This window comes from Cibotium barometz, chromosome 34 (assembly GCF_041138505.1).
Source record: "Cibotium barometz isolate CiBa-2024 chromosome 34, ASM4113850v1, whole genome shotgun sequence".
Taxonomy (NCBI): Eukaryota; Viridiplantae; Streptophyta; class Polypodiopsida; order Cyatheales; family Cibotiaceae; genus Cibotium; species Cibotium barometz.
The window spans coordinates 43,864,848-43,978,979 of NC_141079.1; the positions used below are offsets into that span (position 1 = coordinate 43,864,848).

General features: G+C 43.8%; 2 protein-coding genes across 2 annotated transcripts; both read right to left on the reverse strand.

The window, feature by feature from the left end:
• Window positions 1-11,908: 11,908 nt before the first annotated feature.
• On the reverse strand, window positions 11,909-17,279 carry LOC147619062 (uncharacterized). Its single transcript, XM_086774404.1, has 4 exons — window positions 17,111-17,279; window positions 15,441-16,988; window positions 14,967-15,236; window positions 11,909-12,036 (listed from the first exon to the last, which is right to left on the reverse strand). The coding sequence occupies exons 1-4, from the start codon at window positions 17,151-17,153 to the stop codon at window positions 11,909-11,911; spliced, it is 1,989 nt and encodes a 662-aa protein (XP_086630530.1). The 5' UTR covers window positions 17,154-17,279.
• Window positions 17,280-22,789: 5,510 nt separating this feature from the next.
• On the reverse strand, window positions 22,790-91,699 carry LOC147619063 (uncharacterized). Its single transcript, XM_086774405.1, has 5 exons — window positions 91,016-91,699; window positions 90,726-90,920; window positions 60,918-61,125; window positions 23,416-23,642; window positions 22,790-23,298 (listed from the first exon to the last, which is right to left on the reverse strand). Exons 1-5 carry the CDS (start codon window positions 91,649-91,651, stop codon window positions 23,158-23,160), a joined length of 1,407 nt encoding a protein of 468 aa, XP_086630531.1. The 5' UTR covers window positions 91,652-91,699; the 3' UTR covers window positions 22,790-23,157.
• Window positions 91,700-114,132: the final 22,433 nt, after the last annotated feature.

The following is a 114,132-nucleotide window of genomic DNA, read 5'->3' on the forward strand; positions in this document are numbered from 1 at the left end:
CCTTCTCAACCTTTGAACCTTCTCCTTTAAAGGAGGGAGGTTGCATTTGCTTGAGCAGGAGCTTCTTCTCCTAAGTATCAGTGTAAAGCGCATTGGAAAATGGAGGGTGATACCATCATTGTAAAAACAATTTTAAGATTACAAGATTCATATTTGCACAACACTTATTTTTGGAGAGTAAAACATTGAAATTACTTTATTTCCAAAAATTTACAAGGACGAGTTTTATTACAAAGATCTGAGACTAATATAATTAGTCTTATTTGCTATCAAGGGAAATTCCTAAGCTTGACTATGACATAAGGGTAGAGCGGCCCACATAGGTGAAATATGGGGGTTCCGCTGTAGTTTCTAAGACTCTAAAAACTGATGGTAAGGGTGGTAGACTCAGGTAAGATCTGCATCACTTTGTCATACACCCAGCAATCCTGAGGTATGCGAAGAGGTATGCGAATCCCATCTATAGTCACAAAGGTGTCGGCCCTGGGGGTACCGACGAACCAAAATAAACGGATCCTCTAAAAATTTTCAATCTAACGAATCCGCTTAAGGTCGGTGGTGAGGTTCCCAATTTGATCTGCTCGGATGAAGAAATATCTCGGCCCACGACTCCAGAAATCTCTACTCCATCCTCTTTCAATACGAGAGAAATGAGGGAGGGACTTCTTCTCTAGTATCTGCACCATGGTGTCATGGAACTCGAAATTTGAGGAGTGACTAGCAGTCTCGAAGATGCATTGGAAAACTAGAAACTTCGAGTAGGCATCTTCCTCTTCCTACAATCATTCAAACATCAATTCAACTTGTTTGTTTTAGTAAGATGTTTTTAATAATTAGCATTATGTTAGGTAAAATATTTATTACAAAAAACAATCCTTAAATGGCAATTCCTAGGAGCTAAACTTGGCTCTGATACCAGTTGTAAGGTTCCCCCTTCTAAAATAGGGGAAACACTAAAGATAGTCTACTAAGTCTTAGCTTGGAGAAAATTTCCTATTTATCGACACCTTGACCATGTAGAGATTCAAGGATACGATTCATAGGTAAAACCTAGTCTTATCCCACAGGGGAAGTGTGATCTTCTAAAAGTCAAATCACCTATAGGGTAATTTATCATAAATTGGGCAACTACTAGACTTGATTTCTAGAGGCAACGCTTTTTTCCTTATCCATGCAAGGCACAGCCACCGCTGACCTAGTCTTCTAGAAAAGAGTTGCCCAAGAACCTAATTATCTAGCGTAAGGCTTTCTTTAGATCGTTTGCTCACCGTATGAGCAAAAGACTATAGCGTATGAACCCTTTCTAAAGGCAAAAAATCCCTTATTAAAGTCTACGCAACTGGGGGGGATTGTGAGATGTCCTTAAGACCAAAAACGTGGAGAGGGCTGTGAAGGCTGCTGTAAGTCTATTCACACGGGAGGGGGAGAAGAGTTAAGGACACTGCCTCCTAGCAAGAGAGGGATGGAGGAAAATTGGCTTATCTAAAAAGAGACAAATGAGGGGGTATGAGGGGGGTGGCTACAAGGGCGGCTGCACTGCAGCAAGTACGCTACACAGGGATGGATGGCAATATGGACGACGGTACAACAGGGTGTACGCTGCACACGCTGCACAAAAATGCGTGCTGCCTGTGGAGCACCTCGGGGGTTTATATAGCTGAGGGGTGAGGGTACGGGCGCTGCGCAAAGCAAGGACGAAAGGAGGTGTACCATCAAAGGCTATGGATCAGTGGCCTGCGTGGGTCTAGGGGAAAGGTACGGTGCTGGTTGCCAGGGTAAGGAGTGGTACGCATGTACCTTATCTGGTCTGGGGCAGCATGGGTGTCCACGTTAGGGTACGTGTGGACCACACAGTGGGTGGCCGTCCTTTGGTTCTTGGGTGGCCATCGTACGAGCGTCCTAGTAAGATGTATGTGGAAATGGATGTATGGATGTAGATATGGAATGTGGATGTGGATGTGGATGTGGATGTATGTGAATGTTGATGTGGATGTGGATGTATGTGAATGTTGATGTGGATATGTGGATGTGGATATGGATGTAGATATGGAATGTGGATGTGGATGTATGAACATGAATGTGGATATGTAAATGTGGATATGGATGTATGTGAATGTGAATGTGGATGTGTGAATGGGGATATGGATGTAGATATGGAATATGGATATGGATGTATGAATGTGTAATGTGGATATGGATGTATAGATGTGAATGTGAATGTGGATGTATGAATGTAGATGTGGATGTGGATGTATGAATGTGGATGTGGATGTGGATGTGAAAATGGATGTATGGATGTAGATGTGAATGTAGATGTACGAATGTGGATGTAGATGTACGAATGTGGATGTGTATATGGAATAATGAATGCAAATATGAATGTGAATGGATATGAAGTCGATATGAGCGAATGGATGAGATGAGATATCAAGTGAATCAGAATGTGAATGAATAATATAAGATCTGAACGAATGAGATGTAATGAGAAATGGAAGTGATGAGACTTAATGTAAATTAAGAAAGATAGGAATGGATGTTATGCGAAGTGAATGAATCTGATGTGATGGGATGGAAAAAGATGTATCTGGTCAAGAATGGATACACATATGATTTGGATTTGGATTAAGTAATATGGATTGATGTGGAACAATCTGGAAAGATGTGAGTTCATTATTAAAACTGTATTTGTGAACTGTTTGCAAATGACTGTTTTATGTCAAAGATGCTAGGGAAGCATTTTGACTGTCTTGAGTATGTGGTCGTGGAGACCTACGTGATAAAGTTGCAACAGCTGACGGCGGAGAGTCAATGGAGGACGTCTCGCATAGCAAGGTCGGCCGAGGTCTTGACCGACCTCGGTTCGATTTAAATGGTGAGCTTCTGGTACGGTGGATGAGGGACCAAGGAAGCGGCCTATGAGTGAAGCGCTAGGTGACCTGCGAAGGATTCTAGAGGGTGCTGACCATACGGTGCTCGGGCTCTGGGTCGCCAAAGATACCCACACGTGCGTCGTGAAAGATATTGGAACAAGGAGTAAGAGTTGTTTTTTGAAAACCAGGCATGGATCTGGTTGATTGACTTTGTTGGTCCTCAATGGATGAGTCCATGGCTCTTTTATATGGATCTGTTAGTTGATCTTGCTGATCTTCAACGGAGATTCCATCTTGAAATTTTTTTTAAGTGATTATATTGCCGGGTACTATGATCTAGGAACTATTGAAAAGGCCCCTGAGTGGACAGGTGGTGAGCATTCTCGTTGCCAAAGATGCCATAGATACTCCGATGAAGGAATGATGGAAATTAAGATTCAACCGAATATTTTGGAGGATTGTGATCAGTGACACAATGGTTTCATTAAAGGATTGTTTTAAAGATAGCTGATGCTGAGAAAAAGGCAATTTCATATTGGGTGTGTAAGTGGTGTGACTAGTTTATGTTTGCATGAACATCCAGCTAGGGGGCCTGGGAACTCTTTTCCCTGGTACCCGGGACAAAACGTAACCAAAATCTAAATTGGATCCCATCACTACAGTGGTTGGGCGGTTGGCTAACCCATGGGACTGGATGGGGTTAGACTGGACTGATGGATCCGTAAATCGAGACTCAATTTCTGTTTAGTTCGATAGATGAAATAAATCCCGGACAAAAATTGTTCTATGAAAAAAGAATCAACGGCTGTGCGTCTCGATGAGGAAAAAAGCGTTGGTCTCTATGATCCAAGTGCAATCTGTCCCTTGATTTTACTATGGAACTTACGAGTTCGGTCAGATCAATTCAGTTAAGTAAGGCTTTTGACTACGTTAGGGAAAAGTTATCCTGGTGGAATCGCCTGTGCTTTTCGGGCAAGAGAAGTTTTTTCGAGTTCGGTTTGGGAGAATCGAGGAATTAGTCACCTGTCCGGATATCCGTGGGCGAGGCCCCGAGTGTGGGACCCTGTCCCATGCAAGATGTGCTACTTTCGCTGCTAGCACCCCGAATCCGTTGCGCGGTGGGGACAGGGATCTCACAGTTGGTATCAGAGCTATTTGGCCAATGAGGATCAACCGAGAAGCCAAATATGTCAAAAATTTATCAAGAAGCACTAAAAGGTTGTAATTGTGTGATAAAATTCATACAATTTGATATTCAAACTGAAATTCGTAAATCGATAATTGGGTCTTCAGATAGAAGTACCGCAATTGTATGGAATCCCCGACTTGCTTGAGGCCTAGACATGATGGTATTTAACTTATAGTTCCAAGAACCATGACTACCCGTATATACCGAGGGTATAACTGCAGCTCTTTACTGGTAGTATATACGAGTAAATCTAAGACTTGAAATTATAAGCATTAATGCTATCCAGATGATGAATTCGAATGTGGTTGATATGATTTTTAAATTGTGGCTAAGAATTGATGAGTTGATTTGGATATTCTGATTGAAAAATGATGATCCGTGAAATTTGGTTGAAATTTAATAAGATGAGCGAAACCGTAACGAGGATGAATGGGACGAGTCCTTGTGATGATGTTCTTAATTGGAATGATGTTAATGACTTCAGCCAATCACTATGAGATTAGTGGATTGTGCTGGCAGATTATTACTGTTAACTTTTGATCAGTGAATCAAGTTAAGGGTTGATAAATTAAAAATCAAAAAAAAATTTTGAAATCCCCATGGAGGGCTGTTCAGATGGAAAAATTTAGTCCGATGGTGTTAAAGATATGAATGAGATATTCTGAATGAATTGTTATTCGATCATGCGTTCTATATGAGTACCTTTACCCCATGATTATATGGGGAGCCGACCTATTTAAAGAACCCTAGAATCAGTTGAATCAAAAAATCGGATTGAATCATAAACTTAACAGGAATTTTCGTATTGATAGGAACATGGATCGAGGTCGTCGTAGTAGAAATGTTAACCCCCAACTCGATGAAGAAGAGCTCGACCTAGATGTTCGTAAAACTCTTCATAGTTCACAGCCTAGACCTTTCAAGGGTGAAGAAGAAAACTTGGCGAGAGTGTGGAGAAGTGGATCGAATCAATGGAAGAATACTTCGATGTCACCGGGTACAATGAGAAGAGCAAAATGGCTCTTGCAAGGCCAAAGATAGTGGAGACAGCTAGAGTGGCATGGAGAAACCATTGCGAGACAAACCGTCTCGATCGAAATACCCAAACCTGGACGGATCTCAAGACTTACCTCAGAAAGAGGTTTTGTCCCCCATGCTTTCTTGAAATTAAGATGAATGAGTCCTTGGAACTAAAGCAGGAAAGCCGAACAATTGAAGAGTACCATCAGGCTTTTGCCCTTCTCCTTAAATATTCCCCTCAATTGGATGAAGAGCAGCTGATGGCCAGGTTCATTCGGGGAATGAACGAGCCATTGAATACTTTAGTCAAGAATGTAAAACCTATCTCAATGGCCGAAGCAATAAGAATGGCGAAGGATTTCGCCAAAGCCTTTGATGTCAAAGTCCCGCCAAAGCCAGCATCATCACCTTTCAAAGGTTTTTATTCCCAGAAGGTGATTCCAACCTTCCTCCGCCTAAGAGATATCAGGGTCAAACCCAAGATATGGGAAGTTCCAGAAGGGAAGAAATGTCCTTTTCCCGAGACTCAATTCCCTGGATTTCAACTTCAGAAGTTCCACCCTTGAACAAGAGAGTGAAATGCTATAACTGTCAAGGATTTGGACATCGCAGTATGGATTGCCCAACTCCTTTTGGATCAAGGTTTTCAGTGCAGGAAAATCAGGGATCAAGATTCCAGACTCTGGCCCCTTCCTTCGAGAGTAATCACGGTTCTATCCGCCAAAATCAGGGGAATCCCAGAGGTAGACCGTCTATCCAACCTACAGTTTCAACCCAAAGTAATGCAAGACCTCCAACTCAGAATAGGGGAAGTCAAAGAGAGTTGTTCCCAAATAGGCCATCCACTTCCAAGGTAGTAACGCTGGAAGTGATTGAAGAAGATGAAAAAGATCATACTCCACCTGCAAGATGAGGACATCTCGCGTTTTTTAAGTGGGGTAGAATGTAAGATTCCTCCCCAGCCTTTGAGGATGTCCAGTATCTTCCCCTGTAATCAAATCCCTCTTCAGAAATATAAAAGATCTTGTTTCTACCAGTTTTGGCCTAGAGAGAGAAAATATTCTAGAAAGAGAATATTCAGATTTTAAATATTTTTGGATAGAAAAATACCTCATCTTATTAAAATAAGTTTCCCTGAAACAGAAGTTCAAAAAGATTTCTACAAGGTGCATTAGAAATTAAGTATAATCTGTTCAAGAGGCATTATCCTGGGGGTGAAATTTTTTTTGAAATTTTAAATTAAGGTTCCTATGGACCAATATAAGATTCATCCAAATGTAGGGAGGAGATAAATGAAGAAATAAAAGAAAAATCTCTCCAAAATGAGTAAATACTCACATAAGATGAAGAGTTGACTAAGGACAAGGTTAATAGTTAAAAAAGGGAGATATTTAGAAGTAATGATGCATTTTTAACACCTCTGCATGGGGGAATTCCTCTCATGAAAAGGGCGCCTATTTCACATGCTTCAATGAGTTTTAAACTCCCAAAGAATGAAATATTTTCATCTCTCCTCTCTCCTGTTTCAACTGACCTAAAAATGGTCAAAATTTGACCAAACTGATCTGGAAAATTCTAGAATCAGTTTGCTTGGTTAGAGGCTCACTTTTTCCTATAAATAGAAGCCCTCCCCTTTGTTGAAACTCAATAATGTTTTTGCACTGTTACCCTGCCTCTCCCAAGTGCCAAAAACAATGAATTAATTCATTAGTTTTTGACCTTCCCTCTTCCAAAAGATTGGTGGCCACTCTTGTTTCCAAACAAGAGTAGAACCCTCAAACCATCAAGCCAAAGGAAAGCTCTTAAATTATCAATGTAAGTTGGAGATTCTTCTCTTTTCCATTCTTTTATGGTTTTTTATGATTTTTGTCTTCTCTAAATGATGTTATGCCTCATTGCAAAAGGCATTCCCCTCTCTTCTCTAGTAAATCCAACCATTCTCTATCCTAGGCAATTGATTAATGATTAAAGTCAAGTTTTTTATAATGTTTGTCTTAAATAAGTAGAAACATGTTTACTTTAGAATAATTTCAATACTCTTGGTGCATTTTTAATTAATTTTAGAGACTTAAAATTTGAAAAATGGTCAGTCATACAAAGGAGGTTATGGCGAAATTTTTAAAAATTCATGAAATAAATTTCATCTTTTATTATTCTAAAAGAGTAATCCTTATGGTTTCTATATTCTAAAGTATCATTTTCATACATAGAAGATGCATTTTGATTATTTGTATAAAATAAAATTAGTATTATTATAAAAGTATTACTTTCATCATATTTGATTTTCATGCATAAAAGTATGCACAAAAGATTATTATTTTATTGTAAAAGTGTTACTTTTATCATATTTGATTTTCATGCATAGAGGTATGCATAAAAGATTATTATTTTATTGTAAAAGTGTTACTTTTATCATATTTGATTTTCATGCATAGAGGTATGCATAAAAGATTATTATTTTATTGTAAAAGTGTTACTTTTATCATATTTGATTTTCATGCATAGAGGTATGCATAAAAGATTATTATTTTATTATAAAAGTGTTACTTTTATCATATTTGATTTTTATGCATAAATGGGTGTATAAAAGATATTTTTATATTAAAAGTGTGATTTTTATCATAAATGATTTTATGCTTAAATTAGATGCATAAGAGAAATTCTTTTATTCTAAAAGTGTAATTCCTACTAAATTGGATTTATGAATGGAAAGATGCATAAAGAATTTATTTTAATCCAAAAGTGTTATTCTCATCAATTTTGATTTTATGCATAGAAAGATGCATAAAGAAATCTATTTTTAGTTCAAAAGAGTTATTTTCATCAATTTTGATTTATGCATGAGAAGATATATAAAAGATTGAATTATAATTCAAAAGTGTCATTCTCATTTAAATGAAGTTATGCATAGGAAGATGCATAAAAGATTGATTTTTATTTCGAAAGTGTTATTCTCCTTAAAATGAAATTTATGCATAAATAGATGCGTAAAGAAATTTTATATAAAAAATAAGAATTCTCTTGTATTCTATAAATAGATACGAGGATGTGAAACGAATCAAATAGATGAAAATGAACGAGGAATAGATGGAGATGTATGTTTGTGAAAGAATGGACGTAGTTATATGAATATAAAAGAAATGATGTAGATGTATGTGAAAGGAAAGATGTATGTGGAAATGGATGTATGGATGTAGATATGGAATGTGGATGTGGATGTGTGGAGCAAAACTTGCAGATTCCTTCTTCTTTGCACTTGGTGCAGATGCATTAGCCACAACTATGCCCAATTCTTTCTTTTTCTCCTTCTCTAGACTTTTCTTGCACTCATTTATGTAGTGCTCTGGTTGCGTGCAATAGTTACACTTTTCCTTTTTTAAGGCTTATCACCTTCTTTCTCTACATCCTTACCTGAGGATTCTGATTTTGGTTTATAGCCACCATGCAAAGAAGCTTTACATTTTCCTTTCTGATCAAATGTAAGGACATTTGGATCGAGGCACAACTTTGATAAGAATCCAGCAATGCATTGAGAACTGTGGGCACCAATGTACTATCAGGATATCTCTCATCCACACTAGCAGGATTCTCTTAAAATCTTTGATCTTACTCAAGAAGCTATCCATTGAGTCTCCCTCATTCATGTGCTCAAACTCCAACTGTTTTGCAAAAACAGAAATGCAAGACGTGCTTCATTATTGCACACTTGGTATAATTCGACAAGTGCATCCCATGCCTGTTTTAAAGTCTTACACGACCGAATATGAGGAATAATGTTTTGCTTCAAAGAAAGTACAAGCAATGCATGTGCTTGTACCTCTGCATCTCTTCTACCCCATCTCATTTGACCCAACAGGTGGAGATACTGGTGGTGCATGTGGGGGAGCCACATCTATATCAGATTCTAGCTTAAATGTACTTGCAGCACCTAGTTGCACTGGTACTTATGAAACAGGACGAGTTTCACTTTCTACCACTAACCACATTCCAAAGGCCTTTATCAACCAATATATGCCTCATCATATAGGACCGCAATGGATAGTTAGTCCCATCACGTTTGTCCTCAGGAGAGACAACATGTTGAATACATCTCTATTGCCAACCCATGACTTTCTACCAAATGCAAAATCTTTCAACACACTGCAAGTACTTAGTATTCATTGAATGCAACCGTGGATGACTGCCAACTACTTGAATCACCTGCAAAGTGTATGAAGAATAACACAGAGTAGAGAATACAATGTTACTGGCAAAAGTATAATGGTCGATGTTGTTGAAGACACTGTAGATGCTGTTGCACACCAAATCTTTGTCGCTACACAACCCAAACACCCAAAATCAAGCAGAACCAATCCAAAATGATACCTCTCCAAAACGTATGCAGAAACCTTGCGATGTCCAAAACATTTTCGAAACGCACCCGAATCACACTGCGGACCCCAAAAATTAAGTATACTTTGTATACAGCACACTACAGTATATTCCTCCTCCTTCTAAAAGAGTATCTCAATCGGACACAGAAAAACAAGGTCATGTGAGGAGGGAGACAGACTACTAGATGAAGTGTCAAGGAAGCTAGCTTTGATACCATGTTGGAAACATGGATCCTCCCACTTCCCGGGAGGTCACCCATCCCAATTGTGTTCCTGCGCAAGCGCGTTGAATTGAGATGTTCCAAAAGTCACTCTAGCCATCCAAACCCCAAAACCTTAAGGTGTATGACCTCTGGTAATCCAATTTGTAGAAACTTCAACTTTTCGAGATTCAAACCCAGTCTCACTACATGAGCTGGTTATCTCTAGAAGTGTGGATTACATCTCCAACACTAGTATCAGCAGAGCATTATATGGTGGGATTACTCTGATACCAGGATTTGTAGCATTATACGGTAGTGATGTGTGTGAACACCCTTAGGACCGCGGGCGTACTTTTTCCCTCACTAGGAGGTTTTTTCCCCCATGCGCATGTACACCCTCTTATCTACTCATTATGGGTGTGTACTTATCTTTTGTATCTAGCACACAGTTGTTCATTCTAATCTAGTGAGTTTTTGTGCTCTCAAGCTTCTCTATCTTGTGTGTGTGCATTGTTGCAACCCTAACCCTAATTCCAACAATTGGTATCAGAGCCCATGTTGTGATGTTGGAAGCTAAGACCTTAACCAAAGTGTGGCTTGAGGGAGGGTTTTGGAGATGCAATTCACACTTTTAGAGAGAACCAGCTCACGTGGTGAGACTGGGTTTGAATCTTGGCAAGTTGAGGTTTCTACAAATTGGATTACTGGAGGTCACCTAACGCCTTAAGGTTTTGGGGTTTGTATGGCTGGACCAATTTGTGGAACACCTCAGTTAAGCGCGCTTGTGCAGGCATATAACTAGGATGGGTGACCTTCGGGAGAATCCATGTTTCCAACCAGATCGTCATGTAATTTTCAAGACCTGTGTTGTGGAGATCGACATGCACCTTTGCATCGATTTCAATTTTCTAGGTAGGGAGATGGAGATGCACCCTTGGATGGGACAAATCTCTCGGAAGACAAAAATGCTAACATCTTACCCATCATGGGTAGGTTTTTAAACCCACGAGTGGCCCAGACCCGCTTACGGCGACGGGTCTAATCCACTTAGATCAAACTTCGGGCATGTCAATTATTGAATGGTCTAAACCGTTGTTCACATGTGTTAGTGTCTATGACACATGCACATGCACATAGGACATGGGGCTAGCTCACTCTTAAAAGGCAAAATGTATGAATATGATTATTTTTCCATTTTCATCACATCATGTTATATAAACACAATTGTTTTTCCCTTTTCAGCACACCAAACTCTGTCTATCATCAAACTTTGTTTATGTTGTAGTATGTATGCATGTCAAACCCATATGCATTCCTAACCTTCTATGACAAACCTGAAGGTTTCTTTTTCTCCTGTTGTACATCAACGTATTTGAAAACCTTGAAAAAATAAACAAAGAAACAAAATACTATTTTTCTCCAGCGATTTGTCTGGACCTAGTCTTGGAAGTGCCAAGCCTATATACACACACACACACACACACACACACACACGTACATTCTTTATATATATATTTTTATAATAAATATAAATGTACATATTTACGATACATTAATTTATATTTACTATATAAATATATGTATATTTATATAATAAACATATATACTCTCTCTTTCTCTCTCACTTTCTCTCTCTCTCTCTCTCTCTCTCTCTCTCTCTCTCTCTCTCTCTCATATTAGATTTATTGTAATTTAAACGCATTATGCTCGTTCTATGATAAATATAAATATATATATATATATATATATTATAATAACTATATAAACATATACATATTTAATATATAATATAAAATTATAAAATTATTATAAATTTGCTATAAAAATATCTATTATATATTAGATATATTTTCAGTACATATTAAGCACATAGTATTATATTAAATTTTACTATTGATATATAAGTTTATATTTACTATACATTTATTATATTAAATATGTTTATATATTTATAGTAAATAAATACTTATTATGTATACATATATTTATTTACATTATATTTGTATGTATATATATGTATTAGTTTATTTATTTTCCAATTATGCTCTTTCTTAGAGGTTTTTGGGAGAAATCTATCTTGTATATGTCAATGTGTGTTACATATATATATATATATACATATATATATATATATATATATATATATATACATACATATATATATATATATAGTGTGTGTGTGTGTGTGTATGTGTATGTGTATGTGTGTATATCTTTTATTATACTAAATATGTTTATTTATTGTGGAGGACTTTATCCACCCTTAATCACATCTTCACGCTCCGGGCCACCATTGAGGAGGCCAAGGCACAGCACCATTGGGTTTACAGCTACTTTGTAGATTTTAAGGACCGCCTTCTTCACTGCCTCTGCTGCAGACTCTAGGGGTACCAACATATATGTGTTTATTTCTCTTTACGAGTTTGTCATTGGGCGGGTTCAAGCTCTAGGAGGTATTTGTTTATGCTAACAATATTTTCCTTGTCTTTGACTCAATGGAGGGACTCCAGAGACACTTGGATGCATTATAGTAATTTTACCTACATCGAGGCTTCTCACCTTGGGAAAACCAATGTCATGATCTTCAACACCTCTCCCCGCACAGCTACTAGAGAGAGTTTCATATACATGGGTGTCCTACTAGATATTGTCTCTTCCTACACTTACCTAGGGGTCATTTTCACTGGCCCAATCTTCACCATGTGCCTAGTAGCAGAGGCTAGATTGACACGAGGGTATGCAGCTTTAGCCTTGTTAGAGACACACTTCTAAGCTCATTTTTAGGAGCCGAGGACGAAGCGTTGGCTTTTCAACACCCTCTACTTGTATCACCCATGCTAGATATTTTAGATGGCCCTCCACCCACCCTAAGTGGATGATTATACTAGCCATGATCATGATGTATTTTCTTGGTAGTTTTTGTTTCTTCATTAGTCAATTGTATTTTCTTTTTGTTCCATGGAGATATATAACATGGACTATGATGTAATCTTTTGGTCTCATAGGCCTTACGGGTCTTTTAAGATGATTAACATATCTTTCTTTCTCTCTTTCACTCACATACAATGCGAATGACTCTCTCTCTCTCTCTCTCTCTCTCTCTCTCTCTCTCTCTCTCTCTCTCTCTCACACACACACACACACATGCATGCACTAGCCAATGGCTCTCTCTCTCTCTCTCTCTCTCTCTCTCTCTCTCTCTCTCTCTCTCTCTCTCCTCACACCAACAATGCATGCATGTGAGCCGCCGGGGGGGGGGGACTCCTCGGGGGTTTCACCTCTATGAAATTTTGTGTATCACGTGCGTTCACCTCTAAGAAATTTTATGCAATCCATATCGCTCTCAACACAAATCCTCTATGTCTCTTTAGTCATCTACACTGGTCCTCTACACTGTGTGCATACGCACACTCTCCTAGCATCAAAACACGCTAGCTGTCGCGACAACTGATCTCGTCGCTACTCAAATTCTTTAGCTCCGACACTATTGGATATGATGGACAAACACTATGATGTTCGCCCACAAAGAGTAATGGAGGAGTATGCACAGACGCATTTGAGTCACTACCATTCTACAAATTTAGATTGACAGATATTCACAAGAAGAATTATGACAAGTTAATGAAAGGAATAAGTCTCAAGTGACTAGCATGTGTAATTCATTTCGTTTACGTAAGAAATGTTTAGTCAGTCACTCCACGTTCATTATATATTTCTTGGATTTATGTAAAGAATGCTTAGTTATAGCACAACTTTCTTAAGTTGAATAATTATATGCTAGAAATGTATCTTTGAAACAATAGAGTTTTCATAAGATGAATTGTATGTACACTATGTAACAATCTTTTAAAAAAGTGCACGAAGACCATTGGGCCGAGCTTGCTTGGCACCGGTGACCTTTCCCACACAATAGCGGGCCACAGAGGAGCAGTTGCACAGAGGGATACGATCATGCCTTGGTTGTGGTGGTTTGAGGAGATTCCTCATCCGTTTTGTAAGTAAAACAAGCGTTAATCTTCTCAATGTTTTCATGCTAATATACTTAGATCATTCTCATTTTCTAACATATATTACCACAAACCTGTAGGAAAATAATTTTGGTCATCCGTATGCCACCTAGCATGGTTACACTACCCCAATGGTGCATTTGGTGACACTTAGGCATAGTTATTTAAAGCAAAAATTGAATCTGTACATAGCAAGTAAGTGCAATCTAAAGAAGCAAGTAAGTGCAATCTAACAAACTAAAGAAGAATTGTATGTCTAAACGTACGTCATTTTTTCCTGCATGAGGCTGTTGAGACCCCAGTTCCAACAGGTGCTACTAGTATCGGAGGAGATGAGCACACAGGGGACGACCTTCAACACTATCTCCCACCGCCCATGGAGTGTACTTGGGATCAACAGGGGCACGAAAATCCAAGCCATGCGGGCAGTGGCGGGCCTAGATTACTTTTTGGGTAATCTCAAGTGGGTTATCCAGTGGCCTAGTCGGTGCACAGCGTAGATTGGTGTCATGAGGGAAAATCAAAAGAAAAAACAAATTTTTAATGTATTTTCTTGCTTCTTAAAAGCCTATTCACATGCTCGGGCACCCATTACTAGACTTCTGCCGTCCGGTCCTCCTTTCGGAAATCTATAGATTCATAGATACAGCTTTATATTTATGCTCGAGGTGGGGTATTTCTTTAAAAATGGCTTTGCAAGATTCAAAACTCAAGCTCAAGGTGCGGGTTTTTCACTCTATATCGGCAAAAGTCCCTCTACATAACCCTGCCCAAAACGGATGCACAAGTCGAGATATATAGTTTACTATAAAACTACAAAAAATGAGACAAGTTGGTCCCAAAAACAGTGGCAGTGCTAAGTTCTTGTTTCTAGCGCTAAACGAGATCCAGTTTTTTAGAAAAATGAAAAAAATCCAATATGAATTGTGACAATCCCAATTTATTGAATACAATCTTCAAATTCATCATAGCACTAGAAAATCCATCCTCTAGAATCTCAATGTCCTATAACTTCAAGAAACGCTTCCCCATACCGCCTATAAAACAAGAGAAGAGGATGGTTTCATTGAAGATTTCACTAGCAAGATCTAAGGGAAAGAAATAGAGACCAACTTTGTGGAGGACAACACATGTGTCTGTACCTTGAGCCTCTATACAAGCCATCGCAACCTTATATGGTTCATGTACATAAAAGGCATCACCTAGAAGGATCCACCAAAGCTTTAATTTTATGTGCTGCCGTTCCTCTTTCTTATAATTCTCGATAGGGAGTCCAAGACACCCTAGTGAGTTTTGAGACAAACCAGATGGGCAAGTCACAACAGTACATAGGTTGGCATAATGAGGTTGCATAGCATCAGGCATGTCAAAGCTATAGTCCCTCCATGTAAAGTACTGGTAATTATTGCGAAATTCCTGAAACATTGCTTCCACGCCAGATTCGAATGTGATGTGAAGTTCAAATTCGCCAGATCGGCCCTCGATATCGGCCATAGAGTTGGTGATGCACGTTGACAATTCAATATGTTGAGGGCACACGTTGACAACGTGCACATTGGTTTTGATGATGGGACCTATCATCCATACACATATATTAAACTATGACACTTAACAAAAATATGACACCTCAAACAATTAGCACTCCTACGTCTAACATGGAGCCATAAAAATAGGTTTCTTGAAGCACTTACAAGTCTAGACCAGGGCCCATATGGCAAGTACCTATCTAGAACTTGATGTGTGGATCATGATGAGAATGTTTAAGGTCAGTTAATCACCTGGATAATCCTCCCATTCCCCGATCATCGTTCGAGTGAAGAATAGATCGCCACGATGATGCTTGAGGAGCCGGGGAGCCCACGACATCCCAGGCTTCTCATAGCCAAAGAAGCTCATGGCACAAAGCTGGACCACCAAGTGGGGATTCCTCTTGCAAACTTCTAGAATTTGGTCATCCAGGTTGTCCTTAATTATATTGACAGGCATCAGCTGCTTAGACCCCAGTAGCCCGAGTATGCTGAGAATCCTGTCTTCTGGGTGATCACATTGACGGGCAGTAACAAGGTGTGCAACAAGCATAGGGCAAGATATACACTGTCCTGTCATTAATGGCTCTTGACAGTTCAGATCATCCATGCAAGCAATTTGTGAGGTTCTACAGTACAGTGGACTCGGATGAAGCAGCGGTGCCGTTGCTGCAGCAATTTGTGAGGTTCTACACACTAGACTCGGATAAAGCAGCGGTGCCGTTGCTGCAGCAAAAAATGAAGCCACATGTATGTAAGCTTGACGATCCATGAATATAAGCTGGTTGCTGCTGGCTTCTCTCGCAAGTGGGAAGGAGCGACAGTCTTCACACATCACATTTGGGATACCCATAGTTGGAATGCGATCAGGCAGAATGCGTGAATTAGTGGCTATGTTGTCTTCGTAGTACATCCTAAAGAGTGCATAACTCGCTTTTGCATACACCACCATCAAAGGTTCTAGCAGGCATCTGCAGAATCCCCTTCCAGGTTTGCTGAAGTGCAAATCCTCCTCAGCCGGACGCATTGCCACTATGATGCGTCTTGCACGTGGACGTCTTTCGCCTACCTCAAGGATGACCTTATCCTCATCTTCATCTGATACACGGCTGTTTATACGCAGCCTGTTCCTCTGACTGAACTCCAGGAAGTGATTGAGTTGCTCCCGCTCCTCAAGACTGAGGGAGAGCACAAACGTGAGCTTGTTGGGAAGCGCACATTCCTGTACTGTCCATGCGCGGCTGAACCAGCGCGGCATGGTTGGTCGCCCTGCATGATCAGATGCACCCCAGAACTTCATGTGGTGTTGCCCAATGCCGTGTGGGAGTACAAAGCAACCTTTGCTTTCTGAGTAATAGCTCCCCATGCGGGGAATCTCTCTCTCCTTCTCCGTCGGGCTGGTCTGGTCGATGCACACTGCATCAAACCATGCGCATTCCACGCCTTCTTCATCCTGCAGCACCCTGAAGAGATGTTTCAAATCTTGGTAGCACGGGCTATCACTGAAGTCTGCGGCTTTGAAAGCCTCATTGTAGTAAGCTGTCCTTGAGCTCCCTGCTCCTGCAGCAGCGACCTGGTTTCCGATCTGCCTTGAGAAATCCCGGACCTTCTGCATCCAAGTGTGGGATATGGTGTGGAAATCCCAGTTGTCAGGCTCCTTGAAGCAGATTCCGCGGGCGCTGACGTCCACAGTAGCAGCCACGTCGATGACGCGAATAGGGTAGGGCGACGACGTTTCCACCACCACGTCATGCCTGCTGGCGGCAGTGCTGGTTCCAGGCTCCATCGACGCCACGCTTCCTGCAGCAACATCCCGATTAATAAACAATAATCGTTATATTATCAGACAGGTTAATACGTAAGCGTTATATGGTTACATCTGGTTCTAATCATCGAACTGTTAATTAGAATTAAATAGTTACGAGGAGGAAGTTGCTGCGAATTAGTGTTGCTGTAACTCGTCATTTTTTGTTGGTTGGCTTGGCACTAAATAAATCAGAACCTTGCTGCTGCAATGCAATGCAATGCAATGCAATGGTTTTTACATTTCACAAAAAATCGTGAATGGTGTCCATTAATGGCTCTACTTGCATGATCAGAGGCTACAGCAACCAGCTGCAGGATCGGTCCCTAAAACCTAGCTAACTCTCTCTCTCTCTCTCTCTCTCGCCTTTATCTTCTTAGAGAGTTATCTGCAGCTAACTCTCTCTCTCTCTCTCTCTCTCGCCTTTATCTTCTGAGAGCGGTGGCTTTACCAGGCTATATATTATCTGCAGCGCCACTCTTAGGAATTCAGATCCAAACTTCAATTTTCAAGGCGCGGAGACGAAATTGCCATACCGTTCGTTATCCATCAGGTCTTTTTAACAGCCATACGATATATGTAATATATCGTATACCCATCAGGTTTTTTTAACAGCCATACGATATATGTAATATATATGGTCGTTGCAAGACATATAGAATATATATATATATATATATGGTCGGTGCCACGTTCGAGCAACGTCCATCATAAGGTTTTGGGGCACTTTTTAGGCTCACCGCTCTTTAATTAATTGTCTCTTACCCGAGAAATAACCGTGAGAGTGAATTTCAAAGCCGGAGATCACTTCAAATTTCAACAGGTTCACATTTTGAGCACGAAGATCAGCATGCAATTTTCAAGACCTGTGTGGAGATCGACATGCACCTTTGCATTGATTTCAATTCTCGAGACACAAAATGCTAACATGTTACCCATCATGGCTAGGTTTTTAAACCCACTAGTGGCCGAGACCCGCCAACCTTTGGGAAGATCAGTTATTGAATGGTGTAAATCCTTATTTACATGTATTAGCGTCTATTACACATGCACATAGGACATGGGTCTGGCCCACTCTTAAAAGGGAAACGTATGAATATAATTATTTTTTCATTTTCATCACATCATGTTATATAAACACAATTATCATAAAAACATCATGTTATATAAACACAATTCTTTTTCCCTTTTCATCACACCCAACTCTCTCTATCATCAAACTTTATTTATGTCATAGTATGTATGCATGTCAAACCCATATGCATGCCTAACCTTCTACGACGAACCTGGGGGTCTCTTTTTCTCTTGTGGTGCATCAACGTATTCAAAATCACGTCTACCGACACGTCTATAATAGAGGCTATAAGCGCATCTATATGTGCGTCTATAAGCGCATCTATACTGCATAATAGATGTGCTTATAGACATGCATATAGACGCGCTCTAAAATTTAAAAAAAAATCCAGAGAGCTGCCTGTGCAAATGTACAGCTGCATTTTCTGCACTTATAGAGCTGCATTTTTTGCATAGGCAGCTCTCTGGTTTAAGGTTTTGCTTACTTGTATATAGACGAATCAAGATCAGCAAAGATTTCAACATAAAAACTTAAATTAAAGATAGATATGCACAAAAAGATTTGTGAACACACTTCGAATATTGATTGAAGAAGATCAGAAATTACATTTTATATCCAAAAATTTATCCTTACATGATCGTAACCACATAACGCCTGAATAAAAGCATAGATACATAAAGAAGAAGAAAAATTTCGTCTTATATCGAAGAACTTGTCCATACATGATGGTAGCCACATGAGGCTTGAAAAAGAAACATAGTTGCATAAACCGAAACTATACATGAAGAAAAACTAGCGGGCGACTACTATAGGTGGTACCTTTGAATGTGCTTACACATTTGGAAGCCAAGGCACGTGAAACATTAAAAAAGAATGCAAAAGAAGGATAGTCACAGTGATGGTCAGGCGAAGTTTTCGCACATGGAAGAAATAGCATCCAGAACAAACGAGAGGAGATTACCAAAAGAAGAAGTGTTTTCATACTGATGAGTTGTTGGATGTTGAGCTTTTGAATGAACAACCAGACTCGAGGACAAAGTATCTTCGAATGAAAGACTGCTACAATCATTATGTGTGTACCGAGATACCTAAGAACGGAACCCACATGCTTCCCAATTAAAAGGTGGAACTAGAAAGAATTAAGTGCTCTTAGGAGGCAAAATATGCATATCAGTTTTAACTTCCCTTTCTTTGAGCAAGCAAAATTTGACACCACCTTAGAGCTGAAGTACCACATGGAATACATGATTGTTGAGAGCAATGGAAGTATATCTCCCAGACGCACACATGATTGCTACATGCAGATTCTTAAGCTTCTAGTACCTCTCATCAACCATCCAAAAGAAAGCTATGAAAGGGATGACCCCACCAACCTCAACTTTTACCTCCACACAGGGCCCGGTGAATCCCTCCCTACATGTCACCTCATTACCTTGTCACATTTGAGGACATATTTTACACTCATTTTTGGACTCATTATTATTTCTGCCAATACACCAGAAATATACAAAAGCAGAAGGATGTCTTCGGAAGCTTGTGGGAGGACAAAAGCTCAAGCCAATCAACTTTCGGAGGACAGAACCTACAACAAGGAGGACATGTTAACACATTTTGGAGCCCAATATTATAAATTCCATCCTAGTATTTTGTAATAGCGTAAGTTAAAGGTTTTTGGCAAGAGTCTGTGATGATAAGTCCATGGAGTTCATTTGTAAGGCTGCGATTATAAAGCCAAGTCAATTTTTGATACTTTTAAGAAGTGTCCGACGTAGGGTGAACTCATGGCCAAGTATGTAAGTGACTTTTGAGTCATTGTAATGGACTTTTCATACATAATGCAAGTGCTTGAGAGTGGGAGAATCAGCCTTCTTCTTGGTGTATGAGCACCGCGGTGAGGGACGCCGACAGAGCAAACGAGGGAGTGCAGCGACCAAATGCAAGTTGCATCTTAGAGCACGGCTCGATGAGAATAATCGGTAAGTTCTCCACAAGACCCCGCTGATCGGGAGGAGATTCTAGATGCCCCCTTCTTTGCATATGTTGCGCGGCTCGGCCACAGGATCCAGATGCCAGAGATTGATGGCACCCCGGCAGTAGCAGCACGTTGGCAGTCACATAGGGCCGCGTTTCCTCTCAGATTTTGGAAGCGGCTATGGGACAGTTTCCGGCCTAGAAAGATCACCCTCTTTCTTTGGCTGATGGCACACAGGAGCTTGGCGGTTGGCAGTTGGAGGTAGGCCAACAGCTTGCCCACGGTGTGGCCACCCTCAGGAGTCTCAAAGACACTGTCTTTGGGATTGCTCAATAGAGCTGGCAGCAGATTCTTTGAATCTTCACTATTGACAGGGACTTGACGACCCGGATCATTACATGGGGCACTATCGCTTGGGCCACAGAGGCTGCAGTGGTCAGGGCTTATAAGGAGGATGGGAGTGGGCTGGCCCTTCAGGTCTCTCACCATAGTATCTTGGCAGTACCAATCACAACCCCACCTACAGATCACTGGCGACGAGGCTCATATAAGAGATGGGAGATTTGCAGCAGCATTGCACATTTGGCGTGCTAGATGCAGCAAGGCCATCGAGGGTACCCATACTCTGCCTATTGAGTCCATTAGGAGCATTTGGCTCGACGTCATTCACACCCTCCGTGGTCAATGGAGGAAGCTTCAAGGAGATTCTGACTGCATGAGGAAGCGGCGGGAAGCTTTCTTGAGGCTACGGAGGCCTGGCCCTTTTCTCACAGACACAAGTGGTGACCCCACTTGGCACTACAGACCACCTGTGTGGTGGTCCCCACCTCCACCCCCCCCCCCCCCCCGCGGCCCCCGCGAGATAGTCTTCTCCTCACAGAGCGGCCGGTCAGAGGAGAAGGGTCTCTTCCCTTTATGTTCATGTGATTCCCGCCCCATATATGAGGCGAGTTTGTATCTAACCCGTCGTGGTTGTATCTAGCCCTTTGTGGCTGTTTTTCAGTAACTAATATAAGGATCTTTCCCAGAAAAAAAAAAGAATTACATCCTATTCTAGCTTTGGACCACGTAGGAGGTAACAGTAGATTTGAACCCATACCTCCTCAATGGAATGCACAAGTGCTACCGCTGGGTTATAACCCAGGAGGCAATAAATTTCACTGTTGCACTACTATTGTGAGAAAGTTATCTTTGTATAGGCCCATGCTGGATGAGAGGATGTTAGGTTGGACCCATGTCCTGTAGATGTGAAGAGCTCTTAAAGGTTATCTCTAAACCAAAGCCTCTTTATTACCACCAGATAGTTTCTCGAGGTTCCCTGGCAAAAGAGAGAATTATTGCCCATTACAAAAGACTCCCAAGTAAAACTGCCACAAGCATTCAACACCTGCCCCATAGGGGAGTATCACTATCCAGAGCAGCTGTAAGATCAGTCTCTTTATCAGCAGCATCAGATCAATATATCTAGATCTCCAACATTAGTACAAGCACCTCATACAAAGATTTACCAAGACCTGCCAAACAAGAATCTCTGGCAACCAGAGCCTTACTAGGAGAGTTTTTCTGTTCAAAATCCCGAGGATAAGCATGATCACGAACCAAGGCCTTGCCCTTGTCCTATGAAATAACACATACAAAAAGATCCTGTATCTATTAAGAAACATGCTCTTATTTGCTCTCTAGTCCTTGTTTAGGGAAAGCAGCAATGCACCAATAAGATATTATCTGATGTGTGATCATGCCTGCCATGGTAGTCTCAGGTGTCCCATGTGGTGCATTTTTGTATGTATGTCATTAATCAAAAGGAGCTGGCAAAGTGAGTCCAAGTACCTTGCGCTTACCGAGCCGCCTTCCAAGTTTACGAAGCACTATTCCATTTGTCCAAGCAAACCTTTTCCAAGACATATACGGCATTGCAACCTCTCTTAAGAGAGAAGTACAACATCCTTCTTATGAAATATATCCACCACTGTTGCTATTCCTTCACACCAGTAGTCTCCTTTGACAGTCCCATTTCTGTGCTCATAACAGTCTAAATTAAAAGCTAATCTGCACCTAGCTGCCTCTATCGTGTCAAAGGTTATGCAGAAACCCACAAATCTACAGAAAAAAAAAATGTGTTAAGGCTTTCTAAGTGATGGCCACGAGTTTTACAATAATGTTCAAAGTGAAGCTCTCATTTCCTATCCTTCATGACCCATAGCACTGACTCCTTTGCTCTCACTCAAATCACTCAATTATGCAGTGATTCCACTGATGGCTACGGATCAGTGTTACGGGTCACAAGGCAGCGCAGTAATATTGTGGGCCCAAGGCAGCTCTACATCCATAGCACACGAGTCCAGCGTTAACACACTCATTCAGGGTGACCCTATACAGAGACCACTTTCCCACATGCTCACCAAGGAGGCATGTGTCAAAACATCATTGGAATTTACAATATCTATGGAGCGACTCCATGTCTCACCACACAGATTTCATATTGAGATAGGCCAAAGGATGGATTTGACAAGGTTAAGTATCAAAACATCATTGGAATTTACAATATCTATGGAGCGACTCAATGTCTCACCACACAGATTGCGTATAGAGATAGGCCAAAGGATGGATTTGACAAGGGTAAGTATCTATGGTACGCAATGCACATAGGACCCAGAGAAAAAGCAACATAAAAAACTCCATTGTTTAGTATACTAAGAAATGCACGGGAGCACGCATTAGACATGCCCTGTTACTGGCTAACACATTGATGTACCAATTTGCATACGTATTCATGCGAGGAATAAGCGTAGCATCTTAGAAATGCACCAAGTAAGCTAAAGCACATCCTAACAGTACAAAATATTCCCTCCTTCCGCATGAAACCCTAACCATGGGAGAGGGCCTATACTAAGAGACACTCAAAAGCAACAGTAAGTTGCTCTTTTCTTCAACTAGGTTCTTACGGGACATATTTTAGTGTAGCTATCGTGAGAACTACATCTTACAGCTCACTCATCTGGATAAACCATCTTTTTAGTGACTCCACCATCCACCACAAACTCTTGCCCAGTTATGAAGCCGGCACGCTTGCCATCACATAGGAACAAGCACATCTCTGCAACATCCTTCGGCACTCCTACTCTTCCAGCCGGATGCCAACTATGGCCGGATGCCAACTATGATCTCCAGGCCGCAAAACATGTTCTCCCCTTGGATCAGTATTTATCCAACCAGGAAGGACTGCATTCACACGCACACGCCCAGCCAATGTGATTGCCTGCAACACACCACAACTCAATTTTGTTTACATAACCTTTTCATTTGAGATAGGATGAGAAGTCTCTGATGTAGCTGTTTTGACAAGATAAATGCAATTACAAGAACTTGTCGATACCTGTGAATGGCTTAGACCGCAAAGGCCAGCCTTGGATGCACTGTAGGCTGCAGTATTGGGTTCACTTTGTAATGCACGGGTACTCGAGATATGAATGATACTTGATTCACCAGGAACCAAATATGGAAGGATGTGCTCGGACATGAAATATGCACCATTAAGGTTTATTGCTATAGTTTCTGCAAATGCTTTGTATCTATCTTCCTCTCTTCCAAAAGGAGTTCTGGCTGAAACAACAAATTATTTGGATATGATTCACTCACTTTGCTTCAAGAAGTTCAGTCACGAAATAAATACTGCGTTAAACTTGTACATTTCAGAAGGTTGATGTTGAAACTTGAAAAGTGTAGCAAGTTGCAACAGGGTGGGCTACACACAAAGGCTGCATGGATCATAACTGAGCTAGCATTATTGAGAAGATTAGATCTACACCTAGGGTGGGCCTCGTTAACGACCACTTAAGGCAACAATTGTAGATGGATGGACTCTAGGCGTAGCCCTCTAAGATCAAGCAGAGATCTGCGTGTGGAAAGAAGCAAGCTGAACACCACCAGAGTCAGTGTGATCTCCTCGCAGTGGAGGCCCCGACATGCCATGGCAGATCAAAGCAGCAGTGCAGAGAGGGCAGAGTCCCTTCTTCTCTAAGCTCATATCGTTCAAGCTATGGCGAGGACTGGTGGGAAGACCAAGGGCCTTTCCACCCTATAGTTCCCTCGGCACACAGGTGGGGCTTATCTTCCATGATGGAGTGGGGTGCTGCTGTTTGCCATAGCAAGCATGGGTGCCACCCATCCACCTGCTTGCCTCTTCTTCTGCACTCTCCCCACCCCACCCCCCCACCCCCCCACCGCCCAAACCCCCATGCACATACTCGCACCCACCACCTACTCAACCCCCTAACCGGCCCCTAATCCCCCCCAAGCCCTCTACCCAGCTTGCCACCCCAGGCTACCATCTACAGCATCACCTCACCTCTGCTTCCCCACCTCCATCTCTCAACAAACCGTGCTCTTCACCAACAACCACAACCTCCATTCTCTACCAGTTGGCATCCTTGCAAACGGATGGGCATCCTGGTCCTTGAGCCTGGTCACAGCTGTGTGCTGTAACACAATGTGTTGTAGATCAATAGCCCGCACAGCCCCTTCAAAGAAAGCATCAGCCTGCATCTAGGAGGCTTGGTTGCTCCAGAAACCAAGGTTGCACCTTTTGCACAAAACCCTAGCACACGAGCTAGGTTCTCATAAGCATAGCAACAAGATACATAGGCAAGTGCCAGCCCTGCCAAAGGTCACCTAGAAGAAGATCTTCTGTCACCTGCACGCTGCCCACTGGCAGCCACATTTTAGGCAAGATCCAAGGGCAAGTGTGGACCGATTGGGGCAGTTTTTGACAGCCCTATAGACTCCCAGTGGTGCCCAAGACATGCACTAATGGTTGGGACATTTATTGGGCACAATATGAATATGTTTGGTAACCTTTTTCATGATGCTTTATGACCTGAAAATGGATGGTCAACTCAAATACAACTTGCCATAAAATCCCTATATAAAGGGAGGTCAAGGGTCATTCATAAGCATTCAGAGACAGAGGTTGCACAGCCGAGACAAATAGCTTAAGAGCCAAGACCAAGGGCAGCAACAGCCAAGGCATCTGGATCACTCGAGAAGTTGTGAATTCAGCAACACCTTCTGTATGCGTCAGTAGGTAGGCATACAAGAGTAGGATCTAAGTTCAGATCCAAAAACCATTGTCTTTTGGAATATACAGTAGATTAGGGTTACATCTCGTTCTTCCCTGTGTTTGCAAGATTAGTCGGGATTAGCATTATCATCATTAGTTTAGTGCTAATCCAAGACTAAGCCTTCCGCTATTAGCATTCATGTAACAATATACAATAGACTAGGTCTCTCTCCTTCTCTATTGTGTCTTGGAAGGTAGAAAAGCGCGATTTCTCATGTGCTTAGTGTTAATCACGATTCAACTTCCGCACACATGTAATATCCTTGCAGCCATCAAAGAGGTTGGGATAATCCGGTTATTCTTTCCATAGAATTCAAGAACAATGTGGACCGAGTGCAAGCTTTAGAACCTGCTAAGAGTAGGTTCAACCTACAATCACAAACCTATAGAGCTGTAGAGGAGGCATAGGTACCCAACATGTCGTCAGCAATGGCTTTGCAAGCTATTTTCTTGCAAATCTGATTCAACCAGGCTCTTTCATCATGGGCTCTAGCAGTTCAGCACCGGTTCTTGGATGACATCACCATTGCCACCACTTCACCTCCTCAGGGGATTTTCATGCCTACATTTATGTATTTTCATTCATGTGTATCAAGTTTTGCTGGTCATGGGGGACGGGCTTTCATCCCAAACACAAACACTCATGTATGAGAAAGCTTAGAAGCCACAAGGTGCATGGTGCAGTAGGAGCCAAGGGAGCAAAGGGTTCGACCCACCGTTGGTGCATTAGGCAGAAGATGGCTTGCTAGGCAAGCATGACTCCACGTAGGATAGGTACTTTCTCAAGCTGATATGGTTTATCTTGGTTATCTTGTTGTCTTTGTTAAATATTACTAGTGATTAATGTGGAAATAAACCAATGCTAGGTGGTTTTGTCAACTAGCATTATAGTGTGTAAGCTTAGGTTCAAATACAGTGATTCTAGTGTGTGTGAACAGCTGCTAGTGTGTGGGTTCATTATGTGTGGGAACAGCCCCTTAGAAGGATCTTATGTAAGCAACAATGTGTAAAGGTGACACCTCTTAGGGACACTTCGCATGATGCCTTGACATCTGGCATGTGTGGTGGCAACATATGCACACACCTTGTAAAGGGGGCCTCTCCTATAAAAGGTATCAATTATCATGATACAATTATGCTTTCCACGACTCACTTGTAATCTCCTTAATCCCCTTGTTAATCCTTTGTTAATGTGTTGATTACCTTGCTAGTCAACATCAGTTGTGCTCCTTGCTCTCACTCTCTGCACTCGACCAGCTCTTGCCCTCTTGTCTACTAAAACAAAGATAAGTGGTATCAGAGTTGGGCGCTTCGCGTAATTGGTCACCACCTCACAGAGCCGCTCGTCATTGGTTCAAAGCTGCTCGACGTCAGTTCATGACACCACCGATTTCTCCACGGCCGCTAGCCAGCTTGTGCAGCACGAGTGGACAAGGTCCACCCATTTCAGTGGCGTCGTCCAATTCTGCCTGTCTTTGCCACGCTAGCCACCAGCCTACTCCTGTCCCTGCCTTGTTGATCTGAGTGGTTGTTTTTGTGGAGTAAAGTTGCCGACTTTAACTGTCTTGTTTTGTGTCACATGCACTCTGCACTCAGTGCATGGTGACAAGATGGCTCATCATCAGCAGTGCAACAGTTGGTACATTATTAGAACCCAGTAGGATAATAATTGTCGTACGCCGTGACCCCACTATACATCCTCAAACCAGGATAAATCAGGCACGAGCTAACTCAGGATACAAAAGACGGTGTGAGCATTTGTGTGACAGGATCTTCCAATACAAAGACTTCCGCTGCATATCACATTGGTATCAGATTCAGATTGTCCACACACCGTATCCTAGCGTGGGGGCATCCTTGGATGGTTAGATTGCATTCCAACACGACCTCCGCATCATGTCTACAGAAGAGAGTACTCATCAGCCGGAAGACGTCTCCCCCGAAGGAGACCATGTTCTTCCGCCTACAGCAGACACCATAGCTCTTCTTAGAGCTCAGAATCAACTGCTCATGGAGCGTCTCCAACTCTTGGAGGCAGCAGCAGCACGTCCTTCTACACCTCCAGCAGCACCCGACTACATCTCCCTCTTCTTTCAGATGGAACAACAAAGGAGAGAGGATGAGGCCCGAAGGAAAAGAGAAAAAGCAGAAAGACGGGACTATGAGGAAGCCCAACGCAGGATCGGCGAAGACCGGCGTCAGGCTGAGCTCGTCGCTCGGGAACACCAACGTGAGCTTGATCGAGAACGTATGTTACTCGAGCACCAAGGGGAAAAGGAGGCCATACACTTGAGGTATCAGCAGCTCTCCTCAGTCTCCCAAGTCATAGGTGTCACCAGCCAGCAATCCGCATCAGCATCAACCACCATCATTCGCAGTCAACCAAACTTCAATAAGTATGATGGTAAGTGTGATCATTCATCAATTAATCAATTTATTCATCAGTTTAATGCTCATTTTCCATTAGCTAGGATCACAGACCCACAAGACAAAGTCCACTTAGCAGCTCCCCATCTCACTGGTGAGGCAGTCACTTGGTGGCAGCATTGGTCTAGTATTCATACAGACCAGGCCACAAGTGTCACAACCTTTGACTGGAACATCTTTGTCCATGACCTGAAGACCAGATTTCTCCCGCCCCAGTACATGACCGGTCTGAAAGACGAGTTCTGTGGACTCAGACAGAACGGATCCCCAGTGCTTTAATTTTCCAGTAAGGTTATTACTTTAGCACAACAGTTAGGGTTATCTGAGCAGGCTAAGATGGAGCAATTCATTCGTGGATTGGACTCTAACATTCGGTTCACAGTTCGTAACTTTGAACCAAGTACATATGACCGGGCTCTGACTCTCGCTCAGAACGAAGAAATGAAGCTGAACGGGGGCAAGCCCAAGCAGTCATCTCCATCCAGTACCAAACCCCAGCAGTAGCAATCAACTGCTCAGACAAGGAAAGGTAACGCGTCTTCTAAAAATTCTAAGAAGGACGGCAGTAATAGCTCCAGTAGTTCAGGGAGTAAGAAAGATAAAGAACCTAAGAAAACACCTGATGAAAAGGCTAAAGCAGGCATTACTGGAGGTTATCTTCCTCTAGAGGAGCAATGGAAGTACCAGTCAGAAAATAGATGTTTTTTCTGTCATAATATAGGGCATGGTAAGAAGGATTGCCACAAATAGCAAGCGGCACAAGCCGCCTAAGCTCCTTCTGCCACAGTTGCCACAGCCTCCCCAGCTCCTCCAGCCCCGCCGACTACCTCAAATGCAGTTCAACTTTTACCTTCTATGCATCCTATGCCATCCGTGGTATTTGATGCTAAGCAGGAGAGTGAGAGCGATGCTGCTCAGAAGAGCCTCATCCGAGCGTATGGCTCTGCCCAGGGCAACTGTCTGCCCAGGGCCGACAGTTTGTAGTCCTTTTCGATATGGGTAGTTCTAAAGACGCCATGTCTCCCTAGTTGGCTAATAAATTGAACTGCACATTAGTCCCATATCATCTGGATGTGGACAAGTTCACACCTGGTCTTCGCACCCACATTTCCCAGAAGGCACAACAATTTGCCTTTGAAGTTCAGAAGGCCTCATTTCAACGAGATTTCATCGTCTCACCTCTGTTGTGGTGTGACATGATCTTAGGAATTCAGTGGTTTTGTCAGTATGAGCCTATTCCCGATTGGGGGCAGGACACTTTTACTATTTGTAAAGGTTTTCCTGAGCCTGTCATGATTTGTGGGGATAGAAGCATTCTTGGCATCCCATTGATTTCGAATCTCCAGGCTGGACGAGCTATCCGCAAGGGAGCAGAAGGAGCACTTGTAGGTATATGCTCACTTTTTTTTTTCCGAGAAAAGATCCTTTCATTAGTTATATAAAAACGCCCGTAGGGCTACAAAAGATCCTCTCCTGCTCACAAGAAAAACTGAGCAGTGAACAAAGCAAGGCAGCTCGGGAGACTCTCCCTAGGTGCTGAAAAGTACAAGCATCAGTACAAAGAACTGAGGGGCTAAATCATACAATAGGAGGGGGGAAAAGCCAAACAGGTGGCCTGTAATGCCAACGGGGGGACCCCGCGTGTAGGGTATAGAAGGGGCCGCTGCACCAGGTGGTGTGAAAGGCCTGGCGCCGCAAGATCGCCTCATCCGGATGCGGTCATACTGTCCTCGCAGGGTGTGGATCAACTCCTGCCAAATCCCCCGTACAGTCTCTGCTGGTGGCTCCAGTCTCCCCTCAAAGGCCCTGAAACACCGGGCCCTCTAGGTGAACCAGATGGTGAGGCTGCTGAGGAGCTCCCATCGTAGATCCCTCTCCTATGTCCAGCTGGCAGACGAGAAATCCGGTGAAGGAACATAATGAATCTGATGGCCAGACTGTCCTGCTCCGTCTCATAGCCTATAGCAGGCCCTGACGAAGTCGACCAAGTAGCGACACCCCACGTAAACATACCCTCTGGAGAGAGGGGGGCCAGAATACGCAGCATCCGCAGCCAAATCTGCTGCGCCTGAGGGCAATCCCATAGGCAATGTCTCTGTGTCTCCATAGGGTGGCCGCATCGGACGCAGGCCGCCGGAAGACCGCTGTAGACAAGCCAAGTGCCAACTGCTGAGCCCCTATGGGCGACCACCCACTGGAAAGTCGAGATCCTGCGGGCCTGTCGACTAGCCCAAAGCCGGGCCCAAAAATCCTGCAGGAACTCCTGTGAGAATCCCTGTAGCCGCCAGTGCCCCGCTGCAGCTGGAGAGACCATCCTCCTCGCCGTCAAAATATGCCGCCCCAGCCGAACAGTATACTGGAAAAAGGTGATCTCTGTGGCCTCAAGGGATGCATAAGGATCATGCCACTCGTACTCCCCAGGGTCCCACTGTAGCCGGGCCAAGGGGCGCGCTGCATATGCCCATATGCGCCAATCCGGGAGCACATCTGTAGGGTCTGGGTCAATATGCCACTTCCGAGAAGCGGCGGCCACTACCCGTATCCTCTGAAAGGTGCACTCTGCAACCAAAGGCGACTCCACCTCCACTCTCTGAAGTCTGCCCTCATCCTAAATCTCATAGTAGAGGCATCTGCCATCCTCAGTGCAAGCTCTGACAGCAATCAAGATCTCCAACTGTGTAAAGGCTCCCATCCACCGTGGGGCCGCTAGCTCGAGAGGTGTGAACCACTCCTCTATGAGTGCCTCCTGAATGTCATCCCTCATAATCAACCCCCAACTAAAATGACTCAGCCTCTCCACCTGGATCTCCTCTGGGAGACTGCAAAAGGCCTGCCAGTCTCCAAAGCTACGTGCTGGGCCTGCCGCCAAAGGTCCCCAGGCTAGACGAGGCCGAGAACCCAGCATATGACCCTGCTCTGTGCAAAACCGCTGGGCTCCAGATGAGCGGCTGTCTGGCCCGCTCCTCAACACAAGGAGGTCTTTGAGAGAGCCCCGGTCTCAGCAGCTCCCAAGCTCTCAGGATGCTCAAAGCAAATCTGTCCTCCCATCCTCTACTGAGGCCTGTCCTCCTCATCTCTATGAAGATCCATCGAATCTGTGGTGCCCAAGTGCCCCCTGCTGAGGGAGCCCGAGCCTGCAGCCATTGCAAAAGAAGCTCTTTCCAAGGCTCAGTGCCTGGAAGCAGCCCCCGAACAATAAGCTTCCCCAATAAGGCTCTACTATGATCGACTGGATCTATAATGCCCAAGCCTCCCTGGGCCAGCGGAAGTGTAATAACTGCCCAAGCAACCTTTGCCCGAGCTGACTGACCGTCCCGCCCGGACCAAAGAAAGTTCCTGCTAAGCCTCTGTACCTGGCTGATGCAAGAGCTCGAGAAGATCCAGCAAGACGTAATGTACCACATGGTCGCTAAAAGCACCTGATTTGCCACCACCACCCTCCCAGCCAAGGATAGCCGAGCTGTACTCCAATACAAAAGCTTCTTCCGAATGCTCAGAAGAAGCGGGGCAATCTGTTGCTCAGGTGACAAATCTAGTCCAATCTGGCATCCCAAATATCGCACTGCTGTGCCAGGAGGAATCCATCTAAAACCGGGATCTGGGCTCCATGCGGGAGTGGGAGCGCTACTGATCCAAAAGGCCACTGTCTTGCGCCAATTGATCAATGCTCCCGAAGCTGCACTAAAAACCTGGAGCGACTGCTCTGCCCGAAGAAGATTGGCCTCCTGGCCATGCAAAAATAAGCCCGTGTCGTCAACAAACTCAGCATCGAGCAGGTCCTCCCCCCGGACTGGGAGCTGGAGTCCTCTCAAACCAACCTCCTTTGCCGTCAAATACATGCTCATAGCCTCAGCAAAGAAGAGAAATAGAAACGGGGCGAGAGGACACCCCTGTCGGACTGATCTGGTCAGCTCAAAACTCGGCCCTCGTCCTCCTGCAATCAACACCTGGCTGCGAGCTGTGGAATATAGAGCCGCCACCCCTCTAATCCAACCTGGCTCAAAGCCTAGGCGAAACATAGTGCCCTCTAAGAAACCCCAATCGACTCTATCGTATGCCTTCTTAAAATCGAGAAGCATCACGACCAAGTCCTCACCAAGAAATCTAGCTCGGGCCGTCGCCTCCCAGAAGGTGAAAATGTTGTCAAGGATACTACGCTCCTTGACGAATCCTGTCTGGGTAGCATGAATCAACTCCCCCAAGAAGGGCTGGATCCTCAAACTCAAGGCCTTTGCTAAGACCTTGTAGACAGTATTGAGGATCGTAATAGGTCTCCAATGCCGAATATCATCTGATACTCCCTCCCCCTTGGGGATAAGAAAGATCAAGCCCTCTGAAAAGCTCTGTGGCATCATCCCAGTGTCCAAAACATACTGAAAGCCCCTGCGGAGGCCTGGCCCCAAAAGGTCCCAATAGCGCATAAAAAAGGCAGGCGTCAATCCGTCCTCCCCTGGGCAACTATGGCACGGCAGGACCCTCAAGGCCTCAGCAAGCTCAACCTCTGAAAGAGGCTCACCCAAAACTATACGCATACGATCTGTGACCCTCCTCTGCACATGGGCCCACACAGTCTGTCTGCAAGCATCCCGAGCCTCAGTGGCTGGCTCCGCTAAAAGCAAGTCTCTATAGAACCCAGTGGCAACGGCTCTGATCTCCCCGAGCTCAGTGGCTACCAATCCGTCCGGCCTCCCAAGCTGGCGGACTCCTGCTCGAGCATGGCGGGGTCCAATGATCTCAAAAAACTCCCCAATCACTCTATCACCAAGCTACGTCCACTGAGAGGCCTGGCGACGATAGTAAAACTCATGTCTCTGCTCCTCTGCCTCTCTAACCTCCTGGCGTGCCTGGCTCAGCTGGGACGCCACCCACTCACATGTAGGCTGCTGCTCTTGAAGGCGCTGAAGCGAAGCAAGGCTGCGTCTCAGCCAATGCTCCCGCTCGCGAGTCTCTCTTAGCCGTGTCAAAGCTGCAGCGTGCAGAAAAGAGCTAAGCTCGATGAGTCCCTGGGCACACTGACCTGCTGCATCCTGGTCAGAGCACTGACTATCATGCCAGATCCTCTCAATGTCCTCACCGAGACTAGGATCTGTAAGTACCCTCTCTAGGACCCTCAACTGCAGGCTGGGCTCCCCTGTCATCTCCTCAAGTGTCAAAATAACTGGCGCATGGTCTGAAAATGAGGTGCCAGCGAGAATGCCAACGGAGCCCCCTCGCTCCCCTAACCAGTCGCCCACATAAAAGTGATCAATCCGTGATAGATTAGTCCCTCCCTGCCGGCGATCCGACCGAGAGAAACTAAGACTGTCCTGAGAGCGGGAGAAGGCCCCATGCTGCCATGCATCAGTGATCCTTAGTGACATGCAAAATCGCTCCCAAGCTGCAAGCTCCATGCCGTGCACTGTAACATGACTGCCTCCCACGCTATCGGCCGGGTCCTCAAGCATGTTGAAGTCTCCCCCGACACACCAATGTGCGGCCTCTAGCAATGCATCCGTAACCTGGGTCCAGAACTCTGCTCTGGCACTAGCATGCTTGGGCACATAGACGTTGAGCACGCCTAAGAGCTCATCATGCATCCTCAGAATGACATACTGTGCTCTACCAGGCACAATGATCCCTCGATCCACAATGGCCTGCCGCCATACATCTGCAATGACCATGCATACTCCTCCCTGTCCACCCAAAGGGCCAAACCCTGCAGACCGAAAGGTGTCCCATCTACCAGGCATCACCGAACCATATCTCCGGATCCTGCTCTCACCCAAGTGGTGCTCCTGCATCATCAAAATATCAATACTGCCACCCACAAGGCATCTCTGTAGCTCCTGCCTCAAGAAACCACGATAGCGTATATAATGTGCTCCGCCAAGGCCCTGTACATTCCATGAGATGATCCTCATGGATGACCTGCAGAGGTGGATGCTGTCTCAGCCGTACGGCGGGCCTTCGCAAGCGGCTTGGATGGAGAATAGTCCCCATCCGAGCGGCTACGAATCTGCCCACCCGGTGTGCTGCAAGAATCACGGATCAGGCGCCAGTGGCTGTGTCCCGTGGTGGCGACTGCCTCCCGCTCAGACAGAGCAACCTCGTGTATGCATACATATCCGGGGTCGCGTGCTAAGTCTGCCACTATGCGAATGACCAAATGACGAATCCCTGAGGCATCCACACTCCCGGGATCCAAGAAAAAATGAGCCAACTCCCATAGTCGGCGTATCACATCTGTCAGGTCCAGATCGCTCACATGGTGGGAAAACTCAACTGCCTGAGTCTTCAAAGTGCTAAGAGCAAGCTCCAGAGTCCACTCCCGATCGCATGGGCCACAGAGAGGGAACGAGAAGGCCACCGCTGAATCAAGTGCCTCCTCCCCGCGGGCCGGAGGTATCACTACATGAACTCGGATGGGTGCTGGCTCATGGGGGCCCTCTGCTCCAAAAAGCCGTGTGAAGGAGTAATCAAAACCCTCCGAGCGCTGTCTAGTGCCGAGGCGACTAAGCCGACTGTGGATAGATGATATCCGTGAAGCCCGAATCGGCATGGTAAGTCTCCTCTGCGGTGCTCGATCAAGATCGGTGCTCAGAGCCCTCCGGACTGCAGGTGAACGCCAGGGCCTCCCAGGGAGCTGAGGCGGGCGGGGGGGGAGGAGGGGGAGGCGAGGGGGGTGGAGAAGGAGCCGCTGCCGAAACCGGAGCGGGGACAGGAGGCGGCGAAGGTGGAAGCGAGGCGGTAGGGGGGGATGGGGGTGGGGGTGGGGGGGGGTGAGGGAGGGGGTGCTGGCATCTCCTGGTCCTCAGTCGTCACAGGGGTCTCCTCCTGTAGGGGAGCAAAGCTGTTCCTCATGGGAACCCAGTGATGCTGAGACTGTGGCTGTTGCTGCATCGGTCTCGGGGCGTGCTGCTGTGGCTGTCTCCCTCAACGGCGCCCCTGTCCAGGCTGCCACTCCGAGGTCTCTGTGGCCTGAGCAGGTGTCCCGGAGGCTGCCTGCCGAGCCGCATCTATGGGCGGGCCATCAGGGGCCTGCTGCTGCGGTGAGGGTCGGGGTCTCCTGCGAGGACAAGCCTTGGCCAGATGGCCGACCTGCCTGCAAATAAAGCACTGGTTTGGGAGCCCCGAGAACTCCACTCTCTGATCAATCCATCCCCCCCCCCCTATCCTAGGTAGCTGAATGACCTTCGGAAGGGAGAAGATGTCAGGAACCAAAACTCTGACCGAAGGTAGCCCAGCTGCTCTGGCCACCACTGAAGCTGCTGTGGGGCTAGTCTCTAGCACCGAACCCACCAATGCTCCTAGCCTAGAAAGGAGCGGCAGGTACTCACCAATGCTCCTAGCCTAGAAAGGAGCGGCGGAGTCCAGGGAAGTAAACTGTAACATGGAAAAGGCGCTCTCCCTGCTCGGCCGCTGCTGGGTCAAACCCATGCTGCCAAGGTCTGAAGAATGCCCGAGCACCCCTGATGTCTAGGGGACTCATGGCTAGGACCTTGGCCACGCTCTGGGCAGTCTCGAACTCGATCTGGTAGTGACCACAGCCCAGTAGCTGAACGTCCAGGATCTTGCCCACATCTGCAAGAAGGCAGGCCTGGAGAAGATCTCGGATCTCCCCTCTGCTGGGGCGAGTGCCGACTATATGGCAGATGGTGGAGTGTGCCTGGAGGCGTTCCACCTCTGCGGCGAGAATCGCTTCCTCTTCTGGCGAAAGAGAAAGCCTGATGGGGGTATCCTCAGGGGCGGGCGAGGGGGCTGCAGGAGAGTCCCTCTGAGGTGGGGCGGGAGGAGCCTCCATCAGTGTCTGAAGCTAGGTCGAAGGCGGAGCGAAAGTGGAGAGTCCTGGAAGAGCCGAGCTGCACACAAAGGACGGAGGGGAAAGGCAGAAGGCAAAAAGAAAAGAAAAGAAAAAAAAAAGAGGGAAGACCCCAGGGGACGGAAAAATCAGAAAAAAAGGGGGGGGAGGTAAGGCGGCGAAGACAAAAAAACCCCAAGGGGGGAGGCGGAAACAGCGCGAAATAGGGGACGGGGGGGAAGATAAGGCGACGGCGGCGAACGGGGGGGGGGGGACGGGGCGCTGAAGAAAATCAGGAGGGCGCGAAGGAGAGGAGAAGGAGCAGGGGGCGGGCGCTGCAGCGCTAGGGCGCGCAAGACAGCCAGGCGGGGGAGGGGGGGGGCAAACGCGAGTGTAGGCAGGGGGTGGGGGGGGGTGAGCAGACGCGATGGCGGGAGAGGGGGGAAGGCATGCAGTCAGCGTGAGCAGGGGGGGGAGCGTAGCTTCAGCGAGCAATGTGCTGAAATGGCCACTGCTAGGCATATGCTCACTTATGGTAGTGCTATGTGTGAATGGGCTTAACCAAGGGCTTTTCCCATGTGGTTTTTCCCCTTGGCCATCAAGTGTGAAAGGACACTCTAACATATAATATTTTGTACTTCTATATTATATGGATGTGGCACACATGCAAGGGTTGACTAGCATTTTGTGGATACCACACTTTTGGCTCTCTCTCTCTCTCTCTCTCATTTCTGTGTGAGCTTCTCTATCCTGCACCTAACCCTAATTTGCAGGTTTGTATGTGTGAGTGTGTGAGTCCAACACCTCAGCCCATTGGTTTTGTAGTTCCTGGCGAGGAACATAAAGTATGCAAGTTACACAAAGCAGTTCAACTTTTACCTTCTATGCATCCTATGCCATCCGTGGTATTTGATGCTAAGCAGGAGAGTGAGAGCGATGCTGCTCAGAATAGCCTCATCCGAGCGTATGGATCTGCCCAGGGCAACTGTCTGCCCAGGGCCGACAGTTTGTAGTCCTTTTCAATATGGGTAGTTCTAAAGACGCCATGTCTCCCTAGTTGGCTAATAAATTGAACTACACATTAGTCCCATATCATCTGGATGTGGACGAGTTTACACCTGGTCTTCGCACCCACATTTCCTAGAAGGCACAACAAATTGCCTTTGAAGTTCAGAAGGCCTCATTTCAACGAGATTTCATCGTCTCACCTCTGTTGGGGTGTGACATGATCTTAGGAATTCAGTGGTTCCGTCAGTATGAGCCTATTCCCGATTGGGGGCAGGACACTTTTACTATTTGTAAAGGTTTTCCTGAGCCTGTCATGATTCGTGGGGATAGAAGCATTCTTGGCATCCCATTGATTTCGCATCTCCAGGCTGGACGAGCTATCCGCAAGGGAGCAGAAGGAGCACTTGTAGGCATATGCTCACTTATGGTAGTGCTATGTGAACAGGGCTTAACCAATGGCACTTTTTCCCATGTGGTTTTTCCCCTTGGACATCAAGTGTGAAAGGACACTCTAACATATAATATTTTATACTTCTATATTATCTGGATGTGGCACACATGCAAGGGTTGACTTGCATTTTGTGGATACCACACTTTTGGCTCTCTGTCTCTCTCTCTCATTTCTGTGTGAGCTTCTCTATCCTGCACCTAACCCTAATTTGCAAGTTTGTATGTGTGTGTGTGAGTCCAACACCCAACAATTGGTATCAGAACTGGGAGCTGGGAGCTGGCCCTGGATTTCTGCCTACGAATTTCCGTCCACAGACTCTGGATTTCTGTCGCCTGCGAATTTCCGTCGCCGGATTGCCTGCTTCCGTCCGTCGGTTCTGTCGGTGCTCCACCGTCCGACCACCAGAAGCCGGCGGCACTAGTGGGGAGCCCACCACCGCCGCTCAGCTCGCGGGCAGCATTGCCTTGCCCAGCCGGCAGCGATAGTGCCCCTAGGACCGCCGTCGCTCCTCACGGCTCCACCCCCGGGCCCTGCTCCGTCACGGTTCCGTTCTGTTCTGCCCGCCCTCCCTGTTCCGCTCCGGCCGCCTTCGACATTTCATTCCGACCGACCAGAGTCGTCCGTTCGCTCCCGCCAGCGACTCCAGCGCGTGCCCAGGTAACGGCTCCCGCCCGTTCCGACTTGCCTACGGCTTCCGACTCCAACACTGTGCTTGCCTTGCTCGTACCGCTTCCGTATGCTGTTCACGCCCAACGCCCGCAACCTGGCCTGACCGCTCTCTGCGCCACAACCATCGTCTTTGCTGAAGCCCAGGCGATTGCCCTGCCGTCCAGACCACAGACGCCATCTTCAGCTGCGGCTATTGCTCGCTCGTCGACTCTGCACCTCCAGCAACCCCCTGCCGCTCAACCCACCGGTGGCACCACACCTCGACCTACATGCGCTTGCCTGCCCCGACACCTGCACCTGGCCTAACGCCTGCAAGAGAAGTCCCTGCCATCCGTGCTGCACTCGCCTGCAGGCACTTTCAATGTGAGTGAAAATACAATGTGAGTGAAAATATGCATTGAAATATTCAATTTTTGCAGACACTTCTGTGTAGGTCAGATTTAAAGAAAAATTGCAGGTCAGACACTTCTGTGTAGGTCAGATTCAAAGAAAAATTGCAGGTGCAATTTGGGGGATTTCTGAATTTGGCAATTTGGGGGTTTTCAAAATTGAGGTCAAAATTAGCAAATTGAACCTCTTTCATTTGCAAAAATTTGGGGCTTTTTTGAAAATTGACCAATTAGATGCACATTGAAGCAATTGGAGTGCATAAAAATTGGGGATTTTCAGATTGGAGCATGTAATTGGGCATTACAGCTGTGATTTGTCGCGTATGTATACACATTGTGTGTAATTGGACAATTTGGTGCAGGTTTACACTTGCTCTGGTTTGCAGGCATACATTTGCACAAGACATTTGGTTGCCTGGCAGTGCACATTGGTGCTTGGTTTGCTTGCAGGTGTATTTTGTTGACATGGCACAGAATGCTACAGATGTATTTGGTGTGCTCACCCAGGAGGACAAGTTCGATGGATCTAACTACTTCCTTTGGAGTTTCATGATCCGTAATTTGCTGGTAGCCAAAGGGCTTTGGGGCATCGTGTGTGTTGATGACACACGCCCACTTACCATACAGCCAGCCACGCCTCAAAGGGGAGGTGCTCAAAGAGCTCCTGATGTAGAACCTGCTCCCACACAAGAGCAGAAGAGATGGGACTCTAGAGATGCACAAGCCATGTCATTGATAGCCCTTTCACTGAAAAGGACTATTATTCCGCACATTCGTTCTTGCAAGACATCGAAGCTTGCATGGGACACATTGGAAGTAATGTATCAGGTACGCAACGAGGCAAGAGTTGCCTACTTGAAGAGGCAATTGGATCTTCTTTCTATGGATGAGGGTGACTCCATGGCAGATCATCTCACCAAAGTGAAAGATTTTCAGGAACAATTGCTCAACATTGATGAGGTTATCCCAGACAGACAGATGGTCACCAACACTCTTCATTCTTTACCGCCTTCCTACTTGGGCTTTCACACCTCTCTCAATCTCTCAATGAGAGGAGGTGGTGATCCTGTCACTTTTGAAGAGCTCGTGGGTTTACTCTTGCAGGAAGAGCAAACAAGAGCAAACTTATCGAGCAACCGTGGTGGAGACAAGGCATTTACAGCCAAGGATAAAGGTAAAGCAAAGAGCTTTAAACATGGGGGACAACAGTCTAGCAAGGCTGGTCATGGACAGCCCTCTTCTGGTGGTGAAAAGTCTGATAAAGGGGATGCAAACAAGCCCAAAAAGAAGGGAAAATGTCACTACTGCCATAAGCCTGGACACTACATCAGTGAATGTAGGAAGCGGATTGCAAAAGAGAAAAGGAAAGAAGCAGGTAATGCAGTAGCAGACTCTTCTGATGACAAAGCACAACAATCAGCTAATGTAATCCAAGAAGAGTACACTTTTTTGGTCACATGCACTAGTGGCACACCAAGTGCTTCAGACACTGATATGTCTTGCATTGCATCTGACAGACAGAATGCATCATGGTATTTTGATAGTGGTGCTTCGAGCCACATCACTTCATGCAAAGATGTATTTCAGCACTTGGTTTATGCTTCAAATGGCCGCACTATATCATGTGCAGATCATACCACATATCCAATAAAGGGAATTGGCAATGTCATACTTATTGCAGCCAATGGTGCCAATATATGTATGAAAAATGTATTGTATGTTCCAGGGATAAAGAAAAATCTGCTCTCCGTCTCAGCCATAAACGACCAAGGTTTAAAGGTTGAATTTGAAGATGGGAAGTGTTTGGTAAAAGACCCATCAAAGGGTTATAAAATAGTCACTTCTAGAACACGATACAAAGGCTTGTATAAGCTGGACAGCTATGACAAGCGTACTTATGATGCAAATACAGCGGCTGCCCACAATCCTGCTATGCATGATGCAGAGCTATGGCATGCTCATTTTGGGCATGTAAATTTTCAGAGTTTGATGCTTTTGCAGAAGCATCATATGGTTGATAATATGCCGCCTTTTGAGTCTCCACCAACACATGTATGTGAGGGGTGTATTTTGGGAAAGATGCAACGAAAACCATTCCCCAAAGATGGAGCTGTTAGAGTTGAAAGTAAATTACAGCTCATACATAGTGATGTATGTGGTCCAATGCGGACACCATCCATAGGGGGGCATCTTTACTTCGTCACATTCATTGATGACTACTCCATGTTTGCTTGGGCTTACCCCTTGAAAGCAAAAGCAGATGTGTTTACATGCTTTCGACACTTTGTAGCAATGGCTGAAAATATGTGTGGATGTAAAGTCCAAACACTCCACTAAGATAGAGGTGGAGAATACATGTCAAATGCATTCATGGATTATATGCTTCAAAAGGGCATCAAACACCAATGTAATGTGCCTTATACACTGTAGCAGAATGGTGTAGCTGAAAGGAAAAATAGATCTCTCATGGAGATGGCAAGATGCATGGTGAAAGCACAAAAGTTGCCTCACAAATTTTGGATGGAAGCTATAATGTGTGCAACTCATGTGTTGAACAAGTGTCCAACAAAAGCTTTGAAAACCATAAATGAGGCTTGGTATACCCGAAAGCCAACAGTGGATTATATGCGTACATTTGGGTGTTTGGCATATGCACATGTGCCAGAACAACTCCGAACAAAGCTAGATGACAAAGCAATTAAATGCATTTTTGTGGGGAGCAATGAGAGCAAAGGATACCATCTTTGTAATCCAGCTACATGAAGGATTTTTGTCAATAGAGATGTGGTATTTGCTGAAAATTCAGAACAGCCCATGTACAGCTTGTATAAAAGCAATGATACAGGCATACAGGACATGTTTGATGGACTTTTACCCATTGCAATTAGGGGGGATTCAGATCAGCCAACCCCAACACAAGAAAATCCTCGTGTAGAACATGTGGAACAGCCAGCTATTCAGCCCCCTTCTATGGAAGAAGTAGAAGATCTTGTCAGGGAAGAGCAAACAGCCATAGACACAGCCAAGTCAGTGCCAAGATGGTTGCTGAAAACTTAACAAGAAAGCAAACTTGCAGCTCCACTCACAGGTAGAACAAGGGCTAGTTCCAGCCATGCTTTGAATATACATCGTGGAGAGTCTGCATTAGCAATGGGTGGTCTCTTTGATTCAGAAGAGCCTTCTTCTTATGAAGAAGCACATGAGAATGAGCATTGGTTGCAAGCTATGCAAGCTGAAATTTCTTCTGTCATGAAGAACAATACATGGGATCTTGTGGAATTGCCTAAAGGCAAGCATGTCATTGGAACAAAGTGGGTGTACAAAGTCAAAAGAAAGTCTGATGGTACTATTGACACGTACAAAGCAAGACTTGTGGCTAAAGGCTACTCCCAGAAAAAGGGAATAGATTATGAAGAGACTTTTGCTCCTACTTCGAGAATGACCACAAATAAGATCAGTGATTGCATTGGCTGCACATAAAGGATGGAAAGTGCATCAATTGGACATCAAAACTACATTCTTACATGGGGATGTACAGGAGGATGTATATGTAAATCAGCCCATTGGTTTTGTAGTTCCTGGCGAGAAACATAAAGTATGCAGGTTACACAAAGCATTGTATGGGTTAAAGCAAGCTCCAAGACCCTGGTATGATAAGATACATGCTCATCTAACCAGCCAAGGTTATGAGAATAGTCCAGCTCAAAGCACATTGTATGTGAAGAAAACCGATGCCGATATTCTCATAGTCATCTTGTATGTAGATGACATGCTCATTACAGGTACTAGCAAAGCACAAATTTCAGATTTCATGGTTGAGGAGACTATTGGCTGATCTTCGTGAGTGTCAACAGACACCCACCACCATTCTCACTGATAGCCAGAGTGCTATGGCCGTGGCACGAAGATAGAGATTCCAAGTTTACCTCGCATTTCTAGAGGGCATTATTTGAAAACTTCGAAAATAAGTTGCAGTTGTCTAGTGCATTCCATCCCCAGACAGATGGCCAAACAGAAATTTATAACCAGTTGGCCTTTGATGTTCTCAAGTCATACTGTCATGACCAACAGTCCAAATGGGAACATTATCTTCCATTGGTCCAAGCTTACTTGAACGACACTCATTCATCCAGTGTCGGACGGACTCCATATAAAGCAGCCTTTGGTCGCCTTTTTTCTTCTCTTTTGACGAGAATAGTGTCTCCATCTTTAGAGGCTAATAAAACCACGAAAGCATTTTTCGAGATCATTGAGTCAGTCAAGGACCGCTTGACCAAAGCTCAGGAAGCTTATAGCAGACAGGCAAAGAAGTCTAGACAATGTGTCCACTTCAAGGAAGGGGATTGGATCTATCTGCGTATCATGAAACAGAGATTGAAACAAGTGGGCAAACGTTGTCCCAAGCTTTCATTCCGTAGTTTTGGCCCTTTTCCAATAGTTAAGAAGTTAAGTGATGTCTCCATGAAGTTAAAATTGCCTACCAGTTGGACAATGCATGATGTTTTCCATGTTTCTTGGCTAAAACCATATGTTGGGGTCTAGAAGTGTTTGATGTTTCAGATGAACAGCAGCCAGACGTGGTAGACGAAGCAGAAGTTATTGAGCCTGAGCAGATCCTTCTTCATCGATGGAAGCATGGTTCCGGTCGACGGATACGTCAGTTCTATACGAAATTCCGAGATCGAGGCACCCACGAAGCCGTATGACTAGACGAGGAGTTCTTCCAGGAGTACCCCCAGTTGTTGGCGGACTACTTGGAAGCCATGAACCTGCCGCCAAGCTAAGCAGGAGGGAATGTCACATGCACTCTACACTCAGTGCATGGTGACAAGATGGCTCATCATCAGCAATGCAACAGTTGTACATTATTAGAACCCAGTAGGATGATAATGTCGTACGCCGTGACCCCATTGTACATCCTCAGTCTAGGATAAGTCACGCACGAGCTACGTAAGTCATTCCTCAGCCTTAGCGGGTCAATCCGTCAGTCAAGTCCCTTAACCCACTTGGAGAGAATCATTCATGCATGTAGAGTCAGTAGAAGCCTTAGGGTTTGCATCAGAAAGCCCTCTGCATTCTGCATAATATGCATTCATATGCCTGGGCATCATTTAGAACATCCCAGAAGCCTTAGGAAATTTACTAGGATTTATCTGGTGTTTTTTCTATATTTTATAGTATTTATTTAGCATTTATTGTCATTTATAAATATAAACTTTATTAAATGACCAGCCAACTTTACCAACCTCTAGTTAGTATAAATAGGCTTGCATAGGGCTTAGTTTCTCATTCAGTCTTCAGTGTGCTAAGAGCTTTCCTCGTCAGCTAGGAGATTGAGTTTGCTTCAGCCAACCTTGGTTCTCCAACGCATGCTATTCAGCAGTCCTTACAGCATAAACACCTGCGTTTTCTGCATGTGAATCAGCCGCCTACAGATCAGCCTGCGTTTACACATTTTCAGGTCAGCGTTTCTGTCCAACAGCAGTCCAGTAGCATTGCGTTTCAGTTCAGCATCAGTCCAGCATCAGTCCAATGCCAGAAAACTGCTCCACAGCCCTGCGTTTGCAGATTTCCAGCAGTCCTTTCATGCATTTTCAGTCCTACAACAGTTTACATCAATATTCAGCCTTCCGTGCATCATTCAGTCATACACCAGCCCTCTGGTGAAGGTAACACAGCATTCATAAGCATTTACAGCATTCTAACATAGCTTAGAACAGTCCACCATCTCCTTTTCTCAGCCTCAGTGTGCAGCCCTTCCTCATGCCCTTGGGAAGAGTGCATAGGCTCGAGATCAGTTCATCGAGGTGTTTCTACAGCCGTGTACAGTTCAGCCAAGCTTTCGATCCTCCGAGATCTTGCGTTTGGCTTATCTACAGTCCACAGTCATTCTCTCTAAAGAAATAAAGCAAATACTATCTCGTTATCGGGATAGGGGCCCTTCAGTGGGTAATTCGGGACCCAATCTGGTGTACAGTTCTCATGTCTCTTTAAAGTTTGAAGTATTAAAGTGGATTGCTAAACTCACGAAACTCAGGATACAGAAGACGGTGTGAGCATTTGTGTGACAGGATCTTCCAATACAAAGACTTCCGTTGCATATCACATTTTGAGTTGTTCCTACGCCTGTTCGAAACCAACCTCGTAGCCATCAAATAGTTTCATTCGCAGCCATATTCAATGGCATCATTTTGTCCATCTAGCATGTCCCTCCGGATTTAGGACAGCTCCACTGCAACTTCCTCATGCATCACACTCCACACAGAAAGGTTTCTACAAATCTGGGATGAGTAATACCGGCCCACTCATAATGGCATCCTTGAGGCGAAAGAAAGCCTCTTTCTCATCAACTGTCCATTTGAAGACTGTCGCCTTCTTAGTGAGCTCACGCAAACGCTAAAGAAATCCATACAAAGTGCCTGATAAAACACCTCTTATATGAACATAAACCCAAAAAGATCCATACTTCATGTACGAAAGATAGCTCATGCCAATTCCGAATGACTTCTATCTTTGCAGGATCCATCTTGATGCCATCCTTTGACACAATGTTCCCCAAATAGTGAATCTGTGAGGAAAAGTTCACTCTTCTTCGCATTGGGCAAGGGCTATTTACGGCTCCGACCCTCTATTTGAGGCAGCCGACAGCGAGCAGGGGCAGCATATCCTTGTTGGCCAGCAGAAGGGGCAGCCATGGGACAAGGCAGCAGCCTGCCTTGGGCTCTGTGCAATCATCCAGCAAGTTGGCAGCCTTTACAAACAAGCGCAAGGTTTTTTTTTTTTTCAATTGGCCTTTCCTCCCATAGTGACCAAACTTCACCGACCATAGACGGCTAGCCGCCCATAGGCACTTATTTATCCACCCGTAGGCAATGCCGCCGAGGAAGCACAAGGGGATTTTTGAACCCCGGACCTCTTGGTCCTAGGCAAACACCTTCACCACTTGAGCTATCACGTCATTGGCAATAGGCGCAAGGTTTTAACTAGCATTTAATACTATTTTATTGAATATTTGTCCAATTCGAACTGGCCGACCAGCTCCTCCTAGGACTATATAAAGAGGCGCCTAAATTCAGCATCAAGCAAAGTATTCGGCAGTAAAGTGAGCAGTAAGTCATCCTATCATCTCCACGCTATCAATGAAGCTCCTCTTTAGCATTCACCTAGCATGTGCAGTCCTCCAGCTATCTGGACTTGCATAAGTGGCCCGAAGAGTCTTCTGCAGTGCCTTGGATTGGTGGATACGCAGCTGACGTACGGTCTTCCTCGTCCTTGCGTTCGGCAGTCATATCGCTTGTTCTCAAGCATTGTACAGCATTCTCCAAAGAAGTAATATAAGCAAATACTCCTGCTTTGCAAAAAGCGGCTCTTAAGTGAGTAATTGGGACCCAAGACTGTGTCGTCCACTTCTCTTCTCTCTCTCTACTCTGTGAATTGGATGCTAAAGATCTCACCAAAAGTATAAAGAAGACCCTGTTGTGCATTACCACGATCAATCTCAGCATGTAACACTCGTATCAAAGCATCAGGTTGTGAATGGGAGAGAGAAGAATTAGGGTTAGAGATTCATGTGGGAGACATACACAGAGAAGCAGGGAGAGAGAGAGAGAGAGAGTTGTGGGGATAAGTCAACTCATCAAGAAATGAGTGTGTGACTCCCCTATCACACATGTATATTGCACTAGTACACATAGTGCACTTAGTACATTAAAAGTACTAAGTGTACTATGTACTATAACTTATGGGCTTGTACACACTATAAGGGTGGGCATAATGCCTTTACCCCAACAACCTCCCACTTAAAGGCAAAGTGCCCTTAAATGAAGGAAAAGAAAAATCAGCATGTACATGATAATATACAAGGCCATATCAAGGCTGAAACTGGCCTCATCCAATGCCCATCAAGTGTCTACAATGAGCAAACCGCTCCGGAGGCAAACTCTTTGTCAACAGATCAGCCGGGTTGTCATCCATATGAATCTTAACAAGCTGAATTTGCTTGTTCTCTATCACCTCTCTGATGAAGTGATACTTCACATCCACATGCTTCGTCTTTGCATGAAAAACAGGGTTCTTTGCCAACTGGATGGCACTCTGACTGTCACAATGCAACAATGGAATATCCCCTGTATAACCCAAATCAACCACTAACCGAGATAGCCATAATGCCTCCTTGCAAGCCTCTGTGGCTGCAATATACTCGGCCTCTGTAGTAGATAAGGCAGTGCACTTCTGCATCCTGGATATCCATGACACAGCACCTCCTGTGAATGTAAACACATAACCGGTAGTAGACTTCCGTTTATCTGGATGACCGGCATAATCCGAATCTGTATAACCATGCACTAATGCATCCTGTTTGCCAAAACAAATGCACATATCCTGTGTGCCCTTCAGGTATCTCATGACACCTTTCACTGCTTCCCAATGCTTCTTGCCAGGGTTGGCCATGTATCTAGAAACCACTCCCACTGCAAATGCAATGTCTGGCCTAGTAGCAACCATGGCATACATGAGACTGCCACAAGCTGAAGCATACGAAATCTTGGCCATATCAGCCCTGCCACTATCTGACTGTGGGCTGTCCATAGCACTGAGTTTCACATATGGAGGCAAAGGAGTACTAGTCTTCTTCCCCCCGTCCATATTGAACCTCTGCAAAACTTTGCCAATGTATTCCTTCTGGGACAAATACAACACATGCTGATTTCTGTCCCGAAGTATCCACATACCCAAAATGTGATTTGCATCACCCAAATCCTTCATATCAAAGGTTTGATGCAGCCTCTGCTTCAAGGCATCCTTCTCCAGATTTCCCGGCAATCAACATATCATCAACATACAAGATGAGGATCAATAGACTGCCATCCAAAGCTTTCTTGGTGTACAAGCAGTGATCTATGACACTTCTCCTGAATTTCTAGGATTTCATGAATGTATCAAATTTATGATACCATTCCCTTGGTGCCTGTTTGAGCCCATAAAGACTCTTTTTCAGCTTGCATACAAGCTTCTCCTTTCCATTTACTGCATAACCCTCTGGCTGCTGCATATATATCTCCTCATGGAGATCACCGTGAAGAAAAGCAGTCTTCACATCCATCTGAATCAAGTCCAGATCATCATGTGCAACCAAAGCTAACACAGCTCTAAGTGTGGTCATTTTGACCACTGGAGAGAAGATCTCATCAAAGTCCACACCATATTCCTGCTTGAAGCCCTTAGCCACTAACCTGGCTTTGTATCTTGGCTTTGCATCAGGTGCAACTTTGAGCCTGTAAACCCACTTGCATGGCAAAACCTTCTTGCCTGCAGGTAAATGCACCAACTTCCATGTTCCATTTTTGTGCAGAGAATCCATCTCTGACTTCATGGCACGCTCCCAAAGAGCCTTGTCTACCCTCTGTAAAGCCTCCTTATAGCATGAGGGCTCCCCACAGTCAGTGAGCATCAAGTAGTCAACCCCTGGAACAAACCTGTCAGGGGCTCTGGAGGGTCTTGTGGACCTCCGTACCCAATGACCATCATTTGCAGGTTGCTGTCCAGCCTGCATATCACCCATTGGTGGCTCTTGTTCCATGCCATAAGGCTGAAAAATCATGCCCGGTATTTCCTCTAACTGTGGTATATCCATAGGGATATCTTCTGCCATCTCTGGCTGTCCATTTGGACCATTTTCAGCACCATTTAAGGGCTGGTTTTGTTGCTGTAATGGCTGATTTACAGCCCTTGGTTGTTGTCCATGATGTCCATCATCATCAAAGATGACTCTGCCAGGCTCCTGTTGCCTTGCAGGCTCTTTATACATGCATGTTTCATCAAAAATGACATCATTGCTGCGTATAATCTTTCTATTCACGGGATCCCAAAGTCTATACCCCATTTCACCTCTGTCACCATATCCTAGGAATATGCATTTGTGAGACTTAGGATCAAGTTTGGTGCACATTTCCCTGCGTATGTGCACCTACGCAACGCAACCAAACACTCTCAAGTGCTTGTATGACGGAGACTTCCCTGTCCATACTTCCTCTGGCACTTTCCCACCAAGCCTCATGTTAGGTGACCTGTTTATAAGGTGAACGGCTGTCATAACAGCTTCAGCCCAAAAACCATGAGGTAATGCAGCATGTGATAACATAGAACGGACCTTCTCCTGAATGGTCCTGTTCATCCTCTCTGATGTCCCGTTTTGTGGAGGATCATAAGGAGTAGAGAGCTCCCTCTTGATGCCTTTAGCATCACAAAAGTCCTGAAATTGTTTGGACATATACTCTCCACCATTGTCGGAACGCAAAGCCTTCAGTGTTTTGCCAGTTTGGTTCTCAACAAGAGCAACAAACTTCTGAAACACTGAGAATGTATCACTCTTCAAACGAAGAGGATAGACCCACACCTTGCGTGTGGCATCATCAATAAAAGACACAAAGTATTTTGTCCCTCCCAAAGAAAGCTGAGGCATCTCACATACATCTGTATGCACAAGCTCTAACTGAGCATCTTTCTGTCCAAGAGCTTTCTTGTGGGGGCATTGCAGTTGCCTGCCATATATACAATGCTCACAAAACTGAAAACTAGAAAACTTTAGAGAAGGCAAGTAACCCAAACGAGACAATTGCTCCATTCCTTTGACACTCATGTGTCCCAACCGGCTATGCCACATAGAAATTTCCGGCAGCTCGGTTGCATTTACATTAGCATGGTGACAAACACCTCCATGCATGAAATAAAGAGTGTCCACCTTAGAGCCTCTCGCAACAACCAGTGAGCCCTTACTAATTTTCCACTTTCCACGACCAAATGTGGTAACATAATCAGCATCATCAAGCTGTCCAGTAGAAAGCAGATTCTTCTTGATCTCAGGCACATGCCTGACATCATGGAGCATAAGCTGTGAGCCATCTGAAAACACAAGCCTCACATCACCTCTGCCAAATATCTTGCATGCATGGTTATCACCCAAATAAACCACTCCTTCATTGCCAGCAGTATACCTGACAAACAAGTCTCTGCAACCTGTGACATGAAAGGAGGCACCTGAATCAATGATCCATGAGTGCATACCATGACCACCTGTAAGAAGTGAATGGGCATCAAGTGAAGACGTAAATAGGACCTCATCCTCACTCTCACCTGCATGTGACACATTGATTTCTTCAATCTTGACTCCACTTTTGCCCTTTGGCTTTACATCTTTGGCTTCATCTTTGTCTTTGTCTTTGCCTTTTCCCTTTTCCTTTTGATCATTTTTCCATTTGTAGCATTGCTTTTTGATGTGTCCCTTCTTGCCACAATAATGGCATTCCAAATCCTTTTTGGAGCGAGACTTGCTCCTTCCACGTTCTTGGCTTTTACCCCTTTGTTGAAATCTCCCACGTGCATTCATTGCATTGGACTTTCCAATAGAGTTGTTTTTCCTGTTCATCTCTTCTTGAAGAAGAGCACCCTCAACATCTGCATATGACAGCATAGCATTCGAATTGCTAGTGGCTGTCCTGAATGTGTCCCAACTCTCTGGCAAAGTGCATAAGAGAAAAGTGGCTTTGAACTCATCGTCCATTGCCAACTTTTGATTTATAACTTGGCTGACAATACCATTAAACTCATTAAGATGGGCTGCCATAGACGCCCCTTCCTTCATCTGAAGAGCTATGAGTTTCTTCAACCAATACACTTTGCTTGAGGCACTTTGCTGGGCATACAAGTCCTGCAATCTTTGCCACATTCCCCAAGCTGTCTTCTCTTCACGAATGCTGAAAAGTAAAGAGTCTGACACAGATAACATGATAGTAGATCTTGCCAGCTCATCCATATCTTCCCACTCTTCAGCAGTAAGAGAAGCGGGCTTTACACCCCTTTCTTTGATAGGCTTGTGCTGCTTTTTCTGGAGCAACACATTATAGCACTGGGTTTGCCAAATATCATAGTTATGTGAGCCTTCAAGCTTCTTGATGTGAAGCAATGAAGAGCTCTCACCTGTGGTTGCCATAGCAATATGCAACCTGTCAATGCCTGACTCCTTGCAAAATGTGCAAACACTGCACCAAAAGCACACAAAGTGCTCACAGTTGTTCTCCCAAGATTTATCTCCCACTGCGGAAGCACAAATGCAACTCTACTCCCACTTTATGTGATGAAAACACCAAAATATGGTTGCTGCAGATTTAGGACAGCACCTTAAATGTGCTCTGTTCCCCTTCCAAAGTACTGTACAGCAGTACTAAGTGCTCACATGTGATGTACCAAACCTGTACCGACAAGTACAGCAGCTGAAATTGAACCTTTTGCTCACTCAAATCAGTGTACAGCCATGCCAAAACTTGCACAAAGCTGTGCCAAATCTGTACCAGCAAGTACAGTAGCAATAAATGCTCTCCTGGCTGTCCAAATGAGTGAAAATCAGACTTTTACAGTCCCGAACACTGCATACAATAGTCCCGAACAAAAATTGGACAAAAGCCCCTTGACTGCAAGCTGATTTCTGAGGATTTAAGGCATAAAAGTCTTGCCTGCTGCTTTGCCAAGCTTAACAAGCATAAAATCTTGAAAAGCCCAAACATTAGAACGCTGGCTCGCTGAAGCTCCCGCCCCCTCTCCCTGCTCGCGTTGCTGCACTGCGCCCATCGCCTTCCCTGCCTGCTCGCCCCCTTGCTTCCTCCTCGCTTCTTGCTTCCCCGCCTTCCCTGCATTGCCCGTCGCCTGCATTGCCCGCCGCCTGCATTGACCCCCGCCGCCTTTCGTTTAGCCCCCCCCCCGTCTGCATTCGCTGCTGCGCCCCCCCCTTCCGCCTGCCTTCGCTGCCGCCCATTGCTCTGCTCGCCGCCTTCCTCTCCCTCACGCCTCCCCCCCCTTGTCTTCGCGCCCTCCTCCTCTCTGCAGTGACTCATTCCCCCCCCTCCGCCAGCTCGCTTTTTCCTCCCATCCCTCTTGCGTGCAGCCCCCGCCCTCCCCCCCCCTTTTTTTTAGGTTTTATCTCCTTCGCCTGCTCCCCCCCCCCTCCCTCCTTTTCTTGCTTCCGCCCCCTGGGGGTTTTGCTTTCATTTTTCGCTCCGTATTCCGCCCCTCTGTGTGCAACTCGGTTCCAGCAGGTTCCCGCCTTCGCCGCAGCTTCAGACTCTGATGGAGGCTCCTCCCGCCCCGCCTCAGAGGGACTCATCCGCAGCCCCCTCGCCCGCCCCTGAGGACACCCCCATCAGGCTTTCTCTTTCGCCAGAAGAGGAAGCGAGCCTCACCGCAGAGGTGGAACGCCTCCAGGCTCATTCCACCATCTGCCGTATAGTCGGCACTCGCCCCAGCAGAGGGGAGATCAGGGATCTTCTTCAGGCCCGCCTTCTTGCAGATGTGGGCAAGATCCTGGATGTACAGCTTCTGGGCCGGGGACATTATCAGATCGAGTTCGAGGCCGCCCAGAGCGTTGCCAAGGTCCTTGCCATGAGTCCCCTTGACATCAGGGGTGCTCGGGCTTTCTTCAGACCTTGGCAGCATGGATTTGACCCAGCAGCGGGGCGGAGCAGGGAGAGCGCCTCTTCCATGTTACAGTTTGTTTCCCTGATCTCCGCCGGGAGTATCTTCCGCTCCTCTCCAGGCTCGGAGCATTGGTGGGCTCGGTACTAGAGACGGGCCCCTCAGCAGCTTCAGTGGTGGCCAGAGCAGCTGGGCTACCTTCGGTCAGAGTGTTGGTGTCTGACATCTCCTCCCTTCCTAAGGTCATTCAGCTATCTAGGATAGGGGGGGGTGGATAGATCAGAGAGTGGAGTTCTCGGGGCTCCCGAACCAGTGCTTCATTTGCAGGCAGATCGGTCATCTGGCCAGGGCCTGCCCTCGCAGGAGACCCCGACCCTCACCACAGCAGCAGGCTACTGATGGCCCGCCCACAGATTCGGCTCGGCAGGCTGCCTCCGGGACACCTGCTCAGGCCACAGAGACCTCGGAGTGGCAGCCTGGACAGGGGCGCCGCCGAGGGAGACAGCCACAGTAGCACGCCCAGAGACCGCTGCAGCAGCAGCCACAGTCTCAGCCTCACTGGGTCCCCGTGAGGAACAGCTTTTCTCCCCTCCAGGAGGAGACCCTCGCGGCGACGTCTGAGGACCAGGAGATGCCAGCACCCCCACCTTCACCCCCCCCACCCCCGTCCCCTCCCACCGCCTCGCTTCCTCCATCGCCTCCTCCCGTCTCCGCTCCGGTTTCGGCAACGGCTCCCTCTCCACCTCCCTCGCCTCCCCCTCCTCCCCCTCCGCCCGCCTCACCTTCCCAGGAGGCCCTGGCAGTTCCTTGGCGCTCACCTGCAGTCCGGAGAGCGCTGAGCACTGACCTCGCTCGAGCATCACAGAGGAGACCTATGCCGATTAGGGCTTCACGGATTTCATCTATCCGCAGTCGGCTGAGTCGCCTTGGCATTAGACAGCGCTCGGAGGCTTTTGATTATACCTTCACACGGCTTTTTGGAGCAGAGGGCCCCCATGAGCCAGCACCCATCCGAGTTCATGTAGTGATACCTCCGGCCCGCGGGGAAGAGGCACTAGACTCAGCGGTGGCCTTCTCGTTCCCTCTATGTGGCCCTTGCGACCGGGAGTGGACTCTAGAGCTCGCTCTCAGCACTTTGAAGACTCAGGCAGTTGAGTTTTCTCATCACATGAGCGATCTGGAGGTGACAGATGTGATAGGCCGACTTTGGGAGTTGGCTCATTTTTTCTTGGATCCCGGGAGTGTGGATACCTCAGGGATTCGGCATTTGGTCGTGCGCATAGTGGCAGACTTAGCACGCGACCCTGGATATGTGTGTATACACGAGGTTGCTCTGTCAGAGCGGGAGGCAGTCGCCATGGGCCACAGCCACTGGCGCCTGATCCGGGAGTCTTGCAGTACACCGGGTGGGCAGATTCGCAGCCGTTCGGATGGGGACTACTCTCCATCCAAGCCGCTTGCGAAGGCCCACCGTACGGCTGAGACAGCATCCACCTCAGCAGGGCATCCATGAGGATCATCTCATGGAATGTACAGGGCCTTGGCGGAGCACACTTTATACGCTACCATGGTTGCTTGAGGCAGGAGCTTCAGAGATGCCTGGTTGGTGGCAGCATTGATATTTTGATGATGCAGGAGCACCACTTGGGTGAGAGCAGGATCCGGAGATATGGTTCGGTGATGCCTGGTAGATGGGACACTTTTTGGTTTGCAGGGTTTGGTCCTTTGGGTGGACAGGGAGGAGTATGCATGGTCATTGCAGATGTATGGCGGCAGGCCATTGTGGATCGAGGGATCATTGTGCCTGGTAGAGCACAGTATGTCATTCAGGATGCATGATGAGCTATTGGGTGTGCTCAACATCTATGCGCCCAATCATGCTAGTGCCAGAGCAGAGTTCTGGACTCAGGTTACAGATGCATTGCCAGAGGCCGCACATTGGTGTGTTGGGGGAGACTTCAACATGCTTGAGGACCCGGCAGATAGGGTGGGAGGCAGTCATCATACAGTGCACGGCACGGAGCTTGCAGCTTGGGACCGGTTTTGCATGTCACTGAGGATCACCGATGCATGGCAGCATGGGGCTTTCTCCCGGTCTCAGGACAGTCTTAGTTTCTCTCGGTCGGATCGTCGGCAGGGAGGGACTAATCTATCACGGATTGACCGCTTTTATGTGGGCGACTAGTTAGGGGAGCGAGGGGGCTCCGTCGGCATTCTCGCTGGCACCTCATTTTCAGATCATGCGCCAGTTATATTGACATTGGAGGAGGGGACATGGGAGCCCAGCTTGCAGTTGAGGATCCCAGAGAGGGTACTTACAGATCCCAGTCTCGCTGAGGACATTGAGAGGATCTGGCATGATAGTCAGTGCTCTGACCAGGATGCAGCGGGCCAATGTGCCCAGGGACTCATTGATCTTAGCTCTTTTCTACACGCTGCAGCTTTGACATGACTGGGAGAGATTCGCGAGCGGGAGCAACGGCTGAGACGCAGCCTTGCTTCGCTACAGCGCCTTCAGGAGCAGCAGCCTGCATGTGAGTGGGTGGCGTCCCAGCTGAGCCAGGCACGCCAGGAGGTTAGAGAGGTAGAGGAGCAGAGACATGAGTTTTACTATCGTCGTCAGGCCTCTCAGTGGACGCAGCTTGGTGATAGAGTGACTGGAGAGTTTTTTGAGATCACTGGACCCCGTCATACGCGAGCAGGAGTCCGCCAGCTTGGTAGACCAGATGGATCAGTAGCTACTGAGCTCGGGGAGATCAGAGCCATTGCCACTGCATTTTATAGTGACCTGCTTTCAGCGGAGCCAGCCACTGAGGATCGAGATGTTTGCAGACAGACTGTGTGGGCCCATGTGCAGAGGAGGGTCACAGACCATATGCGTACAGTTCTAGGTGCGCCTCTGTCACAGATTGAGCTTGCCGAGGCCTTGAGGGTCCTGCCGCGACATAGTTGCCCAGGGGAGGACGGACTGACGCCGGCCTTTTTTATGCGCTATTGGGACCTTTTGGGGCCAGGCCCCCGCAGGGGCTTTCAGCATGTTTTGGACACTAGGGTGATGCCGCAGAGCTTTTCAGAGGGCTTGATCTATCTTATCCCCAAGGGGGAGGGAGTATCAGATGACATTCGGCATTGGAGGCCTATTACGATCCTCAATACTGTCTACAAGGTCTTGGCAAAGGCCTTGAGTTTGAGGATCCAGCCCTTCCTGGGGGAGTTGATTCATGCTACTCAGACGGGATTTGTCAAGGAGCGTAGTATCCTTGACAACATCTTTACTTTCTGGGAGGCGACGGCCCGAGCTAGATTTCTTGGCGAGGACTTGGTCTTGATGCTTCTCGATTTTGAGAAGGCATACGATAGAGTTGATTGGGGTTTCTTAGAGGGCACTATGCTTCGCCTGGGCTTTGAGCCAGGATGGATCAGAGGGGTGGCAGCTTTGTATTCCACAGCTCGTAGCCAGGTGCTGATTGCAGGAGGACGGGGGCCGAGTTTTGAGCTGACCAGATCAGTCCGTCAGGGGTGTCCTCTCGCCCCTTTCCTTTTTCTCTTCTTTGCGGAGGCTATGAGTATGTATTTGACGGCAGAAGAGGTTGGTTTGAGAGGACTGCAGCTCCCAGTCCGGGGGGAGGACCTGCTTGATGCTGAGTTTGCAGACGACACGGGTTTATTTTTGCATGGCCATGAGGCCAATCTTATTCGGGCTGAGCAGTCGCTCCAGGTTTTTAGTGCAGCTTCGGTAGCATTGATCAATTGGCGCAAGACAGTGGCCTTTTGGATCAGTAGTGCTCCCACTCCGGCATGGTGCCCGGACCCCGATTTTAGATGGATTCCTCCAGGCACAGCAGTGCGGTATTTGGGATGCCAGATTGGCCTAGATTTGTCACCTGAGCAGCAGATTGCCCCGCTTCTTCTGAGCATTCGGAAGAAGCTATTGTATTGGAGTACAGCTCGACTATCCTTGGCTGGGAGGGTGGTGGTGGCAAATCAAGTGCTGTTAGCGACCATGTGGTACATTACGTCTTGCTGGATTTTCTCGAGCTCTTGCATCAGCCAGGTACAGAGGCTGATCAGGAACTTTCTGTGGTCTGGGCGGGACGGTCAGCCAACTCGGGCAAAGGTTGCATGGGCAGTTATTACACTTCCGCTGGATCAGGGCGGTTTGGGCATTATAGATCCAGTCGATGAGAGTAGAGCCTTATTGGGGAAGCTTATTGTTCGGGGGTTGCTTCCAGGCGCTGAGCCTTGGAAAGAGCTCCTCTTGCAGCGGCTGCAGGCTCGGGCGCCCCCAGCAGGGGGTACTTGGGCACCAGAGATTCGCTGGATCTTCATAGAGATGAGGAGGACAGGCCTCAGTAGAGGATGGGAGGACAGATTTGCTTTGAGTATCCTGAGAGCTTGGGAGCTGCTGAGACCAAGGCTCTCTCAGCGACCTCCTTCTTGTGTTGAGGAGCGGGCCAGACAGCCGCTCATCTGGAGCCCAGCGGTTCGCACGGAGCAGGGTCATATGCTGGGTTCTCGGCCTCGTCTAGCCTGGGGACCTTTAGCGGCAGGCCCAGCTCGTAGTTTTGGAGACTGGCAGGCTTTCTGCAGTCTACCAGAGGAGATCCAGGTGGAGAGGCTGAGTCACTTCAGAGGGGGGTTGATTATGAGGAATGATATACAGGAGGCACTCACAGAGGAGTGGTTCACGCCTTTCGAACCAGTGGCCCCACGGTGGATGGGAGCCTTTACACAGTTGGAGATCCTGATTGCTGTCAGAGCTAGCACTGAGGATGGCAGCTGCCTCTACTATGAGATTCAGGATGAGGGCAGACTCCAGAGAGTGGAGGTGGAGTCGCCTTTGGTTGCAGAGTGCACCTTTCAGAGGATTCGGGTAGTGGCCGTCGCTTCTCGGAAGTGGCATATTGACCCCGACCCTGCTGATGTGCTCCCGGATTGGCGCATATGGGCATATGCAGCGCGCCCCTTGGCCCAGCTACAGTGGGACCCCGAGGAGTACGAGTGGCATGATCCTTATGCATCCCTTGAGGCCACAGAGATCACCTTTTTCCAGTATACTGTTCGGCTGGGGCGGCATATTTTGACGGCGAGGAGGACGGTTTCTCCAGCGGCAGAGCGGGGCATTGGCGACTACAGGGACTCTCAGAGGAGTTCCTGGAGGATTTCTGGGCTCGGCTCTGGGCTAGTCGACAGGCCCACAGGATCTCGACTTTTCAGTGGCTGGTCGCCCACAGGGGCTCAGCAGTTGGCACTTGGCTTGTTTACAGCGGTCTTCCGACGGCCTGCGTCCGATGCGGCCACCCTATGGAGACACAGAGACATTGCCTTTGGGACTGCCCTCAGGCACAGCAGATTTGGCTGCGGATGCTGCGTATTCTGGCCCCCCTCTCTCCAGAGGGTATGTTTACGTGGGGTGCCGCTGCTTGGTCGACTTCGTCAGGGCCTGCTATGGGCTATGAGATGGAGCAGGGCAGTCAGGCCATCAGATTTATTAGGGGCAAGCCTCGCCTGGTTCCGGCACTGGATTTCTCGTCCGCCAGCTGGACACAGGAGAGGGATTTACGATGGGAGCTCCTCAGCAGCCTCACCATCTGGTTCACCTGGAGGGCCCGGTGCTTTACGGCCTTTGAGGGGAGATTGGAGCCACCAGCAGAGACTGTACGGGGGATTTGGCAGGAGCTGATCCACACCCTGCGAGGACAGTACGACCGCATCCGGGGAGACTCGGATGAGGCGATCTTACGGCGCCGCCAGGCCTTTCACACCACTTGGCGCTGTGGCCCTTTCTACACCTTACACACGGGATCCCCCCGTTGGCACTACAGGCCACCTGTTTGGCTCTTCCCCCCCCCTATTGTATGATTTAGCCGCTCAGTTCTTTGTACTGATGCTTGTATTTTGCAGCACCTAGGGAGAGTCTCCCGGGCTGCCATGCTGTATTCGCTGCTCTATCTCTCTTAGGAGCAGGAGAGATCTTTTGTAGCCCTACGGGCGTTTTTATATAACTAATGAAAGGATCTTTTCTCGAAAAAAAAAATAAAATCTTGAAAAGCCCCTTGATTTAAGATCAATTGCTGATCATACATGGTACATTGACGCACATGAAGGCATCCAGAGTCTTTGCGATGCTTCCCCCTGGCCACATATACATCAAATACATGAAACCCCCTTGATTTACAGGCACATTGAGTGCTTGTCAGGCATCAACACATTGCCCAAAGCATTAACTGCGAGTGCCTGCATGCAAATCAACCAAATCGGCACAAAAGCCCCTTGATTTGCACTGCAATTTGCTGCAATTTTGCCCGAATGTGCGATTTCTCACATCATACAGCATGTATGAATGCTTAATTGCACAAATACATCAAAAGCCCCAAATTTCGACATCCAATTTCCTGCAAATTGATCCTGATTGTGACCAATGTCACCCAATTTTGCCAATTTCGCTCAAAATTGAGCAATTCGGCACCTGTACCTGCTCAATTGATATTTGTACCTGCTCAATTGCAAATCCCAAAAAAAAATTGAAGCAGAATACCTTGTAATTTCTGATTTTTTTTGTTGCAGGAAAGGGGGGTTTGCTGAATTTGGTGCTGCTGCAGAAATCGTGGAGACAAAATGACAGGCGATTTCTGATTGCGGTGGGGTCGTGATGATGCTGCTGTAGCTGCAGTTCGTGTACGGATGGCTGGCCACCCTGCAGCTGTCTAGCTCTTACTCCCTGATGATGGAGTACTCTTTTGCGAGCGAGTAGCAGGGCTGCGGTCTAGCTGAGCAGCAGCGAGTCCATGGGGGCTTACAAGTACCTGGAGGAGCTATGGCGGAAGAAGCAGTCGGATGTGATGCGCTTCCTGCTGCGCGTGCGCTGCTGGGAGTACAGGCAGCTACCTGGTATTGTTCGCATCACTCGCGCCACCCGCCCTGACAAAGCTCGCCGCCTCGGCTATAAGGCCAAACAAGGTTATGTGGTCTATCGTATCCTGCAGCCGTCTAGCTCTGATGTATTGACGCCCAGTCCACGACCAAAGCCTTCGCCGCCTCCACGCTCAGTTGCCTACGTCCAGCGATAGCGGCCAGCGCTTCTACACGCTTTCTGGTGCGCCACCCAGTCGAATAGTTGAATGGTGCTGCTTTTACGTGTCCGCCTGCTGTGCGCTGGAACTCCACGCTCGTGTATTCGCCTGGTGGCCAGCGATCAACCAACGCTTCCAGTCGCTTTGATGTTGGTGCGCTGAAGTGCGCCTGCTGGGCAGCGTGGCTGCTGCCTGCTCGGCAGCGTAGGCTACCTGCTGCGCTGCCTACGCTTGTATTTGGTCGCTTCTGGCCTCTTCACACACAGGCTGCGCCCAACACACGAGAACCAGCACTCACAGGCGACCAACCCCTGCTATGATGTAACACGCAGATCCATACAGCACACGCACGTTCTCTGCAGCGACGAAACCCTAGAAAAATAACTAGCTCTGATACCAGTTGAATGGAAGAGAGACGAATTAGGGTTACAGATTCATGTGGGAGATATACACAGAGAAGCAAGGGAGAGAGAGAGAGAGAGAGTTGTGGGGATAAGTCAACTCATAGGAATGAGTGTGTGACTCCCCTATCACACATGTATATTGCACTAGTACACATAGTGCACTTAGTACATTAAAAGTACTAAGTGTACTATGTACTATAACTTATGGGCTTGTACACACTATAAGGGTGGGCATAATGCCTTTACCCCAACTCACACAGTCCCCATCATAGACCAATTCCAATTTGATTGGGCTACTTTCGTGGCGGACCTCAAAGCCCGTTTTCTTCCACCGCAGTATATGACCAATCTCGAGTTTTACAAACTCACTCAAGGTGGTTCCCCGGTTTTGCCCTATTCCAACAAGGTCATTACCATGGCCTAGCAATTGGGCATATCGGAAGAAGATAAAGCAGTTCATTAGAGGTTTAGACACAAACATTAGGTACCCACTTAGGAATTTTGAGCCTCAGACTTATGCACGGGCATTGACCCTTGCTCAAAATCAGGAACTGATGCTAAGTCCAAGCAGGTACAGTCTAATCCTAAGCCCCGGCAGTAGTCATCTACCCAAGGTAAGAGGGCTCAAGGTCAATCGGGCAATAAGAAAGAGTCTACACCCAAGAAGACTCCTGAGGAAAGAGCTAAGGAGGGCATCACTAGAGGTTACCTCTAGCTAGATGTACGGACATGGTATAGGACAGAGAACCGTTGTTTCTTCTACCACACTGTGGAACAAAGGAAGAAAGATTGCACCAACTTTCATGCTGAAAGATTGAGGAAAGAGCTAAGGAGGGCATCACTGGAGGTTACCTCTAGCTAGATGTACAGACATGGTATAGGACAGAGAACCGTTGTTTCTTCTGCCACACTGTGGGACAAAGGAAGAAAGATTGCACCAACTTTCATGCTGAAAAGTCTCCCAAGGAATCCACTTCCATAGTGGCGACCGTAGCAACCCTATGCACACCTCTGCTATCAGCCTCTGATGTCGTTCAGCTATTGTCCGCTTTGAATTCGATGCTGCCAATTGTATTTGATGATAGGGAGGAGGATGAGGCTGAGGGACAGAAGAAGGCTCTCATCCGTGCCTATGGCACTACAAGGGGACCGCAAATTATTGTCCTCTTTGACATGGGAAATTCTAAGCATGCCATCTCTCCGTAGTTGGAGAAACAAATGAGTTGTACCTTAGTTCCTTATCATCCAGATATGGACGGGTTTACACCTGGTCTACATACACACGGCTCTCAAAAAGCTCAGCAGTTTGAGTTTCAGGTTCAAAAGACAACATTCCAACACGATTTCATTGTCTCCCCTCTTTTAGGGTGTGACATGATCCTCAGGATACAGTGGTTTAGACAAAAGGCACCCATTCTTGATTGGAGGAAGGACACTTTCACTATTTTGGTAGGCCTTGGAGGAGAGTTGATGGCTACACTCTCTTAGAAGATACCCTAGAAATGTTGAGATATCGAGCTCAACTAGTACGGATATGGATGACACACCAAATGGCAGTTCTGCACTTACACAATTGGCATGGTTGGTGAGAATATGGGTGATAGGCTACAAGTGGTTTATAGACTCTAAGACAACCACATTGATTCATAAGAGTTATGTCAAAGTCATAGCACCTCATGTAGTCGGGTTCACACTATGGACTGACCTTGTATGTTCTAGTAGGAGACTACTTTCCCTTATAGTATTGACTCTTATCTTTATGCCATGGCTGTAAAGAAGATAGAAACAAATTCAGTCATCCATCTCTTTTATGTGCTTGTCTACTCTTCTATGTGTGTGTACTTGCTTGAAAGGAGGGCATGCCCTTCCATGGCATGCTGTGTAAGGAAACCCAACTTTACCCTAATCACGTACGCTATGAACATGCTTCATGTTCTTACACCACTCTCCTTATGCCAACCTGTCAGAGTATGACATGCTCCTGAAGGCCTAAACACCTTAATGAGCATTGCACACAGGTTGCAACCTGCAAAGTCCATAACACTAAAGCAAGATGGTTGAGGGCATGACATTCATATGCTTATTCACAGTACATACCTGCATTATTGATAAGCACATGAAATTTATTTCCAAACTGTTTCACAGCTTCCTCGACAATTGTTCTCGCCTGATTAGAGTCACTTATGTCAGCTCGAACAAAATGGAAGCGATCAGACAGCTTCAAGACATCCCTTGTGACATTGAACAATGGTGATTGAACTTCTGGTTCCAGATCCTTGATGTCTGTGCCAACCACCTTGTATCCCTGCAAAGACAAAGTGGGTTTCAATTTTTAAAAAGTATATATGAAAAAATGCAACTGCAAAAAAGACTCACCAACTAAATAACAACTGATCACAAAATAAAGTAGGTTTCGATTTTAAAAAAGTATATATGAAAAAGACTCAGCAACTAAAGAACAAGTGAGCACAAAAAAAAGGGGAGTGTATCTTTGTAGTCTAACACAAAGATTGATGATCTTAGTGACAAGGTATACAGGCATTAGCTACACCTTTGAACCTTTCACAAAATTAACCCACTATATAGTAAGCTTGGTTCATGCTCTATGTCTACCCATTGGTCTAAGGGTGGAATGCTGTGTTGAACTGAAGCTGTAGCCACTAAGGGTGCCACACTGGACCATCCCAGGTTGCCACACTGGATCACCCCAATGCTGGACCGTTCCACTGGACCATCCTGGAGCATTCGGTGGACCATCCACAAATAGAAGCGCAACACCAACAGACACATGAGAGGTGCACATACCAGCATTGAAGGCACCACAATGTCACTCCAATAGGCATCTACCAGGGATAGGAGATGCCACCAGCTCCACCGCCTACACCAACTCCACTGCCTTTCCAGGAATCATTTAAATGGCCCTCAGCTCATCCTTGAGGACATCTTTTATCCATCCCTTTTTTTTTTCCGGGAAAAAGATCCTTCAATTAGTTAAAGAAACAAACAGCCACAAAGGGCTAAGGACAACCACGAAGGGCTAAATACAAACTTGCCTAATATGAGGGCGGGAGACAAGTGATCATAAGGGGAAGAGATGCTTCTCCTCCGGCTGGCCGCTCTGTGAGGAGGCGGCTATCTCATACAAGGGGAGGGGGGGGAACCACCACACAGGTGGTCTATGGGGTCACCGCCTCTATCTGGGAGGAAAGGGCCAGGCCTCCAAAGTCTTAAGAAGGCTTCCCGCCGTTTCCGCATGCAGTCAGAACCTCCCTATAGCTTCCCCCACTGACCGCGGAGGGTGTGAATGATATCAAGCCATATGCTCCTCATAGTCTCAGCCGGTGGAGTGTGAGTACCCTTGATGGCCTCGCTGCATCTAGCACACCAAATGTGGCAAGCTGCGACGCTACTGCAAATCTCCCATCTCTTGCATGAGCCTGGCCGCCAGTCACCTGTAGAAGGGGCTGTGACTGGTATTGCTGCAATACGATGGTGAGAAACCCGAAGGGCTAGTCCTCCCCCATCCTCCTTATAAGCCCTGATCGCTCCAGCCTCTAATGGCCCAAGCGACAATGCCCCAAGTGATGATCCGGGTTGATGCCCTGTCCATAACGAAGATGTGGAGAATCCGTTACCAAATCTGTTGAGACTTCGGGCAATCCCAAAGGCAATGTCGCTCAAACTCCTGATGGTGGCCGCACCGCAGGCAAGCTGTTGACCAATCTCCAACTGCCAGCGTACCGACCGCCAAACTCTTGTGTGCCATGAGCCAAAGAAAGAGTGATCTTTCTAGGCCGAAAGCTGTCCCAAAGCCTCTTCCAGAAGTTTGAAAGGAAGCACTATGATAGGCCTTGTGATTGCCAATGTGTTGCTGCTGCCGGTGTGCCATCTATCTCAGGCATCTGGATCCTACGACCTAGCCGCGCTATATATGCAAAGAAGGGGGCATCCAGAGTCTCCCCCTGATCTGCAGGATCATGCCAAGTCCACTCTCCCGGGTCCCACTACAGCCGCGCGAGAGGTCGGCACTCCCATATCCAAAGCCGCGATAGTCTCTCCTGGCCACCTTGGCCGGTGCTGGATCTATGTGCCATCCCCGTGCCCGAAAACCGATCACCCTCACCCACTGCAAGGTGCCGCCTCTGAAATCCTCCAAGGGAAGCTTTAATCTCTCTAGTCTGCCCTAGGAACCAATAGAAAAAGTGAGCAGACCACTGTCCTCATCTGCTCCGTGGACTGCCACGAGGATATCATGTCTAGTAAACACTCCTAGCCACACTAGGGGGGGTCGGGTTTGGAATAGGCATCAGCCACTCCTGAGGGAGAGCTGAGTCAATGTCGATGCTAAGCCTATCTCGACCCTAGATCCTTGACAGGCCTCTCTCCTGCTCCTCCAGGGATAACTGCATGTGTGCAATCCAATGTCCAAGAGACCTGGCTGGTCCCGTGCTCAAGGCTTCCCAAGATACATGCGGTCGGGCCCGTAACATGTGGCCACTGGGTAAACAGATCACGGGGTTCCAGACCAAAGGCTGCCGAAGCCGCTCCTCCGAGGCAACTGGTACTATCTATCTGAGGGCCGGCCTGAGATGATCCGAAGCCAGAAGTAAACTGGCTGCAAATCTGTCCTCAAAAGCTGGGCTAAAACCACAGGCTCGCATCTCTGTGAAGATCCATCAGGTATTCTACGGCCACGGGCCCCCTAGGCTCGGAGTGCGGGCTGAGATCCAAACCAATAAGAAATCCTTCCAAGGCTCACCATCGGGAAGGAGTCCTCTGACAATCAACTTGCTCAACAGGGTATGGCTCTCAATAGCAGGATCGATTGAGGCCAAGCCCCCCTCTGCTACATGGCTGAATGATCACTTGCCATGCCACCTTGGCCCTGGCTAGCCTCCCATCACTTCCGGCCCATAAGAAGTTCCTGATCAATCGCTGGACCTAGCCAATGCACGCCCGAGAAAAGGCCCAACACGAAGTGATGTACCACATGGTGGCTAGAAGTTTCTGGTTCACCACCACCACTCTGCCTGCTAGGGAGAGCCTCATCGAGCTCCAATATAAAAGCTTCTTCTGAATACTCAAAAGAAGCGAAGCGAGCTGCTGCTCGAGAGAGAGATCAATCCCCACCTCGCAACCGAGATAGCGAACTAGAGTGCCCCTTGGGATCCACTCAAAAGCCTCAACTGGTCTCCAAGTCGGGGCGGGTGCTGAACCTACCCAAAACCACACGACTTGTGTCAGTTGATCTACGCTCCTGATGCGCGGCCGAAAATCTCAATCGCCCCCGCGAATCTCTGGAGATTCCCAACATCTCCTGAAAGGAAAGCTACTGTGTCATCTGCAAACTCTGAATCCAGCAACTCCTCCCGAGTACGGAGGGGGAGACGCAATCCCTGGAGCCCGGTCTCCTCAGCAAAGAGAAAACTGCTCATGGTCTCGACGACGAAAAGAAAGAGGTAAGGTGCCAATGGACAGCTCTGCCGAACCGAGTGGGAAAGGGGAAATCTGTCACCTCGGGTCCCTTGAATGAGGACCTGGCTATGCAAGGCTGAACCCCATGAATCCACTCCTCGGGAATCCCATCCGGTTCATCGTGCCCTCCAAAAAGCTCCAATCCACCATATCATATGCTTTCTCGAAATCTAGGACAAGCACAATGAGGTCCTACTGCCACATCCTGGCCGAAACTGTCGCCTTCCATAAGGTAAAATAGTTGTCCAGGATGCTCCTATCTTGAACAAAGCCAGCCTGAGTGCCATGGATCAAGTCTAGTAGAAAAGGCTAAAGTCTCCTGCTGATGGCCTTGGCCAATATCTTATAGGCTGTCCCAAGGAGAGTGATGGGTCTCCACTGCAGGATCTCCAATCTCTCACCACCCTCCTTGGGAATCAAGTGAATCAAGCCCTTTGAGAGCCTCTTTGGCATGGCACCTGTAATCATAATCTCATTGAAGGCAGCTCGAAGGCCACCTTCCATGAGGTCCCAATGGCCAAGAAAGAAAGACTGGAAGCCCGTCCGCCCTGGGCATTTGCCCTTGGGAAGTGCCGTCAATGCCTCCGCCAACTCCTCAACAGTAAATGGTGTTAAAAAAAAATGACCAAAATTAGAAGTCATCTCCTGTCTTTATCAGACACCAGGGCCTCTGTTGTGGGTGTGCCCACCCTGTACAGGTGTTTTATCATTTTTCCTCACTCCCCGTATTTTTTTCCCATTTTTCTCTATTTTTCCAAGGTGTGGGAGGCAGTGTAGGACCTGTCGGCTGTACCAGATGCTGGCCGACTAGTCACAGGCAGTCCCAGTTGCTCCCTGTTGGCTGGCCGACTGCACACGAGTGATGGCCGACTTTGATATGTTGGCCAACTGCCCCATCGCCCCCACATTGTATTTAGTCAGTTTTCCTCGGGATCTTGTGTATAGAGAAGATTTATACGCCTATCTCTCTCCTTCTCTTGTGCTGTCTATTTTCTGCACTCTACCTGCTCTTGTGGTCTCAAGTTTGGTTATCATTTCCGCTGCGTATTTTGACATGGTATCAGAGCCCTAGGCTCTTGATAGATCTTGGGAGTTTTCTGAGCAAGAGGGGGATAGTTACATTGCTGATTGGTGGACTGTTTGGACTATTCGGGAAGAGAAGTTGCAAGAGGAAGGCGGGCTAAAGTGCTGGACAGCCACTTGCAGGTTTAGAGTTTTTTTTTTCCCACGCACCCACCCTTTTCAGTTACATACCCGCGATAGCAGATTTGTTAGAGATGGCTGAGAAGCATGTGAAGATCCCGACTCTCCCTACGTTCCCAGTAGACCGTCAGTTGGACGGGAACAATTACGGCATTTGGAAGGTGATGATGGAGTCTATCAAATCCCCTCGGATCTCCTCGTGATCGATCTTGGTTCGAAACTCAAATCCTGCAAACAAACGAACAAACAAACAAACAAGGGGGTGCAAGCCTGACTCACCTCCCAACCACGACAGTCGTGGGCGAGCCCACAGTCTTGGTTGTCCCCACCGAGCCACGAGCTGAGCTAACTAGGTTGATGTACCGACCAATCTCCTCCTCGCGACGTCCCATACCGCCACGAAGCTGCCCTCGCGGGCCTCGAGATTGCTACCCGCCTCGGCTACGTAAAGCAAGTGCACGTCTGCACTAGATCCAGGCTCCAAGACCATCGAGTTCTCACAAACTCGCAAGACTCTCTATATCTCAATAACTAACCTTGGCCACCCTTTTATAGGCTCTTGGCCGGTCATCGGGCGTCCACACTTGGACGCCCGCCCGTCCATACTTGGGTGTCCGCCCGTTAGTATATCCCTAACTCAGCTCGTCAATCAGCCTGCCTAGTTCCAAGCTTTCCCAAGCCTCGAAACTAGTCTTGCGTGCATGTAGCACACAGTAGATACACACTGTGCACATGACACACTCCCCTTCCTCTAAGAGCTCACTCCTGAGCTCACTAAAAAGCCAGGGTAATCTCTCTGAAGAGTAGTCAATGTCTCCCATGTAGCGTTCTCAACACGATCCTTCCACTTGATCTTGTATTCCGTGATAAGCGTATTACGCAATCTTCTTTCACGAAATCCAAGAATCTTTTCAGGTTCGTGCGGAACAAATGTCATGTCCTCGACATCTATAATTTCTTGAGGAGTAACTAACTGATCTGCTCCACCCAGTACTTCCTTAAGTCTACTGACATGAAATAGAGGATGAACTTTCACATGAGAAGGCAAATCCAATTCATATACAACTGAACCAATCCGTCGTGTAACACGAAATGGTCCACAGTAACTAGGGGATAATTTTAGAGATCTACCTGTCCGTAAAGTCTCGGAATCTTTCGGAACTCGCAAATACACCATCGTTCCTTCAGAGAACTCTCTGGGTGAACGATGTCTATTAGAATAAAACCTGTCTCGGTCTTGAGCACTTCTAATAGATTCCTTTGCAACTTGTAACATTTCCTGCATATCTTGCAAAAAATTACGTGCTGCATCATGCTGAAGTCTTGAGAACCCTATTGTAACCATTCTAGGTTGAAAACCATACATAAGCATGAAAGGACTAAACCCTGTACTCGTATGCTTAGTACTGTTATATGCAAATTCTAACATAGGAAGATAATCCTTCCATGAACTTTGTCTTTTGGATACATATGCGCGAAGCATATCCTCCAAAATCTGATTCACTCTTTCAGTCTGGCCATCAGATTGAGGATGATCAGAGGAACTCAAATTCAAAGTTGTTTCCAACTTCTCAAAAACAAGTTTCCAAAAATCACTCGTAAACTTAGAGTCCCTATCACTGACTATGTCCTGCGATAACCCGTACAGTCTAAACACTTGCTCGATAAACTGCCGAGCTAATTGCGTAGCTGTAACAGTCTTCCAGATCGGTAAAAATCTAGCCATTTTTGTCAAGCGATCTACCACAACCCAAATAGAATCATGGCCTTAATGTGTTCTTGGCAATCCAGTAATAAAATCCATGGAAATACTTTCCCATTTATTACCTGGGATTTGCAAAGGATGCAACAACCCAGCCTGTCTAAAGCGTTCAGCTTTATTTGCCTGACAAATTTGACATTTGAGAACATAATCTTCTACATACCCTTTCGTCTTTGGCCAATAAAAAGTGTGTTTCACTAACGATAACGTCCTATACCCCAGGGTGTCCAGCAGAAGGGGCGTCGTGACACTCCTTAAGAATCTTGGACCTAATGTCCGGGCTCTGTGGTACACAAATTTTGTCATTACACGGAACAGTAACCCATTCCGAATCATCCACTGGCCTCCTGCAGCCTGAATAGCAGACTGCTCAGTCATTGAGTCTTGGTCAATCAATGAGCTCCCATCCTGGATCTTCTGCCAAAATGGACCAAAATAACTATCAGTCCTGCAAAGCCCTCTCAATGACTGAAATAAGTCAGTAGAAATCTCGGTGAACGACAAAGTATTCACCTCTCTAATCCGACTAAGCGCATCTGCAATACTATTCATGGACCCTTTCCAATAACGGATCTCAAATTCAAAATCTTGCATTAACTCTGCCCAACGAGCTTTCCTTCCTCTCAAATCATCCGCATCACACACATACTTGATTGACTGATGATCAGTCAATACCACAAACTTGGAGGCATATAAATAATGTCTCCAAACCTTGAGAGCATGAATCACAGCATAAAGCTCCTTCTCAAGGGTTGGCCAATGAGATTGAGTGTCGTCTAGCTTTTTACTTTCGAAAGCAACCGGTCTACCATCTTGAAATAAAGCAGCCCCGATAGCATAGTCACTGGCATCAGTTTCAAGAACATAAGGCCGACTAGGATCAAGCAATACTAAGATAGGTGCTTCCTTGACTTTATCTTTCAAAAGTCTGAAGGCCATATCCAAATCGTTATTCCAAGTGATAGGCTGATTTGACTTACGTCCACAACCTTTCAATAAGTCCGTCATCGATAGTGTGAGCTGAGAGTACTCCCGCACAGATTTCCGAAGAAAAACAACAAAACCGAGAAAAGAACGAAGTTGTTTCACTGTTCGCGGTATAGGCCAGTCCAAAACCTTCTGAACTCAGCCATAGTCAATGCTCAATCCATCTCTAGTGATCTTGTGTCCCAAGTAAATGATGTCGGTAATAAAGAACTCACATTTACTTAACTTAGCATATAGTCGATTCTGTCTTAAAATAGATAAGACAATCGTGAGGTGTCTGACATGATCCTCAAGAGTACGACTATAAATCAAAATATCATCCAGGAACAGCACCACAAATTTTCCCAAATGTTCACGAAAAAGATCGTTCATCATTTGCTGGAAAGTGACTGGAGCATTGGTTAACCCAAAAGGTAATACGAGAAATTCGTAATGGCTATACCTAGTCCGAAAGGCGGTTCTTTCGACATGCCTTTCATGAATACATATCTGGTGATAGCCAGTACATAAATCTATCTTCGTGAAATATTTCGCTCCTGCTAACCGGTCAATCAGGTCATCTGATCTAGGGAGAGGATAACGGTTCTTAATGGTCAGCTTGGTCAATCTCTTGTAATCTATACACATTCTCCAAGTATTGTCCTTCTTTCTCCTAAGCAACACAGGTGCACCCCAAGGTAATTTACTTGGACGGATCTGGCCCATCCTCAAATAATCTTCGAGTTGTTTAGCCAACTCATCTTCCTCGGCTTGGCTCATCCTGTAAGGTGGAATACTGACAGGATGAGCACCACGGATCAAGTCAATACAATGATCTACTGCCCGTTCAGGTGGTAAACCCGATGGCAGTTCCTTAGGAAATACATCTTGAATTGAATCAAGTATCTTCTGTAATTCTTTGCTTTCAAACACACTTAATTCATTTACATCCAAGGAAGGGATGAGAAAAGAAGAAAGTGGAATCAATACACAATGGAAAGCAATATACAAAGAAGAATCCATTATATTTCCAAAATCAATTGTATTTACAAGAGGTCCCTAAGAGGGATAAATACAATCACCTAAAATACTATACTTGGTGTCCCTATGCTGAAAAGAAAAAATATGACTAGACCAATCTATCTAGACTTCAAGAGTCTTAAACCACTCAATCCCTAATAACAAGTCTACATATTCTAGATGCATTAAATAGCATTCCAGAGTATCTTTGTAGTCCTGAATCTGGATTGGAAGCATCTCCACCTTGCGATCCCAAACTTGCCTTCCCGCAGGTAGGCGTACCTCATAGGTATGGTCGCTGAGTGTCATATCAAGAGTCAATTTCTGCAAAAGTTTGTAGTTAACAAAGTTATGTGAACTGCCAGGGTCTAAAAGAATGTGAATCTTATAGCCATTCACTTCTCCATAAACTCGGAGAAGATCATGCAAGCCAAATACTTTAGAATTGAACAGACAATCAGAACAAGTACTAGGGCGAGAAAGTACAGTAATTGACGTACCTGTCAAAGACAACTGGTTAGTTGCCTTTGGCTTGGGTCCAGCGTTCGACTTGGTGCCCTTTTGCTTCGGGCACTCATTACGCATGTGTCCTTTTTCTTTGCAGATAAAACAACGTCCTTCCTTCTTGAGCTTTAAAGCCCTACGGAGTCGTTTCTTCTTCGCTGGTGTTGAACTTGAATTCTTCGAAGGTTGGTCCGAAGACTTTCCTTCTGTCGTGTTAGCCATAGGTGCGGAGAACTTTCTTTTATGCTTGTTCCCCTGCTCGGTAACGGGTTTCGACTTGGAAGAGACCATTGTATCATCATAGATACGAGCTGAATGAATGGCCCCGTCCAATGTTTTACATTTGTTATTTTTAACATATAATCGGTACGAGTCTGGTAAACCAGCTACGAAAAACCCCAAAAGAGTAGTGGGAACCATCTTTGTAGCTTTCATCTGCAAGTCACGAAACTTCTGGAGGTAGACCTCATAAGTGAGGTGCTGCGAGGTCATGGTCAAAGCTGAAAACCGGGCATCCTCTTTCTTGAGGAATTCTTTCTTGAAAACGTCTTCGAATTGTGCCCAAGTCGTTGGCTTAGGGTTGAGTTCTTTCCACCAAAGCAAAGCTTTGCCGGATAGGAAACCTGCTGCTGCTAACTGGATCTTCTTTCCATCATCATATGGATGAAACTGAAAGTGAACTTGCCACTTATGTAGCCATGTGTCCACGATCTCCTTGGTGCGCTGCTTTTGCTCGCCCCCGAACGGTTCCGAAGTAATGTTGGGGCCTAAAGCTGAAGCCAAGGTATCCATTCGTTGCTTTCCAGCAACTTAAGGACTTTCTCCACATCAATGTCATGCTACTCAACCGTAGCTGAAAATACCAGTATGTTGTCCAGAAATATGAACACACACTTTCCAATCAAATTCCGAAAAACACGCATTATCATGCGGTTAAATGTAGCCCGAGAAAGTAGAGAGGATAGTGGTCAATAGAGCAATGGAGTTCTGCAAAGCTTGCATCTGGGCTGCGATTTGTGCCTGACGTTCCGTCAAAGAAGCTTCGAGAGCTACTTTGAACTCTTGGAAATCTGATTTTGACACAAAATCGTCAAAAAGATCGGCATCGTTACCTTCCGTAGCCGGCAAGCCTTCGCGTTCCACAAGGGACTCCAACTCCAATTCTTGGGTCGACATCGTGAAGAGGGTACGTGGAGAGAAAATTCGATCTTTTTCAATGACGGACGTTTTGTCCAACGTTTCACAGCTATTGAAAAAGTTCAGAAGGAAGAACTAAAAACATTCAATATTGAACATTATTGCAATTCGTGCTTGCGGCTCCGCCAATTATAAGACATGTTATTTTTTGTTTATGTAACATGTATACAGTATGACTCTAAATGAGGAAATCAATCAAAATTGTCCATGGATGCAATCAACAATGCATCGTAGCTTTAAACTTTGTTTGGTTATTCGCTATTGGATTTTGGTACTTTTGTTTTCTTAATTATACGTAATAAAGTAAATCTATAAATAAGTTTCAAGCCCAAATTTGAAATTTCAGATTTGGTCCCCCGAATCGGAGGGGGAAATTGCACTTTCACTCTCCAATTGAAGGTCCAAATCTGAAATTTCACATTTTAGCAAGCCCAAAATTGAAACTTTATATTTAGGCTCCCAAATTGGAGGGGAAAATTGCACTTTCCCTCTCCAGTTAAAGGCCCAAATCTGAAATTTCACATTAGGCCCTAAATTGGAGATAAAAATTGCACTTTTTCTCTCCAATTGAAGGCCCACATGTGAAATTTCATATTTGGGCCCCCAAGCCTTCGGATTTTATGTATATAATCGTTTCAGTCTATCATTTCATTGTCCACCTACCAGCATTGAAACATTTTATTCCAAAATAAATCATTTCAACAACGTTTTGTTTCAGCAATGAAACATTTCGCGATGACCTTGCTTCTTTAATATGTTTATGATATTTTGAGCTCCACATTTTTCATCTCTCCATCTCATGAGAGTCGACCATCTGTCTGTCTCTTGCTCCCTTTGATTGCTAACACCACAATCATGTGATGGTGGTCACAATTGTCCCGAGTGCTAATGGCTACTCTCAGGATGCCCCAACCGCAATTGTATTGCCCTCGTGATACGTCATTGCCATGATGTCAACACCTATCTAGATTGTTAGCATAAAAATGGTAAACCGCTCCCATAACGAGAAACAGAAGATCTTCACACCAATGGAATTGTGACCATACAACGGCCCCTCATGTCCAACACTGATGTCAACTTTTTGTGAGACACTCCAATCAATCATGCAATCGGAATACCATGCTATTCACTTCAAAAAAGGGCCCATAGTAGCCAAAAACTCCTTCACTGAAGCTATGGGAAGAAGGAACTAAAGCAACTCATGATCAGCAAATATCTAAAGTCATTCTTCCCAAACCCTACTTTGCTCCCTTGATTCCTAATTAGGGAGACAACATGTATGGGAGGTTGGAAAAGAAACATTTTTAGATATTTAGGCCAAAGCAACCACAATGTCATTCTCCCTAAACCCAATTGCAATCCTGTTTCTAGGCGCTCTATCCCTAATAGGAAGTCAACACACACATGGAGTGCTAGGAAAGAAAAAATAGGGTTGGTCCTAAGCTCTGAAGCTAAACTTGCAATGGTGCCCAACGTGTCAATGTATCCCACCTATGCACAAATCTAGCTGAAGCAAGGTTAGGCTCTAATTCCAAATGCAAGTGCAAACACAGATAAATATGAACAACACAAGATTTCAACACACAAATATTCACAAGTACCCTACTCTAATCCTTATATTATGTACGATGAAAAGGAATACAATTGCATGTTTCCTCTGTACCGAAGGTAACCAAAAGGGTCATTTCCCTAGACCTCAGCCCTAACTCTGCCATTAAATGCCAGTGCTTGGCCCAATGATGTTTATAGATCAAATTTCCAACGCTTCCATGCCTTGAGACTAACGCTCCTCTGATGAAGAACCCCCGAAAATATGAGAACCACAAATAAGCATCATGCCCTTTCCATGGGGGTTTATGTGGACTGGTCAGCCCCCTTCACGACCTATTGGGTACACACTTGGCCACCACCACCCATCTGTAGTTCTTCACGCACGACCGTCCATGTGTTGTTGCCCTGGCCACCCAAAACAATGCCCACTTAACATATGTGTTGCCTATGCGTGTAGTGGTCTCATGGTCAATGATAGACTCAAGGGATACGATGTTCTTCCTCATCTACTACTTCAGGAGGTCCTTCTAATATAAGATGAGAAGGTAGAGATCCTTTAAAAGGTCTCAAAAGACTAATGTGAAAAGAATTATGGATATGCCAATTGGAGGGTAGCTCCAACTTAAATGTGTTATCATTTATCTTGGAAATAATCCTAAAAAGTCCATAAGATATAGGAGCTAACTTAACTATAGGATTGGTCTCCACACAAACTTAACTCTCCTTTTCTCAATAGAAAGAAGTATAGTCTCCTTTGTTGAAGATGACATGTTTATATTTACAATTGTGCACTTCATGTACTTTTCTTGAGCTTTTTGAATGTTCGGTCTAGCTAATAAATGTCAAAGAAGCTCGAAATCTTGATGCTCAAATTATCTTGGAATCTTTGATTTAATCTCCAAAAAGTAATCTTTGATAAATTTCTTGAATTTCTACTCTTGCTTGTAATCCTTGAGACTCAATTTGCTAGAGGTCTAGTACTTTGGTTGTATCTCGTTTTGGAAGATTTTGAGGGTATAAGCTTGTCAAGCTTTTAGGATCCTTCAAAAAATAATCTTTGATATAGAAAGCTTTAGATCTTGCCAAGCATGTAGAGATATAAAGCTTTTGACATGAGAAAACGTAAAGCTTATTTAGCTTTAGACAGTAAATCTAGAAAGCATAGAAAATTAAGCTTTTAAAACGAGAATGTATAAAGCTTTTATAGCTTTAATTAGAAAATCTTATAGAAGCTTTTAAGTATTAAAGCTTTTGAGCTTTAATAACAAAGTAAATGTAAGCTAGCTTTGCTAACTAAGCTTAGTTAAGGCTATTAGCTAACCAAAGTAACCAAAACAAAATGAGAGTTGGTAGCAGGCACATAGCAAAGAGAGAGAAGAAAGGAAAAATAGATGGCATAAATCGGTGAAAAAGAGAGAAATTTAAGGTGGCAGGCAAGACAACAAAGTTTTTTTTTAAAAAGAGAAGTGCCGGTGGATGGGCAGCGTACAATGAAGGAAGAAAAACCCAAAAAATTGTTTGAAAAAAAATACGTGGATTAAAAGAAGTCCTCTTCGCTATTTGTTTGCCAAATTTCTCAAGCTTGAAGCTTCTCCAAATTTGAAAATAGAATAATGGCACTCTAACCATGTAGATCACATCCATAGTCTTTGATTTGGAAGAGGTGAAGGGAATTGAAAAGTGGTTTTGGGCTGAAAAGTGGTGAAGATGAAGCTATGTCCAATGGATAAAATTATTTTGCTAATGCCTAATGAGCGCCAAAATTATATAAGTCAACCTTTCCACTTCACAATGGCTTTTTGATAGTGTCTCAGCTCTTTTGTCTCTTCTCATGCAATTATTCCTTCCTTTGTTGAAGCTTTCATATTTACGAAAAATAAATTTGTTGGCCTCCTTTGCTCTAAGCAATTGCATACAAATTTGCTTTAGAAATTTTCTTCAAAAGTTCTTCTCCTTGAGTTGTCCCCAAAGCACTAATACCACTATCAGGATATTTATGACACTCGGAGAAGAATTCTTATTCTTATTAAGAACAAAAATTAGAGCAAAATAATGACTTGGAACAAATTAAAAGCATAAACTTTACATACACAAAATTAAATAAATAAGAGAACTTGAAAATAGAAAGAGATCATTGTTGATCCGAGATTGGATTAAATCTCCTCTGGATGAGTGTGGCCTATTGTACCACTCACTTATATTTATATGTATTAAATCTTACTTAAAAAAATAATTCCAAAAATAAAGCATAAGTACTTTTTGAGTTTTTAAGCGTAAAAGCTCTTCCAAAAGTATAACAAGCAATAATTATCAAGTCTTGGGTCTACCAAAAGTAGAAATACTAATGGTATGTATAAAGGTTTGAGGCCTTAGTCTTCTAAAAAAATATTAATGTCAAATTATATAACCATAATAAATGTTCACATGTCTTCTAAAATATCTCATTATGGTCCAACAAATGTTCCACCTGAGATTAATAAATAATCCACTACTCAATCACATTGCCTACATCTTAGGGAGTTCACCTCTAAGAAATTTTATGTATCACGTGCGTTTAAGGGGTATTTAAAAACCCCTTGCACTTACATACTTTTATGAGTAAAATGATCTCTTTTTCTTTCATAAACTTATGGTTTTTTTTTTCAAAATTGGCTTAAAATACCCCTCCTGTAAATGTAATTCTATAGCTTTTTTGAATTAATATACCCCTCCTGATAAACTCAAGTGCTACACTTACATATTTTTAGGTGAGCCCCATGAGGCCTACATTCAAAATAATATTAGTTAGTACATAAAGCCAATTAAACATATTAATTTTGACTATATCATACTATTGCACAAAGTCCATTAAACACATTAATCCTGACTATACCATACTAGTTCACACAACTGATTAAACACATTAATCTTTGAAGATGATGTAAATAAAAGGCTTATCTAAATATTCTCAAAATATTCTCAATAAAATAAAGGGTGTCCTTGTAGAGGTTATTATGAATAATAAGAAATCGCAAGCACTTAGTGGATAAGGAGAGTATCTAGTAGGTTATGCAGCCTTGTATAGGTTAAAGTAGGCACTAAGTGCATAGTCAGACGACAAGACATGGGCGTATATTGTCACTATTATATTTTAGAGATCTAATGTTGATGGTGAGAAAGACTAAGAGCGAAATTGTGCTAGTGGTTATCTATGTTGATAGCTTGATTGTCACAGGTGGTAGTGATGATGGCGTTCATAAGAAGAAGATAACTTTTAAGAGAAGTTTGAAATGAAAGATTAAGGTGAGCTACGATAAATCCTAAGTATAAAGACGATTAGATGGGATTGGGCTTTTACAAAAACAATATGTCTTTCGATACATTGTCCAAGTATGGGATAACAGTGTGTAAGTTAATCTTAGTTCCATTGGAGCGAAACACGAGTTGTCTATAGATGTGAGATATAGAGTGTATGCCAATCTCAATTCCATTATAGCAGAACACAAGGTTGTCTGTAGATATAAGTGATCTTTTGAAGGGACCTACTATCTACAGCTACATAGTAGGTAGTTTGATTTACATGACTATCACCATGCCATAATTGAGCCATTTGGCCAAATTGGTGAGTCAGTTTATATAGGCCTTGAGGAAGCCACATTTAGATGTGACTAGGAGGATACACAGATACATAAATTCCATGCTACATTATGGACCTTTCTATGACGCAAGGATACATGTATAGGCAGTGTCTCAAACTTGTGATCTAATGGCTTTATGTTCTCTTTTGGAAGCGTTGTTGTTAGCTGGAGAAGTAAGAACCAGCCGCCGCCGATGATTGCTTTGTCGAGTAGAGAGGCTAAATTAAAGGGCACTACTATGTGACATTTGAGGTAGCTTGGTTGAAGCTACTTGGAGATATGGGTGAGCGCATGTATAGTGCAGATGTAGCCTTCTCTTCAAATGTTGACCCACTTTATCCCTCATGTTATGATCTAGTGAAATGGCTAGATGACAAGTTTCATCACAGATTAACTATCCACGCATAGTCACATGATTATGGATCTTCTGATCCCATGTGAATTTCTTGTGATAATTGATCATCACCCATCCTATCTCTTAGCTCACATCTCACATTTGATACAAGCTATCAACACTCTTACTTGATGCAATGGAAAGCTTCAAATTTTTGTTCAGACTCTAGATGCATCAATTTTTCATCACATTCTCTGAAAGACTTATCATATGTGCTCATTTGACTCCTGAGAGTATGAAACTTTGCTACACAATCTTTAACTGCTGGTAGGCTTTTTTGCTTCAGACTTTTGATTTGTTCCTACACAGTGAGGGTGTTTTGAACTCCTAAAACCTCGTTAGAAAGGCTTTCTTTAGTGTGCATAAGACTCACAATGATTTTTTGCATATTGTGAATGAAGGTCACTTGAAGGAAGAACGAGTCCATGATGTGACATGCCATTTACCAAAATTTCACCCATCTTAGTGAAAACTGCAGGTATAAGGGTAAAAATAGATAACCCATAATAATTATTAACATAGTAGCCATGACACAACCAATAGCATGACACCAAGAAGTCCATATATTGGTGGAGAAAGAGGAAGAGGGCAAGGAGGCTAGCAAGGTAGATTCCAATGGTGCTATGCATACTGCTTCATTCTTATCCCTGAGTAATGTTACTTAGCTAATGAATTGTTGCACTCCATTTTTCTCTTGCTCGAGAAAATTCAACTTCCTCAACAAGTTTTTTAGTTGCTCTGTTCTCATGTCACAACTTTGTTTTATTTTTGTTTATTTCAAATTTAAAGTTTAATGTTCTCCTAGTGGCCCCTAGTTCGTCTCTAAGCCAATTTCAAGGTCTTGAAATTGCATTCATCTTCTAGCTGTCCCTCTCGAAGAGGTTCATCTCTACAATTGGCTTTATCCAAAAATAACTTATGGTTTTCCATGTCATAATTAGGAGATCTTTACTCTTTGGTCTGGCTCAGCTAATTTCAAGGTCTTGAAATTGCACTCATCTTCTAGTTGTCCCTCTCAAAGAGGTTAATATTCTCAAAGAGGTTAATATTCTCCTAGTAGCCCTTGGTCTGGCTCTAAGCCAATTTCAAGGTCTTGAAATTGCATTCATTTTCTAGTTGTCCCTCTCAAAGAGTTCCTCTTTACAATTGGCTTTATCTAAAAATAACTCAGGGTTTTCCATGTCAAAATTAGGAGATCTTAACTCACATATATTAAGACCCCATAAGATTAAGCAAGATTAAGTTTAACACACTCACATAGAGTTAACTACTCACTAATTCTCAACCTTAGACTATTTCATCCACGTTAGTAATGTGATGGCCCCCAACCAACTAAGGTGCTAAAGTGACACACCCTAAGGATTCTTGGTCACCCTTTTAACAATTAAGACATTGTCAGAAATTCCAGACACGGAATCACCTGCCTCTATAGCTGTCTTCCAGTGTAACCATGGCAAGAAAAAGTGTAAACTTAGACATTGCGAACATGTTAGGTGGCTACCGTCATGTGGAGGATGCTTTGCCTGTATGTACTTCTAAGGTATTTGAATAGGGCAAGAAAAATGTACAACCAAATCTCATGCAAAGGGCAAGAAAAATATACAACCACCTTCAATGAGTACAATGCAAAACAAAGATCCAAAGAAACCTATGCAGTGGGTTAATGGCATTATGAGTTGTAATACTAATTGTCCACCTAATCGTGATCAAGAAGATATCTCATGGAGCCCTATATTAGAGATTCCACTTTCCCGTGTTCATATTTGCACGCTTCATGCTAGGTTACGCATAATAGACAAATTACTGAAATTACATATCAATTATGCATGGAATATGGAGCCTGAACATCTTCGCAAACGAATGCATCAGTAAGCTGGAAGATGTCCTTTCAAGCGTGGGGCTTCATAGTGGTCCTGTAAAGTTAACTAAGGATACTAAAAAGTCAGGACCGAGTCAGGATAATCCAAACAAAATATGCATGGGTGGGTCCAAAGCTAGACACCTTCTCTCAAATTACGAGGGGTACAATAGTCACACAATTTGTGAATGCACCACTTATCGTGGGACTAATGCAGAGCTTGGTCTCAAGCGTGCAAGGCTGTGGGAGTCACTTGATAAAATGATTCAATTGCTAGAAAAGGCTCCACTTGTTTGCTGAGGAGATTACAAACTTAAAGACTGCAATACATACATTTACTCAGTAAATGGTTGATGCATGGGGAGAAACGCATATCACCCACTCGCCAAATAGTAAAATTCTAATATGATCTTTGTCGCAGCACATTATATTTGCCCACGCACAGTTTTTTCTCGACCAATATGGTCCAATGGCAATTTGGAGCACCCAAGGAATGGAGCGCTCTCATTATCAAGCTAAGGCAACATACTTTAAGAACACGCGACATGGTGGAGGTGGTAAGGAAAAAAGCAATGCCTTGCATGAGATGTTTAATTGGTTTTATCGCAGTTTGGGAGGTCGACGCCGACAGAAACCAAAAGGGCAGGTGTCATTACTACGAAAGGTTGTAACAAATGTCAATCTGCAAACGAGTAATTGCATGGCGAGCATCAAGTGCCATGCATGGGATGCGTGAGTGGTTCGGTGCGCGTAGGCGTATCGGTCGAAAATGGGTTCCATATTAAACAATTGTAGCCTTTTTTAAGTCAAAGCTTTTTTTTTTAAATTTCTAGCGATATTTTTTTTTTCAATAAGTTTTTTCAAAAACTATATAAACCTGTAAAAGTCAGTTTTAAAAGTACATTTTCACATTCATTCACTCGTGTAAGTCAATGGATGGCTAGAACTAAGCACACTGCACGCAAGATTGAGAACCCAAACGTACCGTCTGGTGCACACAATTTGATAAAGGCAGTCGCCGCGGCACATGCATTTCAACAAGTGCAAAAACGCATCAAAAAGAAGCATACAAGCATGGACAGAGAGGTAGAGACTCAACAGGAAGGTGTATAGCCTGATGTGTTTTCAGGACTGGACAATATTGAGGATGTCTCCAAGCAGCCTGGAGACACCGGCTCATTTAGAACCACGCGTACACCATTCCCCCGCCGACCTCTCTCAGAGGCTGAGCAGCAACAGCGTGTGCTAGAAGAGCAACAACGCCAGATTGATGGCGCATAGAAGAAGAGAGCAAGAGCAAGCCCTACTCTCTCAGTAGCTAGAAGAGGAGCTAAGGGTCGCATTTGAGGAAGACCAGGAAGCACTTCTTTGTACTGAGCAAGAGCAGTATCAACAAGCTGCTGACTTCTATGAAGCAGAGGAAATAAGCCGTCATGATGAGGAGCAGGATAGGCTCTTAGCACAAACACTACATGAGGAACTTGAGAGGCGTCAGCCCCTGCCTCCATCTAAAAAACAAAGAATAAATATTTGTGTCAAGAGAAACAAGGAACATGCAAACAGGCAGCGAGAGGTGGAGATGTAAGAGGAGGAACGAGGACAAGAAGAGGAGCAAAGGGAGAGGGAAAGATGGGAGCAGGAGGAGCAAAGGGAGAGGGAAAGACGAGAGCAGGAGGAGCAACAAAGAATTCAAGAAGAATGCAGATTAAAACAAGAACAAGAAAAGAAGAAGGCAGAAGCAAGTAAAAGAAGACAAACTTTAGATCCAGCCGAACAAGAAAGGTGAAAAAAATTTAGAAATGATAGACAACCATGGGAAGAGAGGTCGCATCCACCACCACCCCCTGTAGCCAAAAAGAAGAGAAGATGGAAACCGGGGACCGTGGCTTTGCGAGAAATCAGAAAGTACCAAAAGAGCACAGACCCCATCATGGCGAAGGCCCCTTTTGCAAGACTTGTAAAAGAAGTCATCAACAAGCATAGTGACAGGGTCACTCGGGTCCAGAGTACGGCACTCGAGGCCCTCCAAGAGGCGTCGAAAACAATTTTAGTCTCTCTATTTCAAGATTCGGTGCTGTGCCATGCTCACGCCAAAAGGGTGACCCTAAAGCCTGCTGACATGGCACTTGCACTACGTCTACGTCAGGATAAAGCGCTCCATAGGGAAGAGGATTAAGCTTTTATGCGGCCTTTGTGCCTTTTGTAATCTCCAACATTGTAATACCTTTTTTTGAATCTATAAGATATTGTAAATGACTCGTTAACCAACGTTTTTATTTGTTTCAACTGTGTTATAAAAGCAGACATTTCATTTCATGTACTGTGGTTTGAATGGGTAAAAATGTTGATCATGTATTAAGAGCTTTAGTCAAACAGGAACAAAATTTGTATTATTGATAAGGTGATTGTGAAAACAAATATGAAATTTGATTATTATCTTGTTATACGTGGTATTATTGTCGGCATTGAATAAAGGATCCTTACATAGTGCAGAAACAAAATTAAACTGAATTTATTTTAGGACCAAAAAAAAGGCTTAAAGCTCAATAAGGCCCTAATCAAGCCTTAGAAAAGCTCAGGGACAAAAAAAAGTCATTTGGGGCTCAAATTCACCTGGTGAAGTCTGGCAGCAGTAGATAGAACAATTTTTAAAAAATCAAATTTTTTTGATGTTTGTAGGCAGATTAATCATCAAAAAAGTGTACACAATGCATGAATGAGTAGAAAAATGAAAAAAAAAGGCATGTGCGCTACGGCACGAATTTAAGCCTTTCTTCATCTTTGATGAAAAGCTTAAATTCGCGCCGTAGCGCACATGCCTTTTGATAACAGAGCTTCCTCTGAGTAGCTGGTAGCAAAGAGCTTTCCTCAAGTTGGAGATGAAGATAGGGATGCAAGTGAGGGTGTAGAGAGTGGTAGATGGGGAAAGTGGGTTAGTCTAAAAGGGAGGAGAGAGAAACACGCCCCTACTTTTGGAGAGATGTGGAGGGAAAAGGGAAGTGAGGGGGGGTAACTTTTTAAAACTTTTCCCTTATAAAAATATAAAAAGAAAAGATATTGAAGATTTTCTTTGCTGCAGATCTGAAAAAGGTAAGATTCTACCTTTGACCACACAAGATTTAGGTTCTTAAGCAACCCAACATTTTTGTACACATGTATTTTTCCTATTGGCCTTCACACTAATTATCTCTTTAATCTCATGGCAGCTTAAAGGGCCCCCATAGACCTCAACCTTCCCCTAATGACTAGAAGCTTATGTCACCATGATTTTCTTTCAAGGGACCTTGGCCTTGAAAATTTTTAAAGATTTATATTAAGCTAAAATACACCCCATGATAATGAACTTCATTGCATTATTCTTAATCGAAAAGACACCTATAGATTTTGCCAAATATTGCATTGATGAGGTGCTGATGAGTATACAGCTAGAGTGCCAATGGACTTAGCCATATGCTAGGAAACTTTAAAATGGCTGGAGGGCACAAATAAGAAGTTAACCATACCAAGGCTTACAAAAAGCTAACATAAATGGCATGCCCAACATATGATGAGCTTGCCAAATTTTTATTGCTTTATCTTAGAGTCCATACGTAGCTCACATTGCCAATAGAAGAAAACACTTACTTCTTCAAGATGTAGCACATAGCTTATTCCAAAATCATCCAATAGGAAGAACTAGGAGAAATAGAAGACTTCCTTGAAGATCTGGAGTGCTCAGAAAAGCACAAAGACCCAAAAGATTCAGAAAGCTTCAAAGAGGGGGAAGAAGAAGAGAACAAGGATAACAAGGGGAAAGATGAGAAGCAAGATAGCAAAGAGCCCGTAGAGGGAAAACAAAAAGATGGCCAAGGGTCAGGAGATCAAAGACCAGATCCAAAGATAAACAAAGACTCCCAATACCAACAACACAAGGAACACCAACCAGAAAAAGGCCAAGGCCACCCATCTCTAGTGGTAGGTCTACACAGGAAATGTCCAAGGCTAGAGAACACAAAGAGCAACCAATGGCACCCATTTAATAGATCTACATAGGAAATGCCCAAGGCTAGAGAATACAAAGAGAAACAAAAGGAAGGGAAACAACCCATACAATCTCAAAATTTTGATTTAACATATCTACTATCTCCACAAGTCCACAAAGAAAGTAACATAAGCCTCAACACTACCCTGACCAAAGAACATAGAGGATACCCAAAGAATTTCCAATGGCTATTCCCCCTTGGAAGATCTATGGCTAGAGTGCTCAATCCCATGGCACACACTATTGCTAAAACATAATGAAAGTTCAAATGAGGAGGAGAACTGCTTAGAAACTAAGAAGTCAATCTTTTCAATAAAGAGAGATTCTTAGGTATAACAATTTTATTTATGCCATAGCCCACCACAGAGTGTAGTCTCTTGTGATGGCTAACATATACAAAATGGAGCTACCTCTGCTAAAAGAGTACCTAGAGTCATGATGGCAGTAGTGGAATATTGATCATTTTAGAACTTGAGAGGGATGGCTATAAATAATAGACCACTTAAGGAGAACTTTTTCACCAAAAGCACCATGGAAAACTAGCTTGCTTGTTGGAAGTTTATGTGGTTTGCTAGAGGCCCCCCCTCCCAATATAGAAATACTTACCGTAAGGCACCAACCTACCCACAATACATGCTATCAAAAGTATCTATTCGTGGTGGTAGAAGTAAGTCAATTAGTAGAGAGACAACAAATTCATTTTTTGATTAACTTTTCAAAGCTACCCTCTTCCTGTCCCCACCACGATCAAGTGAAGCATTGTCGAACAATGGATGCTCAAGGTGATGAGCATTTTCATGGAAAAGCACAAACATTCCGAAGACCAATATGTCCAAGTCATTCCATACATTGGATAATTTCCTCAAAGAATTCATTAACAAAGTAAAGAGCTCTCAGGGGCAACACATTTATCATGAAAGAAGTACATAATTGGCCAACCATCAATTTTGCCATCTCCTAAGGAGGATATATGGCCTACTTACGAGTGAGTCTGATGCCTCCCATTCCACCATCAAAGGATGTTCGAAGAATTTTTTATGATATAATTTTTCCAGTGCATCAGCATGTCGAAGATTTTTTAACCTTTCTTTTAAATCCTCTACTTCGACATGACATAATTTGGAACTTCTTGCTCACATTGCTTGTGCTTTATTGCGGAGTAATTGGCTGCTGAAAGAGAGTACTCAAGTATAGTATATAGAACTCCTCCCCGTCATGATTAGAGGTTGCCTCTAGAGAGACATGCAACTCTCGGGACCCAATATTTACTATTGCTTGCAATTCATAGAATGAGTGGAGAGCTACTTGTTCTTGTAAGAGCTTTGCACTCACGAGAACTCGTCCATTGCTAAAGCATAGATTCTTCTTAGAAGATGGGAATGTGATTGTACATCTCATTTGTAAAGAGGAATAAAAAAGTACACAAGAACAAGAAAGAATGACACAATAAGTACCAAGTACACACAAAATGAATGGTGATTAACACACTTAAATAAGCTGTCGTTTTTAATTTGACCATTTTAAAGTAATTATTATTTTTTAAAAATATTAATTTTAAAAAATAATTTCTATGATATATATATCATATATATATATATAAAAATTAGCATCCCTACTCTCTCTCTCTCTCTCTCTAAAGGTGAGATACCAAGAAGATACATAATGGTAGAGGGGCTAATTGCTTTACTTCTATACATCAATGATAAGTGAATTGTGAATGGGAACCACAAAAAATAATTATATCACCATACATGAAGATGATTGTGGCATGAGTGCCACTTGGCACTAACCCATACTCTTTCTTTACTTGCTTCTCATGTGATAAACGGAGGCATATCAAGATAGACAATCAATATATAAGGAGGTGATGAAATCGTGGTTGCAGAGAATTTATGGGAAGGTCGACACGCTGCTAAACTAAGACTAAATATGGAGAGGGAGAGAGAGTATAGTAGAGTCTTATGCTTACTTTAGGAGGGAAATTGTTGATGTGTTTTTTTCATTGAGTGAACTCTGCTGAAGAGGTTGTATACAGCTTGAACTTATTATCATAACACTATGTAGTGCAGAGTGCATGTGACACTTCAATCTCTATCTTTGAATGATTATGAATGACCCATGACATGCCTTTATTAGGAAAGTGATAGCAAGTCGTATTCAAGTCGGTTTTCTCTTTTTAGGCCATAAAAAGTCATAAAAAATGTGTTCATATTGTGCCCATAATATGTCCCAACCATTGGTGCATGTCTTAGACACCTCCGGCACCTATAGGGCCACCAAAATGGTTCCAAACTGGCCCTGAACGCAAGAATAATAATAATGAGAAGTAGCAAAAGGCAAATGTGCATGCCATTCTTTATGTGAATGTCCAGAACTCAAGAATAAGTAAGGACAATGAGAAGCATCGGTGACTGACCTACTTAGCTTGTGCCTGACTGTCCCTAGACTCAGGGCTCACAATGGGGTGAAGGTGTATGTTATGACCTTACACGTGGTGACACATGGGGTCAAGGTGTATGTTATGACCTTACACGTGGTGACACATGGGACGTTGGAAAAACAAAGTAAAAAAACATGTATATATGTATAGAACCCTGGTGTTTGTGTGCCAAGCAATGATGGTTGGTTTGCATTTAGGGTAGGTATTATAGCATGTTTGGTCTTCAGAGTAAAGGGGGTTGTGCTTTGAAATGCATCATTACATTTTGTATATTTATAGCATTGTGCTTGATGCATTGTGTGGGGGTGAACATCACAGAGCTCAAGAGATGATGATGTACCTTGTCAGAAACTCTCCACGATTGATATGCTTTGAACCCCATAGTAGCACATGGGTAATGATATCTAGAGTTAGCAAACTCTCACAGCGCTTGCCTAAGAAGACTGGGATGCAGTGGTTCATCACTTCACAAGCTTGTCATCACAAAGGCTATTTTTGGGGTTTCTTTTAATGTGATTAGGTTGAGAGATGGCCAAAGTGTGATAGTATTAAGGTGTTGGCCAATGGTGGTAATGGGTTTTTTTTAAGATTTTGTATATAAAGGTATTAAACAAAAGTTGCAAGCTCTTACTAAGGTGTTTTACACCTTAGTGGCCATTACTTAATGGAATCAATACGTTGAAGGTGACGGGAGCATGAGAAGGGGTCAGTTGGAAAAGAAACTTGCTTCGACCAAGAGAAGAAGCGAGAAAGAGAAATTTAGCAGGTGCATGGGAGCAGCATGAAGCTGGTGAGGGTTATGTTTCTATATAGAAAGAACGTGAAGGAGGCAGCGCATTTGGAATCGAACTCCACAAGGAGAGAATCAGTTCGCGCTTCAGAAGGTGTTAGAGCTCTTGGTCGGGAACTGTAAGGAGATGCTATTGGTTTGATTCAAGAAAGACAAGTGTATTCAGTAGAGGAGGTTCTGCTTAGGTTTTGTTCTTATGCTGCCCACACTGAAGCTAGTAAGAAGATGCTGCTTGCGACAACGTTGAGGATGCTCTGCAGTAGGGATGTTCACTTGGAAACCCTCACTCAAGCTTGGCTGACAATGCAACACTGAAGGTGGGGAACCTATGAGCTGTCAACGCTGATGATTAGAATATGAAGGCTATGATGCAAGCATTGGTGGTGAAGGCCACTTTGTGAAGGGGATGAAGATCTTGGAGATTGAAAAATAGAGTGAAGCTGTGTTCCACTACAACTTGTCAAGAGAACTCTTGGTTCTTGCTAGCCACATACCTCTTGGTGTTGTGTTCATGTGAAGAATATTCCCATTCCTTCTCACTACCACCAAGGGCCAACCTAAGCAAGATTTTTAAGAGTTTTTTTCTCACTTCCACCAAGGGTCAACCTAAGCAAGATTTTTAAGAGTTTTTTCTTTGCTCATTTCATAGCTGGTGGGTTTGTGTTTGTGGGAAGTTTGTGTTTCAAGCCTGCAGATAGTTGGTTATTGGTATGTGTTGGGTATTGTGTGAGTGCATTATCTTAACGTATCCACTTATGGGCATCATAAGAACTTGGTTTTGAGCTAGTAAGGCAAGGCCAATGTCAAGGAGAGAAGAATTTAATATAAGCTGGAGCCACACCTTAAGGAACAATCTTAACTTATAACTATCAAAATCTTATATGTTGTGTAGGTGTGTAGGGGTGGTCAAACGATTAGCATCATGATTTTGTTTCTAGTGCTAGAACCATGGCTACTACAACACATATCAATTGTGGGCTTACATCATAGGTTCTTTCCGTACTGACTATGAATGGTTTGTTCTAGCAGGGTTGGGTTATGTATGTACTATGAATGGTTTGTCCTATTGCAATTACCAGTAGGGTTGGGTAATGTATGTATTGCTCGAGATCTACCAGACTGGGTAATTGATGCAAAAATAGTGGAGGAAGAAGATGTGGATAGTAATTGACTTTATGTAAATGTCTTGTATCTTTTGGTAAACCAAAGTCATGTATCTACCTCATGGTTATACCCAACAATGGTCCTTTGTATAAAGTTAAGTTTTTTTGCTATAAATCAACAATGTGTCCTCCTTGGGATGTCTATGTTGATGGGTTGGTTATTTATCATTATTATGGGACTTATTGTGTGAGGCTAAGAGTTGTGGGTTTTATTCCATTCAAGTGTGTCAGTGGCTTGCTTGTTAGTTGGGTGTACACTTACCCAATATCTAGCATTATACCATATCTGCTTATTTGGAATAAAAATCATTGTGAAATCTTCTTGGGGAGTGCATGTTGGTTTAGTCAAGGTGTTTCTCTTATATGTTCTAAGGTTTGAGAGTCGACAGAGAGTTGTAGAGGCAAAGGCTGATTGCCGCTCGTCACCATACATCCTTTTGGTGCCCCCACTGAGGAACTTATTTCAGGCACCTTTGGTTTGTCAATTGTGGTGATATGGTTGAAGATTTTCCATTTTTCCATGGGTTACCACATGAAGATGCCAAAAACTTTGTGGAGCAATTGGGAAATCACTTGCTTGATTAAAAATAGGCAAGAGCCTATCTTTATGCTAAGGATTGTTTCTTGCTACTTTTTATAGGATTAGGTCTGACAATGGTTGAAGGGCTATCGAAAGTTATTTGCAAGCAAGAGACCCTCCACAAATGCTCACTTATGAAGCTACAAAACAAGAGTTCCTACAACACTACCAGAAGACTAAAGATTCTAATCGAGTGTGGCATGAAATTCTAGGGTTAACTCAGAAGGATAATGTGGATATTTATGTTCAGCATTTCACAAAGTTGTGGGATAGATGGTGTGTTGCTTTAGGGAATGAAACCCCTCCATCTATGTTGAAAAAAAGATAGATTTGTTGCTGGTTTAAGAGGGAATTTAAGGTTGAAAGTGGAGTTGAAAAATATTCAAATTTTCAAAGAAGCTGGAATTAGCTAGGGAGAAAGAATAGAAGATGATTAGGTTGGGTTAGCTTGGGAAGGAAGTAAGCCATAGTGTGGAGATTATGGAGGAGGGGGTCAAAAGTGAAGTCAAGAATTTAGTGCAAACCTCACCTCAATTGTTAGTGAAAAGCCAAAATGATGCTAAATAAAAATAGGAGAGGCATGAAGTATTTAGCGTCTTTAAGAACCTTAGTTTGAATTTATTAGTGGGTGGAAGAAGAAGAGGTAGAGGATATATGCCATCTGGTCCAGGACATGGAGCATATGGTAGACATAGGGAAGGGAATGATAGAGGTAGAGGAGTGCTTAGAAGAAGGTTTGAACCTTATAAGTATTTTAATTATGGTGAATGGGGCCATACAAGCCTTAACTATGACAAACCTTCTAGAAGGGGGGAGATATGTATCCTTTACCATCAACCTTGCCTAATCATATTAATGATTTTGTAGTAGAAATCAAGGACAAGACAAGCTCTAGGGGTTTGAGGCCTGAGGAGAAAGGAAAAGCAGTAAGTGGAAGAACTGAATATAGATCAAGAACTTGATGTTATGCCTGGAACTCGTGAGAAAGAGTCTGAAGGTGACCAAACAAAGGACAACAGGGGAAATGACAAGAAGGAGCGGAAAGGAATGTCTTGAGGTATGTTATATATGATGGAAAAGCACAATATATTTATGTGGCGATTAATGAATTGCTAGAAGACATGAACTTGAATGAGAAAAAGATAGTTGGGTTTGCCTCAGATGGGGCAAGTGCTATGGTTGGTATAAATGTGAGAGTCTTGTTATGAGATGAGTTATACTACATCTTATGTATGTGCAATGTATTGCTCACCATGAAAACCTTCAATACAAGAAAAAACAAGCATAGCAAGAATAGGCATGTAGTAGCCATGTGTATCGTCTTGTTCACATAGCCGTGTGCATAGCCTTACCTACAACCGTTCGTGTGCATAGCCTTACCTACAACCGTGCTATAAACTATAACAAAAACAATAGGGAAAAAATGGGGGAGATTTTTCTCCCCCATTCTACCCATTTTTTGTAAATGTAATGAACATAAAAAATATTTGCATATAATCCAAAAAATAAATCCTTGCTCAATGTAAAGACAAATTTCTTGGACATGTTATTTCAGAAAATGGTATTGAAGAAGATGATGAAAAGGTGAAGGCTTTAGTTCTTTTACCTCCTCCTAAAGACACAAAGCAATTAATGGTTTTTATTTACAAGGTCAAATATATGCATAGGTTCATTTCCTTGGCCTCTCAAGTTTTGTATCCTCTCCAACAAGTTGTTACGCATGACCCTTTAACGTGGACTTATCAATGTGAAGAGGTTTTCAACAAGGTCAAAAAGGTACTTTGTAGCCTTTCATCTATGCAAGCTCTTGACTGGGACAAAGTGTTTTATGTAAATCCTTCAATAAGTGTGCTGATGTTGTGGGATCAATCTTACTCCAATAAGGAAAGGGAAGTCTTTGCATGAAGCTCATCTATTATGCAAGCAAGGTAAAAGCTGCAGTGGAAAGAAGCTATAGTGAAGCAGAGTAGGTGATGATCAGTGTAATCTTTGCTTATAGGAGGTTTTGACATTATCTCCTTCTAAAGCCTTTTATGTTCTTAACTAGCTATGCTTCACTTCCTCAACTTATAAACAATGTGGTTGTGTCTAAAAGGATGATAAAGGGGGTTGTAGAATTGCAAGAGTTTCAATACTCTTTCTTAGTAGAGGAATAAACTAGGGCTACTTTTGTTGATATACACTACAAGACAATGCTGCCATACACGCGTTTCATACACGCGATAAATTACGAACGCGTGTATTGTCGCGCTTGTATTTGAATAGAATCGGGCGTGTGTATTTTAGCATTTAAGTTCGCGTGTATATTTGCATTTATCAACGCGTGTATAAACGCGTTTATATACACGCAGTAATACACGCATAAATACACGATAATATTCACGGGATAATACTCGCTATTATACACGGATAAATACACGCCACTATTCACGGATTAATACTCGCTATTATACACGGATAAATACACGCTACTATACACGGATTAATACACGCATGGCAGAGAAAAACTGAAGAAAAACTGAATTCCTTTACAAAATTAAAAACTATTTTCCTTAAACCATCTCATAGTACATTACAGTATACATCATTACACAATCCCACTACATGCATTTACAACAATGAAATATATTCAAAAATAAATCATGCATATGAGATGATAGAAATGTCATCAATTTAGAACATACAGTGACGGATTGGTTAGGGTTCGATCTCATCTTCAATAAGATCCATCCTTGCCAAACGATCAACATCAATATCCATTTGATCAATTGGTAAGGCTACGATTAAATTTATTCCACTATCGATATTCTGTACTCCATTGATAATGGTATCAATGTCCTGATCATCCTCATCAACATCACCATCATCCTCAATGGTAGGTCATTCTCATGATCATGAGAAATGGCATGCTCATTCTCATTATCACGATCATCTCTTATTTCTAGATCATCGATCACAACATCTTCAATGGCATGTTCGACGTCATCTTCATTGCGGCTTGTTACATCCTCCATATGCTCCATATCAGTGAATGTATTATACATCACTTTGGAACGTGGTGCAATAGGGATGACGTACCACCATTTGATGTCATGCACCATTGGTAGATAGATAACCTACTCAAATACACACAGTACAGTAATTAATTAGCATATCAAAAGTCAAGGGGTACGCGAGCTTAGATATATATGTACATGAAACACATTAGTAAAAAAATGCATACCTGCTCACATTGTTGTGGCAATACGAGCCTATCTTTCTTTGTTTGCCAGAACTTTGTAGAGTCAATAGTTACATATCCACTTGCATGGCGTTTTATCGTTGCATCAGGCCCTTTTTCTACCACGTTCATTTGCCATTTGACATCCAAAACATACACAAAGAAGCGACGAAAGTCAAGCCTAAATATGTCTTGGATTATGCCACAATAATCATCCATTTTTCCATTAGCTCCCTCAAAGCTACTAATGACACCGCAATCTTGTGTATTTCTCTTTTCATCAATTCTTTGTGTTCGAAAATGCTTGCCTTCACACCATATAGCATTGAACATAGTGCACTGGACCAAAATAGAAGCAATATTTGTGGAAGCAATGTGAATAAATATTAAAAGCAAATCACTTACAACTAATGCAAAACATTAGTTCTATGTACCTTTGACATGCATCCTCGTGCATACTCCCATTCTTCCGCCGTGATATGCAGCCCCTCGTCGCTCTCTGCTCTCTCCATTTCCTCATGCAACCAATCAACATGGATATCATTCGGAAGTGTTGCTAGATGCTTAGAGTACGCCTTCCGAGAGCCATGTTGCCTCCGAAAGAGAGCTCTTTCTGCTTGCCTTTTTGTCTTTGCATCCTCATATCTTGTAACCCATCTGCTCATCACATCACTATTAAGGATACAAGTGAAATTGAGATCATCAATCAATGTTCTGTCAATTACTTTACTCTGTCCTTTTCCTTGAGGCACAATAGAGGTCATCCTCAAGTCCTCTTCATTGCTCCATAGTCGTGGCAAAGAGCTGTCCACCTGACCAAGAAATTCTGAAATATATACAAGAGACTCTTGTATCAACCAACCCTCGGCCATGCTTCCTTCAGGCCTTGCACTTTGCCTCACAAAGTCTTTTAAGGTCTTCATGAAGCGCTCTAGGAAGAACATCCAACGTGCATGCACAGTACCACATAAAGCAATTTCGTCCACTAAATGCACAATGAGATGTAGTTGACTTGTGAGAATGGTTCGCGGAAAAGTTTCCTCTACCAAACAAACCACCTCCACTGCCATAACACGCGCATCATCCAACGTGGCTGGATCAATTGCTTTGGAACTAACATATCTGAAAAATAAATAAATAGTACGTTATACCTCATGCACGTTCATTTTGCAAGGTATAATGAAGGGTGATCTGAGCATGGGTTTTACATATCTCACAAGCTCGCCCATCTTATAAATACATTTTTTCAAACTCTTATTCGCACAATGGTCGATGCTAGTAGGTAGTATGAACTGCGCACATAAGAGCACATTTATGGTTTATGGCATTACAAAATTTAATTTCAACGTACGTACAAGACTTGGAAAACACTTACTTGAAGCATCTTGTGCCAATCGTGGGACTTCAACCCATATAGTTGCTCAACGCCTCTTTTATTGGTGGTTGTAAAGGCTCCCTTCAATGATCTCATGCATCCAGTGGGAGTACGCAAAGTGGTGATGGCCTGCTTTACCTGCTTCTCCTCTTTCTTTGATATAATCCATGGTGCAGGCGGAAGACGAACGTGCCCACCCACCTCTCGTGGCCAAGCTTGACGCATACGTCCTGCGACCCGCAAGTCCTCACGTACGCTAACATTGTCTCGTTTACCAGTAATATGTTCCCAAATACCAGATCCCACATTCTTGAAGATGTGCATGGGATCAAGAAGATGGTTGATCTTAAGATGGGTCCAATATGGCAGCCGGAAAAAAATGGAGTACCTGCACATGGGATTGCTCTATGTGACCTTTAATCCAATTAGAGACTACACAAAACAAGATTGAAAAAACATCACTATACCTGTTCATGCCATCTGGAGGAAGAATAGTTGTAGACTCCCAAATACGCTTCCAATCTTTTGCACGAAGTGTTTGTGGAGGAATGTTACTCTTACTAGCAACATATTTAGGATGATCTGAGGGGAGAAATCGATGATGATTATCGAATATAGTCTTACACAAACCATCAGCATACTCATGTACTAACGAAGGGCCACAAACAGGACATGCATGTTTACCCGATGTTTTCAAACCTGTTAAAATATAAATAAAAGGAGGAGATAATAAAGTCAAACCGTCTAATTAATATATATAGCCAATAGTAATAGAGTAGGGAGGTAATTAGAATTCTTACCAGAACAATCGCTGTATCCTGGAAAGTCATGCATTGTCCACATCAACACTGCTTTTAAGTCGAAGTGTCGAGAGGAGGGAGGCCTACTAATGTCCACCACCGCAACACCTCTCCATAGTTCCTCCAACTCATCAATCAGTGGTTCAAGATAAACATCCATATGCTTGACTTTATGTTTCCCTGGAATTAGAAGGGATAACATAAGATGTCCCTTCTTGATCGCCATTGATGGTGGAAGGTTGTAATTCACCAACACAACTGGCCACACGCTGTATGCGGTGCTTTTGAAACCAAATGGATTCACTCCATCCATACCCAGGCCAAGTCTCAAGTTTCTGGGCTCTGTTTTAAAGCTGGGCCACTCATCTTCAATATGCTTCCAAGCAGGAGTGTCTGCGGGAATTCTCCACATGCCATCATCCGATCGATGTGAGGAATGCCATGACATGAGCTCTGCTATGGATTTGCACTTGAACATGTGTTTGATGCGAGGAATTATAGGAAAGTGTCGCAAGACTTTACGAGGTACATCAAAACTCTTCATATCTGTTCTGTACCTTGCTTCACCACAAGTGGGACAATGTAGAGCCTCCTTATGCGTCCCACGAAAGAGAATGCAATCATTGACGCATGCATGTATTTTATCATAATCCAGTCCTCCAAGAGATGTCACATAGCGCCTCGCTATGTCTCTTGAGGTGGGTAGTCTATTTTCCTTTGGAAGCATGTTTGATAATAGCCTGCATCCAATATCATCAATTATAATTAGTCTTAAATCCTAAACCTTAAACCACTAATTCAAATTTGTAAGTTAGAATGCTTACTTCAACAATGCGTCAAGACTTGCATTGCTCCATCCATAAACTGTTTGTATATTAAGTAGTTCAAGTGAAGCACGTAAAACTGAGAATGTGCACCCTTCAAACACCGGTGTCGATGAAGCCTTATAAAGATGCTCTTGTTCCATATCATCGTCGTCCATACCTTTGGGATCATCCTTAAAAAGATTCCGCACCATATCATCAAGCACCTCCTCTTCCACAACTTCGTGGGGTGCAGGGCTATTGTCGTCCCTTTCCCACTCATCTCTGACAATAGATCCCGAAGCTCCAGCATCATCTCGTCGACGCTTTACGTGCTCTCGTCGCGCGTAGGGTACCATGTTAGGGTGTGGTACTGCATCCTGCTTCAATTTATCAAATTATATGTTACAACTCTATTAATTTAATTTGGATACCATGAGTCATTTGAATACCATCAATTTACATCTACTCACCTCTAAACCTGTTTGATTCCATTCTCCATACATGGAGATGTGATTCAAGGTAATTCGACGTGCTCGTACAATGCATCCTTGACATCGATTACACATACATTTGATCCGTTGTCCCAACCACACATCGCGATTACGATGACGCATTGTCTCATCTTCCCCAGAACTGCTTGAACAGGTTGATGACATCCTGTGTACAAATCAGAAAACACAAAATCATTATATGTTCTTAATGAAAGCACAAAATCGCGTGTATTGACGCGGCTATCTCCTAAAAATTGCGTGTATTAACGCGGCTACTTCCTAAATATCGCGTGTATTCACGCGGCTAAATTCTGCAAAACGCGTGTATAAACGCAGCTAAAATTACATACACGCGAATATACCCGCGTTCATAAACGCGAATATAAACGCGGCGGTATGTTTAAACTAAAAACAGCCCGCCTTCCCCAAATATAGATTTTGAACTAAGAAATCAACAGTGCATGCGTTTTCGCCTGTTTTCGCCTCTTCCAACAGCAAAGAGGGAGCAGAGAAAGGAGCACACACACGGGAGAAGGAGGGAGCAGAGAAGGAGCAGAGAGGACTCACTTTTTCAGAGGTGAGTCACTTTGTCCTGTGCCTTGTCTCTTTTGTCAGATTTGTTTACTTTGCTCTTTGCTCTTTGGGTTTGTCTTTTTGCACACGATTGGGTTACTGCATCCTGACAGGGGCGACAATGGCTGGTCCTTTTATAAGGACATTCTGTCTTTGTCGGGGGGTCGGTCTTTTCTTTTCGAGAAATTTTTTTCGCAGGTCGCGTGTACGAACGCGTGTAGCAGCGCGTGTAACCTGTCTGCAGAGTTTTTTCACGCGAGTATACACGCGTTTCTTGACGGGTGTATACACGCGTTTTTTGACGGGTGTATACACGCGTTTCTGCAGACAGAAAACTGCGGCGTTTCAGATTTCATGATTTGCAGGCAACTGACTTGAATGATGATATTTGTGTGAGTCAAGAGACAGCCCATGATGTACATGAAGATGTTTGTTGTAGGTTCTTTATGGATATTCCAGGTTCTTCATCCGATCCATTTGCGTACAGCAATTGGTTGATGGAGATGATGAATCACTTTGGGCGCCAACCTGGTCCGGTTGAGCTTACAGAGTATATGTATGCCCATCCCCCTCCTTCCCTGCCTGGTGTCTATACCCCTACCGCGAGTATCCAGGGCACTCCAGTGCCGTCTATTCCTCCGAGTCCGACGAGACGGCATGCAGCTTCTCCTCTTCCACGTCCACCGAGGAGACATACCTCGTCCCAGACACACTCACGTACACCCTCACAGCCACCATCACGTGCTCCCTCAGAGCCACCGTCACGTTAGGGCTCACAGCCACCGTCACGTAGACAATCCCCCAGTCGTGACTCCACCCGTAGCAGTAGGAAGAGTGGGAGTGGAGGATGCGGCGGGTGCTTTGGTGGAGGAGGTGGGGGAGGTAGTAGGGCACGCGGTGAGAGAGGAGATAGAGGGAGAAGAGTTAGAGGAGACAGTTCGGAAGAGGAGGAGATGAGAGAGATGGAGAGAGTGGTTTGCTATGATGTGACGGATAGGGGCGGGATAGTGATGGATGCGAGGGGGAGGGAGGTAATGGAGTACATGCGTGGGGTAGTATCAAACTCATATAGAAATTATTTTATTAAATTTAAAGATCAAAATAGCCGATTAGTTGGGGAGGTGATAGAGGCTGTACATAGTCGGTACCCCAATCCCCCACATGCTACATTCTCGGATGTATGGGGAAGGACGCGAATAAGGGAGATCTTAAGTAATAAAAGATCTCACCTTAAAAAACTCGCGTACGATGACCGGCTAAATGTAGCTGCGGGTGGCTATCCTGCCGAGAAACCTGCCACCCACTGCGCACAAACGCGAGTGGAAGGAGGCAAAGAAACGAGCAGAGGGTGGCGTGAAGAGCAGGCAGCATGTGGAGGCACGACGGATCCAGATGGAGACCGTTGGATCTTCGCATTTCGGATCTGGCGGCGTCGAGTCATGGGAGGCAGAGTTCGTAAGTATCCTGCCACTTTATTTGATTGTTTACTTAATTCATTGATTCTATGAATTGTTTTAATCTTATAAATTGTGTTGATTATGATACAGCGACGGGTTACGGGGAGGAAGCCCACAACCCACGATACTGCGTATGCTCGTCGGCATAGCAGACGTGACACGTGGGCCATCTTCAGAGCCGAGGGACGTATTACGGACGCGCAGTTTGAGTTGGCCATGAGACCATACGGTCGACAGGTACTTGAAAATTCGTAACGAATGGTTTTGGTTTATTGAATTGCATATATATATACTTATATACTATATATTACTTGAACAGGCACAAGCTGCTGATGATCCACCGGCCGCCGCTGCAGAGGGTGGACGTGAGCACTACTCCTCGGACATTCCGACCGATGCGAGCTCATCTGAGCATGGGGGGAGCACCGAGTCATCATCTGGGTCTGAGTAGTACTCAGACTTGTAGTATCACATTCCATATTTAGAATGTGATTGTATATATTTTTTTGTAAACTCAAGCCATGGGCTACTTCGAGATATGGACTCCCTTGTATACATGTATGAAATTTTGATAGTAATATTGAATTGATTGATCGATAGTATTACATTCATGTCTGTCTTGAATCGTGTAATGACAATGTATGCATTCATGTCGTTCTTGTCTTAATCTCCCTCGTGCATATGTTCTTCGTGGATGGTCTAATGGGATGGTCTAATGCACCAAAAACCCTAAACCAGAGAGTGCTATTGGGTGCTGGAATGCTGGAACAGTATTCAGGCACCAAATAGCACTCTCTGGATTTTTTTTTTTGCTCTCTGTTCGCGTGTATAAACGCGTCAAAACTGCTAAAACTCGCGTGTATCTACGCGGATACCCTAGAAATTACGCGTGTATTAACGCGTATAAACTGGCAATAACGCGTGTATAAGCGCATCTAAATTAAAGAAACGCGTGTATAGACGCAAGTAAAAACGCGTCTGGGACATGGGAACTGAACAGGATGCGGCTATACACCCGTGTATAAGCGCGTCTAATATAATAAGAAGCGTGTATAGGGGCGTGTATTAACGCGTCTGTGTAAAAAAACGCGGCTACACACCCGTGTATACGCGCGTCTGAGAGGTACTGTACACGCGGTTTTACACGCATGTCTCTGGCCGCGATTATACACGCGCTGATACACGGGCCCGCTACTTTTTTCCACAAGTCATTTTTAGCGGCTAAGAGCGCGGGTATGAGCCCAATCCCTTGTAGTGATACTCACTTACAAGGAAGGCCCTATTTATCATAAATAGGTGAAACCAAAGATGGAAGAAGGCGAGCAAGAAAAGATGGAAGATGCTTTTACCATGTTTTTTCATGGTTATTAGAGGAATGCTCATCATGAAGCTTCGGGAGGGATTGTTTTGTATGATCCTAGAGGAAACAAAGTGAAACAATGGACTCTGAAGTTACAAGTAACAAGTCACAATGAAGCTGAATATGTAACTTTGGAAAAAGGTTTTCTCTTTTCACTTGAAATGGGTATTAAAAGATAAAAAATCAAAGGTGATACCTTACTTGTTGTAAAACAAGTATTAGGTGTGTGGCAAAGCAAAAAGATAGTGTTGAAAAAGATGTGTCAACAAATCAAAAGGTTATTAAACAAGCTTGAAACATGGTCTCTTAGACATGTGGAGAGGAAGAAGAATGAGGAAGCTCATGCAGTAGCTCAACAAAGAATTTTAGAGGTGTTTGTTGTAAAGGCTAATTCTCCTTTATATCTAGGAAGGGAAAGTTTAGAGCATCAGGAGATTTTTTTTAACCGGTCATCTTCCAGAGAACTCTGAGAAATCCAAGAAATATGCTTTTTTCAAGAGAGCAACAAAAGTCATTTTGATCAATGATGTCTTGTATATGAAGGGTGCAGATTTGGTATTAAGAAGGGTGCCACGGAGAGAGAAACTTTACAGGATCTTTGAAGCCAATCATGAGGGAGCATGTGGTGGTCATTATACTATGAAGATAACTTTGCATAAAGTGTTTTTGAAGGGTTATGTTTGGCCTAGTATCCAAAAAGATGTGTCTCATTGGTGTAGGTCTTGCATACAATGTCAACAATTAGGTAAAAGAGTGTTAAAGCATAAACTCAGGTATACATTTTTATCTTTTGATTTTTTTGAAAGATGGGGTATTGATGCAGTGGGACCTTGCCCATCACATCCACAGGGAAGTGCTACATCCTTATTGCTATGGATTATCTTTCAAAATGGGTTGAAGCTTGAGCTGTGAAGCAGCTTGATGCCAAAGAAGTAGCTAAACTTTTTGTATGAAGACATTTGTTGTAAGTTTGGTGTGCCTTTGGAGATTCTCTCAGATAATGGACCAAAATTTAGAGGAGATCTCACGACCCACTTGTGTGCTAAGTTTAAAATTCAACATAAGAACACTACTCCTTATTATCCTTTTTGTAATGGAATGAATGAAAGATTCAATGGCGAACTTATAAAGATGTTGACCAAAATGATGGAAGATTATGGTAAAACTTTGGATTTAGAGTTGCTTGGTGCTCTATTGGCTTACAAGGTTGCAATCAAAGAACGAACCAAGTTTACTCCTTTTCATTTGGTGTTTAGAAAGGAGGCTTTGCTACCTATAGAAGTGGAGATACCAGCCGTAAAGGTACTGATGAATCGTGAAGAAGTAGGTAGTAATGCCTTACAACAAAGATTTTTGTATTTGCAAAAACTAAAACTTGATACGATTTGAGATTTTGAGCATTATGCTCAAGTGTTGTTGAGGAATCAAGAGAGGTTCAACCAGGAAGTAAAAAACAAAGGCATTGGGAGAGGGTATCTTGTACTCAGATATAACAACATGATGGTGGATAGTACTTTCTAAACAAAATTCGAGATCAAGTGGGAAGGACCATTTTGTGTGATAGAAAAATTTACAAAATGGAACTTATCAACTTGCAGATCTAGATGGGAAGTGGCACAAGAAGAGAGTAGATGGGTTTCGGTTGAAGAAGTACAATATAGCTCATCTCATGACCATAATGAAAGATGAGTTGTTTAGGGAAAAGTTGCAGATAAAGTTTTTTCTGAACAAGAAGAAGAAGGGGATTTGACAAAGGCTATTCATCACTTAAGGAGCTTGTCGTCACCACAAAGGCTATTTTCAGGGTTTCTTTTGATGAGAGATTGCCAAAGTGTGATGGCACTAAGTTGTTGGCCAATGGTGGTAATGGGGTTTTTTTAACATCTTGTATATAAAGGTATTAAAAAAAAGTGCTTTGCAAGCTCTTACTAAGGTGTTTTACACCTTAGTGGCCCGGTTACTTAATGGAATCAAAGGTGACGGGAGCATGAGGAGTCAGCTGGAAAAGCGAATTGCCAGAATCGTTTCGACCGAGGGAAGGAGCAAGAAAGACGAATTTAGCAGGAGCATGGGAGCAGCATGAAGCTGGTGAGGGTTGTCTTTCTCAACTGTATAGAAAGAACGTGAAGGAGCCGGCGCATTTGGAATCGAAGTCGGCAAGGAGAGAATCAGTCGCTTCAGAAGGTGCTAGAGCTGAAAGGCTATAAATGAACGAGGTTGCTCAGTGATTCAGAGCTCTGGGCAAGAAACTATAAGGAGATGCTACCGGTTTGATTGAAGAAATCCAAGTGTATTTAGTAGAGGAGGTTCTACCTAGCTTAGGTTTTGTTCTTACGCTACCCACACTGAAGCTAGTGAGAAGATGCTTCCGGGTTTTGCTTGAGAGAACGTTGAGGATGCTCTGCAGTAGAGGTTCAATGCAAACAGTGTTACCTTCTTCTATGATACCCATTTTAATGTTCGCTGCTGTTGGGGTTGCTTTAGATGCTTGGTGAGATTCCATAGTAGCCAGGGTTAATGCATAATTTGGAGGCTGTCGGCTTTGCTTTAAAGGGTGTTCAGGATGTCACAAAAGCAAGGTTTGGGCACACTTTGAAGCTGTCAACTGCTGTTCAACTAGAAACCTTCACTTAAGCTTGGTTGACAATGCAACACTGAAGCTGGGAAACCTATGAGCTGGCGACCCTGATGATCAGAATATGAAGGCTGTGATGCTGCTGATTGAGAAGAAGCAATTGGTGGTGAAGGGGATGAAGATCTTGGAGATTCAGAAATAGAGTGAAGCTGTGTTCCATTACAACTTGTCAATGGTTCTTGCTAGCCACACACCTCTTGTTGTTGTGTTCATGTGAAGAATACTTTCACTCCTTCTCACTACCATAAGGGTCAACCTAAGAAAGAGTTTTAAGAGTTTTTTACTTTGCTCATTTCATAGCTTGTGGGTTTGTGTTTGTGGGAAGTTTGTGTTTCAAGCCTTGAGAGAGATGGTTGTTGGTATATGTTGGGTAATTCGTGAGTGCATTCTCTTAATGTATCCACTTATGGGCATCATAAGAGCTTGGTTTTGAGGTAGTAAGGCAAGATCAATTTCAAGGAGAGAAGAATTTAATATATGTTGGAGCTACACCTTAAGGAACACTCTTAACTTGTAACTATCAAGATCTTATATGCTGTGCTCGGGGGGGGGGGGGGGGGGGGGGGGGGTCACTCACAAAAAATGTGAATATCACGTGCGTTCAACAGAAGCATAATTTTAATTTATGAAACTTACAGAAATATATTTACATAAGGGTATGATTCAAATTTTTTTCAAAAAAATTTACAGATTCATAAAGAAAAGGGGGTATTATATAGATTAAAAAATTCACAAATAAGGGATTTAAAATATAGGCCTTGAATGCACGCGATAGGGATATTTTACATATAGTGACCCCCCCGTGATGCTGTGTTAGGTGTGTGGGGGTGGTCCAAAGATTAGCATCATGATTTTCTCTCTAGTTCTAGAACCATGGCTACAACACATATCAATTGTGACCTTTCCGCTAAACATTGTAGTTTCTGTCCGCATTGACTATGAATGGTTTGTGCTACTTCAATTACCAGTAGGGTTGGGTAAAATATATATATTGCTTGAGATCTACCAAACTAGATAATTGATGCAGAAATAGTGGAGGAGGAAGATGTGGATAGTGATCGACTTTATGTAGATGTCTTTTATCTTTTGGTAAAGCAGTCATGTATCTACCTCATGGTTATTTTGTATAAAGTCAAGTTGTCTTACTATAAATCAATAGTGTTTGTCTTCCTTGGGGATGGCTATGGTGATGGGTTGGTTGTTTATCATTATTATGGGAATTATTATGTGAGGCTAAGAGTTGTGGGTTTTATTCCGTTCAAGTGTGTTAGTAGCTTGCTTGGCAGTTGGGTGTACACTTACCTAATATCTAGAATTATACCATATCTACTTATTTGGAATAAAAGTCTTTGTGAAATCTTCTTGGGGGGTTCGTGTTGGTCACCTAGTGTGTTGGTCATGGTTGTTTTGGGGTTCAACAAAGAATCTTAGGGTGTTTCTCCTATATGTTCCAAGGGTTGAGAGTCAACAGAGACGAGTTGTAGAGGCAAAGGCTGATTGCTTCTCCTCACCTCACAATGCGTACATTGTTACATGGGATATACATGTATGCCAGTAATGCATGGGACATGCAGACGTGTGGAAAAACCAATGTCAGCATATTATTGCACATCATTGCTTGTAATAATAAGTGTGAACGGGTAACATTTGTGGGTTATGGTTGTAGGCAAAATACCTAGTGATGTGTAGCATGGGGATACCAGCGGGAACACAAGGGAGCATGAGTATGGTGTGTGGTCGGTAAGGTACACACTGAATGCCTAGGGTCAATGGTATATATAATGGTTGGGTAGTTAAACATGGTATTGCAAGCTAGGTCTATTGTTTTGCTATTCTTGAGTTCATCTTCTTCTCTCTCACGTTTTTTTTCATAAGGCTAGATACAGAGACCTTGCCTGCCTTGCATGGAGATCTTACATTTGGAATCGGAGCCTAGCATTCGGTTCTCGGCTATGGGGTAGCTTTGTAGCAGATTAGAACCTCTCTTGCAATCCTGACGAATCCTGACGCTACAGTTTCCATCACCATCCATCCGTCGAAGCTGCTGTTTGTTGTGCTATTGGACCCGCTGCCATTGTTGCTACTGCTGCTGTTGATGTGGTGTTGTTGGTTGTCACCCATCATACCATAGTTTGGCTAACCCTTTGTATGGTGGCTAGTCACACAACAAGCCTCTCCATTGTAACCTTGCTATACAGCTACCTCCGTTCCCATCGAGTTGTCACCTGCCTATCTTGTGACTAAGCCTGTGTACATAGTAGCCTCTCCTCTCTTCTCTGACTACACCACACCACTGAGCCGCCCACACCATCGTCAAAACAGCCATTATCAGCAAAGCAGTCGGTCGTGCCGACACCATCATCACAACAGCCAACAAAGCATCATCAGTAGCCATCAAAGCAATTGTTGACATCAATGCCAAGCTGCCATTGCCAAGCCGATAGCGCAAGCTTATGCCTTTGTTGCCTTCAAGGAAAATATACATTGTAGAACATAAAAAAGATAGAGAGTGATTTCGTAAAAACTATATATCAAAGTCCTAAGGTGTTAATATTTATGATAGCTCCTATAAGAAGCTAATTAGTCTAATGACACACTAAGCACACACTAATGACACATGATTAGATTACAAATATGGTGGATGGTGCCCAAGTGCACTTATAATGTATTAAAAGACTAAGGTCATGTAAAAGGGTAGGAGAAGGGTGTGTGTGTGAAAAATGGACTTATGGTCCACTAGCTCACCTATTTAAAGGTGAAGCTAGAAGGCATTATGTAGTGTGCAAAGGCCAATTTGTATGTATAAGCAACTTAATAAACAAGATTTGTTCTTGTATTTTTTGGGTCTCTCTCCTCCACTCATCTTGATCTAGCATAAGCACCACGAATTTCAACATGGTATCTAGAGCTAGGCAACTTGCAAGGTGTAGACTAGGTCAAAAAGTTTTTTCTTGAGTGCATCTTATCTACCCCTAGCCAGTGGAGGCCTCCAACTGCTTTTGGAGGCCGTATCTTGGCATGCTTTCAACTAGGAAGTTGAAGAGGACCTCTAGGTGCTCAGGTTCGTACAGGCAATTGTTGGCTTTCATCTCCTTGAGTCGCGTCGTTGAGCTCTGAGCAGGCTGGCGCCTGTTTTTTCTGCAGCGCTGATTTCGGATAGAAATACGTCGTCTGGGAAAGGTTAAGCCACACAAGCTTAGGGCTTTTGAAGCCCATAGTTTGAAGGTTCTCTAGTCAAGAGATGAGCTCCAATGCTTGGACGCGCGTGCAAGAGCCACAAAACCAGGGCAGCCCTGTGAGGAAGCCATGGAAGCTTCAATAAAAGCTTCAAAATAGTGTTTTTTACACTTATCCTTGATTAATTGATCTTAATCACTTAAGTGCTCCTTGAAAGTGCTTTTGCTCCAGATCTTTTGAAGTAGTTGGCATACACCATGAGGTGTTCATAAGCCTCAAATGTTGTCATCAAGCTTCATCAAGTGTACAAGGTTCCAAAGTGTGCTTATAAGCACTAAAGGTGTTGCCTAAACACCATTGGTGGGTGTAGCCATCAGCAAAGGGGAGCCTCTTGACATTACGGAGTGCTTCTAAGCACTAAGAGTGTTCTTAAACACCAATGGTGCATCTAATCACTAATGCAAGTGCCACTAGATACTAAAAAATGTGCTCTTAAGTACTAATAGTGTTGCTAAACACTAATGGTGATCTTAATTACCAAAGAAAGTGTTCTTTGACACTAATGAAGCTCATCTCCATCAGAATTTGTGGTTGGGCACAAACCCTAAGTGCTAAACCATAAGCTTCATCAACTTAATCTCTTTTTATGCAACATCCTTGGCTTGATTAAGGGTTGTTGCACTCTCATAAGCCATTCTCTTTTTACTTAAGCCAAAATATCATAAATTTTCTAGTTTTCTTCTTCATAAATCAGCCCATTAACACTCTTGTAATCTCCCTTCAATACCCAACGTCAAAGGAAAACACCCAAATTAAGAAGTTCTCAGGAGAGGGCTTCCACACTTGGCAAGTTGTTGTCAAGTATAAGATGATGTCCAAAGGTTTTTGGCCATTCATCTCTGGCACTAAGGTTATTGATTAAACTAAGGCTGAAGATGTTGAAGATGATGAGAGGGCACAAGCCATCATCATGATCCATCTTGATGAGGCTCTTATTCACCATGTGGACCAGCTTCCAGCTACAAAGGAGAAATGGGATGATCTTGACAAGCTCTATGGAGCTCGTGGTGGTAAGAATTCCAAGATCTCACTTAAAATTGATTTTTTCAGCTTGGAGCTCAAAGAGGGAGACGACATTGGAGCCTTTATCTCTCATTTGAAGGGCCTTATGGCTCAACTTGCATCAGTGAATGCGAGAATGGATAAAGATGATGCAGTGGGCTGTTTTGTTAAAAGCAGTCAAAAGAAGGTGTACCCCACCTTAGTCACCACCCTGAAGAACATACCTAATCCCACCCTTGAAGAAGTCATTCAATCTTGTCTTGATGAAGAAAAGAGGCCAAAGGGAGGAGCTGAATCTTCAAGTGCAACCACTCCATTGAATATTGAACAAGCTTTGTCACATCAAGTGCAAAGTAAGGTGTACCCATTGCAAAAAGGTAGGTCATTTTGCAAATAATTGTTGGATCAAATATCCCAACAAGATAAAATGTAACAAGTGTAAACAAATGGGACATATCACTTCTAAATGTCCTAACAAAGAGTCAGAGGCTAACTTTGCATCAACCTCTAACTCCACTGAGCACTTGTTTTAAATCTCAATGTAATAACACCTATATTCCTAAAACTTGTACGCCTAACGTTATAAAGGCAACCTATGTCCAATACCACCTATTCCAATTCTTTCATAGTTGGTATTGAGGGAGGGTGTTAAAAGACTAAGGTCATGTAAAAGGGTAGGAGAAGGGTGTGTGTGTGTGAATGGACTTATGGCCCACTAGCTCACCTATTTAAAGGTGAAGCTAGAAGGCATTATGTAGTGTGCAAAGGCCAAGTTGTATGCATAAGCAACTTAATAAACAAGATTTGTTCTTGTATTTTTTGGGTCTCTCTCCTACACTCATCTTGATCTAGCATAAGCACCACGAATTTCAACATAATGATGACTATATGCATTAGACTCAAGCACAATTAGGTTACAAGATTAAGACTTGTACTCATAAAGAGGCTTGCTCAAGATGTGTGCAAGTGCTTCATTCTTCCATTGCTTGAAAATGACCCCCTTTTATATGGGTAGAGTACATCTATTCTCGGTCCATACATGTGGGATAATCCACTTTAGCCATATGGCTTCATCCTCACCTACTCACTCCCTGCCTCTATATGTGCTCTATGGCACCACACTTCTGAACACCCCCCTTTGGTGCCATATCTCTAGGTTACTCAAGGTGGTCAAATGTGAGTTACAACCATCATTACCCCCTAGGTGCTCAACTAGCTACTCTCAGGTGGTCGGGTATAAGTTATAATGATCATTACCCCTCCATTAGAAGAAATGTGGGCTCATTTTTGGACCTTTTAGTTTTAGAGAGAGAGTGACGCTCAACCAATGAGGAAGAGGCTTCCGTAAACAGAGAAATTTGGCATTTTAAAGCAAGAATTCAAGTAAATAGAGTAAAATTATGCTCAAAATGCATCTTTAACTACCACTATCTTTTAGCTTACGTGCAAAGATTTGGTAGTATTATTTTATTATTATTTTAAGTTGAGTAAATGTTTCCTTCCAAAACTAGCTCTGATCTTCTTCGTCTTTAACATAGTCGTTCTTTCTTTTTCTAAGTCTCCTCCAAATTAAGCTCTCATCTTCTTCTTCTGTGTGTCTTTTGCTACACAAAATGGCAACCTGTAGAAAGCCTCGTACTAGCATTTCAGCTACTATATTGAATAGTTATAATATACGGACGATGGGACATGGATACCATCTACAATTACAATCGAGAGCTGGGTACTTTTACAGAGAAGGAAGAGGAAGAGGAGAAATGCTAATGAATTTGTGGAGCCATTCAAGGGACAAGTTAAAGAGTTCAAGGTATGTGAATCTAGCAAGCGTGTGACAGAGGTACTAATACAACATGTTTTCCACCATGTAGACTTGAGGGTGAAAAAATTTCCTCCTGGTCTTCCATAATATCGTCCCAACTGTGAGTAGTATCTCAATCAAAGCTTCTTTTGTTTTAAAGTGTTTGATTGTTGTTATTATGCAGTTGTTTATCCATTCAGTCTTGTCTCCTTATTGTTTTAAAAGTGTCTAATTTTTATTTTAAAAATGTCTAATCTTTTGGTTTTATGCAGATGTTTGTCCATCCAATAGGATAGACTGGCAACCAGTGGAGAGTATAAGTGGGATTTTTGACGCTTTCCATGCATATGTAGGAGAACAAATTTACAAAGGAAGAACTCATAGAGATCTTGCAGACCACGGAATATTTTTCTATGATATGTAGTACTTTGAACCAAACACGTCTTCTGGATGGGGTTGTTTGACTCCATTACCCCTCCCATTATTTGGAAGCAAAGATTGGCCATTGCCAACTTCACAAACTAGTGAAAGTTATAAGATTAGGTTATATCACGACATACAGAAGTCTCTTAAGGCATCTGTTGCAAACAAAGAATGTCAAGCTTACTATTTTTATGCCTATCGAAGTGTTTGTTGACTTTTTCTTTGATAACGAAATAAGAAATACTTCAATAATGTTTATTTGTTGCAAGTAAAGTAAGGCACTAGACTTTTTGGACAATGGTTGGGATAGGAGAAAGACAGAAGGCATCATTTCTATTTTGGAGAAGAAGTCAATAGTTTGCAAGTACATTATTGGATCTCAAAACTTCATTGTTGCAACTTCTCACTATACTCTTCTCACTACACTAGATATCATTATGTTAATGGCAACCTCGTTTCGTTAGATCAAGATTTGGAGTCAGATCTCGAGAATACGCCTCTAGTAATGAAGATATATTTGGAAGGGCAATTGCTTACAATGCTGAACACACTATCTAAAACATCTCTTTCTCAAATAGAGAAGACCTTACATATGAGGAGATTGAACAATTGCCAAAAGATTATACATTTACAATGGATACTAAAAAAGTAAACCATTTATATTTACATTCACCATTTAGTATGCTGTGCAGAACATTATGTAAGATACCACTAACAAAACCCTTTTTTTACAGGTGCCAAGGTGAAAAGAGAAAATGACTTTCTGCAAAGAATCTGTCTCTCATACTATTCACTTGATTAGTTGTTGAATGATGACAATCAAAACATTGAAACTCCAAAAGCAATTTAATATATGAAAGATTTTTTTCTTACAAAACAATGTCAGTTCTCTTATAAAATTAATGTTAATGTTACAAATGTAAATAAAAGTCTAATGATGCCGACTTCGATCAGAAGACTCTGGGGGCACGAAAGCGACGCCGTGATTGAGAACTAGACTGTTCTTTTGGGACTGAGGCGGCCTTCGATTTTGGTCCTCTTGCAGGCTTTCCATTTCTTCCCACAATCTTTCTTCTCTTCCCCTCTTCGCCTGCATCTTGACCTACCTTCTGGATTCCACCCATTCATCCACCTCAGCTTGCAGCCTGTCACATAATCATTTAGGGAAGCCATATGTGCTTCGAATGGTCTTTATCGCTTCTTGTCTCGCTGACGTACTCTCTGTGTAGCTTCCCTTGCAAATTCGTCTGCCCTCCCGTTCTCTTCTTTTGCACGATCATGGACAGCCAAAATAATTTTTTATATAGCTTTGGTCCTGAACTGTTTTACGTGCAAGGGAGCATATTTGTTCAGAATTATTTTGTGTACACAAAGAAAAGCTTTGTTAGGGACATTATAGCTATGTTAGATTATGCAAGTCTACGTTACAAACATCACTTACATCAGGAATATAAAAAATTTTATTCATTAAAAGGTAGGCATTTAGGTCCGTTCTCCATCCACCACAGCTGACATCTCCGAGCTGTTGGCACCCTTATCCTACAATATGTCATGTTTTGTACAAGATTCGGCTCCATTAAGAGATGTTCCAATGCATATTCAAATTTTTGAGCACATCTGAGAGGTTAAAAAAATAAGCATTAGCTTATCCTCTTTAAATAAATCTACATGCTTGTGGAAGAGGGAAATGTCAATAGGGACTTACTCTCTAACGCGGCCAAGATATTGTTGAATAGAGTTTACAAAATAACAAGTGTTTTTCTCAATGTTGTACAAAAGCAAACTCCAGTGTCGACTGGAAAAAAACAAAGAGGACATAGGTGTTATTAAAGAAAACACATATAGATTACCAAACATTTGATATCAATTTAAAACTTAACATGAGACTCACTCTTCATGGTAAGCCGTGAAAACAAGTCTTGCTAAATCGAGGTTCTCTGGTTCAAACCAGAACATAAGACTCAAAAATGATGAGCTATCATTTTGTAATGCCGCGGAAATGAGAGGATCCACAGTGTATGTACAGTTTTGGACCTCTTCTGGTAGTAGTAATATATAATACCTAAAGGCAACAACGAAAAGAACAAAGAATTAGTCCACTGGTACTTATAGCTCAGTCATGTATCATATGCATTATATATACTATACATACCATAGTAAAATATTGAGAATGTTATCTGTGATTTCCATTGTGTCATTCATCAAAACATGTAAATCGTGACTAGTCTTTGGCCCCGAAGTGAAAATGCCGCTCTAACTAGTGCAGCAGCCTCCAAAACTCTCAATTCTCGGATATTCACTGCTTCAATTAGATTTAATTCCCTCTCTATCCGGTTTGCATCTTCTTCTTCTGCAACAATTTCAACTTCAGTGGGAGGGTTGTGGTTGTGCTGCAGTAGCCTCCGATTGTGGTTGTGCCTCTCCGGTTCTAGTTGTGTGTGAGGTTCTGCTTGAGGAGCATCATCACTGGGGTGTTCTAGTCTTAACCTACTCTGCGAATGGGTGTCCTTGTCATGAGGAGCACGGGAGCTCTCAGATGGCCTTGTACAAGGATGGGGGGGGGGAACTGTAAGGATACGCCACATTCGAGGATCTCTTAAAGAAACATGACCAAGCATCTGGTCGTATCTATACCACAATCAACAAAGGGTATCAAAATCCCTCGGCATTATTGTCAGCCTATGGGCATGAGCGGCGAGAAAGTAAGCATCTTCAAAAAACTCAATGATCCAGTCCTCAGTGATTTCTTGAACATAATAATGTAGAAGCTTGCCACTGGATGCCAATACTCCATTGCTCACAAATTTCACGCACAATCCTTTGGAAAGGGAGCCTGGATATTGCAAGCTGCATGTGTTGCTCAATGCGACGAAGCTCCTGCAAAACTGTAGTGTGTATACACACACACATACACACACACTACATGTATATATATATATATATATATACATATATATATATATATACATATATATATATATATACATGTAGTGTGTGTGTGTGTATGTGTGTGTATCTTTTATTATACTAAATTTGTTTATTTATTTATGTATCTGTTTATATATATGTGTATATGTATATGCGCGCGCGCGCGTGTGTGTGTGTATATGTGTGTGCATGCGCGCGAGTGTGTGTGCATGTGTACGTGTGTGTGTGTGTATAATATAAATATATATATCTTTCTATAGTAAATATTTAATTATTATAAAAATAAGAATATTTGATATAAAAACACACACACACAGACATCTATGCACATGCGCATACACACACACACACACACATATATATATTAAATATATATGTATATAAATAATAAACATAAAAAGTATGTGTGTGTGTGTGTATGTGTGTGCGTGTGCGTGTGTGTATTCACTACAAGGAAAAGCAACGTGTGTGCGTGTGCGTGTGCGTGTGTGTATTCACTACAAGGAAAAGCAACCGTAGGCGAGTTTATAGACACGTTTTGACAACGTGGTTTAAAATGTTACGGGCGCGTCTAAAATTGCGTCTACCGACACACGTCTATAATAGAGGCTATAAGCGCATCTATATGCACGTCTATAAGCGCATCTATACTACATAATAGACATGCTTATAGACGTGCATATAGACGCGCTCTGGAATTTAAAAAAAAATCCAGAGAGCTGCCTGTGCAAATGTACAGCTATATTTTCTGCACTTGTAGAGCTGCATTTTCACTCTCTGGTTTAAGGTTTTGCTTACTTGTACATAGACGAATCAAGATCAGCGAAGATATCAACATAAAAACTTAAATTAAAGATAGATATGCACAAAAAGATTTGTGAACACACTTTGAATATTGATTAAAGAAGATGAGAAATTACATTTTATATCCAAAAATTTATCCTTACATGATCGTAGCCACATAACGCCTGAATAAAAACATAGATACATAAAGAAGATGAAAAATTTCATCTTATATCCAAGAAGTTGTCCATACATGATGGTAGCCACATGAGGCTTGAAAAAGAAACATAGTTGCATAAACCGAAACTATACATGAAGAAAAACTAGCGGGTTACTACTATAGGAGGAGTCATCACTCTCTGAGACTTCTTGTCCTTCTTCTTGTCCACCTTGTGTCTACGCAAATTGAAGATATATATAAATAAAAATAGAAATTATTATAAAGGTCATAACATGTTTTGTAAATAAAAATAAAAAGTATTACCTACATTGGTGCTCTCCTTGCTCGATTATATTGTTCGTTGGAGATGATCCCTTCATTGAAGGTAATCTCATGTATCTTCTCTCTACTGTGGCGACGATGGTAGCCAATCTCTACTGGGGTAGGATCTCTACCCACAATGCCATGCTACATCATAAGACAAACATTACAACAATTATAACACAACTCAAATAGACAGCACACAAAAAAAGACCTGAAGTTGCACTATACATACAAACTCGGCCTCCCATGATGTAGGACCTCCAGATCCGAAGTGCGATGATCCATATCGCTCCATTTGTATTCGTTGCGCTTCTTTTTGTTTTTGGTTCACTACTCCTTCTAAGAGCTCCTTCTTGGCTTTCTTGCACTCGCCCTTATGAGCAGTAGATGGCCTACCATGTCCATTTTGACCAGCATCTATTCAGGCTTTCTCCTCCTTTGCATGTCTCCTTACTAGAGACCTCCTATTCTTAAGTATGTCTTTGATTTTGTGTCACGCCCATCTACTATATTAAACCTTTGGTCGTGAGGATTAGGATACTTCATGTGGGCAGCTTTAATGTAATCATCCACTAGGCTCTCTCTTTGTTGCTTAAAATGTAAAAAGCAGTCTTTATAGTGTGCAAAAACTACTTGGCGCAAGTAGTTTACCACCTCCTTCCCCACGAGAGTCATCAACTATGCCACCCACATCCGTGATATCATAATATGATATATCACCATGATGTGGTGGTGACTCTGAAGAACTATCCCCACCCCCAAAGCACTGCCCTAGGCATCCTCTATCTCCTCTATCTCCTCTAGCTCCACTCTGAGTGCTAGTGTGGCGTGAGCTATGACCGCCACTATCTCCATGACTACCCTCCCTACGATGACGGCTGCCACTCTCATGAGAGCCATGATAACTGTGAGGTGTCACATCTCCTAAAGGTGGAGGTGTAGGAGATGTTATAGCACTAACTGGGGCCGACGGATGAGGGGTGAATGTAAAGGCATGTGAAGTACTTCCTGGCAAGGGTGAAGTGCCTGGCAAGGGACTCTGCTGGGATGTGGGTAGACTTGATGTGGTAAAGGGTTGCCTGCAGCATAGGCTGCTAACTGCTCAGGAGTGGGAGTATAGCCAAAGATGCCCTCTACCTCCCTAGAAAACCGTTATTGAGACTCGATGAGAGCCTCAACCTGTGGGTCTGTGGGATAAGAGAATGAGGACCCATTCCACATCTATACAAACAAAGAAAATATTTAAAAAATATTATGAAATGAAGACTTTTGGCTCTTTAAGTCAATTGACCCTAAGAATCATCTCATTTCTTAAAACACAAAAAATAATCAAATATTAAGAAAATATTATCAAATGAAGACTTCCCGGCTCTCTAAGTCGATTGACCTCGGGAATCATCTCATTCTCCAAAACAAAAAAAATATTTAAAAAGAAAAAATTAAACAACTAGTCCCGTCTCGTTAAGTCAAATGACCCTGGGAATTAATACATAGACAATGCAATAACCACCAACTTAAATAAAATGAGTGTAAAAAGAGGCCTACCTTGGTTATTTGTGATTTTTGAGGTCAAGTATATAAAAATCTGTAAAATAGTCAAAAAATGAGCTATGTAAACACTTGATTGTCTATTACAAAAGAAAAATAGGGTTCAAGAAGAAGAGCAAGAAGAAAAGGAGCAAGAAGAAGAAGAAGAGAAAGAGACTCATCACAACCAAGGTATGTACCTTCAAACTCTTACTCTACAATCCTTTTTTGTAAAGCAGATTTGCAACCTGGTGATGAAGCTTGAGAGGGTGAGAGAGGGTTAGAAGCTTGAGAGGGTGAGAAAGAATAAGAAATAGGGTGGGAAGGTTTTCACAAGAATTATGTTTTTCTCTTTCTGCATACTCTAAAAACGATCTCAGGTTTAATTTTTGGTCTTTTTCATCACATAGTGCGCGTCTATTTTAGCATCTAAAAGCGCGTCTAAAAGCGCGTCTAAAATTGAGTCTAAAAGCGCGTCTAAAAGGGTCTGTAACGCATCTAGACGCATTAATAGACACGTCTATAAATGCGAAACAAAAAAGTATTTCACACACATAGAAAGATGAAATTTATTTTTTCTTGTTTGAATATGCAGGATGTCTTCATCAATCAGTTCTTCTAGTGATGTTGATAAGTCCCTTCGTGTTCAAAATCGGGATCGTTGGTTGCAACAAAAAATAAAATGTATGCATGATTGTTATCGAGGATGTATGCGTCGATAACGTAGCATTACGATGAATCACATTTCAATGTATGAAAAATGGGAACCGACGGAGTCAATGGTAAGTATACTTTGCTTATATTGTAAGAGGGCTCTATGAATAGAGCTTAATGCATAGATTAAGCTCTATGATTAGAGCTCTATTCATAGATTAAGCTCTATGCATAGAGAACCTACAAAACAAAATCCCTCTTTTTGGTAAATAAAAATATAGGAAAGAGATGATAAAAGGATAGGAAAGAGAGGAAAGCACTTACCTCTTTTTGGTGATGTTGAAAGAGAAGATTAGAAGACCTACAAAAAACAAAAGGGTGAGGAATTAAGGATTAGTAATGCATACATACAAAAGCCCTAAGAACCTAATGCTGCATACATACAAAATTGAAAAAGATTAAGCTCTATGCATGCATAGAGCTTAATGCATGCATAGAGCTCTATGCATAGATCTCTATGCATTATGAATGCATACATAGAGCTTAATCTACGCATTAAGCTCTATGAATAGAGCTTAATGCATAGTTAAGCTCTATGAGATTAGATCTCTATTCATAGATTAAGCTCTATGATTAGAGCTCTATTCATAGATTAAGCTCTATGCATAGAGGACCTACAAAACAAAACCCCTCTTTTTGGTAGATAAAAATAGAGAAGAGAGAGGATAAAAAGATAGGAAAGATAGGAAAGCACTTACCTCTTTTTTGTGATGTTGAAAGAGAAGATTAGAAGACCTACAAAACCAACAAAAGGGTGAGGAAAGGATTAGTAATGGATACATACAAAAGCCCTAAGAACCTAATGCATACATACAAAATCAAAAAGAGAGGAAAGAGAGAAAAGCATTTACCTCTTCTTGGTGAAGTTGAAAGAGAGGATTATAAGACCTACAAAACAAAACAAAAAGTTGAGAAAAGAATTAGTAATACAAAATCCTAAAAGTGTGAATAGCATAGATACACAAGAGGTTTAGGCTTATGCATAAGAAAGAGAGAGAGAGAGAGATAAAGAAGAGAATACCATTCAAACATAAGAAGCTTATGCATTAGAGAGAGAGAGAAAGAGAGAGTGAAGAGAATACCAATCAAAAGCCCTAATTCTAAACATACCAAAAACCATGAATATATAAAGAGGTGGGAGAGACAAGTGGGATGGAG

Excerpts from the sequence above, each read along its gene's own strand:
- LOC147619062 (XM_086774404.1), bottom strand. The coding sequence starts at position 17,153 with ATGACGAGTTACAGCAACACTAATTCGCAGCAACTTCCTCCTC. Across the intron at positions 16,989-17,110 it reads TTCGCAGCAACTTCCTCCTC|GAAGCGTGGCGTCGATGGAG; the intron begins GTAACTATTTAA and ends ATGTTGCTGCAG. Across the intron at positions 15,237-15,440 it reads GGAATGGGAGGATTATCCAG|GTCCCATCATCAAAACCAAT; the intron begins GTGATTAACTGA and ends TATGGATGATAG.
- LOC147619063 (XM_086774405.1), bottom strand. The coding sequence starts at position 91,651 with ATGGCAGTGGAGGTGGTTTGTTTGGTAGAGGAAACTTTTCCGCGAACC. Across the intron at positions 23,643-60,917 it reads TGTGCTTATCAATAATGCAG|CCAGAACTCCTTTTGGAAGA; the intron begins GTATGTACTGTG and ends TTGTTGTTTCAG. Across the intron at positions 23,299-23,415 it reads GCGGTCTAAGCCATTCACAG|GCAATCACATTGGCTGGGCG; the intron begins GTATCGACAAGT and ends GGTGTGTTGCAG.